At 34.5% G+C, this 129939-nt stretch overlaps 7 protein-coding genes and 1 pseudogene across 22 annotated transcripts in view; 3 read left to right on the top strand and 5 right to left on the bottom strand.

Moving 5' to 3' along the window:
* The window catches only part of LOC110096074 (pre-mRNA cleavage factor Im 25 kDa subunit 2), an 18673-nt gene extending 8418 nt beyond the window's left edge, over positions 1 to 10255 (bottom strand). Inside the window, exons 1-6 of one of the 4 annotated variants that reach the window (XM_028695333.1) lie at positions 10064 to 10252; positions 4426 to 4471; positions 2125 to 2209; positions 1933 to 2006; positions 1032 to 1118; positions 848 to 958 (exon numbers count right to left, since the gene is read on the bottom strand). In XM_028695333.1, the coding sequence (XP_028551166.1) occupies positions 848 to 958; positions 1032 to 1118; positions 1933 to 2006; positions 2125 to 2209; positions 4426 to 4471; positions 10064 to 10179 (519 nt within the window). In that variant the 5' untranslated portion in view covers positions 10180 to 10252. Of the gene's footprint in view, positions 1 to 847; positions 959 to 1031; positions 1119 to 1932; positions 2007 to 2115; positions 2210 to 4425; positions 4472 to 10063 lie in introns of all 4 variants that reach the window. The other 3 variants (XM_028695332.1, XM_028695335.1, XM_028695334.1) reach the window with 3 other exon arrangements.
* Positions 10256 to 28695: 18440 nt separating this feature from the next.
* LOC110096087 lies at positions 28696 to 29245 on the bottom strand. The gene has a single exon (XM_020821857.2). It carries the CDS (start codon positions 29098 to 29100, stop codon positions 28864 to 28866), a length of 237 nt encoding a protein of 78 aa, XP_020677516.1. The 5' UTR covers positions 29101 to 29245; the 3' UTR covers positions 28696 to 28863.
* Positions 29246 to 39510: 10265 nt separating this feature from the next.
* Positions 39511 to 81021, top strand: LOC110096072. 11 transcript variants are annotated; one of them, XR_002303045.2, is made up of 7 exons: positions 39511 to 40020; positions 43494 to 43736; positions 50661 to 50714; positions 51419 to 51522; positions 55999 to 56111; positions 63136 to 63174; positions 80367 to 80469. XR_002303045.2 is itself a non-coding variant. In XM_020821841.2 (5 exons), the coding sequence occupies exons 1-5, from the start codon at positions 50166 to 50168 to the stop codon at positions 80544 to 80546; spliced, it is 453 nt and encodes a 150-aa protein (XP_020677500.1). In that variant the 5' UTR covers positions 49991 to 50165; the 3' UTR covers positions 80547 to 81021. The 11 variants fall into 11 exon arrangements, 1 of the variants encoding a protein (XP_020677500.1); XR_003700908.1 differs by lacking the exon at positions 43494 to 43736 and adding an exon at positions 44967 to 45031 and having other exon boundaries at positions 39516 to 40020; positions 50651 to 50714; XR_003700906.1 differs by adding an exon at positions 44967 to 45031 and having other exon boundaries at positions 39516 to 43736; positions 50651 to 50714.
* Positions 48004 to 48096, top strand: LOC114579741 (annotated as a pseudogene).
* A 6442-nt stretch (positions 81022 to 87463) lies between the features above and the next one.
* LOC110096081 (tetraspanin-19-like) lies at positions 87464 to 98678 on the top strand. Its single transcript, XM_020821850.2, has 6 exons — positions 87464 to 87892; positions 96359 to 96458; positions 96577 to 96657; positions 96729 to 96833; positions 96912 to 97100; positions 98442 to 98678. The coding sequence occupies exons 1-6, from the start codon at positions 87720 to 87722 to the stop codon at positions 98451 to 98453; spliced, it is 660 nt and encodes a 219-aa protein (XP_020677509.1). The 5' UTR covers positions 87464 to 87719; the 3' UTR covers positions 98454 to 98678.
* Positions 98679 to 99367: 689 nt separating this feature from the next.
* On the bottom strand, positions 99368 to 103987 carry LOC110096080 (E3 ubiquitin-protein ligase AIRP2-like). Its single transcript, XM_020821849.2, has 5 exons — positions 103732 to 103987; positions 102667 to 102811; positions 102492 to 102558; positions 102157 to 102391; positions 99368 to 99837 (listed from the first exon to the last, which is right to left on the bottom strand). Exons 1-5 carry the CDS (start codon positions 103809 to 103811, stop codon positions 99627 to 99629), a joined length of 738 nt encoding a protein of 245 aa, XP_020677508.1. The 5' UTR covers positions 103812 to 103987; the 3' UTR covers positions 99368 to 99626.
* Positions 103988 to 109241: 5254 nt separating this feature from the next.
* LOC110096083 lies at positions 109242 to 117607 on the bottom strand. 3 transcript variants are annotated; one of them, XR_002303052.2, is made up of 4 exons: positions 115473 to 117607; positions 113922 to 114012; positions 109917 to 110225; positions 109242 to 109523 (listed from the first exon to the last, which is right to left on the bottom strand). XR_002303052.2 is itself a non-coding variant. In XM_020821852.2 (3 exons), the coding sequence occupies exons 1-3, from the start codon at positions 117519 to 117521 to the stop codon at positions 110035 to 110037; spliced, it is 2331 nt and encodes a 776-aa protein (XP_020677511.1). In that variant the 5' UTR covers positions 117522 to 117607; the 3' UTR covers positions 109657 to 110034. The 3 variants fall into 3 exon arrangements, 1 of the variants encoding a protein (XP_020677511.1); XR_002303053.2 differs by having other exon boundaries at positions 109242 to 109497; XM_020821852.2 differs by lacking the exon at positions 109242 to 109523 and having other exon boundaries at positions 109657 to 110225.
* A 10313-nt stretch (positions 117608 to 127920) lies between these two features.
* The window catches only part of LOC110096082 (clathrin light chain 2), a 24618-nt gene continuing 22599 nt past the window's right edge, over positions 127921 to 129939 (bottom strand). The window contains exons 2-3 of the mRNA XM_020821851.2: positions 128679 to 128832; positions 127921 to 128602 (exon numbers count right to left, since the gene is read on the bottom strand). Coding sequence (XP_020677510.1) covers positions 128144 to 128602; positions 128679 to 128832 — 613 coding nt within the window. The 3' untranslated portion in view covers positions 127921 to 128143. The remainder of the gene's footprint in view (positions 128603 to 128678; positions 128833 to 129939) is intronic.

Raw genomic sequence — 129939 nt, 5'->3', positions numbered from 1 at the left:
AGGAAGATCGGTTTGCTGCAGACGGGAGCAGCGTTAGGAGGTCAGATAGGATAGGTCGACGGGCCTTGCTTGCGGCAGGTTGGAGATGGCTAGCTCATACTGGTGCTATCGGCAGAGATAGGAGTTTCGGCCGGTCTGTGAAAGGCTGCGGTTAGGGCAGGGACTGTGAGTGGCTTGCGGCTATGCAGGAAGGTGGATTGAGTGCCTGGAGTTCGGCAAGGCTGTAAGAGTGAGGGATGGCTTGCGTTCGACTGGTTTGGTCCGAAGGTGCAGAGGGTCAAAGTGCTGGAAGCTTGGGTGGTTCTGGTAGCCAAAACAAGAAGAGGACAGGAAGAAGCTCTCGGGCTTGTGCAGGTTCGCTTGTGTAGAAGAAACAGAACAAAACCCTACCCGCCTCATTTTAACGTCGGGAACTGAGTATGATCGAGCGGAATTCCCACATAAATCATGGAGAAGGGATGCCAGCAGCATCGAATAGTCAGGGTACGGAATTTCTGGGATTTTAATGGGATTTTTTTTACTTTTTTTTTTTTTTTTTCTCGCACAGAGGTCAATAGAGTTGATAAATGGTAACATGATAAGCTTTACTAAAAATTAGACCTCATCCTATAATCGCTATGGTTATTTACAATATCACTTCTAGGTACTTTTGCAAAGAAATTAAAAAGGATAGCACTTCAAAGATAAGTGTTAACGAGTAAAGATGAAGAATAAAATACTAACATGATACGTGAAATTTCCGGCATATTTATGTAAGAATCCTAAATAAGAACGAAGCCTCTTAAAGAAAAATTAAGTTCTAGCAGAAAAACTAGAGTCCCACTAGAAGGAATAGTGGCATTCATACCTGAACATTATCATAAAGCTCAAATAATGGAACAGCAAGTAACTTCAAGTTTTTTGGAACAGCGAAATATTCTCTTTCGGACAGATGAACAATGAAAAGTTTCTTGCACTCCTGGAAAAGAAATCTCAAGAAAAGTTTATGAACAAAAACAAAACAATAACCAAGCAATGAATGTTCTAATCACCTTGGGCTTGGTGATGTGTGGAGGACAATAAGGATACATCACTGTTTCAAAGTTTGGTCTCCACCAGATAGCAACACATTCACCAATCTACAAGAAACGAAGATTTTTATTGAATTAAACACAGGTAAAAAGCTTAAATACTCTGCATTTGCAAGAAAGTATCAAGTGAATAATGCCAAAGTATAAAGTTATGTAATCAAACAATGCAACAGTTTAGCGGGGAAAATAACATTCTGTCATCATGAAAACATACTAAAGCTCTCCAGGGAAAAAAACTAGGCAAAGCTTTAATGTTGCAAAACACAGACAGCTCATACAAAAGAGGGAACAAATAGTATTGATTCCAACTTTTAACTACCGCTGCATCAGAATTGTTCTATTAGGCATCACAGAAAGAGAATGTATAAGAAATAAATCCAAGAAAGGTTGATAAAGATAGAATTTGTTGAACACATACAATGAAAAAGAGCATTCTTTCCACGCAGACCAGGCATCAAAAGACAGCCTCCAGATTCAAACTACGGGTAGAAGCAGCAAAATTTAGGCTTTGTTTGGGACAGCTTTCTTCCTGCTTCTTAAAACAGTTCTTTAATAATAGAAAAATTAAAATTTTTTATTTAAAAACTGTTTTAAGAGGCAATAAAAAAGCCGTCCCAAACGAAACCTTAGATTTTTAGAAAGAATTTCAATTTTACAACTACAGTATGTCAGATTAGACAACCATGCCAACTATGTGCAAACCTTGCACGGTGAGTGACAATTGAAATCCACCTAAAAGAGGTGATCAGCATATTAATCAACAAGCAAAACTTAAATTTTAATGTTGCTTTACACTTTAATCCCTACTTCATCTAATATGCATTCATAAAATCGTTAAAATGCATAGTAATATTAAAAATACCTGCCAATTTGGCTGAAAGGTAGGTGAGTTGACAGCAAGTTTGCTACACAGCTTTCGTTTTAAGCCCTCAATTTCTATAGTAGAAGCACATCACACCAGCGTTAAAAATGCTAAAAATACCAGCAAACAAAAAGAAAGCAGAAATAGATCACTGTAATTAAGGATTACATAACAGAAACTCACCATTCTCACCAGGTTTCAAACGTCCACCAGGAAGTTTGCAGAAAGTATTACCAATTTGCAGAAGCAGTACGTGGGGATGATTGTGCTCCTGAACCTGCAAAACATAAAAGACATAAATCCACCTGTTAGTGCACTAATTAACTTAAGAAACAATGCATCAAATATCACTTGCAGATGGTTTCAACGCTTCATAATGCAAGGTGGTATAGGGACCCAATTTTTTAATGCAACTATAAAGACAATGTATCTAGATCACACAAAGAAAATTGATATTTGAAGATCAAAGACCATTTAGTATGCAAAATTTCAGTCTCATTAGGTAGAAACCAGAAAATAGGAGAATTAGAGCACAAATGATATTTGCAAGGATCAAATAAATCCAAAAAGAAAATAGGAAAATTAGAACCCAAATGATATTGCAAGGATCGAATAAATCCAAAAAGATTGATAGGAAGTACTTGAGTTCGCAAGTAACCCTAAGGTAATACTTGAGTTCGCAAGCAAACCTAATCGAAATTAGTAAGAAAACAGAACGCAAACTGCTGTTTACAGCAGGAAATTAGCACTTCCCAGCAGGTTTCTTGGGAAAAAAACAGTAAGAAACTGAGAGAGAACGAAAGATTCCACTAGAAGAAGCATGAAAAACAGCAAAGATACACGTTTCTTCAATTCGAGAGGAAGAAACAACTCTCCGATTGTCTAGCAAAACCTAGAGCCCAAGAAATCAAACCCTAGATCTCAAATCTCTTTTCAAATTCAAGATGAAAATCTAATTCTAACATTAACCCCTAATTAAAGACAAAGGAGAGTTACAAATTCCCTAAAAAGCCCCTAATTCAAAATTTTTCCTCCAAACAAATGGTACATATGTCGCAATCTCTGACGATGTCCCCATCAGATTGTCTAGCCAAACCTAGAGCCCAAGAACGCAAACCCTAGATCTCAAATCTCTTTTCAAATTCAAGATGAAAATCTAATTCTAACATTAACCCCTAATTAAAGACAAAGGAGAGTTACAAATTCCCTAAAAAGCCCCTAATTCAAAATTTTTCCTCCAAACAAGCATTACTCAAGGTGTGGGGCCCCCAAAGGAGTGGCCGGCCCCCCTCTCTCTCCTTGCTTGGGCCGGCGGTGGTAAATCCAAACCGGTTCACTAGGGACCGGTTCAAGCAAAGCAGCCGGCCCATCCTGATTGAAGTTTAACATATATAACCCAATTCTTTATAAATTTAGCTCCATTCATGGGTTAAGAAGCAACAACAATGAATCAATTTATATTCTATTTATGATTGAATGTGCCAACACAGTCAGGTGTTAACAACACTGCTAGTTCTTTATGAATGTGGCCAGCTAACCGAACTCATTTAGTGCCAAGTACCCTAGAAGATTTAATAATTGGAGGTAGGTAAAAGCTAGGGGACCAAAATGAGATATTACATGTATGCTAAATGTTAAGTTTAGCTCCCTTCTAAATCCTCACTCCTCACTGGAAATGGTTAAATCCTAGCCATTTCATTCAACTTATTTCCATCCCACAATTAAATGCAATTAAGAAAATAACTATAATTGCCAAATGAAATCAAATGAGGGCATAGTTGAGATTTAAATCTTTTAAAATAGCTAAAACAGAATACATAACTATGCACATAGGTAATGTGTTTTGTGCGTGTGAGCATGAGTTTCATCCGTATGAGCATGCATATCAAGTTGATTAAGAAAAAATTCGAGCAAGCCAAAATTTTGAGTTAGCTTAAAACATAAATTATTTTCAACTTTGTCAAAATTCAAAGAATTCCTAATGTCAAGCGAAATCATACCTCAGCCAATGTTAGGGTCAATGTGGGAAAGGAGAGCATAAGTAGGGAAGCTTGAGACTTTTGATCAGCAACTAATCTAGAAGAGATGATGAAATGATGGAAGAATGAGAAGAAAAGGGGATATTTTAATCTATGTTGAAAAAGGTACTAATTAAGATTGTTTCATAAACTAATGTAATTTTTTATCTGTCTGATTTAATCAATGTAAAAATGGAAATAAGTTCAAAGCTCTTTATGAAAAAGAGATCAATATTTTCATAGATGACATCAACGCAAAGAAACAAAGCTCAAGAACCAATTACTAACAAAAGATAAAGGACTTAAATCCAAAATAAATCTTTGGCAAGGGGCAACAACTTTGGATGGCTACCAAAACTTCAAACAGATGCCTTATTCAACAGCTTGCAAAAAATGAAAAACAATGTGAAAACTGAAAATATTACACAGAATGAGAAGTTACAAGAATTCAATTTTATAAGTGCTAGGAATTTACCAGTAAAATTGCCTCAACACTTAACCGCATACCTTCTTTCATATAGCTACATCATAGAAAAAAAACATTAAAATCAAAGGCAACCATTTTTACGAAATTAAACAGTTCAGATGTCAAAGATTATACTTAACTAAACAAAACTGTTGGCACCAAGAACTTATTAACTTCTAACTATAGCTCTTTAGGTAGATTCAAAGATAAAATATAGAAATTTATACATATTATACTCTCTCTCTCTCTCTCTCGCTCTCTCTCTCTCTCTCTCTCTCTCTCTCTCTCTCTCTCTCTTATATATATATATATATATATATATATATATATCTTAAAGAGCTGAATTTTGAAGTAAAAAAATCGCCAATTGATTAGATCTATCTTCACAACTAAAAGAATTTCAGTTAAAATCTATTCTGCCTTGCCACATGACAGTAGACTTTCCCTTCAAGACTATGCATGTAAATTGTTCTGAGAAATACTGAAATAGCATATTGCCACGTTGAGAATAGCCACTACAAGAAGCTTTAATTAAAGCTCTTTCAAGAAGATTTAAAGGCAAAATAAAAAGCTTTATACATATATTTTTCTAAAAAAAAAATCTTAAAGAGATGAATTTTTAAGTAAAAAATCTGCAACTGATTAGATCCAGCTTCACAAATAAACAAAGTAACTTAGTTAGAATCTATTTGCCCTTGAAACATGACACTGACGACAGTACACTTGCTCCCCAAGTTGTCGGTCATGTAAATTGTTCTGAGAAATAACATTGTCCCGTTGTGATTGGCCAATAGAAGAAGCCTCCTTTTCAGCATATTATTTGCCTGCAAAATCTAGCTCCAGAAACAAGTCCAACTGGAACGCATATTTATTGTTTAACACATAAATTTTATTCCTTTAGACAATCAATCCTCGCCACATTAAGCTGAATAATCATATATCAGAAGTTCAGTAGTATCAAAAGGAACAGGAACACACATTCTTGTGGCATTAAAAAAAAAATCTAATGAGTAACAATCCTTAGTTCAAACTTATCCAATAATGAACCACGATCACAAATACAAGATGATACACAAGAGAAAAATATTAATTAATAAAGTTGAAAAACTAACTTATGACTTGAGCAAAGAGATGGTTCGGACATGAAACTTCTAATGTTAAGCAGGAAAAAAAGATTTTAACTTCTCTAATTCAACCATACCACATTCCTACGGCAAAGCCACATGACCCGATTAACTATTAAACAAGTTGATTCCATATTAATATAAAAAGAGATAATGATAAAACCTGAGTAATGTAACCTGGAATTCTTAACATTATCCAAAAGATTTTGTCAAATTTGTCTCTTATTTGGAGGATTTTGAGAGAACATAACCTGGTGATCCTTTGTTCATCAATGGGAAACCTTTTATAAAAATGATCCTGGGATTTCAAGCCGATGACAGTTTTGTTGAAATCTTTGTGTGTTAAATTTTGGATTCTTTTGTTTTGTCCGAATCCTTATGGAAAAGAGTCATGTGTGTTCTCTCACTATCAACAGCTTAACAGCCTATAATGAGCGATAAACATTTGCTCAACGTGTGATAGTTAATCCTTTGTGTCTTCTATCAAACTATATACTTCAGAATATCTGCAAGAGCTTGTCTACAGCTATAAACCATATAGTTGCTCTAATTGTAACACTTTTGTGCATAAAAACTCAAGAATGCTCTAATTCTCATGTTGATCATGAGTTTATTCCTAAGAAAACTGGTTCTCTTAGCGGTCAAAGCAGAAGCAAAAATTAGAGGAAATTTAGACCAAACTCTAAATTGAAAACCCTATTTACTTTCCCCGATGCAATTGTAAAACCCTGCTAGGTCTTCTAAATCAATTGCCCTTCCTAACCTAAATACCTACTTACAAAGCACGTCCTTACAAAACTTTATATAACTTCACCTTAGGCCAAACTTCAATTCCATCCCCCTTTAAACAATTTCTCTATTCATCCTAGGGAAAATATTGGCAGCATTGGATAGGTCAATAATTCTTCCAACCCCCTGACAAATAAAACTCCCAAACAATCCCAAGTTGCCCAACGTTTTTCCAGACCTTAGATTGTTGGAATGTTAGGAGTATTTAGGGGGACTATAGAATCCCTAAATGCAAGAATCTTATTAATCTATTAACCTTGTCTGTCACTTAGAAACTAAGATCTCTTCTGATCTCCTTTCGGAGCCTTCCTTTTTAGAAACTTACATCTAATCCTAGTAAGGAAAGTTGCAACAACTTCTCCGCTATTGTGTGGGGAGGGAGGGGCATTTGGTGAGAAATTTTAGATTAAACGGAATTCCAATCACATTCAATATGACCTTATCATGTTTTTATCCATGGCATTCTAAAATTTTCTAGCAACATTGAGTTTTTTTCTCACTGTGGTATATCACAGCAATGTAGCCTCTAAGATGAAGTACCTTTAGAATTGGATTAAATGGCCTTATCTTTATTTTATTCATGTCATTGTCAAATGTTTTAGGAACATTGAATTTTTTTCTCACTGTGCTGTATCTCAACAATACAACCTTTATTAGGAAGTACCCTTGGGAGTATATTAAGAATATGGTTGCCAATACTAATTCTACTTGGGTCATTCTGGGATATTTCAATTGTATAAGAGTGCTACATGAAAAAATTCGAGGAGATCAATCTCTATTCTCCAAACAATTGTGTTTTTGCATTAAGCATTATTGACTTCCTAATTTGGGCCTTTCTTTCTCTTGGAACAATAATCAAGTTAAGAACCCTATCTAGGGGCGTGCATTGTTTAGTTAAAATCGAACCAAACAGATATTATTTTGTTGTTTAGTTTAATTGTTTAAATATCAAATCGTTAAAATATCAGTCCAGTTATTATTTGTAATTTTGATTTTCTTTGGTTTTTGGATCAATTTTATTTTTGTAAACTCAATCAAAATGAAACCATATTACACGAATTTATTCAAATACTAAATCAACAAAATTTATGAATTATAAATAACAATTGAAAATAAACAAGAGACATAAAATCAATGTGAATATTATTCATTCCACATGACAAGATTATAGATTTTAGTAAAGATTATTTAGAGTTCTTCATAAAACATGCTGCTAAAGTTCATGGCATATAGATTAACTGTTAAAAATTAATTACCTTTGGTTCATACAGAACCAAACCGAACTGGCCAAAATAAAGTTCGATTCTATTCAATTCAGTTTGGTAAAATAATTTGATCAGTTCAATTCTATAAATTTTAGAATCGAAACTATTTGGGCTTCAGTAAAAAACGGTTGGTTAGATTTTTTTCATGTTCTTTCTTTTAAGACTTTGCCTCCCAAATCCGTTTACTCCTCTATATTGGGATTTTCCCAAAGTCTTATCATAGATTCATGTCTATGAACTATTGTTATGGTTTTGTTGGTTTTAAGGATGTCATTTAACATGCTTGGGGTTTGTTTGTTGATCAACAACATCAAGCCCTTATCCCACTATGTTGGGTCGGCTTGTTGATGACGAATTTATTTATGTTCTTTGGAAAAAGCTAAAAGTGGTGAAGAACAAGCTCAAAATTACCATTTGGAATAATTTTAGTAACCTTTCAACAATTGTTAATAACCTTGAAGCTGAAAAAGTTAATTTTTCCAGATCTTAATGTCCAATCCCTTATTTAACTCTCTTTCCACAATAATCATCCAAGATAATCTTATCAAAGCAAATACTAATGAATACATGCATACAATTGGATTTTTCAAAGGGCCAAAACAAACTAGCACTTAAGAGGTAAAGAAGACTTAGGTTTCGTATATCAAAAGATTAAAAGTGTGTGAAATCATAATAATATTAAAGAGCTCCACTCTTCCATCAATATTGTCTCCCCAATGAATAGCATTATTGTCGAAGTTCTTGACTATTTTTCTACTTTGTACAAACAAATTGAAGACCATGCTTTTATTGTGCTCACTTTCATTCAATCTCATGTTGAAAATGTTCTTTTAATATATAATTAAAAGTTTTTAATTAAGCTTTTCTCAAACCAAACTATTCACTAGGATGTGTTTGCTATGGGAAATGATAAATCTCCAAGCCCTAATGGGTTCAATTCTAAGTTCAAAATTCTTTGGAGATTATTGGCCCTCAGTTAATTAAAGTTGTGCTGTATTTTTTTAAATCCTCTAAAATACCCATTTTTTAAAGCACACAACCATTGCCCATACTCATATAAAAAGCTAAATGCTAATAACCTCTTGGTTAATAGACCCACATCCTTATGCAACACATTTAATATAGTTATCTTTATAGATCTATTTGGGATCACATTTTCGATTTACTTTGTTTTTCTTTTGTTTATGTTTGATATAAAATAAAAATATGTTTGATATCTTAAATATAAGTTGTTTTATTTTATTTTTATTTTGAGAGAACTAAGCCCAAATGGACTCAAAAGGGCATAGGACGGGAGCTCAGAAACAAAGCACAGGGATTGCAAGGTGGGGCCATTGGTGAAACATGAGAAAGAGATGATGGGGGCTCAGGGTTGGAGATCTTAAGGCAGTTCAAAACCGAACAAGAACTTAAGGACAGAGACTGAATATGGGAGCTCAGGACAAGAGAAAGAAAAAATTTGCATTGAAAACAAAAAATGAAAACATCTATTGATTGTGCTTTTGGAAGATTTTGGTGGATGTGTTATTTCCATCTAGCATTCCGTAAAACCCCATTTTCCATTCTAAAATGTCGTAAAACATCAAAATGCGGTAGTTCATCTCCAATGGAACTCCATTTTTCTTTTTTCATGCGCTTCTTTGCGAAGGTAACCATCTCTCTTATGTTTCGCATGCTTCCTGCAAAGCTAAGCAGAGTGCGAAGGTAATCATTTTTTTTGCGTAGGTGAACAATTTGATGCCAATATTAGCGTTGCATTGTTCACCTACCGATTTTTTGCGTGAAATTTGATGTTCGAATGCAGCAATTCGCGGACGGCATACAATGGTATTTAGTTTGGTTGGAGATGATCTTAACTTCCGTTGTCTCTTATCATTGGTTATTTCCATATTCTTTCTCTATAACTTGTTTTAGGTTTTTTCCCCTTCTGTTGGACATTCTGGACGTATGAATTTGCTTATCGTTGCCCATTTTTGTGGGGCCCTTTGCGGGCTTCTCAGAAACAACACTGAAAACTTTTTTGCTCTTGAGTTCTCTTTTTCTACTTATTATTCAAAATCTTTGAAATTTGTTTTGCAGTTTCCTCATATCTTTTTGGTCGTTTTGACACAAGGTTTTCTTTTTCAATGCCCGCATCTTTCTTTAAGCCTTTTTATGGGAACAACTTTCACAAACCGTTTTTTTTTTTTGTACCTCCTTTTGGATCCTCAAAGAAAGGTGAAAATGATAAAAGATTAAAAGTGCGAACTTTTCTGCTAAGAAGCTCTGTGGCAAGCATCGATTTTTTTTTTTTTTTTCTTTTTTTTTGTGGCAAGCATCCAAACTGCCGCATCGAATCATAGTTTAGGGTTTCGATTATTCTAGTATTACTTCGCCCAGAAACAAATTAGATAAGATAAAAATAAGGCACGGTGGTATGAAGGAGTTTAAACGGAAACCCTAAGCTAGGGTTTTAGAGAGAGAACTTACTTCACCTTCATACGAGCAAGGCGGTCGGCGACGGAAGTGTCCTTCTCCATCTTCGGCTCCTTCATTCCAAATGTGTAGTTGGTAAGAGGGTAGGTGTTCACCACCGGCGACACCATCTTTCCAACTTATTCTCGTCTTTCTAGCCGTTGGCCCGTGCTCGTGCAATGAGGAGGTTGCATTACGTATTTTACATATTTATATTTAAATTACTATTTTAAAATGTCAGATAATTTCACAAATCTATAATTTATTCAATTAGGACGATGAATTATCTCAAATTTCATTTAAATATTCACCTCGCTCTCCCAGATTTTATCAATAAGAGGTTAGAAGTCTTAAACTCTTAATACTATAGACTATTATATAAAGATAGAGTGCTGTCTTGTACCTCAAATTAAATCATCAATTAAATTAAATGTCTAATTAATTCTTTAAGCTTTCCTTAAATAAGAATTATACAACTCTCCATGGCCTATTGGTTGAGAGCTTAGGCTTCCAACTAAGAGGTCCAGGGGTCGAGTCTATGTGTATGCGTTGTGTGTATGAGTTTGCCTTAAATGGCCTAAATGTCCCAAAAAAAAAAAAATAAGAATTGAAACGTTTCATTTGACACAAATTTTTTATTACATAACTTATTAGTACAAAAATATCTGGTAAAAAAAATTTTGCACTAAAAAAATGAAGTCTAAGACCTCGTTTGAGACGACTTTCTTATCGTTTCTTAAAGCAGTTTTTCGTACAAAATTTTAAATTTTGTACTAAAAAGATGATATAAGAAGTAAAGAAGTAAACTTCTGGTAACAAGCAATTAATAGAATCCTAAATCAGTGGAGGGCTTTAGACAGATATAGGTCTTTTGCATCAACCTTTATGCCTAAATGTTTTTAGAATTCAGTGAACTTTGTTTAATCGAATTCATTTCGTTGCGATGCTTATTTCGGCTATAAGGACTCTAAATTTAGAAAATGGTTTGATCTCTTAAATAGCCTCGTAAAGTTTTTAACTAAACATATAAGTAATTGATTTATATCTATTTGGACTTGGATCATTATTTTCATATTGTCGCCCGATTTGTCTCATTGATATGATCATTTCTTATTGTAAGTTTACTAAAAAAAAAATTTGAATGATCACAAAATCAATTATGAAAGTCCTATGATTTGAATACTTTAACGCTTTAAGATATAAAAATTGCACCAATATATGTGGGAGCCACAATCCTATACAAAACAATAACAAAAACACAGAGACGTGCTACAAAAGCAATTCTCACAAATAATTTGATCAGCCTGAGTCTTTTTTTCTTTTCATTCAGATTTTCTGAATTCAATAAAGGACAATAGTGAGTGGCATGGAGCAGAATGACTTCACAATTAAGAACTCAGGTGTTTTTCTTTCTGTAACTTTCCTTCAGAGGTTAACAACCAAAATAGGAAGATATCCTTGCAAGACTTAGCACATGATACAACAGCATCATCTTCTTTGTTATTTTTCTCTTTCAGCTTATTTTCAATGGAAAGCACATTTGTACTTGAGTGCTGCTCTATGACACTTCTATTACCTTATTTAAAATAATTATTCAGTACATTAATTTGGACCATATAACTTGTCCTTTTGCAATGCAAACTATATTTGAAGTGATGCCACAATGTATTTTTTTGTCATGTTGATTTTAATAGAACACCATCTCACATAGTTTCCTTGATATAATTGCTGACTTTGATCCAGCAGTATTGATGAGTCTTACAGTTAATTGTTAACTTTCCTTATGAGATATGTGGTCCCATTATTTGTTCAGGAACAGATTTTCTGCTCTGAAGGTTTTATATTTTGCTGATTCTCAAAAGTCATTGCTCACCAAGTCCTGTTAACAAGTGAGATTTATCAATTTTTTAATTGTTATATGTAATAGATATAGATTAATGTATTCAATTATGAGGTGGGAATCAAGGTCCGATATGATATGGAGGTTTTGCAAAGAAGGCATTGTGGCATAGGGCTGCAAATGAACAGAACATTCGACGAATTGCTCATGGCACGGCTCGATAAGGGTTCATGTTTGTTTGATAAGGGTAAACAAACGAGTTTGAACACACTTGATAAATACTTGATAACTATATTGTTGGGAACCCCCAACCCGTGCTTGATTCCCCTCGAGCGGCAGCGCCTCTTAAGTGAGGCCCAATCAAATGCGGGCCAAGAGGTTTCTGGGGTGGAGTCCTGCGGATGTAGTAAGAGGCGAGTACGAGAGGCATCTGGACGAAAAACAAAAACGTGAAGAAATGAGGAGGAAGGGCATGTTTGGCCAATTTTAGGTCAATTTTCGGTGTTTATCCGGCAGTTTGGACCGCCGGACAAAAATCACTTAACACCATCAGCCAAACCGCCGGTAATATGCAACGCCCAAACAAAAAACTGATGGTCTATCCGGTGGCTATTTTACCGTCGTCATTTCCGTTGGTTTATTATTAAAAACTGCCGGTTAAAATTGGCGGTCTCACGGTCGGTTTAATCGCCGGTAATTCCAGCGGTTCTTTGACCGCCGGTAATTGGTGATTTTACTTTAGTGAACCCTAATTATATCTATTAAGGTACTAGAAAGAATAGGATTTTAGCATTAAAATTTACTTTGGATTATTTAAAATTATGTAAGTTTAGCATTACCGAGCGGCTGTCTCTCATTAATATGTTTACATTTTTCGTCTTAAAGTAGATTTGATCATTGGTATATTGAGATCAAACATCAGTCTCCCATTTGTTTAGGCTATGATTAAGTGATTCATATAAATTTTTTTATTTATATGGGTCTTTAATTCCTTTAATCATTTGTTTAGCAATGGTCATGAATAGGTAACTCTCACAACAACTTCATGTAGTTGAACAGGATCATAGTGCAAGATATTTGATGATGTTGAGAAACTTTGAAAAGAGAGACCATTTGATTTGCCCTCCCGAATAACACCATTTAGTTGGGCATAATTAGAAATCAATATGGATTACAACTCACTAAGCACATTGAAATTCTCTAAGAAATTAGAAGTTTACCCTTTGGTATTAAAAGGATAAATTAAAGGCCACATATTGAAAAAAAAAAAAAATCTGCCAAGCTATTCTTATATACAATTTGGTAATGGGATGAATTTAAATATTATTAATTTTATTTTGATATAAATTATATGAGGCTATTTTGAGATAATTTTTTCCTATATTGAAATAATTGAATTATGAAGTAGATGGCTTTTTCCCACCCTGTGTCGCTGTTAGATGTCTATTCCATCACCTCAGGCTAAGCATGCTTGTGGTAGGAAGCTTGAATCAGTTCATTATTGTGCAGCTATATATGAGTCCACTGATATAGCAAGTTAATTTGATGGTTCATTAAACAATTTTGGTGATTGCTTTATAGTCTAAAATTTGTCATTTTGATATGAGAAATCAATGTCAATGACATAACAGAAGAGAAGATATGAACTTTATGGCATTACTCTTCAAAATAAAGAAATAATGAATGAATTGTTTTGCTATGGGACTGAAAGATATTCCTTAGAGACATTATTATGTGATGAATTCGGACGGGAGAAGTGTCTGAATTTTGTGAGGGTACACAGTAGATACACATCAAAAAATAAAACTGTTTATTTATCGTGTACTCTCACAGAATCTGAACGGTTCTCCCGTCCGAACTCACCACATAATAATTTCTCTATTCCTTATTTGATAATAGTGACTCAGAAATTGATACTATTTTTAGCTAAATGAAAGCCCTTTTTTTCTGTATAAATGACCATATACTCCCCAAAAATAGAAATTACTTGATAACAGGGTGATGGCGGGGAAGGAAATCTATTCTATTCCCCGAATGGCCCTCTTTCTAAACTCTATTGCCTTTAGGTAAACTATGCTGTGTGGCCCTTCTTTTTGTGGTCATTTTTACGCAATCATGCAAAGATATATAGAATATTGCTGATTAATTTTGTCAAGGAAATTTCATGACCTGACAAATATTAGTATTTTGCTGGCAAGACATCTTGTAAGCTTGCTAATAGCGAGTTTTAATTATAAAGTGTACAGTGTTCAATGATCATTCAATCACAAGGTATGACTAATGGACAATGAAGAACTATTGCATTCACTTCATCACATCAACTTCCACATTCCTGTTCGTGATTGACTATTCCAACTCCTCCAATGATTAATAATCCTCCCTAAAAGAACAAAGAACCCTTAGACCATCTTCAACCGAAAATCTCATTATTCACTCCAAAAGGCCGTGAAACTAAAAAATGTCGTGATTCATCTCCAATCGAACTCCATTTTGCCCACTTTGTGAAGATAATGGTTTTCTTTCTTTCGCGTGTTTCTTCGGCAAGTTCGGTAGAGACAGAAAAATAACGAAGATGAACAGTGCAACGCCAATATTGGCGTCCCACTGTTCACCCGTAACCAAATAACGGAAGTTTGACAGTTCGGCTGAGCTCGCGAGCGACGTCATTCAAGCTTTTGGAGTTCGGCTGGAGATGCCCTTAGGATTAATCTCCGAACCACATAACATTTATGTCTTTTATAACCTTCCAATGATTTCTGACATGTTAGATGTAGTGTGAAGCTTGGCCTTCTTTCATTCCAACCATAACTACAACTGGCACATACCAGGACTGCTCATATTAATACACTTCCTACCTGCCCACATTCTTAGCAAACTCTTCTCTTCCTTTCCTAAGCTTCCTGCTATTTGTATGATAGTTCTCTTAATCTCTGTTCTTTATTAAGCAATATGGTCTCTAAGCTCCTCTCTCTAGCACCCCTTGCATCGTTCATTCTGATACTTATAATTTCTACAGTTTTAACTGGTTTCAGCAACAGCAGGATAATCACTGAGAAGGAAGAAAACAGATGGAGAAGTGGAGATTCTTTTTCTTCTACAGGCTACTACTCCAAGATATCACCATCTCAGATTCTTGATGGTAAAAGCTCCATTTATGGAGTTTCAGGAAGAACTGTGCCTCAGGGACCTAACCCACTGCACAATTGATGAGAGTTTCCGAATCACTTCATATTCCTCGCACAGAGAAAGTGTTCTTGCAGCTTCCTAGTTTTTATAGAGACTGGTAATGTTCACTTCTGTAATTTTACACTTCTGTAATCCTCTGAAAATATTATTAAGAGAAACTTAAGGTTTTTATAAACCCAGTCTCCGTTTCGATTACAGTTTCTTTTCCTTCCAATTCATTACTTTTGATAAACTAAAAATTTCAACAAGCTTTTGTTAGATCTCGACCGAAATCCAGCTGCTTGGATGAATTAGCTTTGGCTGAAACTTAAAACTAACAACACGAATATAAATTATGAGCCACAAAAAAAGAATTAAAGCTGCACATACAGAGCTCCTTCTTATCTAAAGCTTGATTTTTCTATTCAATTTCTGGAACAATTCTTACATTGCCTGAACAGTAAGAAAAGTTTCCTTCACCAATTCGTACCTTCTTCTTTCTCCATAATCACCCTCTACTCGTTATTTCTATATAATTAAAAGATTACTTCCACATCCAATTCACTCAACTCAACCATTGCTACAAGAACACCCTATTATCAATTAATCTATATGTCAATTACTTTAAAGTTGGACATAGCTTTATCATTAGTGAAAAACCATTAATCATTACAGTCTGAAAATGGAAGAAACTGTTATATTAAACAGGATTTTAATAACAGAAGAAAACCGCAACATTAAATATATTTCAACAAATGTTATTTTCTTGGACTTTTTTTTTTAAATAATTAGGATTTAAAAAAAAAAAATTTTGGAGATAGTGAAGTTGAAAGCCTTGATACCAGAGTCGGTTTTCATGATTTGAACCCTTTAGTACGAGCAACGGATAAGTTAAATTTATAATTTATATGACATCAATGGAAGAGTAATCCAACACAAAAGTTAAATTTTGATATATGATGAGTGTTGGCAGAGAAAATTATGGTGACTTGGGTTTTGTTTGGGATAATTTTCTTATTATTTCTTCAAGTAATTTTTAAGTATTTTTTTTTTTTAATTTTATACTAAAAAATTACTTTAAGAAACAGTAAAAAAGTCAACTCAAATCAAGCCTTAAGCAAAATCTTTCTATTTGAAAAATTAGAGTTTAAATGTTTAGCAAAGCATTAGAATCGCAGCATTGATAAAGGTCAAGGCTTTTGTCTGCTTTGCCTTTGAAAGGCATAGCTTACCAAGGACAAGATGATTAGGAGTTGATGATGTAGTTTGTGTAGCAGCCAAGAAGAAAGGGCAAGTCACCTATTTTTAAATGAGTTCAAGCTTAAGCTCAATCTGGCTCGGCTCAAAAGCTCGTTGAGCCACTCGATTAAATTAAATGTATTTAATATTTTTAAATTAATTCTTTATTAAACAGTAAAACTTCAAAAAAAAAAAAAATTCAATTTTAAACTAATAAATTGAGCACAACAATCGAATTTAGCTCGAGCTTATAATTTTTTTAACGAGTTGAGCTCGAGCTCAGTAAGAACTAAACAAGCTTAACTCGATTTGATAGATACTCGATGATAAATGTTTTTAAAGGGATCTAACCTGAGCAAAGCTACTTTGTGTGCACCTTATTTAATGTGTTGGTCCTGGCTCGATCGCCTGGATGATTGTCTATTGTCAGGAAGATCCACTTGACATATTTTTGGCTTAGAAAATCTTCCTGTTTGCTTTGTTATTAGTATCTTAGGAGAGAAATAACTAGCTTCTCAAATCAAAGAGTGCAGTTGAGATATGTCATAAATAGAGGACAATTGTAATGCTAGATGAGTATAATTCCAGCTGAGCTTCTCTTCATGTTCAGGAGGAGGAAATTTCAATCAACCAAACGGTTCATGATGAGATGGAAGAAGCTAGGTGGCAGTACCAATACCGAGGCATAAAGTTGGATATTTCATATTTTGATGAAGAACTTTGATAGAAAAGAGAGGGCTTCAGCCCAGGTGTAAATGTGATGAATCACAAAGTAATTGCAGATGAGATTGATTAACATAAAAAATAAATACCAAAATTTAAGTGGTTTGTCTTAAGTAAGCCTACATTTGCGACCAAAGAGATTAAATGATCTACTTAACTTCAAAAAAAGTATGGGAAATATTGCATTTCATTTATTGCATGTTGAAGTTAGTGACAAAGATATCACTTCATTTGGTTGAGATAAAATGCAACTTGCTACAAAAATGAGGAGCATATGTGAAGAAGTAGATATTGATGGTATAGTTTTTCTCTTCACTATTTATTTCAAAAGGTCATATGAGAACTATTCATTGCTATGACCAGGAACTTCTTCTCTTAGAAGAATTGAAAAATATTAATACTTATTCATTATTAAAAAAAAGATATCTGATGGTCTCAAAACTCTCATTTATACTAACATGTGTCAATTTCTTAAATAATTTCACCAATGCCTAAAAATTATGAAAAAAAAATGAGAAAACTAAAACACAACAATAGAGATGTTATGCTGAAGACGGTTTATGATTTGGACTTATAATGATCCCTGAATAAATTCTTGACTATTGTAGGTAAAATGTATTTTTTCAAATTTTTGAGTTATAACAATCAATCCAAAATTAAAACATTAGCCAAACATGCAAGTAAAAAATAAGCAAATTCATTTTCATTGAAATCATACACAACAACAACATCAAAACTTAATCCCATTATGTGGGGTTAGCAACATGAATCTTTTTTCTCCATTGTTTTTGGTTAATAGTCAAATTCTTATTTATATATGATAAATAAAAGTGATGTCTAATATTTCTAACAAAATCTTTTTAGGTCTACCTCCACCTTTCTTAATATAGGCCAAATCTAATACATTTACTCTCTTAATAGTGTCATCAGAAGGCTGTTGTTTTACATGACCAAACCATCTAAGGCGGCTGTCTCTAATCTTATCTATCATTGAAGCTACTCCAACCTCTTCAAGGATATACTCATTTAGTATCCTGTCTCTAAGAGTAAATCCACTCATTCATCTGAGCATCCTCATTGTAATAATCAATATTTTGACTGAGGTAAATAATTTTTTTCTGGAGTCAATATAACTCCAAATTACAAACCGTTTTCGCTATAACATTGTTATTGTAGTATTTTAATTACACGAATTTTTTCGTAAATTTTGGGCACTGCCAAAAATCCTTAAGAAATTGACACATATCGGTATAAGTGAGTATTTTGGGACAATCGGGCATCCGTTTTGCAAATCAATTTCACCGATATTTCTTAATTAAAATAATTTATTTTATGGATATTTTTCTATAATTTTGGAAGTCCGAAAATAATTTATATAAATTTTATACAAAATAATTAATTAAATTAAATATTATATTAGATTATATTATTAAAATATCTTAACCCACTTATAGCTTTTTATTAAAATCCCTTTCAACTTCGGCTAATGGATAACAAATAAATGGCTTGAGAAAAATTAAAGAAAAAGAGAGGAGAGAGAAAAACTTGAGATTTGAAGGCTGTGGATCGATTTTTGTCCATTAACACTTTTGGGAGATTTGCTCGTCTCGATGTAAAGAACATTTATCCTATTTCTGATTTCAAAGATTTTGTATTTTTTTGATCAAATTTGTGTTTATATTACCGAAAAACATGAATAATTTTATTTTCGTAAAACTTTTACCGTTCAACTTTTTGTATGTTATATAGATTGAGATTATAAACATTTTGAGTATTTATTTAAGATTTTTCACTGGGTGATTTTTAAAAGACAACGATTTTTTCCTACTCAAAAATTTATTTTGACGGCTAAAAATAGTTATTTAGTTCAACTAAAGCTTCAGAATATTATTTTATACAATATTTGGTAATTTGGTTAAATTCAAAAAATGTGAATTTTTTCTTAATATAATTTTTTTTGTCTACCATTAAGACATTTTAGTATTTTCTGAATTAAACTCAATTATAGATTATTTGCTACAATATATAGATTTGAATGTGGATATGTGATTAAGATTATTGTTATAGTATTTTGCTAATACTGTGTGTGTAAAAGACAAGTAAAAACTTGTTGAAGCATTGGTTGGAACTGGTTGACATGTACAAGATGGTGGGCCGACGTGCTTTCGTTTAACATAATGTGGTTTGATGTTATCCTCTATTGATTCATGTGATACATTGATTGAGAGTTATAAGGAAATGATTATTATGCAGATGTGCAAAGAGTGACGACTCTACTTACTAAGCCAACGATTTACTAATACTAATACAATACTAAAAAACGTCGTGATAGTCAAGACTTCTTACTTGTCTAATAAGATTATTGAAATGTATTTTCTAGATGTATTTTTCTTATTATTATAAGGATTTATTGTTACTGCACAGATTTACTATTATTGCATTATTCTATAGCTCCTGCCACTGAATTGTTATTGTTACCGATTTAGATACTGATATTATATTGATACTAAGCATGTGATATATCGAGCACGTGATATAGAATACTTGAATAGCATATATACATTCTTATATGATTTTATTGCATTGACATGATTTCGACAGTCTTTATTGATATTTTGATTTGATACTTTATACGATTTATGTATTAATTGGTATAACGGATACGATGATTATTCTATAGATTTGAAACTCATACTAGTTTACTACTTTACTAGCTTCCGTACAGTAGTATTTTATTGTTTATAGATTCTATTACTAGTACATATGGATTTTACTGTTTTTGCACTGATTCAATTATCATATGAATGTAACAACTATGATATGATGTTGATATGCATATTTCTCCTTTGTTGTGCTTTGAATTCAATTATAGATTTTGGTGATTTGTTTGCCTTTTTTAGATTATTATATGTGGTTAAATGATACTTAAAATTTTGTGCCTTTTTTATATTTTTTCTGCATAACATTTTATTGAAAATATAATACATAAAATAATATATTATTTACACTTATCAAACAGTTGTAGAAAAACTCTTGATCGCTGATGTTCTAGTTTCACCAATTTACAGACTTCACATTTAATTATAAAATTTGTTATGTTCTTTTTCAATCCAGGCCACGAGAATGTACCCTTCAATTCACTATACATTTTTTCACTTCCTGAGTGAATAGTATTAACATGAATAATGTGCCTCATGTAGAATAATTGATCTCAAATCTCTAGGACTAGGAACACATAATATGTTCTAACAAAAGATAATATTATAATAAAATACTCGTTGTTTAGATTTCTTACCAGATTTGATCTAATCAATCATCTTCATATATTGAATAATCATTTGAGCAAGAACACTAGAATCATGATCAACAGGATAAACCACCACCAATTGAAGTCTTTCCATATCCCAAATCAGATATTCATCATGTGTAAGTTAAATGTATGATAATCCAGAAGATTTTCTGCTCAAAGTATATGCCACAACATGTGAGACCTCGTTCCTTTACTGTAGCTGCTGGGAAAAGTGATTTTTCCCAGGATCGGCCGGGACGATGGTGAGATCGTCCAGGCCGATCTGCACTGTAGAAAATATCGTCCTGAGAATAGTTCTGGGAGTAATCCAGGACAATCAATTTTGGTCTGATCGTCCCGGGACGATGTGGCGATCGGCCGGGCCGATCCCACTAATGATATAAGAAAATGAGCTCGTTTAGAGGAGAGAGAAAACATTTTATAAAAACAGATATTTTGAGGAGAGAGAAAGGGTGAAAAAGCAAAGGAAGATTTTCGTCGTTCGTTCCTGTTGGATATTTTGTTTGTCTCGCTGTAAGGATTCCGAACCTTACTTCTGTTTTCAAAGATTTAACTCACTATTTTAGAGAATTAATACGAGCCTCATAGCGGCTCAACCAATCCATACTTAAAATGACATCCAACTCAAAAAGCGGTAATAAAATCAGACTAGATCTCCATTTCCTACCAGATATCTCTAAATCACATAAGCATACTCTATAGTTATCATATCATCTCTAATCGATAAAGTAATAAAGAGAGAAAAACACGATAATATTGAAGGCAAGTGTACTAAATTAAAGTAGCTCTTAGAAATAAATAAGCGTCTAGCTTTAGATTCAAATAGAATACGACAAAGCTGATAAAAAATGTAAGCCATACCTATAACAAAATTTGGGGCATCTCGAGCCTCATGCTAAGTTAAATTATATATACGTGCTTGAATCAGAGCTTTTGTAATAGAACTACAGAACTCTCTATGACTTCTAGACGGTTCACCTACTACTCAGCCTGCCATAGAACCAAAGCCACAACCTCTATTGAATGATCCCTTAAAAATTTGCAAGGTGGAACAGTCCTCGGTTTCCCTATTGGCCTAACGGGCTCTCAAACCTAGGATCAAATCATCAGTCAAATCTTGTCTGTGGACACTCAGCCACCCTGTATTCGGTCTGAATGCATTAGAAACACAATCATATCACTTGATAACACTAGCCAAGATGTCATATGCCACAACTATGGCACATAAGTACTCCACTGATTGAACCTCCAAAACTAGCCACATTTCCACCACCTAGAACTGATACTACCAGTTTGCCTCTCCTGGACTCTTCTGATCCAAACCTGCTCCTCTTCCCATAATATATATTGTTAGAAGTCTCACCTCTAAATCACTTCCTACTAATAGTCCACTGTTTTGAGTTTCTATTAAATCATTCACAATTAGATGGGCTCTCTACACCAGCTCAGAGAAACAAAAATATGAAATGGAACTAATGTTTTCCTTAGATTGTCCTGGAGTTCCCACATAAACCTGTAGCACTTCTCCTAGGGAGTGTTGATTAACTGAAGAGCATATTTAGCTAAAGCATTAAAGTCCGCCTCACACTAAATTATTGTCCTACTCTAAAATAATCTCAGAAAAGCTTCATGCATCTACTAACGTGCAAATGGTGGTATGAACTATGCATGAAATACTTTAGAAAGCTCTTATCAACTGATCATGTAGTTCAACTTCTCTTGAAATTTCTCCTTATACTGGCCCATCCACCAGCGCTCTACCTTTCCATCTAACATAAAATTTTCAACATTAAATTCCTCTTAGGAGGACACTGCATACCATCAAAAGTCTTATCTAATCTCCTCAACTAGTCCTTTACTTCTTTGAGCTCAACAGTGGCTGCAAATCTTGAAGGCTTCAACCTCAGAAATATTTATAGATATTTGTCTACATCATCAAATCGAATAGTAGGACCTCTGCTCTATGCCTCGCCCATCAATTGGGCCATCATACTAGCAAACTATCAAATAGTATCATAACTGGTTGTAGGAAGAGAACTATGGTTAGCACTGTAATCATTTGTCATATCTGGATCTTGCAGATCCATATTCAAATATAACACGCAACTGAACATGCATGCACATAAAAACAATTAAGAATGAATGTCCAAACAGACTAAAAACCACCCCACTTGACTCAAATATCATTTTCTATAGCTCTGTTTTACAACCAATTTTTAAAATTAATGCTCTAATACCAAAAAGGCTTGTCACAACCTAACTCGAAACGATCCACATACTAGATTGGTCATATCGTGTTGGCTTGCAACATACAAACCCCAAGATCTAAGTTTAAAAAAAAAAAAGATTTCTCTTCCATTATAAACTTTAAAATAAACAATATACCACAATACTGTTAATAACATCTAGCATACTAAAAATAAGCTCATCCATAAAACTATGTCATTTTATCAAAAAAAATCTATACACAATGATTACATTATAGTACATGGTTAAAGGCAGGATTATAAAACAGAATAATAACTAACAATGATTGTACAAAATATTAAAAAAAGAGACTCAGAAAAGATACTCAACTGGCTTCTTCCCTTTCCCAAATCTTGAAAATAGAAGGCATAACATCTATAAGCTAACACAACTCAACATGTTACACATTTACCAATATAAATTTTCAAATCATATCATTTATTAAATGTATAATTGAGTTTTAAAAATATTTCATAATAATTATTGCACTGAACAGAACTATACTTACAGTTGTTAAGAACTTGAGCAAAAAACAAAATAAATAAACACTTCATATATCATAGCATAAAATAATAGATATCACTCAGACCGTTATACTTTCCCTTAGAAATATATCGAAATCCAGTCTCTTATGACTCAATATGCTAGCATTATAGAAATATGCCCTTATGACTCTATGTGCTAGCATAACAAAAATCAGACCCTTATGACTCCCATGTATTCAACACTAGAGCTTCCACCACACATCAAGACCTTCTCTAAATAACTCATTTATATCCAATAAGCATATAATTCATTGCATTGCAAAAATTAAGGTGCAAAAAAATTCATTTCAGAATTTCACATATTATTATCATTGTATGCAACATAATGCACTACTATATAGGAATTCACAATTTTTATAATATAACCAAATTATCAGGAGATTATGCACAACACTATTTTAATACTTTAATTGTATTACAACATTATTTTATGGATTCAAGATTATGTTTCCAAATGTTTAGAAAGGCGCACATTTCAAAAACCCTGATGTAAAATCCCACGAAAAATGCCTAAATGTTCATGATTATTGTCTTTACAACATACAAAAAGTTACACAATAAAAATTTTGCTGGTAAAAAGTTATCCTTATTTTATTATTACAAAAATATAAATTTAATCAAAAATTTTGAGAAATTCTCGTATTTTTGAAAACTGAGATAAATAGAATATAGCTTACCTCGATCCATATAAGTTTTAGAATTGGACTGTCATTTGAATGCAACCCGAAGTAGCCCAAAATCAAGGGAAATGAAACGAATGAAATAGTGGATTTTTATATTTTATTATTAAAATTTGGCCCAGCACCGCGGCGCCACATGGCATCAGGCACTACCGTACTTGCCGAACGTTGGAGCACAGAGTCAATTTCAAAAAAAAAAAAAAAACCGGAAGCGTTATCCTTATTTTATTGTTACTAAAATATAAATTTAATAAAAAAATTTGAGAAATTCTCGTATTTTTGAAAACTGAGATAAATAGAATATAGCTTACCTCGATCCATATAACTTTTAGAATTGGACTGTCATTTGAATGCAACCCGAAGTAGCCCAAAATCAAGGGAAATGAAACGAATGAAATAGTGGATTTTTATATTTTATTATTAAAATTTGGCCCAGCACCGCGGCGCCACATGGCATCAGGCACTACCGTACTTGCCGAACGTTGGAGCACAGAGTCAATTTCAAAAAAAAAAAAAAAGCCTGAGAGCATCTATGCCGCTTAGAAAAGACAAAATGTAGCATATATGTATTTATAATCGGGTAATTAATAGGATGATAAACAAATATCACTTTCCAATTCTACAAGTGGATGACCTACTCCACCAATTGTATGGATCGTCCATCCTCTCAAAGATTGATTAACGGACCATCACAAGTTTTACATGAGATGGCGAGATCAGAGGAAAACATAATTTAAAATAAAAGATGACCGTTACAAGTGGATGGTTATGCCTTTAGAACTCTTCAATGCGCTCGACACTTTTATGTGATTTATGAACCAAGACTTCTGACCTTCCATCTAAAATTTCGTTGTAATCAACTTCAATGATACTTTAGTTTACAACCACAACTTGAACGAACATCTACAGCATATCTAATAAATTTTTGAAGTCTTGAGAAAGTTGTTTATCAATCTTAATAAACGTCACTTCCACAAAAATAAGGTAAATTTTCTGTGTTAATGCCATTTCTCATGAAAGTATCAAAATGGATGAACTTAATTGGCCAATCTTGATATGTTTCATTAAAGCAAAGAGTTTTCATGATTTGGTGTCCTTTGATTGATCATTTGTTCTTCCTGACTTTTGCAAAGTTTTTTAGGTGGACTGTGATGCCTCAAATGTGGGCATTGGTGCTTGTTTAAGCCAAGGACATCCTTTCTTTTTTTCCAAAGAAAAACTTAACGAGTTTTGGAGGACATACTCTACTTATTAGAAAAAATTGTCATAGTTCGGGTGCTAAACCATTACAGACTTTGATTTGTTTTTAAAAAGTTTGTACTAAAAAAACTGTTTTAAAAAACAGTAAAAAGCTATCCCAAATGCGAATTCAACTCGTTCCAAAATCCATTGTCATAGAGTTTAGTACAGATGTTGGTAAAAGAGTTGGAGAGATTAAAGTTATTACCAACAAGTTTGTGACGTTATTGAAAAGCGCAGTACAAAGCTCCAGTAATAGGCCAACAAGTTTCAGATGCCAACAACCTTAACAGAATAAAACCTAAGCTTCGTCCCCGCTTCCTAAAATAACTTTTTAGTACAAAAATTTTAATTTTTTATTAAAAAATTGCTTTAAGAAGCAGGAATAAAGCCGTCCCAAACGAAGCCCTAATGTGAGTTCACCCTAAGAAAAGAGAAATTTCCATCAGGGTCATATGCTAAACACAAACTAAGCGCTGATGAACTTTTTTGAATAATCCCACGCATCAACAAAATTCCTACAGAATCAAGTTACCTGGAGATTGCACTGTTTCACTTTTATGTCCCAGATTTGTTGCCATATTATAACCTAGGAGCAACTTATGCTGTTCAAGGATGAGACTTCTCCAACTCAGGGGGATTAGGTGCCTATCTTTTTTCTGTAAGATCTGCTTGAAATTTGTTTGTTATGAAAATTCTTAATATTTGCTCCTTGTATTAGCCTTTCTAAAGTCATTTGATAGTTATTTTTTTGCCTAAACAATTTGTATGTGGAAGAAAAAATGGAGGATAATTATACAATAACAACAAAACTTCATCCCAATATGTGGGGTCGGCTACATGAATCCTTTTTCTCCATTGTGTCATGTTAATGATCAAATTCTCATCTAAATTTAATAAAGAAAAGTCATTTTTAAAATTTTCAAACCAAATCTTTTTAGGTCTAGCTCTACCTTTCTTAATATAAGTCAAATCAAATACATATACTTTCCTAACCGGGTCATTGGAAGGCCGTTGTTTTATGTGACCAAACCATCTAAGGCGACTCTCTCTAATCTTATCCTCAAGTGGAGCTACTCCAACATTTCACGTATATGCTCATTTCGTATCATGTCTTTAATAGTAAAGCTGCTCATCCACCTAAGCATCCTCATCATTGCAACACTTAACTTAGTCTTATGCTTCTCTTTTAATGGCCAACATTCTGCACCATAAAGCATTGCAGGCCTCACTACCATCTTATAAAATTTTCCCTTGAGTTTGAGAGGACTTTTCTATCACATAACAAACCCGATGCACTCTCATGAATGATGTGGGAAAGGCAGTTTCTTTTTTCTCCAACTCATTTTTGTGCATTCAATTATTTTCACAACATACATACTTCAAAATAATTCTGAACTAACTTTGTTTTGCTCTGCCTCCAATCAAAAATCTAAAAAAAAAGGTAATGTCAATTAAATTCTTGCATGCAAATCTGTCTTTGTTCCCAATTGACGTATTTGAACTTTCGCATGATACAAACAGAAACTGAAATACACTCTTTTAACGCCCCACACTATCACCTCAGCAGGCTATCTTGTATCTCCGAAGTCGATTAAATCGTAGCTTTCAGAGTACCTTGCAAATAAATTTGTCAAACTGAGCATATTTAGTCCAACTCACTAATTCTTTTTAATTCTCAAAGATTGCAGTACTTAACATGATACAGTTGCTCTAACAAATATAATTGCATTACTGGATACAAATGATTACTTGAAGCAAATCATTTGTGTTAAGGCATGCTAAACATTTTAGCTCAAACTAAGTTCTATTACTAGTGCATCTATGACAATCTTAATTCACCATTGAAAACAAAAAGCAAACAAGTAGTTCATAAACCTATGATGGCTAACCCTGGCGGCTGGCGCCCTCTATGATCAAGTCATCTGCTTCAACTAATTCATAACATGCATTTATATCAAGAGCTGATTAACCCAACAAGACACTAGTCACCCCACTAATTTAAAGCTGAGTTGGATCAGCAAATAATCTCTAATTTCTTTTCCTGGACAACCTTTTATCATCCCAGTTTTGATTTCCACCCCATTGATATGGTCACTCCATGCATTATTTTCTGCAGACTTTCTTCCATCTTTATGTAATTACCTAGCTTATTTAATTGGCAGTGCCAAAGTTTTGCTTCATCTCGAACCTACCCGAGCCTACGAAAAAATCCTTACTGATCCATTTAATTTAAACCAGAGGGAACTCTTCCCCTTCACTTTAAGTTAGAGTACACAAGAGTTACTACTACATTTATGATTAGTCACAACATTCTTCTCTCAAGGCCTTGTAGTATAAAATTTGCATTACTGTTGTTGCTTTTTTTGCACTACTTTCAATTTTTTTATTTATTCCTATTAAGTTACAAGCATGAAATTTCTTATTGCCTTCTTCGCCACTTTAAAAGAAAGACACAATTCACTCTTTTCTTCAAATTGTCCTAAGACTTGATATCCTTAGTTGACACGCAAGTGTGTGCCTATGAGGTCATAACAATGTTAAATAAACTTATTCTAAGAGATTTCCCCAGTTGAAAGTCCCGGGCTTCAAGATATTTTATTATTGCAAAAGAATCTTAGAACCCTACAGATTATATGATCCATCACAAACACTCTGCATCCCATTTTGACTTTTTTTCTTTTGGGCCTTAATTTCGTGTCTAAGGATCAGCCAAGGAGATCAAGAACTTTTTCTAAGAATTGCACATCCACAAGTTCATCTTTTCAGTGAATTTACCTTTGAATACAAATGTTCTCCAAGCTCATTGTTTGATTTTAGGATGGAACAAAGTTCGAGACTTTTACACTCTAGAGATTAGAACCTCTTCCAAGCTCCAACCAATAAAGGCATGGCCCTTTAATCCGATATCGTGTCTTGTTTATCTAAAATTTGGGTAAATTATCATAGATCCAATCAATCCGAATCAAGCTAGACTCAATTCAAATTTGCTTGCGAGGCCACGCCGGTTGATTTCAATCTGACCAAAATATCAATCCAATTTTTGAATGATCTACAAGTCAAATTTGCATATACCATGAAGTTTCTTAATGATGGGGCAAAAGACACTGCTCATTACTTTTAGGCGCCACAATTCTCACAACTACACATTCATCTTTGTTTCTTTGCATGATAAAAATTCTCAACATAATCAACAAATTTTTACAGGGAACAACCACATTAAACACAAAATAGGTTCAAATAGAAAGAAAAAAACCCAGACAAATGCCTCTTCTCAACTAAATGAGCCTAAATCCATGTATAACTGGTATCCATACATCTAAAATTCTCAAATAACCCAAGCCAGGTTTCTCTTAACTAGATTATTAAACTAGAATCAGGGGGGAAATTGGAGAAGAATAGCCTCAATTAAATTTTAACCCAAAAAATAAGGCAGCATTTGATCTGCAAGACATAAAGCTAAAATTAACCTGAGACAATTTCTTTCCTGAATTAATGAATTCAAACTCAAGCGCCTTCGACAAAAAATTTAATTAAACAAAATTATAACAGGATAGAATACCTATTTTGATCTACTCATAAAGGAACGTGCTTTATTCCAAAATGACTCAAACTTTCCATTTCTCCACCGATGTTAAATGATAAATCCAATCAAGAAATTTAAAAGTAAAAGAATTCATCATAACCTGGAAAAAAAATAACACCAAACGAGAAATTATACAGAGAAATCAATTCTTATAAAAATGTATCGCCGCCAACCGAACACCAGAAAAACAACAACAGTTTACCCTAAACAAAAAGTAGGAGTGAAATGGAATAGAATAGCTTCAAACGGGCGGAAGCTTGTCGGCATAAGCGTTCTCCTCAGGCCCGTCGTGGATCATCGGCTTAGTGAACATTAGGGGCCGATCCTTCGCCTCCTCATCTTCGTCGGAGTCGTTCGTACTCAGGTTTATGCAGGAACACCGCTCCAGAGAAGCGAAGAACGCCGAGGCGACGCTCGTGCCAAGCCAATTCGCCATACGATCGAGCTTCTCGCAGGACACGAAGCTCGTATTCTCCATCTTCGCCAGGTAAAAGTGATGGATCACGATCGCAAAGGAATCAATGGAGGCTTAGAAATTGAGATTCTCGAACCCTATGAGAGAGAGAAAAAGAAAAAGGAAGACAGAGAAACCGTGAATCAGAGAACCGTATCCGTATGAGAGGAAGAAACAGGGATAGGGAGCCGGAGATATCGTGAATCAGAGCTAAAGGATTAAAATATGGCATTTTGTTAGTTTCGCTAATTTTTTTAATTGAATTTAGATTAAAATTTCGATTGTTATTATTTACTAAATATAATAAATTTGAAAAATATAATCTAATTTTATGAAATTATAATACAAATAAAATTTATTAAAATTATGTTGTAATTATATTCAAAATTTTGTAAGAAGTAGAAAATTTTAGTGAAATTTCAATTTAATTGAGAAAATTTTAGTATTGTTAGAAATTTATCAAAATTAAATCATAATCCTTAAGTTTTCATTGAAATTATTAAAATTTCTTGAAACAAAAAATATGAGGGAGATTTACATACCAATTTATTTCATTATATTTACATATCTAACATCTAAAACATTAATATTATATGCTTACCACCCATTGAATAAATTTCTGTGCATGAAATGAAATATTAAAGTTTATAGGATAGTATAAATGGTATAATTGTATAAATGAATTATATAAGTGGTATATTTGATATTAAAGTTATATTACATATCTAACATCTAAAATATTAATATTATATGCTTACCATCCATTGAATAAATTTCGGTGCATGAAATGAAATATTAAAGTTTATTGAATTGTATAAATGATATAAACGAATTCTAAAAGTGATATATTTGATATTAAAGTTATATTTGAGTGGTAGACATATAATATTAATGTTTTGAGTATAGATATGTAAATAGCATTAAATAAAATGATATGTACGTAAACCTCCCAAAATATTAATAACATCTGAATAGTTTTTATCGAAATTTAATTAAAATATTAAAATGAAATAAATTTGACTTTTTATCAAAATGATTCTCAAAGCTACTATAAATTATGATTGATTATATTTGAAAGCAAATCATATAATCAAATTAAATTGAATAATATTTGAACAAATGCCTATAAAGATTGATATCATAGGAAATAAAAATTCTTCAATTCCTAATATAATATATTGTCATTGTCATTTTAAAAAATTTCAATCATGTTTCGAAAAGATATTATTAGAAATACATATAAAATAGTTGGCTTGCTCGTTGAATAAGGTTGGTATAATATTCGATATAATATAGTATATTTATATAACTCGTTAAAAATAACTAGCAATATGTCATTACACTACCATTCATTTAGTTATAGTATTTTAATAATTATATTTCATCAACGCGAGATAAGAGTCATGAATGTGATGGGCACTTAACCAAATAACTATTCAATTATGACATTTAACTCTATGTGGGTTATACCTACGTTGTACCTTATCATTCTTCTTCTTTGAAAGCCTTCTATATTTTTAGATGGCCACCCTTAGGCTTCATTAATGAGGATAACACTACTTTTTTTTTTTTTTAATTTCATCTAGATCCTCACATGTATGCTTTTCCTGCTTGATATATATTTCTGAAATTTACATACATATCACTATATTATTAGTATTTTACATATCTAACACTTCAAATATTAATATTACATTTATACCACTGAAATCCCTACTTTACCTCATTTCTACCACTCCGTCTCCCGCAGCTCTCGCGTCGTATGCTTCCCACCGAAATCACATCTTCGCGCCCTACATCTCACGAGTTGTGGCTTGAACGAATGCTCCAAGTTATGTAGAACTCCCTTCCGGCCACGTCTCCCGAACTCCTTTCTTCCTACACTGGCGTCTGCATCCCGCGAGTTGTCTTCAAGCTAGGTAAATGAAAACAGAACTCGTCTTTGCTTGAATTACATTCAAATTGTTCATATCAAGTTATAATGCTGTAAAAATCACGATACCCTGATACAACTCCACAATATTAGGTCATAATTGCAAAATCGTCTTTGCTTGGATTAACACTCCTCATGCCCTAGGTTAATCTCATGTATACTCTTAACAAAGAACAACAAAAAGACCTCCCAAACAAAATGAAGACACGATACATGGAGCACACAACCAATTTATGTAACAGCACTCACCTTCATTCCTCCTGAGATGTGCATGCTCTAGTTTAGCCTCATGTATACTCTTAACAATGAAATGCAAGAAGACATGCCAAATAAAATAAGAGCAGGTAACAGAGAGAACCCAAGCAATATCACGCAACAACACTCACCTTCCTCCGGAGGCACGAGCACTAACTTCCACCGAGAGGCGACCTCTACCTTCCTACCAGACACGCCATGCAAAAAGGGGACGAACACGAAGTAACAACTACGGGAGACGGAGTAGGAGACGCGCGGAGTGGTAGAAATGAGATAAAGCAGATATTTCAGTGGTGTAAATGTAGTATTAATATTTGATATGTAGATATGTAAAATACTAATAATATATGGTATGTATGTAAATTTTCCTATATATTTTCAATTCATGCAACTAATCATATATCTTGTATATATAATGTTGAATATAAGGTCATACGGATTAAAGTGATTAATGGGATAGATGGTCATACTTTAAGTCTTATTTAGGAGCTTCCCTGATATTGTTAGTGGTCTAGCACCACAGCACTCTACTTTAGAACTTTCATGTTTTTCAAATAAATTCATTTCACATTTTTTGAATTATTACAGTAGCATATTACCTTCAATTTCAGATTAAAATGTCTCATATCAACATCTATCACGTTGCATGTAAGACCAATGAGATTGTTAAAGAAATATTTCTCTATATATTCAAATCATTTGCTCCAATTTCTTAGTGAAATATCCAACCATTATATATGTCTTCCTTCCATTCTCTTCCATATAATATAAGATTATTAATGATTAATTTACATAAAAAAATAATATTTTGATAGTCTGTATTTCATTATTCTTTGAATATAAATTAAATTAATTAACTGAATGATATTCAAATATGTTTGAACATTGATCAAAGATAATCAACTATGAAGATTAAATTGTGGTTAATTGAATATATTCAATATGCAATCAAACTATATAAGACATGAAACAATAAATCTTATTTTGAAGTGAATTTCAATATTTATTCGTACTATTTCGAACTGTATGGAACGGTGACGTCGTGAACAGATCATTGGGTTTAAATATGCAAACGATGAGATCGGATCAATGAATAAGTATTTATCGTTTATTACCATTTGGCATGATAGCGTACGTAAATGTAAAAATACGTTTTTTTTTTTTTTAAATTGAAGAATGACGCATATAAGTTAAAAGAAGAAGAAGGAGAACAGAACATGCAAAGTCATGCATGAATGCTTCTAAAAATCATTTTATTTTTCTAAAGTTGATTTTAATCGCCCAGTTCATAGTGAAGGGCTGAAAAGGAAATGCAGAATAAAAAAAATATAATGCAAAATAAATTTAGTGGATTTGAATTATTTTAGAATTATTTGATTTAGTGTAAACTAAATGCAGAAGATTATTATTATTTTTTTTTTTTGATTTGAAGTAAAATTAATTTAACGTAAAATTTGGAGCCAGTGGCCAACGGCGGTGACACCAGTCATTGGTGGCATGCAGCAATGTGGCAGAGGCAGTTAGGGTAGCAGCGGCAGCAATGAGTGCTGAAGAATTTATAGAAGTTGATCTTCGGGCGATTTTAAAATACAATAAAAAATGAACTAAAATGTGAATTCTAAATTCATGGATGAAATACTTTGCATGGAACCACATTTTTCAAAACTTATGTGTTCGATTTATTTTTCATTAGTAATGAAGCGAACTAGATAGTATCATATTATCTAATTGATATCAAAATAAATGAATTAAAATATGTATTTCATATTAGACGAGCTAACATTTATAGTTTTTTTTATATCATTTAAGAATTTGAGTGCCATTTAAAAAAAAAATAAAACTTAGGTATTTTATATATTAATATATAAGAATTTGATGATATGTATTTAAATCAGCCTACTTATTTTTAATAATAGGTTCTTAGTTCTTACTTTTATTTTCAAATAAGAAAGTTGTAGGGAACATTAAAAATATATTAACTTAAAATCCTTTGATTGATCACTATTTATCGTTAAGCAATTTAGCAATTTGTATTATTTTTAATTTATATTGAATAGCTATTTCTGTATCAAATTAATATATATTTTATTTTTACCCTAATTTTACAGATCATCCACACCTCCATGTTATTTTGTGCATGCCCCACACGTGATTCACCTGATCGCGTGTCCGCTTTTGCGAAGTGCAGCGCCTGATCCCGCAGTTCCAACCCATGGTTGGTTGTCCGGCCTGCTTCGCATGTCTGCCTCCTCACGCCTTGCCCACGCAATTTCCACTTGCGCAACTGACTCAACATCAGACCCACACAACTGCTTCCACTCCTCTGATTTGTTGGACAAGAGCCTTCCTTCACCTCCACTTAGCTTTGATACCACTTATTAGGATCTTGCATGAGGAAGAGGATTCTTGGATGAAAGAGAGAGGCAACAAAGGGCAGCTATTTAAACGAAGAGAATAGGAACTAAATCTTATTGCTTGGCTTAATGTCCTTATTACACACCATAACACCTATTTATAGACACTAATGACAATACAAACCTACGCAAGAACCTAAAGAAAGTACAACCCAAAAAACTAACATAAATTTGGACCAATATCATAACAAGATCTTCCTCAATAGTTGTGATATTTGTGAGAGAAAAAATACTATAAGTTTTTTACATGGAAAACCCAGAAAGGGAAAAACCATAGGGCTTAGCCTACATGAGAAAGTTCCACTAAATTTCAATGAATTACAAAGCTTGATTTGCTCCTTTTCTTGGAGACAGACGAATTACAAAAGATTGGAGAAGCCTGCCAATGGTCGACGAACGAGCGGAGGTCCAACGATGATCAAGAAGAACTCCGACGGTGGTCGATGAATAGGCAGAAGTCCGGTAGTGGTAGAGTAGAAACTCGAGCGAGCAGCGAGCGGAGGTTTGGCGGTGGTCGGGAAGAACTTCGATGGTGGTCGACGAACATGTGGAAGTCCGATGGTGGTCAAGAAGAAACTTTAGCAAACGGAGGTCCGACGGTGGTCGGGAAGAACTCCGACGAGCGGAGGTCCGGAAGAACTCTGACGATGGTCGACTAACATGCGGAAGTTCGGTGGTAGTCGACGAACAAGCAAAGGTCCGACAATGGTCGGCGACGAGTAAACTCTAGCGATCTCTTCATTTCTCCTCCCTTCTTTTTCCCCTTCTTTTTTTCTCTCCTCTCATGAGAAGAATTAGGGCTATTTATAATTTTTTGAGAGTGTCTTGGATTGTAAAATATGGGGAGGATTAAGGTCAAGATGGGAGTGGGTTGGATGGACGGCCGATATTGATCCCTTTAATCATAAAACGTGTATTGAACATTTAAATTTATTAATGATGTCAGAATTTGGATATCTTGAGCTTGTTGGAATTGTCTCATGCAGCCGCTCTATTTGACTATAAGCATGTCACATTTGGAGTTTGTTTCATAATGCAAATTATGCATTGAACCCTCCAAATTGTTTTGGACCCTTGATTTCAGCTCATTTAGGCTCGGATTTGATCGATTTTAGTGTCGTTGGGTTCGTCACGTTCAGTTTGACTATAAGCTTGCTGAAATCGAAGTTTGGATGATCTCATATTTAATTTTTGAAGCTTTCAATTCAATTGTCTCGAGATTCATGCCTGAATAAGATAAATTTTTTGATGATATATCAAGTTGTTAACTGTTTAATTGACCTTCAAACTTTCAAAAGAAAAAAAGAATAATAATACTAAACTTGGTTATTAAAGAGATTATGATTTTTTTTAGTGCTTTGTTTTTTAGATCACAATCATAATTTTTATTTAATCATTGTTTTTTTTTTCAATTTTGTTCAAGGAAGCTACTTTCTTTAGCATCTTTAAAAAATTATTTTCTCTATACAAATGTTACAATGGACATTATAAAGAACTATAGCCTTCAAAATATACCTTATATATGATAAATTTTGTTAGTATGATACTATGAACCTATCAAAATTTTCTTAAAACAATGAGTAAGATGATATATACATTATATAGATTCTATATTTGCACGCAACATTACTTTCTCAAGGGATTGGGCGGCCAAGATGGAGTTTGGCTTGCGCAATGCCAGAATGGCCGATAGGTGTGAATTCGACCATATCGCGTGCGGATGTATTTTTCGCATAATGAATATTTGCCTCACCCCACTGACTCCCTCACTTGATTGTTTGGCCAGGAAGAAATAAAAAAAAGAGAAAGAAGAGAGAGGAGTGAGAAATATTTTTGGATCATATTTATTAGTCATTCTTATTACATATTTTATTATATTCGTTGTAAGTAACTAATCTCTTACTTTTGTTTTCAATAATTTTGATTTATACAAATTTTATCTATTCTAAATATGCCAAAAATGTATTATCCCTTGATTTCATAAGTTATCACTGTGTAAGTTTGAATATATTATAAATTTGATCATTCTAAACTATTGAATATGATTTTATTATATTTTAAATGAAGTGTTGAATGATATCATATACATGATATAACTCCATGTACCCTATTGATCCATACGATTCACTGATTGGGAGTCTTAAGGAGCTGCAGATTGATTGGGAGTTATAAGGAGTTGAGGCGACTGATTTACATGATTCAAGGGGAGTTATAAGGAGAACATTAATTGGGAGTTATAAGGGGCGACTGACTGGGATTCATACGTGCATGAGCAAGATACTCTTAAAATACACTAATTGAATATTTGAATATTGATGCCAACACTGTTATGAACACTGTATTGATATTGTGACTGACACTAATACTATTTTTTGTCATTAATATTATTTAATATTATTGATCATGATATCAATATTATTATTACATTAGTATTATTGATTGTTACTAATATTATAATTGATGATGTAATGTATTGATATGCGGTGAATTATAGAAGGATAAATTGATACGGATAATTAGTATATATATTGATGCATATATTTCTTTATATGATTTATAACATGTTGTTCTCTTTTATATTTTATTAATTTCAGTTATAAGATTTTAATTACTTACTGGGCTATGTGCTCATTAAGTGGTTTTACATATTTTCAAGAAAGGATAAATATCCTATGATACGAGGCTCCGAACAAGACAAAAATGTAATCCTTTTTTTGTTGTTTATTAGTAAGCCCTAATTAAATGATTAAAATGAAAGACGTATATAATTCTTTCAATATAGATCTTGGAGTGTGACACCAACACTCAATATTGTCATATACTGCTCATACAATCTGGCCTCCCTACCACTAAACAACTCTCCCACATCCTTCATCACCATCCAATGGCCACTCGCTCCCAAATAGGTCACTTAAAATCCAAAGTTCTCAGGAACTTACTCCACCATACCTCTTTACCTCATGATCCCACATCCTTCATCGAAGCCAACAAACATCTCCATTGGTGTAAAGGAATATCAGATGAATTACTAGCTCTTCAACTACAAACTATGTGGCAACTCGTACCTCCTCCTACCAACCACACCATATTGGGATGTTGATGGGCATATCATACCAATTTTCATATAAACCATACTATAGCTCGGTATTAAGCCTGACTTGTTGCCCAAGAACACCGTCAAGAATACGAGCTAGATTATTCGATACTTTTAGTCCCGTTGCCAAATTCCCATCAATTTGCATGCTTCTTATAATAACCCTTAATAAACAATGGCACATCCAACAAATAGATGTAGCCAATGCCTTCCTACATGGATCTTTAAACAAAATCGTATATATGGAACAACCTCGTGGCTTTCACGATACTCAATTCCCCAGTTATGTTTGTCTTCTTCAAAAATCAATTTAAGGACTTGCTTATGTTCTCTCATTCAACATTTGCATAATGAGCTTTGAAGCTCAATTAAAAATTCAATGATTATAGTGTTAAATAGCTATTTCATAGGATCAATGTTAGAACTTCACTTAGTATAAGCATCTAACATGATGAACTATGGATGTATATATTTAGATGTATGCCCACAATATAAGATATCCTTTTATGATATGCTAATCTAGCCAAACAAAATGGTTGGATTTAATTTGAATTCAATCATTTGTCAAGTGAAACCTAATTGTCATAGATAAGTTATGATTGGATTAGTTTAATTAAGAGTTGTTTAGTTTATTGATATCTATAATATAATATCATGTTATTAAAATATGTCATACAATTGTGTCATTATTATTTTAAATAATAATTTTATACATATCATTTATATCTTATTTTGATGATATTTAAATGTTGGTCCAATTTGTCAAAATCAATATTGCATACTATCTAATAGTAAAAAAAAAAAGGAACTTAAAAAAAAATCAAAATCATTGTTAATTTTCTAATAGAAATATTTTGAATTGTAAATTAAAAAAAAACGATTAAAGTTATTCTTTTAACAAAAATGATATGTATTTTTTTATTGACATCCATGCATCGGCACCTCCATGATAGTAAAGCCATCATTTTATTTTATTTTATTTTTTCACATGAACATGAAAGATTTATTACTCTTTGGTTTCATTTGACACAATTTTTTTACTGATTTTTAATACAAAATATATTGAATTAAAAAATTTTGCACTAAAAAATTGTTTTAAAAAATAGTAAGAAAGCTGTCTCAAACAAATCCTTAATTATATCAAGCATGATACATTATACATCTTATTTTGATCATATTGCCCACTTTGATGTTCTAAAAGAGAGTTAATTTAAAACCATTTTGCTATAATTTCTTTTAAAAGTTACTTCTCTTATGAGTGCTTTCACATAAACATACCTAACAAATCCCCAATATAGTTATGGTTATGTTCAGAGCTTTCTTTCTCAGTTATTATGTTGGCGATCACAAATCAGTAAAAAAAAAAAGAGAGAGAAGCGTCAAACAATCTTAAGAGTTCTATTTTGCATTTATAAGCATCAATAAAATAATTAAATACATTCACTGCAAAGAACACAGATAAAGCATATTGAAATATATCATAAAATCAGTGAATCCCCTTTAAATCATACCCAAAGAAACGAAAATGGAGCCATGCATTCACAAGACAAATGAGGAATTTAATGAGATGAATGAATTAGTAATGTCGGTGGCGATGAAGAAGGCTTGTTGATCTTCTTGGCAAGCTTTTGAACCTTTTTCCATCCCTTCTTGCAGGTGGAACCGACAACCTTTGCCCCCTGCTGCACAAGACGTTTCAGCTCCTTCCCCCTCTTCTTCAGCTGCAGCTTCTTCTCCAACTCCACGATCTTCTCCCCCATCTCACCTATCTCTCAGACAAAGACAGAGAGAGAGAGAGAAAGTAGCAACAGCTGCGAGAAAAAAAGAAAGGGCTTGTATGGCTACGGCCTCTGATGGCCTGATTTATAGCAAGAAAATGAGAGGAGGGGATTGATTTCTCTGGGTTTTAGTTGTTTTTTTTGCTTTGTTTAGAAAACATCTTCGCTTTCGGTGGATACGCGTAGACAGATATGAAATAATGAAAATCGTATTCTTCATAAGACCTAAATATGAGAAAGAGAGAGGGAGAGATAAGAAAGAAGATCGTTGTGTTGGATTGCAACAAGAATAGGGTGGAATGGTTACAGCCGTGCATGGTTATGACTTCGTCAATGGCTTCTCGTGCAGTTTTGAACTCTAACGGTCGGATTCTATTGCTTGAACTCTGACAATTACAGCAAAAATAACTAGCACTTGCAACAGTTGCCATAATGGGGTTGATTCTTAAGCTGTAATCCATCCGGTTCCGCTAGGTGACAAGTTTTTTGGCGATTCTCTCTCTCTCTCTATCTCTCTCTAATAAATTTTCAAAATTAAATTCCGAGCCATCCGAATTATGATTGTTGACCTCGATTTTCGCTCGAATCCCCTTGAACACCTTCGATCGATTTAATTGAGCCTCGTCGAGTTTAATTTGGGCTTGAATTGACTCGACTCGAGCCGGATTAGACCCGACTACGTTCAATTAGACTCGATCAATTTTATTTTGGTCGCGCCGTCGATTTGATTTAAGTTCGCGATTATCCCAAATCTAATTTCGTACGATTAATTTTATTGTGCCGACTCGAGCCCGAATCGACTCGAATCGAGTCAAATTTGAACTCGAATCTAACCCGATTTTAACCAATTTGATTTGACTCAGCCTAATTCAATTTCGCTAGAATCTATTTAACTTTTTTAAATGATTTGAATCTATTGCCTAGATCAGGAAATCTGATCGAGCGGCTCCAATCAAACGTTTTATCGGCCCGAAGCCGTTGCCTGATACTCGCGATCCTCCACAGTCGGGGCAGAGATATGGAGCAGAAATGAGCTATTTACGCGATGTTCGAAAGCTGGAGCAGGAGAACGCGACTTGGCGGGTTATTCTTTCGGCAACGAGCTCGATTTACTCAGGACGAAGCTTCGAGCTGGGGCATTGACGCCTACTCTCCTCTCTCGAACCCGAGCTCCCTCTCCCTCTCATTCTCTCAGTATTTTTGGAAGTGAAGAGCCCGGACTCGGTTCCGCCTCCTTCCAGATCGCAAAAGAGGAAGCTCCTGATCCCGACTCTTCCCCTTTCTCCCTCTCGTTCGGAAGAAGCTCCTGATCCCGTTCCTCCCCCTCTCATCTTCGCACGCCTCGCCCGATCCAGACGGCAGCCCCCCGCACTCGGCCAGCCCTAGACCGATCCCGACGCCAGCCTTACCGATCCCGACGCCAGCTCTAGCAATCCCGACGTCGTTCTCTCCAAAACCGAACTCCTCACTGTGAGTACCCTTCCTCTTCCTCTTCTTCTTCTTCTTCTCCCTACCTCTTCTCCTCTACCATTTCTTCCCCTTTCTTCTCCTCACCCAACTAATCCCTCTTCATCAATACGAAATGGAAATGATTTGATTTATGCTAGAAATGGTTTGGCAAAGCCATTTCCTATCATCTCTTGTTGCTTAGGTTCATTGTATGCATTTGGATATCAAGTGATGCTTTAAATTCTTTTTTGAAATGTGATCATGGTTACTGCTAACTATGAATGATTTCGTAAGGTGTAGACAATGTGGGTTGATATGTGTTGTTTTGATAGTAAATAATTAATGCAAATCTTGTCATTTAGTTTGAAGCATTTAGGTGTGAGCCATTGTTCTTATGATAGCTTGTTTTACATAGATCTACAAGGTTGCACATCAAATGTTTGATGGAATGCTCCCAAGAGAAAGCCATAGGTGTTTTCTTGCATTGAGGCCTTCTATATTGAGCTTAATCATTTGGAAGGTTCCTCAAAGCGTTTTTTAGAAACTTATCAACAAAAAGAAAATCTAAAAATGAGTTTAGTTATTTAGTGAGATATGTGTAAAACCATATATCTTTCTTCCATAAGCGCTTCTTCTTTAAAGTTTAAACTCAATGCTTGTAGGTGGATATCGTGTATTTTGAAAGCTTGGCAAGTGTATATTCCATCATCCCCTTTAGAATTTGAGAGGGGTTATTTAAAGTGATTGCTTCATGCGCAAAGTGCTTTCATTCGTATATTTGCTTTAGCCCTTACATAAGTGACATTTGCGCTATACCGGTGGAATGTGAGCCTTCATGGGTTTGAAAGAAATAAGTTGCTTTTGTCCACTTTATTTTAGTCGTTTTGCTCAATACATGCATTAGGTTGAATCATGTATACATGAGCATATGTCAATGAAACCATGTGGGTAGTTGGGTTAAGGACAAGTTATATTTGCATAAGTTTGCTTTGGCTAAAGTTTTTTTTTTTTTTACATGGAAGTTTTATGTGGCACATGTCTTTATATTCATAGTTATCTTGCCGTTAATGAACATATTTCCTTTTTTATGATTGGGTTCTATGAAGTCTAGAATAATCAGATTGCAAGTAAGGTTGGTTTTCTTCGGCGCAATGTGTTAGTTTCATAAATTATTCCAAGGTCGAAGTTACATATATTCTTGAGGGGAAATTTGGTGAATTAGCTTCCATACATTTCGAACCTTAATGCTCATGCCTGTGTCTTATTGCTCATCTAATGCTTCTTGTTGAGGTTATGTCTCTTGTTTGGAGATTTGTTTTTTTTGGAAGGTATGCAAATGAACATGTTAATCCATGATTATTTGAAAGGTTTTTTGAGATCGTGCGAAGGATGTCTTAGTTGTTATCGAAGTATGCATATGAGATATTTGTTTTGTTGCACCATTGAGAAATTGCATAAGCCTTGATAAAAACAAAAATCTAATGTTTATAAGTGCCTTGAACCTCCATAGCTTTATTGGTTGTAAAGCTTCATACAAAGTAATAAACATGAGAAATCCTATGATATTTGGGTGGAGCTTTCATTGTTCACTTGTCAAATTTCCTACAGTTTTTGTGAAACTTTTCTTACTGGTTTTGTGAAAGAAAAGAGCAATTTTTTGAGAGTTTTATCACTGTTTTTACATAAGAATTCCTATGGCATTTAGGTGGATCATTCCTTGCTTCTTTATGAAAATCACTACAGTTTTTGTGAAACTTTTCTCACTGTTTTGGTAAGGGACGAGTGCAGATTTTTGGGGGTTTTTTTTTTGCTTCCAAAATTGTGTTGGGAGCGAGGTATGTGCAGATTTTTGCTATTTCGAGGTCCCAAACTATTTTGGTAACATAATACATGCAGTTTTTTATTGTTTTTGAGTTTCTAAATTGATTTGGGAAGGAAATACATGTAGTTTTTACTGTTTTGAGCTTCCGAATTACTTTAAGAGTAAGTTATGTGCAGATTTCTCGTTGTTTTGCTCTCTAAGTTATTTTGAAATGAGTATTGGCATTGATATTGAATGGTGTATAGTCGTTTCCCTTCATTGGCATCTTGATCAACAAGTGTTTAGATAGGCTACGAATGATGTTAATTCTATCACAATGCATCGGTTTCATGAGCATGTGGGTAGTTAAAATTATGTGGTATATTGAATGTTTAGAGAAGGTTGAGAACCTATTACATGAAAGATATTTGCATATGGGAGAAAATTTGGAACATTTGCATCTTTTCTATTTAGTTTTTATTTCATTTGTCAGTATCGCTATGATGACTTGATTGAAGAGCTTTGATAAAGACTCGTTTTGTATCAAAATTATCTTGGAAGTATTTAAGATGCTAAAGGTTATATGTGATGAGTTGAATAAGTTATTGGAAATGACCCTTACTATGAATGTTCCTTTTATGCTAATTATACAAGCTTGTTGGGAATGTTGCATATTTGTGTCGATTTATTATTATGAGATTTATCTAATGCGGGTCGAAGAGATGATGAGCAACAAGTTTTATAATGTCTTATAGTTTCTCCCATGCATGGTTAGAAAAGAATATTTTGATTAGAAAATCTCATATATTTGTGTTGGCATTTATACAACTTCATCCACACTTAAACTTGTTAGCATCATCATAAAGATTTGTTAATGAATCTCCATGTGTTTCAATGATTTATTTGTGAGTTTCACTTGATGTGGGAATGCTTTACAAGCATTGTTGAAAGCTCTACGAAAAGTCTTGCAAATCGTTTTGTGTTATGAAAATTTTGTGGAACGCTTTATGATTGTTTTATAATGAAATGTTTTGCGAAGTTTTCTTTTAAAGGTCTTTTTTTGATTTCAATACCCCACTCCAAATGAAGGAAAAAGCACTTAATTGTTGGTCTTTTTGTAGAATTTTGGGTCACAAATAAAAGAAGAGATTTTGATAAATGATTTGTGTAGAATTTCGTGTAGCTTTTCATTCAAACAAAATAAAAAAATTTCATAAGTTAGATTTGGGTTTAACAACTTATGTAGAATAGATTTGTGTTGGAGAGTTCTCTTAATCTCTCTTTTTGGAATGGAGTAATCTACCTTACGTAGGTTGTCTATCTTTTATTAATGCTTGTCCTTTAAAATATAAGTTTGGAAGAATGTGATGGGTAGAAAGAGGTGTTGTTTTAGATCTAGTTTGTTTCCTTTTTAGAACTTGAGCTTCCCTTGTTTGCTTTGAGTTTGGTAGGGAATATGTTGAGTAGTCGAGTTGGGTTTGTATCAAGTGTTTTATTTGGGCTGTGGGGACAGCAAAGGGCATTGTTAATGTTGCTTTAGGGTACACTTGACTTCAAAGAAGTGTGTTCAAAACAATAATGCCTACATCCCTTTTATATACGATTTTCATTCTTCTTCTTTTTTGTTGCTTCTAGTCGTCTTTCGCTTTGCCCTTTAGCTTTTCTGTCACTTCTTTCATGCTTTATGTTTTAGACACTTGCAAAATGAGGAGAATCTAAATCACAAACGACTTGACCGGTATACAAAAGGTACGTTCTTTTTTAATTGCATTTTCATTTCCTTGTATAATTATTTGCTTATAGAATTGCTCTAATACACCTCTCTTTTGTGTCTTGCGAGGTGAACTTTGAAAATCAATGGATAAGGAGCGTTGGAGCACTTCGAGAGGGAGCTAGGACAACCGGATCCGAGCATTAGTTGCCCCTATTCATTCCGGTAGGGGCGCTACGGGCGGAACCACCGGGTCACAGCCCCCGGTGCTATAAGCTTTCTTAAAAACTTAGAAAACCTTTAGGGGCCTAGATGATTGCACGCCTCTCACCCTTAGGGCATTGTAGAAACTTTATTTATAATTAGGATTGCTTTTACTTTTTTTAGATCTCTAAAACCTTTTGACATACGTATAGAAATCTTAAGGGTTAGAAAACAACACCACTCTTAGCCCTACAATATTAGTGACATCTAAGGACAAAAATTAAGGACCGAGTCTTAGAAAATATAGATTTATGATGCATGCTTCCTATAGGATAAAGACATTAAAAAAAAAACTTAGTGACACGTTTTCCTAGATTTTGGTTTTCTTTAATCTACTAATAATCAACCAACCAATCCTAATCTAATTCTAAAAATCTATTAAAACACTTAATTCTTAATCAAGTTATTATTAACATTTATAATTATTAAACTACAAGTCTAAAATGTAAACCTAAATCAAGTTTGACTAATCTAATAATTAATCCCTAACCAATCTAAAGTCTAAAATATGTAGATTTAATTAGGAGATCAAATCATAATATTAAAATTCATTAGGATAAAAGACTCATAAATATCAAACTTTAGAATAATATCTAAAAAAAATAACCAACAAACTTAATTAATAAAATCTTTAATGCACCATTTTCTTTTCTTTTCATAACAAACTAAATTAATCCAACAAAGTTAATTATCACTGGATAACCCAGGCCTACGAGGCTATTAAGTTAGCCCCAAGGAGGGTGAAATAAACCTCACGGCCTCGGTGTGAAACAAAGGTGATATATAATCAAATACTAAAAATAAAATTCTAAAATCAATCTTAAAATACTAAGATTTGAACTTTAACCAAAATCTCCTTTGCCCTTTCAACAAACAAAAATGCAAGCAACTTTAATTAAATTATCCTATATAAGACCTACCAAAACCACACAGACTACACATACTTAGATTGATTTGCTAGGACACGACTACTAGCTTTAGGATAGGTTGATGTTCTATCTTTCTTTTATGTGCTGTGTTGTGACGCTCCGCATGTGACCCGTGTGCTATTTATTTTTGCTACTCGATTTAGCTTTTCTATGACGCTTTTTCTGTGATGTGTTTTCTAGCTTTCTTTCTGCACTGTTGTTGTGAGCGTTAGAATACCCATAGGTTAGGCACGCTTTTTATACTAATATTGTCTTCTTGCAGGTGGCCGTGCTCACACAGCGCTAAAGGGGGCTAAAATTAATAATAATTATTCATAACTGCTTTAGGTAACTGCTTCAGCTGCTTAGCCCCTAATGATTATAGCATGGCCAAGTGTGATTTATTTTTCAGCATTTTCACTTATATATAAATGCTTGGACGATTTTTGATTTTGATTATAACTGCTCAGGATAATCCCTGCAGGAGAGTTTAGATTTTCCCTTTCTATTGATGTAATGTATTTGATAGTAAATATTGTGAAAATCGTTAAAATAAGACATTTTAGATGTAAAGGGGTCCAAAGGGAAAAGAAAACCCTTACAGGGGGTTTTCTTTTTCATTTGAGCATCCTTTTGGAGCATTCATTACGAGAAGCTAGAAGGGAGAACGAAGATGATCCATAGACGAATCAAGGAAGTGAAGAAGAATACTGAAGATGTAAAATGTCTTATTTAAGATTTGCGTCGTTCCCGGGTTGTTGTCAGTGGAGCCCGGCCACCACTACTTTTTTTGTACTCTGTGATATAATATTGTATGACACTTGCCATGGATACTCTTTTTCGTGAATTTTTTATTGTTTTGTTGATTGTTTGTTTACTTTGATTGCGTAGTAGAACCAACATGCTTTTCAAAGGTTTTTTTGTTGCATGTGCTTGTGCCTAACTCGCTAGGCTCTTTTAGGATAAAAATTCTTCTACTCGTAATTAATAATAAAAATTTAAGATTAACTCACATAGAAATATAACGATTCTAGGTAATAGTCTTATCGTCCGGGGTCGCATACATGCATTCTCTCTTCCTTTAGACAATTTTCTCACATGCGGGTAGAGTCCGGATAATCTGGCCTATGAGGATGAAGTGCCGGACCTGGGGAAGTTTAGTTATTATAAAAAACTATTTTATAAGCTTTTTTAAAATTTCATACATTCCTGATTTGAAGACTTTGACTAGCATAAATTGCATTAGCAACTAATTAAAATTAAAATTTAATTGCATTAAGCCATTAGTTTTAGTAACTCAGATTTAATTTTTCAAAATTAAAATTGATATCTTTTAAAACTTCAATTAATTATCTTTGGGAAATTCAATATTCCCAAAAATAATTAAATATTTTCCAAAATTATATATACTTAAATGATATATTTTTTTAATCAAAACATTTAGGTGCATAATACCATTCATAAGTGTGGGATCATTTAGAAACTTCTTTAGTTGTTGATCCCAAATTTCAATGTCTAAACTACCCACCCATCTCTCATATGGACCGTATATCATAAATTTTATACGATTAGGTGGTTTTAACTGGCTTCCTTTTTCAGGCAAGGAATAAGTCCAGGAATGCATTAATTAGGTCGTAGATGCTAGTGTTGTGTGTACGACACTATATCTTTTATAGATTTAGGGTCTAAAGGCGAGTGGTACGAGTGTATCACTATACGCCTTATTGGTGGGTAAGCTCGCCATTCTTTCGGAAGCTATAAATCCTACCCATCTGTGTCACAAAGATGACGCCACCTCCTTCTTTCTCTCACGATTGCTTGAGATGCTGTGTATCTTCTTTTTCTTCAGTTTCCACTTCTTCGAGCCGACCAGATGATAACTGAATCACGTGTGATTGATTAAAGCCAAATTGGGCCTATCTTCCCCTTTGATTAGGAAAGCCTGGAAACTCCCTTGCACTAAACCTACATTTTGAGAGGATAATCTAACATCCATAATCGAGAGTTTTCTTAGACCGATGTCTAAGATGTAATTAACTACAGGGCTTGCGCCCGTAGGAAATCGATTCCCACAATCAAATAAACCCCATTCGAGCTGATGTATCGAATGGGGGAAATCTCGTGAACTTTTAGGTTATATATATTATTATCCATCGAGGTTGGTAGGTTAAAGCCGCTATCATTCATGGCTAATCGTATGTATAACTACATCTACTCTTCCATCGGCCTGCTTGTGTCGGATGTAAAGGTTTACGACCATTTTGTCATACGGGATAATGTGATCGTACTCTTTGCATTTGAACCACATGAGCAGAATCCTTTCGGAGACCCACGATGATTTCCGCAAATTTATAGTCAAACTGAATGTCTCGAAAAGACGAACCCAACGACATGAAAATCAACTTAATCAGAGCCCAAATGAGTCGAAATTAAAGACCTGAAGCACTTTTAAAAGGTTTAAATCATAAAGTGGACAACTAAATGATTTTCAAATGTGACATGTTAATAATTGAATCAAGCGACTTGATGAGATGAATCTAACATGCTCAAGATCTTCAAATTCCAATATCATTAAAACACTTAAATACTCGATAAACGGTCCATGATAAAGGGAATCTACATTAGCCGTCCATCCAAATCACTCACATAACATGCCCTTGATTTTCTTTCTATTTATTAGTCATATAACTCTTAAAAAATTATAAATATAATGAATGAAAATTAATAAGAGATGAGAGCAAGAGAATTTTGAGATCTCACTTGCCACCAAGCTCCTCCTCAACTACCGCCCGACCACCAATCATCGCTGGACTTTCGCCGGACTTATGCACGACCATTAATAGTCGTTGGACTTATGCTCGACCATCGATTTTGTCGAACTTCGGCCCTTTCGACTACAATCTTTCTAACTAATGTCGCCCGCCAACTATGATCCATCCGACCACCGTCACCTAACTACGGTCCAATCCGACCTCCGTTGCCTACCGACTACGATCCCCTCTACCATTACCTGTAGACTATGGTCCAATTTGACAATCGTTGCTCACCGATTATAGTCTTTCCGACCTCCGTCCATCAACTATGGTCCTTTCGACCATAGTAGCCCTACTACGGTTTTTCTTGCCTCCGTCGTCTAACTAAGATCATTCTGACCACCATTGCTAGACTACGGTTCTTCCAACCAATGTCGCTCGCCGACTATGGTCATGCCAACCAAACGAACATGTCAACATTGATTCTTTCAACTCCCATAATGTAATGCACTTTACATAAATGTATATTGGCTACATCAAGCCAAGACCTTCCCTGACATAGACAAAATCTCAGGAGACATCCGATAAAATTGGAACAATACATAGAAGATTAGCATGACCCCTGCGCAAGGATGACACGCGTAAATAGATGTGCCTTTTGGTGTAATGGTTGAAATTTTATTAAGAAACTCCATAGTTAAGCATGGTCATCCTGTAATAATTCTTAGATGGGTGACGTACTTGGATGTTACATCAATAAGATAAAACTGTGAGACTCTTAGGCCAAATCAAACAATATTTTGATTGTTAAGAGTTTGGGCTGTCACACCATATCGGGACAAAGCAAGGAGGAAGGAAGAAAGGGAAAGAATAGATGAGACAAAGAGAAATCTGATATTTCTCTTGCCACCCAGCTACTCCTTGACCATCGTCTGTCGTCAAAATTTTGCCCGGGCACCGATTGTTGTCGAACTTCCTCCTGGAAACCATCCGACATTGGATTTATTCTCAGTCATAGACTGTCTTTGGACTTATGTCCGACCACCAATTATCGTTGGATTTCCTTTTGACCACCTTCACTCGAATATAATCTTTTTGACATTAAGTTCTTCGCCTGCCGACTATAGTCTCTTCGACCATCATCACTCAATTATGGTCCTTCCGACCAACTTCACCCTACTAAGGTCTTTCTAACCTTCGTCACCCAAATATGATCTTTCTGACCATCATCGCTTGCAGATTACGATCCTTCTGATCTCCATCGCCAACAATGGTATTCCTGACCACCGTTGCCCGCCGACTACGGTCCTTCCAACAACCTTCACTAGACTATGATCTTTTTAACATTTGTCGCCTATCGATTATGGTCTCTTCAACTTTTGTTGCCCAACCATGGTCCTTCCGATCTCCTTCACCTACAATCATTTCAACCTCCACCACCCACTGACTACGATCTCTTCGACCTCCGTTTCCCGTTGACTACGATTTCTTTGACTACCATCTCTAGACTACTGTCTCCCTGACCATTTTGACTCGACCATAATCTTTTCAATCTCCGTTGCCCGACAACTATAGTCTTTCTGACCTCCGTTGCCATACTACGATCATTCCGACAATTATCGTTCGACTGCAGTCTTTTCGACCTCTGGAGCCGGCCAACTATGGTTCTTCTGACTACTGTTTCCTGACTATAATATTTCCAATCTCTTTTACCCGAATATGTCATTTCGACCTCCGTCACCTGTTTACAGTCCTTCTGACCTACATCATTCATCGACAATGATTCTGCCAACCAAACAAACATGTTAACAATGATCCTTCCAACTCCCACAATATAATATAGTATATATAATGTATATTGACTACATCAAGCCATGACCTTCCCCTTAAGGAAGGGCCTCATTTGTAATCAACTGCAAACACTAGTGCATTCATTCAAATTGAGCCAGGGCCTGTAATTTTTTTTCCCTTTTTAGGATTTTCCACGTAAAAAAAATGACGTCCCTTATGAATGCCACACCCATACTCTTTTATCTATATATATGTTGGATCTTTGTATAAAGCTAAGACACTATAAGACACTAAATTTTATATTTTTCTATCGCCGTTAATATTCCAAGACGGAACAAGTATGTTTGTAGCAATATTAAATTTACTCTAGGTATGATTGCTCATTTTCAAGCGTATGACTTCTATTTTCTAGTGCTCTAATATATTAAAGGTTCCCATTATTCAAATGATAAATATTATATGTTAAAATATTGAATAATATGTTGTCGTTTCATTTCAATAGTACACTCCACATCATATCAAACAACACAAAAAATATTTAAAATATATTGTTTCTTTTATTTTACACTGCACTTCATATTAAAAAAAAAAAATCTTCTGCATTTAATTTTTAGACAAATAAATAACTTCAAAATATTTTAAATATATTATTTTTTAGGCAATCAAATAACCCCTTAATTAAAATAAAAAGGTAAAAAAAAAAAAAATCTCCGCTTCTAAACTTTCACCCTTCAATAAGCAGGCTCGTTATTAAATAACTTCTAAATTTTTATTTTTTGTTTGACTTCCGCAAATCTAGGCTCGATGCCTTCTTCGTTATCTCTCCGTTTCGTTTTCGCATCTCTAATTTCTCGTATGCTTCGGCTCTCCACGGGGCTAGGAAGGAGGTGGAAAAGAGTACTTCGATTCGACGAAAACCTAGGACCTAAATAGGAGCAATGTTTCCCAAGGACTGGACTCAACCTTGTGGGAACTGCTGCACTAAGAAATACGCCGGCGTTTTTCTGATTCCGTGTCCGTTACTCTCCCCGGCCTCATTCCTTTTCCTTTGATTTGAGTTTAGCTCCTTATAAACCCCGCAAAAAAAATCTTTAATTTAAATTGTTTCGAATCTATTAAGCTTCTTGTAGATTCATTAGATTTTCGTGTTATTTTTTGAATGACACTGGAGTTCAAATTTGTTTGAAGATGCAAGATTGAAAATTTTAAAGAGAGAGGAAGGAAAGCGCAACTATAGATTCAGTTTGATGCGTTTCTTTCTTCCACTGAACTTTTCATCCAATTGTTTTTCTGCACCTCTGCTGACAATTTTATGAATCAAACTGAAAATTTGAACTTGCCTTTGATTCTAACATGAGATTTCTATTTTCTCTTATCTTAATCACGCTTTGTGCTTTTAAATGCTTAAATTAATCTTCAGTAGGCCATTGTAGGGAGAATCTTCTGTAAGAAGGGATGCAGTGCAGATGGGGATACTTGGGCTGAATGTAAGGATCTTTCTTCGGTGTTGTAATACTTTTTTCTCCCAACTAGATGCTATCTGCGTCTTTATGATCCCTGTAAATAACTGAATTTCAGTGAGTTACTGTTTCTTAAAATTTCATTACTGTTTATGTCAGTTATTACGTCTTTCTTTTTTTAAAAAATAGCAAATAAAATATCAAAACAGATATGGGACTTCTAATCCTGTATGACGTCTTTGCACAATAGGGTTCATCATCTATGTCAGGGCATCCTGTGGTCCAAGTGGGTTTTTTAATTAATTGAAGCACCACCAAGTTTTGATAAGAGGAGATGGTGCTTTTGTTTTTGTGTATATTCTCCAGTACATGGATTTACATTTTATGTATGCTAGATGTCATCTCCATGACTTAAGTTGACCGCGGTAAGGTCTCTTTTAGCCTTTCCACTAGAAGTGCTGTCTTTTGATAGTCATAGGATAGGGATCAAAGACCTATGTGCAGTTTAAGCTCTCCCATTTCGCTCTCTCGCCATTGTGTGGACTAGACCTTAGGTTGTGGATGGTTCTTGCCAGCATAGGTGATAAGGAATTGGAAATTGGGAATTTTCTCACATGAAATTCTACTAAGAACGCATGTTTACTATTCAGTTTTCACATAATTAAGCAAAGTCTCACCTAAAAATTTGTTTGCCGCCTTGACCATTCATATTCTCCTATATTTGGTTGTAGGTGTTGAAGCATGCAATGAGTTATGCTACAAGGATCCAGTTCTAAAGGATCGTCAATGGACTTCTTTTATTGATAGATCTCCTGGGGATGACAATTATTCTTTGGTTTGTTTAACCATATCTTTTATGGGGGTTTAACCATTAATTTACTCATGATTAACTTGCTATCATTCAAGTCACCAGAGTTTTTGAAAATTGTTCTTGAGTGAAAAATTTTTTATGCTGATGCTTTAGAACATCTGCACTGTCAAATTCATTATTATTAGCTTTGTCCCAACTACTTATAGTTGGTAAAACATCTAAATGAAGTAACCACAACTTTGACTTTTTCAGTTATATAACTATAGCATTCCAATGTCAATATATGTTTCTATTTTGGACAATTATTCTCCAAAATGTGCATTTTGGAGAATATCAACTCAATGTGGAGTAAATAAAGTTTCTCAAACATCGGCTTGCCTGATTTGAAAGTTTATGATAATATGCCCTATTGATAAGCTCTATCTTGTGAACTAGGTCTTTGGTTACTATATTGCGTACTTCTTTGAAACATCAAATATAATAACTATGTTATTAAAGCTCACATTAATTTTAGCTAGTTTTATTATGTAGAATGTTTAAAACCTCTTTGCAAGGTGAACTCCACATTTGTATAAGGTATCAAACTATGGATGAGGGAGGAAAATTATTTGCCTTTTGGACCATGCAAAAATAACTTTGGCCATCAATTTCTTAGATTTATCCTATTCTTTCAATTGATCATTATAATCATATGAAATGAATTGAGTGTCTTCTTAAATCTGTCATATTACCATATTGGCCAAATTAAAAGGTTTAAATATGTTTAATGCAAATTGCAAAATAGAGATATTAGACTTGAAGACAGTGAGGGGAATGCTTTGTGATCAGCGTGTACTTTGGTGACCGTGGCATAATTGAGAACGTTATGTGAAATATTATGACACCAACTATGCTAATGGATATGTGTATCGCTTCAAAAAGAATGTAAATAAGAACAAGTTAAAGTATTTTAGATGGATTTAGTATACACTTAAGAATGTTAATAGTGCAATATGATGATTATAGTCTTGGGAGACAATTACTAACAAGAACTAAGTCGTTATATAGGAAGTTGGAATGGTTTAAACATCAGATAATGAGGGAAGATGAAGCATTGGTATGTACTTAGCTAATCGGAAGGTCGAGGAAACTGAAAAAGGCGTAGGTAAATGCCAAGTAAGAATGGATTTAGCTAAATTGCAAGAGTGAATGATGAAAAAGGATTTATAAATCTATCACCACGGAGCTGAGATATGTTTGAGATGATTTTATCCTAGGTTTGCATTTGACATTTGACAATATTCAGATAATTAATGGATTCTAGAGAAAAGTGAAAAAAACAAACACCTAAAGTTTTCCCATTCATCTCTATCGACTTTTTCCAGCTATTTGATACACTATGAATAAACTAGTAAGGATGCTCTTCCTCAAATGCTGCTTTTTGCACTTTATTGCTATTTTATCGTGAAAATATTGAATATAATGTTCATTTTATTATACGTTAATTTATTGAGCTGTTTGCTTACCTCACATCAAGGACTAGGAGATTTCTCATTTCTAAATTTAATTTTTTGTCAAGAATATGTGATGCAATAAAAAATTTGGGAGAGGGCCCCAAATTTTGCCCAAATTTTTGATCACAAAAACAAACTCTTTCTATGATGATAGAAAGACATAAAATACTCAAAATTTGACAAAATATAACTAACAAAACAAAACACAACTTTAATATTATAAAAGAACTTACAAACAAGGACTCTTACAAACTTTGACGCTTACAAACGTTTGACAAATTTATGACTTCAAAACAAACACCTAAAAAAGCTTTCATCCATTAGAAGAAGGATACATGTGAGGTGGTACTTGCGGAGAGACGAAAGAGGTTAGAAGCCGAGAAGAAGGGTGGAAAGAACTCGCAAGTCTCCCCAAGAGATAGAAGATGAAGAAGTGGACAAAGCTCGCAAGCTTTTCCAAGAAGAAACCCGCAGGTTTACATCTCCAAAAATCATTCATATATCATCTCTTAAACAACCACAAAACATCTACTATTTATAGACATGAGAGGGGAATACAAACAACCACTAAAACTTAATTAAAAGCTAATTAAAATAGGAAGATAGAAAGGCCAAAAGTTACTCCAAAATAGCAGCTCAAAAGTCACCAAATAGCAGCCCAAAAACCACCAAACAGCAGCCAAAAGGTCCTTCAAACAGCAGCCCAAAAAGTCACCAAACAACAGCCCAAAAGTCCTTCAAACAGCAGCCCAAAAACCTTCAAGCAGCAGCCCAAAAACCTTCAAGCAGCAGCCCAACATTGCACAGGAAACAGGGCATCAATTCCACAGGAAAAGCCCCCCAGCTACTTCGGGAAAACAACCCAGACAGGGAACCAAGGAGTCAGCCGCAGGAAACTAAGAGCCAATCGTGGGAACCAAGGAGCCAAGGCACGGGAACCCAAGAGCCAACTACAGGAAACCAAGAGCCAATCGTGGGAACCAAGGAGCCAAGGCACAAGAACCCATCAGTCATCCACAGGAACCAAAGGGGGGAATAAACATCAATTTATGAGCTAAAAAGGCTCTCTACTAGACATTAATGAGCTGAATCTAGTAGAGGACCAGAAAACTCACCAAAATAAAATCTAACTTGTTTTGACCCCCTCCCCCCTGTCTACATCAATATGCATTATTTAGTTTGAATAATTTTGAACATTAAATGTTTGCTTCATTTTTTTCCCTCCCTTTAGGAGGGATAAAGATATATGTATAAGTTAGCCAAACAAAGATATAGGAGACGGATTTTGTTCAAGTGAAGTGTATTAAGGATGAAGATCAAAAAGTACTTTTCTTAGAAGATGATATTCAACAAAGGTGGATGAGGTATTTTGCTAAACTTTTTAATAAAAAATGTGAAAATACGATTGACTTTAGTGACTTTATCACCCTAAATGAAAATAAATATTTTTGTTTTTATCAACGTATAAGTAAAATCGAAGTTAGAGAGACTTTAAAGAAAATGAAGTGTGGAAAAGCTGTTGGACCTGATGATATTCCTATAGAGATGTGGAAATGCTTAGGAGATGAAGGAATTTCTTGGCTTACAAAAATTTTTAATACTATTTTGACGACTAAAAATATGACAGATCAGTGGAGAATGAGTGTGTTAATTCCTATTTTTAAGAATAAAGGTGATGCACATAATTTTTTTTCAAGGGGGGCAATTGCCCCCCCTAGGCGGTACTTGGTTCCGCCACTGCTAGAGAGGGAGTTGAAGGTAAACTCGAATTATGGAGGTTAACTTTAGAGTCTAAAGGTTTTCGCTTGAGTAGATCTAAAACTGAATATATGGAGTGTAATTTTGGTAGCAGTAGACCTAGTGATGGGATTGTGACTTTGGGGGATTAAGTCATTAATAAGAGTACACGTTTTAGATATCTTGGATCTATTGTTCAGAGTGATGGTGAAATTGATGGGGATATTATCAGTAGAATTCAAGGTGGATGATTGAAGTGGAGGAATGCATCGGGCTTATTGTGCGATAGAAAAGTCCCCCTTAAACTTAAGGGAAAATTCTATAAGATGGATGGTGAGACCTGCAATGCTTTATGGTGTCGAATGTTGTCCATTAAAAGAGAAGCATAATACTAAGTTAAGTGTTGCAGAGATGAGGATGCTTAGGTGGATGAATGGCTTGACCCTTAGAGATAGGATACGAAATGAGCATATACGTGAAAAGGTTGGAGTAGCTCCAGTGGAAGATAATATTAGAGAGAGTCGCCTTAGATGGTTTGGTCACATTAAACGGAGGCCTTCCGATGACCCGGTTAGGAAAGTTGAGGTGTTAGATTTGACTTATGTTAAGAAAGGTAGAGGTAGACCTAAAAAGACTTGGTTAGAAAATATTAGAAATGATCTTTCTTTATTAGATTTAAATGAGAATTTGACTTTTAACCGGACATACTGACGAAAAAAGGATTCATGTAGCCGACCTCACGTAGTGGGACAAAGGCTTGAAGGTGTTGTTGTTGTTGTTGTATGAGAATTTCCTCACTAACTGGTTGCATCATTAGACTCATATGATTTAGGCTTCAATTTGAATATCTTTCAAACTGAATGATTATTTTGTTGTCCACATCATATTATAGACTAGTTAGGGGCACAGTCGTCTTACCTAATGCTCGGTTTGGTCTAATTTCCTTAAGAAAATTCAAATAGTGATTGAAAAGCTCAATGATGAATATGAAATTCTGCAATTTTATCTCTCGTGATGGCAATTTTACTCATTAAGAGGTTCAAATTTTACGAACTTGTCACCGGTTTGCGTGTGTGATGCAAACTTTTATTATATGATATTTTTCCTTCTTCATTTTTGGTGTAATGTTGTCAATTAGAGATGAATAATTATTTAAGCCATTCAACTTATAATGTTCTCCCTAACAAGTAGCTATCTCATGTAATATGTATTATCTATCAATTGTTCAATTTGGTTATCCGACATTTTTTCTCTTTATCATTCTGGACAGTTGTACCTATTACGCATCTGCCTATATGGCTGTACTAGGAGATCTCTATGAAGGTTGTCATGATAAAGTTCTGCCTTTGCTTACATATGGGCACAATCAGTAAAATGGGTCTTGTATGTGGCCAAACTTTCATACTGAATAATCAATAGTTTTTTTATTGAATATGTTGTTTTTGGCCTGAAGAAACAGTTGCACAGTTTCTTGCAAAAAACATAAGGAACACATGCTCTTAATTTGAAGGAACACATGCTCCTAATTTGACATCTTCTTCTGCTGCCAATTTTTATGTGATATATCTTACACGTTTTGTGCTTGTTCTATTTTGGTTTCTTGCAACAAATTACTATATACATTTGAATTGTATACATAAGGCCTATTTATTGTGCTAGTGGTTGTGCAAAACCATCAAAACCATCAATTTTGGCTCCAAATTTCCAAAGTTGATGAGAAAAGGTTGAAGTTTGATGTTTAGAAAAACTGCACATCATGCAATTTATGTTCACATTCTTGAAGTGAATCCAAATTTAAATTTAATGAGTGCTAGAGTACTCAGAAATGAGGATCCATGCTTGACTTTGGTGAGAAATATGCCATGATGTATTTTGAGCTCACTCTTAACTAATGACCTTGATATTTATCTTATTATAGTGAAAAGTATGCAAGTTTAGCTAGAATGTTGTCTGTAAGTCTTGTACTACAATGTCTAATCGTTTGAGAAGTAGCAATGGTTGACTTGTTCTAAAATTAAGATAAATTTTTTTTATGTCATGTATGTGAACTTTGATTGGTAAGATGAGAAAATAATAGGAATTATGATTAAATGAAGAAGAATGATTTGTCTGTTAGAAATTAAATGTAAAGGAAAAAAAAGTAAATATCTTGGGCAATGTTTAAGATAATTTTATCTCCAAGATAAATGATATAAAGAAGATAGTGATGATAGTCGAGGGAGAGTTGAAATATGAAGTTATGGTATCGGGGTAGTAATAGGATGACTAATATTAAGTATAGTTATAAGTGAGGGCATTATTAATAATTTAATATACTCGGTCTTAATATTCTACAAGTTGGATTAGAATGTAGTGTGAAAATTCAATTTTGAGATAGGGTTAGTAATAGGATGACTAATATTAAGTTAGTTATAACTTATAAGTGAGGGCAATATTAATATAGTTATTCTTAATATTCTACAAGTTGGATTAGAACATAGTATGAAAATTCAATTTTGAGACCAGATGGTTGAAATATACAATGCATATCTAAAGCAAGGAGGATAATTAATACAAGGGACTTAAATGAAGATACAAGATTTAGTAGGATGAGCTATGAGAGCATTCATAGTTGGTAAATGGCACGAGATAAAATGTGATGGTAAAGCTATACTTAAAATTTGGTGTAGTGTACTATCCTATAAGAGGTAAAGTATACTTTACGAAATGAGGAAATCACTTAATTTTTTTCAAAGTTGGTGCCACCAAATCACGAATAAACTTTATTTTTTACTCAAAAAGCAAGTTAAAAGTTGTATGATAATTGCAAGAGGTAGTTTGGCTGCACAACGTCAAGTAGCAGTTTTGGATTTATATTGTACAGATATAGAGAAGATTGTTAAAATAAATAATGCCTATAATTACATGGTGGTATTTGAAAGGTGGGAAGTTTCTAATCTTTAAAGATAGCCCATTAAAAAAAATAAATTGGATTTCTTTTGTTGAGCTAAATTTGATTTGGGATAAAATAGTAGATCCATCAAGAAGATTTCAATGGAAGTTCAAGGAGAGATGATAAATATATTGTACATAAAAAGTTTTTGGGTGGAGTGAGGAAGCAAACAAGATTATTATTGAAAATAAATGTGCTTTTATAATGGCAAAAATAAAAGTTATATAGGTTTATAGTGATTAGAAGAAGGCAAGCTTGCAAAAAGGGCAAAGGGCAGTAAGCAAAGCAAATATTAAATCTTTTGATGTTTTTTATGATAAGCAAGGCACTAAAGAAGAAGACAAAAATGTATACAATAGCTTAGTCAAGAGAGAGCACAGAGCAGTGATCTAGAGCCTAAGTTAGATGTAGCAAAAGTAAAGATAATATGATAATAGATAAAGATGTAAATGCTATTTTTAGAAATTATTAAATGTAATTTTCATGAAAGAAATATGTGTTTAAGATGATAAACACATGATAAGATATTCTATAGAATGATTTAAAAAAGTGAACTATAGAAAAAGATCTAGAATATTAAATCTTTTCTAAATATGATACTTATTGCTGCTCGAGTTCTAGGTGACATTACAATGGTTGGTTTACACTAAAGAGAATTGATTTTGTGCTTATTCAGAAAAATGGTGTGTCAAAGATATATTGATGTTATTAAAGATATGTTTGATGTAGTATTGACTAATATTAAGCCAATTGTGGAGTAATCAAAGAGTTTCCCACTACAATAAAATTATATCAACATATAATTTGCATCCTTTTGTATTGTTTTAAAGATGCTTACAAATTCTATTCAAAATGAGGTATTTTAGTGTCAGCTCTCGTGGATAATATTATTCTAATTAGGAAGACAATTATTGAAATAAGTGCAAGTTTGAAAAATGTAAAAACTATTTAGAAGATAAATGGCTTATGACTAAAATAAGTTATATAAAGCTACAATTTGACATTCTTTTTAATGGATCTATATTTTTTATGATGACATAGTCACTAATGATCAAGTTATGTGCAATATAAATGTGAATGTTAAAAACATTGTATAACAAAATAGAGATATATGACTAAAAATGATTGTATTATAAAGATGTTGGAAGTAGTACATATTGAAAATATGGTAATGAAAAGTAAATTTAGGTGGTTTGAACCTTTACAATAGATAGTAGAAAATGCACTGCCAATGAGGAGAAGTAAAATTAATTTTGAAGGGTTAGGAATGAAATGGGTAAGTGCTAAGGTAACTTGGGTAGAAATTGGGTACAAAGATGTACGCTAGATAAGCTTAATACCTGAAGTAATAGAAAATAATGACAGTAAAGATACAACTTATTTTTAAAATAATAATGATTATATGAGAATGCATCATTTTTTTATATTATACTTCACTAGTAGAGGGAAGATTTGGAGAAATGATTTGGTTTGTCTTATTTGTGACTTGGAGGTCATGTGCTTGAATCATGAAATTAACCTTTTTGTAATGCAGGGTAAGCCTATGCACATCAATTCACTTGATGAAGGTCTTGTTGATGCATCACCTTGTTGCTCTTCTTCTTTTTTAAGTTTTCCTTTTGAATTGCTAGATTCTTGCTTGAGCTATCCGTTTAAAAGGGATGGATTTATTTAGGTTTGGAGCGAGAGGATAACAGTAATTATAAGTATTAGGAAAACCCACTATCTAGATCTAGCATTGAGAAGAGATTTCTATGCAATGAGTTTTTGTTGGGAATTCAGAAAATATAAGAAGGAATTTTGGGATTTATGATTCTCAAAAGTAGAGAGAAAACATCATACGTGAGAGGGGATAGAAGACAAATAAGAGAGAATAAAGGATAAGTGGACCCTTGAAGTCATAAGCTTTGAAAGTGATGCATAGGCCATTTCTTGTAACTTGTAAGTTTGATTTCCATAGAGTTGGTGATGGAAGAACTAGTTAATGACTATCTCTTAAAACGTTGACATGTGCAGTATAAATATACGCTTGAGATTCATTAATCTCCATGCATCATACAACATTTTAAGATTAGTGCCATGGTTTAGGGTCCCATTGTTGCATGTTGATGTTAACAAAGAACATGAATTCAGCTTGCATGCTTGGTGAGGAAACATAAAATAATTTTGGAACTTATGGAATAACCTATATATTTGAGGAAGAATTTTGTAGGAATACATGAATATGTGGATCAATCTTTTATTTCATTTAAAGGTACTTGTCAATGATAATAGGGATAGAAGGCATCTCAGGCTGTTACTCAGTGATAAGGTCAACCACAATCTTAAACTTAGGATCATTATTAATCTCAAGCCTCAAGTTTATGTTCGATCGATTGCTGATAAGTGATTAAAATCATCAAGCTCATTTATAGAAACGTGATGATCAGGATGCCATTCCTCAAAGATCCAATCAATACAAGAATCAAGTAGATCTTTAACAAACATTTGACCTAGGTGGAATTGACATGTGTGCTTGAAGTTCTGGAATTGACATAATATTTTTTTAAATTTTAGTTTGAGAAATTAGTTTCTGATATAATCCATCATCATAATGAGATAGTTTTGAATTGGAGATGAATAGAACAATCATATATACGGTTATCATATGATCTGTATTGATTTTGATATTCATATTTCTTTATAGAAGAGATTTTTTTAATGAGCATTTGCATCAAAATTAGTATATCTTTAAGATTATTTATAATATCTATTAGATTAGTTATGATCAAAATATGCAGCTTGTCTTTATCTATTAGTTAAGAGCTTTGGCTATCAACTAAGAGGTCTTGAGTTCAAAGCTTGCGTATGTGATGTGTGTATCAGTTTACCTTAATTGGCTCTAAAATCCCCCCCCCCCCCCCCAAAAAAAAAAAACCCCCTCCAAAAAAAAAAAAGTTTATGAGCAAAATGATTGAGATAGTTATCGTTATAAATTGCTTACTGTAATCTTGAGATTCACAATATTCGTTATAATATGATTTATTTTAATTTAACTCATTGTGGTTGTCATATTGATAAGGATAAAAGAGCTATGACCATGTGTAATTGTACGAGAAACTTAAGTCATTTGTGTGATAATTGTTTGATCCATTACTTTCTTCATTTATTATCTTTTTGTAATAATTTTTCCATTCATCATAGGACATGGCTTTCTTGATGTCACTTTATGTAGAATATGATTTTTGATATTAATCCATAAAATGGCTATAATAATCAACACATAATTTTTCTTAGTATTTGTAAAATCATTTTGACTATCAATGGCATATTCTTTTGTTTTTGAAATATTAATAAGTTAATTATAAAATCATTTTGAAGCTAATATATTGGTACCTCGAATTAGAGAGATGATTGCTAAGGTGAAAGGGGTAGTGTCGGGTAGGTTGAGGGTGGAGTTTGGTTTAGGTATTAGGGCTAGGGTTAGAGCTAGATTGGCGGTAATGTTTTAAATTTTTTAACTTTATGTTACAATTTTTAAAATTTGATATAAGAGGTGTAGGGCATGTAAGGTTATTGAAAGGGGAGATATACCTTGGGTTTAATGCAAGTACTTTTGAAAAAAATCTCTTTGATACTAATCGATATAAGAGGTTTCACTCTTAATACCTATGATGCACCGACCCTTCTCCTCAAAGAAGCATGTAGTGTTCGATACTTATCCGACACGACACGCGTCCGAACACCTCCGACACATATTGAACACGCTGAAACGTGTTTGATTAAAAAATATTAAATACAAATTTGACACGCGTGTCCGACATGCGTGTCTTAAATATATTTTGATTTTTTTTAAATATAATTTTTTGTATTTAAAAATTTTATTTATTTCAAATATAAAAATTAAATTTCTTATTTTCTATCCACAACACCAAATTGATTGCCCCACTCAATACCCCATTCATCAAATACTCTCATTTTCATTTCATATGGCGGGTTCGACTTTGGTCACACAAGAATGCCCGATGTTATCTCAACATTGACATCTGACGTCGTTAATATATCGACATTTCAAAATCATCTCAACATCAAAGTCTGACATTGTTTTGACATTGATGCTCGACTCTGGCAATTTCTACACCTATAACTTGACAACTCATCTTTGTTCGACGTTGTCTTAACATCGACCACCAACGCCCTCTCAACATCGACAACAAACGTCCGATACTTACTGCAAAACATTGATGCTCGACTCTCGACATCAATATTGTTTCCTCTCTCAATGTCTGATACATGACATCGATAGTCGACTCTTTATGTCTTAATATTAATAATTTTAAGCACAAATTCTAGTTAAATGACTTGTTATTTCTAAGTTATTTTTAATATTATACTTATTTAATTTTTATACACTATTTTTAAAATATAAAAATTATAATACCGTGTTCAACCGATGGTCGTGTCCTATATTTTCAATAATTGACATTTCTCATGTCCGGGTCTATGCATCATAGCTTAATACCAAATTGATAAAGAACTTGGTGGATCTTCATCTTGCTCCACCCCTCTGTTTTTCTTGAATTTGCCTTTGAATTGCTAGATTCTTCCTTGAGTCATCCATTTAAACTATAGATTTCTTTAGGCTTTTAGAGTGAGAATTTTAAAGTAACTAAGAGGAATTTTGGCTACTAGAAGAACCCAATAGTTAGTATGTGGCTTGGAAGAGATTTTGTGAGATGGGTTTCTTGGGAATTGGGAAATGTAACTAGGAATCTTATGATTTGTGATTCTTAAAAGGAAAGAGAATATAAGGGAGATAGGAGAGAGAAGAGAGAATAAAGGAGAATAGCGTGAGTCTTGACTGAAATTTCAATTCATAATTGGATAATTAAATTACAAGTATTAAAATTCTTTTTTATGTATATAGTTACATGATAAAATTAAAAATTAAAAAATCAATTAAGATAAGTCTTAAAATTTTATCATCTAATTTAAAAAGAGGATGACCCTAAAAGTAATTACATTAAATGAAATAAAACTAGTAGAAATAGTCCAAAAAATACTATAATAAAACAAAAAATGCAAAAAACATTTCTTAAATATTCATGATGCATTTTTTTTTTAAATATTCATGATGCATGTCTTGTACTACATCACCTCCGTAGGCCCTGTATTGGCGTGTGCTTCAAGCACTTCATATGCCTTAGTTTTTTTATAATGCTTCACTAGTATCAATTTCTGAACCTTCGCTAGCGCAAGGTTCCTACTGCAGTGTGCAATTTTGTCTATTTCCAATAAATACCACGCCACACTCAATTTTCCACCATTTTTTTTTCAATTTTCCACCATCTTTATATTTAATTGACTTGAAAAGGTTATTTTTCAATTTAGTAATTTATAGCTGTTAAATTTGTTAGAACCTAACTAACTGATGTTCCAGCTTATTAATTTTCCTTGGATTTTCAGTCTTTTATTAGAATTCTTTTTATCATGCAGGAATGTTTCCATGCCTGTGTTGCAGGCTGTGGTTTTAAGGTCAGTACTTTTTGGAGCATATCAAATGTTGTTTATCAAGCTATGTTCATTTTAATTGCTGAAATTTCTGTTATGTTATTTCAATTCTATGAAGTTGTATAACTTTCTGCTAATTAATCAAGCTATAAAAAAGAAGAAGTTTGTGTCTTCGAGATTGTCATTTAAGTGTTCTTGTTGTTCTGTATAATGATTCATTATAGTTTAAACAATTCCACCACCTTATTTAATTTGTATAAAAATGTGACTAGTGATTGGCTATATGATTTACGCTATTTAGTTGCATGTAGCTTATTATTGAAACTTTATATGGACAATTTCTCTGATAATTATGTCTTGTTGATGAATACTATAGCTCCAATATGAAATTGATGATGGACACTTGATTGTATTCTCATTCTTTATTTTTCTTCCTTGTTTTCTTAAGTGAACTTTTGAATTGCTGATCTTTTGCTTGAATTCATTTTTAGTGGAGAGAATGATGAATTAGGCTTGTAGAGAGAGAAATTAGGAGAAATTTGACTACTAGTTGGGAATTAAGGTCAGCTTTTTGGACCTATGACTTGCTTGTTTTGGCGTTTGAGAGAAATCATGAGAGGAATTTACCGGAGATGGAGTGGAGATAGGGGAGAGAAGGAATAGGAATGACTTTGAATTTTTATGGTAGGATATTGAAAATTATGTGCATTGAAATACTTATTTATAGAAATTTGGTTACATGATTAAATTACATTACTTTTAAAATTTAGATCTGGATCAATTTAATGAAATATCAAACAAGATAAATCTTAAAATAATTATAAAGAAAAGGATATTTTCTTAATTGATGTCATGAAAATCAAATGAATAAAAATGAAATAAAAAATGCTACAAATAGTCTAAAAATACTAAAAATCTAGAAAATAGTAGAATAATCTAAAATATTCTTGATGCATGTCATGCACTGCATCTCTCATACTCATACTCAACCACAATTGTATCATAGAAAAAAGTCCTCGTATAAATGTTTTTAATTGCCAAAGAATATAAAAGTATCTTGCTAGGAAACAATTGTAGTAAACAAGAGTTCCCCTGCTGAATTCGAATTTCAACCCTTCCCAAAAACAGATTTGAGAAGGATTTAGACGAAATAATTAGAAATAAGCCTTTTAAATTGATAATACTAGAAGAAAAAAAACAAGATACAGTTGGATCTTTTATTGGAGAGGAAGATCTGGCTCTTGCAATTCTCTAGACTCCGCTGGAGCCCAAACGAGAACAAAGACCTCCAATTTCAGCCAAAAATCAGAGATGCCAAAAACAAACCCTAGAAGAAAATCCCTCTTAAACAACATTAATTCCCCCTAATTCCCAAACAACCCTCTCTATTTGAAATTTACCTCCTAATTCCCACCCTTAATTGGGCTTGTGGACCCCACCCTCAAGGGGGCGGCAATGTTGGGCGGAACCACCCTTATTTCGCCTCCTGTAGATCATGACCAGTTCTGGTTGAACCGGCTAGACTGGTCTAGTGACCAGTCCAACATTACTCCCGTCCCAAAGAGTCACCTTCTTCTCAAGGTGGAAGGAAGGAAACTGATGCTTTACACTCTCATATGCTCATATGTGGCATTTTAGTCAGGTAGGTTCTTCCACTTAATCAACACTTGGAGTTTCCCTCTCCCTGGCGTACCCCCCTAAGCTCCAGTGATTCCAAAATCACCTCTAGATCCTCTGTTAGTGTCCCCGGTAAGTTTGAACTAGCTACATTATTACCAACATCTCTCCTTAACTGTGATACATAAAAAACAAGGTGTATGGAAGTGGTTGAGGGTAACTTCAAGCGATAAGACACTGCTTCAATCCTCTCCAATATTTCATAAAAGGCCAAACTACCTTGGGACTAGCTTCTCATTCCATTTGTTGACTACTGTCCTCTATCTGTAGGGCTGTAACTTTAAGAACACCCGATCTCCAATGGCAGACTGCATGTCCTTCCTGTGTCCGTCCACCTATTTCTTCATAATTTGTTGGGCCCTCAGCAGGTGTCGTTTTAACTCATCCAATACCTTATCCCTTTCTTCCGAGTACTGCTCTACTGAAGAGACTAGTGTGCGACTCTACCCAAAATGCACCAAATGTGGAGGGTCCCTTCCGTGCAACACTTGGAAAGGAGTCATCTATGAAGCCAGTGGTACAAAGTGTTGTACTAGTATTCTACCCATGCCAACAACTTGGCCCATAACCTCAGTGTTTCTACAGCAAAACATCATAAGTATGTCTCCAAGCTCCAGTTCACCACTTTGGTCTGCCTGGCTGTCTATCTGAGGATGATAGGCAATACTTCTCTTAAGCACTATCCTCTGTAACCTGAACAGCTCCCTCAAAAAATGACTGAGGAACACCTTATCTCTGTCAGATACTATTGATTATGGTATCCCATATAGTCTGACCACCTCTCAGATGAATGCAATCACCACTGTCACAGTCGTGTAAGGATGTCGTAAGAGGATGAAGTGAGCGTACTTGCTCAATCTGTCAAGTACTACTAGAATCATTGTAAACCCTTCAGATTGGGTTAACCTATCAATTAAGTCCACGGTGACCTCCTCCCACATCCCGAGCCATAGGGTTAGGAGTTGAAGTAATCCCCCAGGAACCATGGCCATGTACTTGTTCTACTGGCACACCTCACATCTAGCCACATTTTTTCTACATACTTGTGCATTCCTTTCCGATATAGCTCCACTGTCAGTCTCTTATAAGTCTTCTGAACCTCAAAGTGACCCCCAACCACGCTCCCATGGAACTTCTGCAGTAGCTGTGAGATATGAATTAAGGTCCGAGGCATCACAAACCTCCCTGAGACTGGAGTCTCTCCCCCTCTTGAGAATAGCAAGGGTGATTGTTCTCATCCCTCAGAAGTTAAGCTCTAATTCTACCCAACTCCTCATCCTGCATGCTCTCCTCTTTGATTGCCCCCCATCCAACATCAGTGGTATTGGCATAGCTAACTCATGAAGCTCCCTCATGCATCTAGACAAGCATCTGCCGCTATGTTCTCCAATTCGGACCTATAATGAATCTCAAAATTATAGCTTAAAAGCTTTGACGACCACCTCCTATACTCGGTCACCATCCTCTGCTTAAACAAGAAATTCAAGCTCCTCTGGTTCGTCCTGACGATGAAATGCCTATCCAACAAGTATGGTCGCTACTTATGAATGGCTAACATAATGCCCATCAACTCCCCCTCATAGATGGACTTCAAACTAGTTCTGGTTGTTAACACTTGGCTAAAGTAAGCTATGGGTATGTGATTTTGCATTAGCATGGCCCCCAATCCATATCTTGATGCATTTATCTCATCCAGAAAAATCAGACTGAAATCTGATAGGGCTGAAATTGGTACCGTGATCATGGATTTTTTCAATCTCTCAAAGGCCTGGGTAGCTGCCTCTCCCCACAAGAAGCTATCATTCATCAGTTGCTCTGTTAACAACCAAGCTATGGTGTTTTGTCCCTGACAAATCTTATGTAGTATCCAGTTAAGCCCTAGAAGCCCCTCTGCTCTCTCAAATTCTTGGGTAGAGGCCACTTCTGCATTGCCTCAATCTTGGTTTCATCCACCGCCACCCCTTCCTGAGATACCATATGCCCCAAGTATTCTACACTGGCTTGCTCAAAACAAGACTTCTTCAGATTGTCCCTCAACTGATGTTCTTGTAATGCTTCTAGGACCACTTTCAAGTACTCCAAATGCTCCTCCATTGGATTGTTGTACACCAATATGTCACAAAGAAAACAAGGATGAACTTTTAGAGATATGGTTTTAATACCATGTTCATAAGGGACTGGAAGGTAGCAGGGGCGTAAGTGAGGCCAAATGACATCACTAAGAACTCATAGTATTCCTCATACGTCCTGAACATAGTTCTCAAGACATCCTCCTCTCTCATCAATATATGATGGTACCCCACCTCTAATCCATCTTTGAGAACACTATTGCTCCACATAGCTCATCTATCAATAAAATGAAAAACTTATATGACAGTCTCCTAATTCAGGGTCCAATAGTCTACAACTCCCATTCTTCTTTTTGACCAGTAAGATTGGGTATGAGAAGAAGCTCACACTCGGTCGGATGATCCCAGCCTCAAACATTTCTTGGATCAACTTTTTAATCTCATTCTTCTGAATCTAAGGGTGGCGATATGGCCTGACAATGATTGGTGGCACTCCTCTCAAGATAATGGCATGCTCCCGCTACCTCGGTAGTAGCAATCCTTGAAGTGGTTGAAAAATCTCACTAAACTGCTATATAAGCGGCTGCATTGATAGAAAAATGTATTCCTCTTCCTCCAATCTTCCCCCCTCTAAGCTCTACAGCTCCACAAGAAATCCATCTCTCACCTCATGTAAGGTCCTCACCATGATTTTGAGCGACATCATTGCTCTGGATAACCCTGCATCACCTTCGATCACCATTCTCCTTCACTCCACTACCAATTGCATTATCAAAGCTCCCCAATTCATCTTGGTATCTCCCAAGGTTTGTAGCCACTTCATTCTCAAGATAATATCAGTGTTTCTCAATTATAAGGGAAGGAAATCATCCCTCACCTGGATCCCTTGTATGGTCAGAATCACTCATCTACATACTCCTCTACCAGTCTCCACCTTCCCAGTGCCTATCGTCACCTTATAACTCCCTGTGTCCACCAACTTCACCCCCAATTGGTCAGCGACCTGGTTGAAGTGAAATTGTGAGTAACCCTATTGTCTATCAACATCACCACCTTCCTATCTACCATATCTTATTTCACTTTCATGGTCTGATTTGAAGTGAATCTCTCCACTGAATTTAAGGAGGCCTCTGTCATGTCAAGATGCAGCTCCTCATCTACCACCGCCTCGTTCCCAGCTCCCTCAGCTTGCTCGTCATTAAAGACAGTGAGAACCTGAAGAGTTCGGTCATTACACGTGCACCCCGGGGTGTACCCCTCATCACATCTAAAATATAGTTTCTTCGCCATCTTCTCATGCAGCTCCTTTTGAGTGAGCTTTTTGAAATTTCCCCCTAGTCCCCCTCCTGCAGGCTTCTTCTTTGGGGACTCACGAAGGCTTCTCGTTGTTGGCTCCTTGGGCACTAAGAAAGTGGTGGTCATCCTATACGAGCCTCCTAAACTGCTATCTCTGGCCCTCCTCTACTAACTGTGCTAGCTTCATATCCTCTCCCAAGTCAGACCACTCTAACTGCTACCCGGATCTCTAGTTTGAGATCCTTTATGAAGTTCCCCTCTAGCATAGTTTCAGAAAGTCGATCAAGTCGGCTAGCTAGGTACTCAAACCTGTGACGGTACTCTACCATCGAACTCTCTTGCGTCAGAGCAAAGAACTGCTCATAGAAGTCCCCTCCCTTGCTGGTTCGAAAACATTCCAACAAGCAATTTTTGAACTCCCTCCGACTCCGAATTGGTCACTTCATTTCTCTCCACCGATACCTGGCCAATGCCTTCCCCTTCAAACACAAATCGGCTGCCGTCAATCTCTCTTTTGTCAATCCATTGATGGCGAAATATTCCACCTTGTAGATCCACTCATGTGTATCCTCACCCTCAAAGGTGGACATCTTCAACTTTCTTACCCTCGGATCCCCTCCATTTTCCTTGAATCCACCATATCCACCCATTTCCCTAGGGGGCTGAGCCCCCCAATTGTCCTGATCCTCCCTTATGCGCTTGTACACAAATCTTTCTTAAAAAATCCACCCATTCCTTTCTCAAATTCAGCCCCCCCCCCTCTTGCATATTCATCCCGCATCCTTTCATACCTACTACTCATCTCCTCTTTAGAAATAGACTCTAAGGGAGGCATCTCATCTTCCCCCTCCAAAATCTCCACCTCTTGGTTTTTCCCTCTCCTTAGTGGATTAGGGTTTCCACCACTTCCTTGGCCCTCGATGGCTCTCTTTGCCTCCGGTGTCGTCATTTTGGGTTGGGCCGCAAGCATCTTCCTCAACATTTCTTCCACAATGGCAAACTTCTCATCTATCTTTTCATGGACAGCTGAGAAATGGTTTTCAAATTCATAAATCTTATCCACAAAATCTGATTTTAATCGTCCCATCTCTTCTTCCAATACTTCCACTTTCCTCCTGGCCATAGGTACCACGGATTGATGCTCTAATACTAATTTGATAGAAATGCTTGTAGGAAACAAGAATTCTCCCAGCTGAATTTGAATTTCAGCCCTTCATAAAAACAGATTTTAGAAGAATTTGGAAGAAATAACTAAAAATAAACCTTTTTAATTGATAATACTAGAAGAAAAATACAAGATACAGTTGGATCTTCTATTGGTGAGGAAGATCTGGCTCTTCCAACTATCTAGACACTGCTAGAGCCCAAACAGGAACAAAGAACTCTAATTTCAGCCAAAAACTAGAGATGCCCTAAATAGCCCTTCTATTTGAAAATTTCCTCCTAATTCGCCCCCTTAATTGGGCTTGTGAACCCCATCCTCAAGGGGGCCTAAATGCTGGGGCGGAACCCCCTTTGTTCTGCCTCCGGTAGATCACGACCGATGCTGATTGGACTGGCTAGATCGGTCTAACAGATTTGTACTGATTCAAATCTTAACTGCACTAAGGGAAAAACAATTTTTCTTACTGACATATGACAGACCAGAAAATGTAATGATTTGCATCCAAATTGGAGTGGCTTGCATTGATGTATTAAGATATTTTCAATAACAGAAACTTTGCTTTGCTGGCACCTGAAGCAATCAAAGGTGGTTACGCTAATGAGTTTGGGCCTTTAAACATATCTCTCGTAGTTAGCTCATCAAAATACAACATTGATTGGAAAAGCAAAGTGATGGATTAAAAAAACTATATCAACGTGTTCATAAAATGATAATAAAACGAACAATCAATATAAAAACAAGTCAATAAATCTTGTAACTTAGCTTCCTTTAAAAAGGAAAATCATGTTTGGATTCACTTATGTAAAGAACGTTTTTCTCCTGGACCTTTTGCAAATTAACTAAACTAGCTTTTGTTAATTTTGGCTAACTCTCCAGGTTGAGAACTCATTGCTCCGCTGAGCCATATATCATCGCTTGCCAATAGACAACTCAGTGTGATTTACCCAATTTATAGGATTCTCCATCCTCACTTTCGATATACGATGGAGATTGACGCTCTTGCGCGCAAGTATCTAATCTCTGTTGGTGACATCATCGAGGCATCGTTTTCGATGCTCAAGTACTTCATGGAGCTCAATTCTGTCTCCTATGATCAACTATGGCGGTTTGATAGGGAGGGACTCCATGCAGATCTAATCAAAAGGTTATACGATAATAACTTCATCTTTACTTTTTGAGAGAAAATTTGTGTCATCACTCCGTTGAACCTTCATAGACAATCAGAGGATTGACTTACATACAAGTGAAACAAATTATAATCATATCAAAAAGAGTTACATTTCTCAAACATAAATTATATATACATTACAAGCAAAATATTTTAAAGAAACAAAAAGTGGAATAAGAAAATGTCAAGGAGTTTTATCAGGACAATTATTAAAATTTAGATTTTTAAGCAAAGAATTTGTACAATGCTACCTTAATTTGATTATAAACTTAATTAAAGAAAAATTCCTGTGAAATGATAATCATTTATGGATTTTGAAACAAAAAATTGCTACATTAAAAAACACCTACACAAAAACTAATACCAACTCATCAAAGTTGAGTAGGTGGACCAATATTTTTTTTTACAAGCAATAAAAATACATTAAAGAATTTGTACAATACTACCTTAATTTGATTATAAACTTAATTAAAGAAAAATTATTGTGAAGTTATAATCATTTATGGATTTTGAATCAAATAAATGCTATACTAAAAAAAATCTACACAAAAACTAATACCACCTCATCAAAGTTGAGTAGATAGACCAATAAAATTTTTTTACAAGCAAAAATGAATAATACTACTAATTGGGAGTGTGAAACACTATTCTAAAATTCAACGTATTAAAAAACTTTAAATTTTGACATACTTCAAGAAAAAGAAACCATAAAAAATGACAATTAGCATCCACATATATCGATATGTTACATATCCTTATTTGATGCATGCAAGATTACCACAAAAGAGCTCAAAAAGCTAATAAAGAAGGAAAATTTAAAAAATATTAAGAAATAATAACCTAATAAGTAACCCTCACATATAAAAAGGTGATTGACCCTTCTAAAGGGGGGTCATCTAACACCAAATACAATATCAAAATCTCATAGTAAATGACCTAATAAATAACCCTCACATATAAAAAGGAGATTGACCCTTCTAAAGGGGGGTCATCTAACCCCAAATACAATATCAAAATCTCATAATAAATGAAGAATAGTCTTCACATTCATGGTAAATTTTATTCATACCAAAAAGTTATTTTACATAATTCATAAAACACTAATTATAGAAGCAAGCCAAATAGCAATCTACTCACATATTATCAAAAAAAATTAATTAAGTTTACCATATTTTTGATATAGCTAATGCATATGCACCTCGCCAAATCCATTAATAGGTTCCTTTGACATTTGCAGCCTCAGAAGCTTGTTTTCTAGCCCGCAGTTCATCGAAAGCTTTTCTTATTTCCAGCAACTTATCAAAGATGAAATTTTCGATATCTCCTCTTCTGAAATGAACGTTGAAGAATGCAAGAGTTTGAAAAGGCTTGTTCTATTTAATCTTGAGTATATATACACTTATATTAAATTGCTACACTATGAATGGAGGAGAACCATTTACAGCTGCATCTTCTCATTTACATATCTATATTCTCTTCATATTCTATTTTGCTTTAACGTTTGTGATGCAGGCAATACTTGTTTAATAGTAGCACAAATTTTTTTATAATAAATATTATTTTAAAAAGTAAGAATAAAGTCATCCCAATTTAAAATATCTGCTAAGCTAGTGAATAATAAATGGAAGAAAAAACTTTAGTTTTTGTATGAATTAACACAACTCCTTGTTTAGAGAGGAATAAAAAAATGATATGCTGAATTTTTTTTTAAAAAAATGCTATAGATATTTATATGAAATAATAAAAAATTTTTCTTAAGATTCCAAGAGATTGGTCTTCTTCCTCTCTTCAAATCCCTTATCATACTTTGTGAGTATTTTGGTTATTAAAGTTTTATTTGAGATAGTTTAATTTTTTACCACTATTTTTTTTTTGTTTTTTTGAAAAAATATTATTTTAGGAAATAATAATAAAATTTTAACAAATAAAGCCTAAAACAAAGCGATCTTGAAAAAACATGAATTTAGATATCTTAAAATCGTATGATTTGCATCGAGATTAGCGTAATAAAAGATAAATGATATAAAACAAATAAAAATGGGCTTCAAATTCTTCAATTTAAGTTAAGATTAATTTGAGAAAACTATTTTTTAGAAGCTGCTCTTATAGAAAGTAACTTTCATGCACAAAAAAAATTTGTTGAAAACAATAAAGAATAAATAATTGCCAAGCAAAAATTATAAGTACGATTTGAAAACAAAACAATAAAAAACCTATTCCAAATGAACTGTAATCGATATTTAAAATTAATGAAAACTAGAGCATATAACTCCACTGCTTTCAATATTTTTTGTCTACAAGGAGCCATAAACATGTATAATATTATTGCAATTAGTATAGGATACCACATAAAATAATGATAACAGAAGTGATTAAGGGCAACGTAGAGCATCATGCAGCTAATTTAACCATAAAAATCAAACAAGATAGTAAACATCGCATATAGAAAATTAGAGAAGCCAAAATAAATATAAGCCTTGCATGATAAAAACTACTAAAGATTCTTTATGAGGAAGGCAAGAAACATTAAGAACATTCAAAACTTCATTGTGCAGAATTAATACCCATTTGCAATGACAATATCAACAGTGGCATCTAAAGGAAGATCAAAGCGAGAATACGCCCCAAGTTCTATGATTTTCAAAAGATCTTCACAACAAAAAAAGAGAGAAATTTTAGTTTTTTAAACCAATCCCAAAATTCTGTCATCTATTAGAGAAACATGTAGTAGCCATGGCCAAAATGTATTTCTGAATCAATAGTCTTCAGAAAACATTTTGGAATGAACTAACCAACAATTTCACACTCTGAAGTACAATATTGATTTGAGGGTTACATCTTATGCTGCTTTGAAGTTCTGTGACAAGGCCTCATAGTAACGCTTTTGCTGCAACATGCAAATACAAAAGGAGGACAAATAAGTTCAGAATTTGTGTAATGAGGTTCAATAGAGCTAGCCAAATAAAATCAACATAAACAAAAATCAGAGGAACATAAGAGACCCACAAACAATGAAAACGAAGATTTGTGATCATTTTAATCCCATAGCATAATATTGTTTCAATTTAATCCATCGACTACACAAAATCAATCCAAAATGATCCCTTTGAGATTAAATTCGGATAAATTTGGTAAAGTTGATGGACTAAATTGGGATCAATTTTATATCACAATTCAAACATGAGAGTCTATTTTGGATCAATTTTGCATAGTCTATGTACTAAATTGGGAAAACATGATAATATGAGATTAAATTAGCTCTACACGAATGGTCTGGGGACTCTTCAAAGATTTTTTTGATTAAAAAGGTAATGTATTAGTTATTTCTCTTTTTAATATCTCCTCTGAGACTGATGGGATAATCGTTTCAAGAGCCTTCTCAAAGTGCGATGTCTTGATCACCAACGGATCATCATATGAAATCCCTTGAAACGGTGCAAAAGCTTATAACCATTCTAAGAGATAGAGAAAGTGAACATCCCTAGGGTTAGATCTTCCCTTCCCTTAGAATCAAATTCCAAATTCAATCTTCTAGGGTTAGATCTTCCCTTCCCTTAAAATTAAAATTCAAATTCAAACCTCTAGGGTTAGGTCTTCCCTTCCCTTAGAATCAACACCCAGACTCAATCCTCTATAGTTAGAAGTTCCTTCTTCTTATAGGATCACCCAAACTTTCTTCTCCTTAGGGCTAGATGTTCTCTTTCCCTTAGGATTAGACTCCTTAATGATGGAGTATGCCCCTGTGGCACCATCCTGACTTTAATTTCAAATTCAAAATTCAAACATTTTTTCCCTTGAGGTGTAGGTTTTCCCTTCCCTTAGGACCAAATCTACTAGTGGTAGAGGATGCTTCCCCAGCACTACCCTAATATCAATTCAAATCCTGATTCCCAGGGATAGATTTTCTACCTTCCCTTAGGATCAAAATTCCAGACTTGATTTTTAAATTCGGTCAACACCAATATGTGAAGTATAACTTCATTTTACTACACATATTGGGGGTCCATTTGTTGACCTCGTTTTTTTATGAGGTTAGTAAGGACCCTTCCAGACTCCAAATCAATCCAGACCTTAGGATCTACTCTAAACCCTAAGATAGCTCCAGACCAAACTAAACTCTAGGATTCTCCTAGAGTCAGACCCTAGGATTCGCTTGAAAGCTTTTGCACCATTTCAAGGGATTTCATATGATGATTCGTTGGTGATCAAGACATCGCACTTTGAGAAGACTCTTGAAACTATTATCCCATCAGTCTCAGAGGAGATATTAAAAAGAGAAATAACTAATACATTACCTTTTTTAATCAAAAAATCTTTGAAGAGTCCCCAGACCATTTGTGTAGAACTAATTTAGTCTCATATTATCATGTTGTCTCAATTTAGTACATAGACTATGCAAAATTGATTCAAAATAGGCTCTCATGTTTGAATTGTGATATAAAATTGATCCCAATTTAGTCCATCAACTTTACAAAATTTATCCGAATTTAATCTCAAAGGGATCATTTTGGATTGATTTTGTGTAGTCGATGGATTAAATTTAAACAATATTATGCTATGGGATTAAAATGATCATATACCTTCTTTTTTCATTGTTTGTGGGCCTCTTATGTTCCTCTGATTTTTGTTTATGTTGATTTTATTTGGCTAGCTATGCTGAATCTCATTACACAAATTCTGAACTTGTTTTCCCTCCTTTTGTATTTGCATGTTGCAGCAAAAGGGTTACTATGAGGCCTTGTTACAGAACTTCAGAGCAGCATAATATGTAACCCTCTAATCAATATTGTACTTCAGAGTGTGAAATTGTGGGTTAGTTCATTCCAAAATGTTTTCTGAAGACTATTGATTCAGAAATACATTTTGACCATGGCTACTGCATGTTTCTCTAATGGATGATAGAATTTTGGAATTGATTTGAAAAACTAAAATTTCTCTTTTTTTGTTGTGATATTTTGAAAATCATAGAGCTTGGGGCATATTCTCGCTTTTATCTTTCTTTAGATGCCACTGTTGATACTGTCATTGCAAATGTGTATTAGTTATGCATAATAAAGCTTTGAATGTTCTTAATGTTTCTTGCCTTCCTCATAAAGAAGCTTTAGTAGTTTTTATCATGCAAGGCTTATATTTATTTTGGCTTATCTAATTTTCTATATGCGATGTTTACTGCCTTGTTTGATCTTTATGGTTAAATTAGCTGCATGATGTTCTACGTTGCCCTTAATCACTTTTGTTATCATTATTTTATGTGATATCCTATACTAATTGCAATAATATTATACCTGTTTATGGCTCCTTGTAGACAAAAAATATTGAAAGCAGTAGAGTTATATGCTCTAGTTTTCATTAATTTTAAATATCGATTACAGTTCATTTGGGATAGGTTTTTTATTGTTTTGTTTTCAAATCGTACTTATAATTTTTGTTTGACAATTGTTTATTTTTTACTATTTTTAACAATTTTTCTTTTGTGCATGAAAGTTACTTTCTACAACAGCAGCTTCTAAAAAATTGCTTTCTCAACATTAATCTTAACTTAAATTGAAGAATTTGAAGCCCATTTTTATTTGTTTTATATAATTTATCTTTTATTACGCTAATCTCGATGCAAATCGTACGATTTTAAGATATCTAAATTAAGTTTTTTCAAAATCGCTTTGTTTTAGGCTTTGTTTGTTAAAATTTTATTATTATTTCCTAAAGTAATATTTTCTCAAAAAAAAAAAAAAAAGTGGTAAAAAATTAAACTATCCCAAATAAAACTTTAATAACCAAAATACTCACAAAGTAGGGTAAGGGATTTGAAGATAGGAAGGAGAGACCAATCTCTTGGAATCTTAAGAAAAATTTCTTTATTGTTTCATATAAATATCTATAGTATATTTTTTTAAAAAAAAATTCATGATATCATTTTTTTATTCCTCTCTAAACAAGGAGTTGTGTTAATTCATACAAAAACTAAAATTTTTTCTTCCATCTATTATTCATTAGCTTAGCAGATCTTTTAAATTGGGATGACTTTATTATTACTTTTTAAAATGGTATTTATTATAAAAAAATTTTAAACTAAAAAAATTTGTGTTACTATTAAACAAGTATTGCCTGTATCACAAACGTTAAAGCAAAACAGAATATGAAGAGAACATAGATATGTAAATGAGAAGATGCAGCTGTAAATGGTTCTCCTCCATTCATAGTATAACAATTTAATATAAGTGTATATATACATAAGATTAAATAGAACAAGCCTTTTCAAACTCTTGCATTTCTTCAACGTTCATTTCAGAAGAGGAGAGATCGAAAATTCCATCTTGGATAAGTTGCTGGAAATAAGAAAAGTTTTCGATGAACTGCAGGCTAGAAAACAAGCTTCTGAGGCTGCAAATGTCAAATGAACCTATTAATGGATTTGGCGAGGTGCATATGCATTAGCTATCTCAAAAACATGGTAAACTTAATTAAAATTTTTTTGATAATATGTGTGTAGATTGCTATTTGGCTTGCTTCTATAAATAGTGTTTTATGAATTATGTAAAATAACTTTTTTGTATGAATAAAATTTACCATGAATGTGAAGACTCTTCTTCATTTATTATGAGATTTTGATATTGTATTTGGTGTTAGATAACCCCCTTTTAGAAGGGTCAATCACCTTTTTATATGTGAGGGTTATTTATTAGGTTATTATTTCTTAATATTTTTAAAATTTTCCTTCTTTATTAGCTTTTTGAGCTCTTTGTGGTAATCCTGCATGCATCAAATAAGGATGTGTAACATGTCGATATATGTAGATGCTGATTGTCATTTTTGATGGTTTCTTTTTCTTGAAGTATGTCAAAATTTAGAGTAGGGGTAATCCTAGCTAAAGGAGAGAAACCCTAACTAAGGAAGGACCCTAACTAAGAGTGGGACGGACCTAATCTAAGGAGTACCAATCCCGGAGTACACACAAGAAAAGATAATATATAATCCAAAGATGGAGAGAGAAACTGGTCCCACCGTGGTCGCCAGAAACCTGTGGGCCTCCGAAGGAGCACCGCTCGCGGGGGTTCGAATGCAGAGGGTACGGCCGCATTGGGGTCTGACTTGGTCAATTTGACCAAGTCAACCCTTCAGGCCCGGGTCTAGGCAAAATCGAGGTCAACACCCATGAAGTACTTGAGCGTCGAAAACGATGCATCGATGATGCCACCAACAGAGATTAGATACTTGCGCGCAAGAGCGTCAATCTCCATCGTATATCGAAAGTGAGGATGGAGAATCCTATAAATTGGGTGAATCACACTGAGTGTTCTATTGGCAGGCGATGATATATGGCTCAGCGGAGCAATGAGTTCTCAACCTGGAGAGTTAGCCAAAATTAACAAAAGCTGGTTTAGTTAATTTGCAAAAGGTCCTGGAGAAAAACGTTCTTTACATAAGTGAATCCAAACATGATTTTCCTTTTTAAAGGAAGCTGAGTTACAGCTTGTTTTTATATTGATTGTTCGTTTTTATTATCATTTTATGAACACGTTGTATTAAGATATTTTCAATAACAGAAACTTTGATTTCTGCTTCTAATCAAAATGGCCCATTTGTGCTTTGCTGGCACCTGAAGCAATCAAAGGTGGTTACGCTAATGAGTTTGGAAGAATTTGTCTAGAGTGGTTGGCTTTGTGCAATATAAAATGGGATTGAAACATCTTTTCAAGCTATATTTAAGCAGGAAAGAATTGGACAAATGGGGAGAGAAAACACATGCAATTATCTTTTCATATTCCCCTCATTCAAAGAAGGGAGATTTTCTTAGCATTCTAGATTTCTGTCAATTTGCTTGCACTTCTTTTTTACTGTTAAATATAGAAAATACCGGTTAGGTGAGCACATTGCTTTGAGAACGGTACACATCAGATCAAGATCATTTATAGTTTAAGCTTATTTCCAGATCTATGTAGGACCTTGAAATCTCACTGTATTTTTTCCTTGAAGTATACATTTTTCCTTTAATTGTCACTTGGAGATGATTTGGAAAACCATCTTTGGATGCATTATGAAGTATTATGACGTAGTATTTTCACTATATCTCCATGTACGTCAAAATAAAACAATAGATCTGAGGCAGTTGATGAGATATGTTGGCCATATTAAGAGAAGGAAATTGCCGTCCTCTTCTTTTCTTAAACAATGCACATATTTAAACGAAATGCTTTCATAATTATAAACTTGTTAAGATATACGATTTTTTGCTATTTTGGTTGCCAAAACTGTTACACATTTTGTTTCTGTTATGATGTTACACATACGATTTTTTGCCAAGCTCTTCATCGTTCCTTACCGCAAGAAGAACGTGCCTTGGTATAATACGGTTCTTCTTATTGTCCCTTGCCGCGTTTCCAGCCAACTCCAAAACCTAGAAACAGATCACAAATCGAACCTTACAAGCCCAAGATCTGAATATTAATACAGATGAATGGAAAGAAATTTACCTCGGCAGCGAGGTATTCGAGCACGACAGCTAGGTACGGGATCACCAGTACCAACGCGCTGAGAGTAACGGCCTTTCTTCAGGAAGCGGCCGATACGGCCTACGGGGAACTGGAGGCCGGCTTTGACCGACCCTGAAACGGGCTTCTTCTTCGGTGTACTAAAAAAACACTGTTGTTCTCACCATAGCTTTGGACTCTGCTTCTCGGCTCCCTTGTCGGACTTCGTTCATTCGCGCGAGAGCGACAGGCCGCAAGGATCGCTCCTTCGTTCCTTTCCTTCATTGCTATTCGATTTCGGCTCCCTCTTGGCTGTTCGACTTCGCTCTTCGGAGGAGGGCTCGTGCTGTTCTCGAGCGAAGAATTTCAAATCCGCTCAAATTGAGCGGCTTTAAAAGTCGTGGGATCCGCCTCCTCTAATACACGCCTAATGCTTCGGAGGATTTCCTTTTGTTCCATTCAAAATTAACCAAACAACCAAATTTAATAAATACATGTATTTATTTTACTTTACCCTCCTAATTCAGGAAACCAAACAGCCCCTAAGTTTCAGCTGCAGGATTGTTTTCAAAATCTAGGCTTTTGGTTGATTGAAAAATGATTTTTTCTAAGTAAAATTTTGAATGTGAAACTCATTCCTTGTTAAATTTTATTGTATTCCAAAATCGGTCAATTCAAACAAATTTTGAATATATCGCATCACCTTTCCCACATACGCTTGCCGACCATCGACCTCATCCACTACTTGTCACCAACCACAATTGTTACTATCACTGTTGTTGGCTTAGTGCATTTTAAATGCAGGGTTTAAAAATTTAGGCTTTTGGTTGATTGAAAAATAAATTCAAAGTAAAATTTTGAGGAATGTGAAACTCTTTAGTCTTCCCTTAGTTTAATTTTATTGTATCCCAAAATCGGCAAATTCTGTAGATTTTTAAATATATCACATCTTCTTTCTTGTTTGCACTCGCCGACCATCAAAATCATCTACCACTAATCACCAACCACCTTTGCCACTATCACTACTATCGCTAGCCACGACTATCACCATGATTGCTGGCAATCATCTGCTAACAATGGTCGCGACAATTGCTGCTAGCTGCCTATTCACAGTGGGCCACAATCACCTCCTACTCCCCACTTATTGCCACCTACGACTATAGTTGAATTTTTTGATATTAGTGTCATAAAATTAATTGCTATGTATTGCTTTCATGTCAAAATTTATTCAATAGCTTTAAGGCCCATCTTAATTAATTTTGCATTACACTATCCTCTGCTTTTTATATTTCTTTGAAAACGTTTGAGTGAAATTTAGGCTCAAGCTTACAGTGAATTTAACTAGAAAATTCTACTTTCTTGATATGATTCAGTTTGGCATCTCACCTGAGAAAGTTGATCAAGTTCAACCAAATAGGCCAATATCATTGCCACCGCCATCGCGATCGCCACCGCCACCGTCACCATCACCGCCATCACCTATGCCCCATAAATCAACTTCAACATTATATGCAGAACCAACCTGCGACGATTTGCCAGGCACGTCTGCATAGTTTCCCCAGAATATGAGAATAACAGATTTGATCGTCTTAATCATGTGAGCTTTTTCCAAACAAATGCCGGCGTTGAATTCGCTTTGCAGCTTATAGCTTTTCTACACCCTCAAAATGGCACTTTTTTCAGCCAGAGATTATGGGACCATATTGCAGAGAATCCTTCACATGATTTGTAATGGTGAGGCTTAGTAATTTAGAATGTGGATTTTGTAAGAGATCACTTCAGAATTTTCTAACTTTGAATGATGTATGTTAATTTAGGCTTCATTTGGGATGGTTTTCATACTGCTTTCTGAAATAGTTTTTTAGTACAAATTTTTTGTACTAGAAAGCTATTTTAGAAAGCAATAAAATGACAGTCCCGAATGAAGCCTTAGTTATTTATCCGGCATGAATTCTAACGTTCCGTCTGCTTATATTGAAGCTTTAGACATATGAGATAGTTGAGTTGAGATCGGCATCTCTTCTATTATTCTAAAAAGCTTTATATCTGCTTTTGTTTTTTGGTTTTTTTTCGCTCCTGTCATGCAATTCATGGTTGCAGTTCCAGTTGATTTGTGGAGTTGCAGTTCCCCGTTAATTTTATAAAATATTAGTTCTCGAAGTTTTTTTTTTTTTTTTTTTTTTTTTTTTGAGATTTTGGTTTCTACCCACGTAGTGGGATAAAGGCTTGATGTTGTTGTTGTTGTTGTTGTGGTGTATTAATGTAAGTGGGATTGGAAAATTTTGACAATAATTTTCGAAGATATTTATAACTAAATCAGCTGGCAAGGTGACACCCGCTGCTAATGCTTCGTTTGTGACAACTTTCATTCTATATTTTTTTTAGCGCACAATTCAAATTTTTGTTTGACAAAAATTTTTTTTTTTTTTTTTTGAGCTGTAAAGAAATTTTTGTAGTACAAAGTTTCTATGTACAATAGCTTTAAAAAATGATTTTCTTTATCATAAATTTACAAAAATAATAAAAAAATTGTTTCAAATGAAGTCTAAATCTATCAACCTGCAAACAAGCAAAATCCAAATATGGGTTAAAGGAAAATTTTGTGAGATATTTTTATATAAATGGTATCATGTTGAATTTGAAAATTATTAAATAAATTTTAAAATTATAATAGATTAGAATAACCGAAATAATTTTTTTAAAAGGGCCAATCGAATGGTTCTTAAGATTTATTCTACATGAATTAATTAAGTGTTTATAATAATATTTCTCAAATTTGAATTTATTAAATGAATTATACATAGGGGTGTAGCTAATGCCTTGTTGAGGATCATTTTTTTATTTTTAGGTAATAGTAATGATAAATATAGTTTTTGAACTATTTTTTATTTTTAAATTTAATAAAAATAGATTATCTTAATTTTTCAAAATGTTTTTATTTCTAAAACTTGATTAAATACTAACCTCTAAGCTCTGCATTTTTATTAGGTCCGGACAGCTGACATAGCTGTACATCCGGATGCTAATAAAATTTTGCCATGTGTTCTTACTCTTTACCACGTGGCCCGACGACCCGACCCGGACCGGAACCTAATATTGCTATGTATTATCTGATTTGTACAGACTAGGGTATTGCTAGGTTTTGCTCGGTAACGATAAATACCATTTTGTTAAGACCAATACCTAGCAATATCGAGCAATACTCCGGTTTTGCTAGGTATTGCTAGGTATTGCTCGGCATTGGTCTTGACAGAGCGGCATTTCTCGTTATTTCCAAGCAATACCTAGCAATACCGAGCAATACCTAGCAATACACGAACATAGCAATATCGGGTTTCCGTTTCGGTTCAGGTCGTCGAGCCGCGCGGTAAAGTGTAAGAGAGCTGGTGTCCGGACCTAATAAAAATTCCTAAGGTCTAGCCTTTGCCTCCCTACCTTCCAGTCATTAGCCTCTAGCCTCTGAATGAAACTCAATGCCTCTTGTTGGTCACCATAAGTTTTTTATTGCCATCTTTTGACATGTCACCTTATAGGATTGAGATTTTAGCTTGAATAATACTCGAAAATTAAGTAGACTTCTTTGCTTGAATTGACTTAAATGAGCTGCGAACCAACTTATTTTATTGATCCGATCTTTGTGTCAATTTTGAATTTTGTTTGGATTAGATTGAGTTGGTATTATTGATACATACAAAAAATATCGCATTAATCCAGCACGAATTGTGGGGGATATCTCGATTGAAAATTTTTAAAATTAAATTTAGGGTCATCCAATCTCACCAAACTTATAGTCAAATGGAACATCTTGGAAAGACAAACCCAATGACACCAAAATTGGTCCAATCTGAGTCCAAATGGGATCAAATTAATAAGTTGAAGCATATTTGAATGTTTTAGAATATTAATTGGGTGATCAAATGATATCCAATATAGCATGCTTATTGTTGAATTGAGCAACTTGATGAGATAAATCCAATGAGCCCAAAATCACTTAATTCTAATATCATTAAAGAACTTAAATACTTGAGAAATGCTCTATGATCAACGGGGATCAATATGAGCTATTCGATGGTGCACTTCGAATTTGTCCCGAATCTTCCCCATATTCACAGAGCATGCAACTCTTAAAATCTATAAATAGACCTCTACACTATCCATGAAAATGGACTTTGTATGGAGGAGGGGCTTGGACCTTGGGCTAAATATTCAAAAGAGCTTTAAGGCATGAATCCTGGAGCACCATCCCCAACAAACCCTCGCTACCTTGTAGCCGTCCCCAAACTGTTATCGACCGATTGTTATCATGCCTCCGCCCAACTTCTATAGGTGAATCTCCACCCGACCATTATTGTCGAACCTCCGTCAGGTCGTGCACTGATGGGTCTCAGCCTTCCCTCTATCGCTTGACTATGGTCCCTCCTACCTCAATCACCCAACTATGGTCCCTTTAAACATAGTAATTTATTGACTATGGTCCATAGGACATAGTCGCCCCCAAACTACAATCCTCATACCATCATCACCCGACTATAGTCCCTCTAACTACAGTCGTACATCGACTACGGTCCTTAGGATGCAGTCACCCGCAATCTGTAGTCCTTGGACCACCTTCACCCAACTATGGTCCCTCCGACCACATTTGCCACCAATTATGATCCTCAGACCACCTTCACCCGACTACGATCCCTTTAACACCCGACTACGATCCCTTTAACCATAGTTGCCCGTCGACTACTGTCCTTAGACCATAGTTACCCACCGACTATGGTCCTCGGACCACCTTCACCCAAATACAATTCTTTTGACCTCAATCGTCCATTAATTATGTTCCTTTTGACCTCTATCACCCACAAACAACGATCATCATACCACTATCAACGACTACTGTTTCTTAAACCACCGACACCCGACTATGGTCTTTCCAAATACAATAGTCCGACTATCATCCTTTCGACCTCCATTGTCCACTGACTACGGTCCCTCAGACCTCCATCGCCCAAACATGATCCCTCTGACCTTCATTGTTGCCAATTACGATTCTCAGACAACCATCACCCAATTATGGTCCCTCTGACCTCCATCTCACGACTACGGTATCTTCGACCACCATCGACCAGATATGGCCCCTTTGATTACTATCACTTGACTATCTTCTCTTTAATCTCCATCACCTGACTACGATCCCTCCGGCCACTGTCATCCAATTACAATCCTACCGACGAAATGAACAGAATTACATTCTATGCAGAACAACTCTCATATCATTGGATTTTTTCAATTCCAAACATGTAATGTGCTTTATATGATGTGTATATGCTATAGTGAGCCAATGCATTTCTAAATAGAAAAGTATCATTTGTAACCAATGACAAGCACTTGTTAAATTATTTCAAATGATCAGGCCTCATGATTTTTAATCTTTTTAAAGATTTTTCACTTAAAAATCATGTTGTCTCTTATGATTTTGGACCCCTCTCACACATCTCTGTGTGTGTTAAATCTTCGTTCAAAGCTAAAAAAATAAGCTCTTTATCTATCTATCGCTAGCACACACACATACTATATATATATATGCGGCGATAGAGTTTTAATTCTATGTCTTAGCGTTGCACGGATATCCAGCTCACACATAGAGAGCACAAGATTTTTTATGTAGAAAACCTCGGAAAGGGGAAAAACTATGGGGCCTACCCATTTGAAAAGATTTCACTAGAATTTGATTTGAGTACAATTGGCTGATTAGTCCTTGAGGGCGGTCAAATTACAAATGTCAATCATATATTTGAAGTCTCATGTCAAATCTAACGTCACTTGGAAGTTAGGGCGTCAATTAGTAGTCCGGTAGTGACTTGGCGGAACTGATAGAGTTTAGGGCCTCAAGTGGTGGTCCAACGAAGGTGAGGGCCTCAAGTGATGGACCGGCGAGGGTGAGGGCCTCAAGTGGTGGTCCAGCGAGGGTAAGGGCCTCAAGTGGTGGTCCGGCGAGGGTAAGGGCCTCAAGTGGTGGTCTGGCATAGGTGAGGGCCTAAAGTGGTGATCCGGCGAGGGTGAGGACCTCAAGTGGTGGTCCGGTGAAGGTGAGGTCCTCAAGTGGTGGTCTGGTGGAGCAACGACAATAGGTGGTGGTCCGGCGAAGGTGAGGGCCTCAAGTGGTGGTCCGACGAAGGTGAGGGCCTTAAGTGGTGGTCCAACGGAGCAACGACGTCAGGTGGTGGTCCGATGGAAACTCAGGCGGTGGTCGAGGAGGAGCAAGGAGGCAAGAGTGATCTCAAATCTCTCTCTTTGAATCCTTTGGCTTGGGGTCCCCTTTCAAAGAAAGGAGGGATCTATTTATATATTTATGGAATGACATGACCCGTAAATAGATGAGAGATCAAGAGTAAATTAGGAGTGGTTGGATGGACGACTGATATTGAATCCCTTGATCAAGGATTGTTTGATGGACATTTGAATGTCTTAGTGATGTCGGAATTTGGTGATCTTGGGCTCGTTGGATTCATCTCGTCGAGCCACTCGATTCGACTATAAGCATGTTATGTTTGAAAACCGTTTGGTTATCTAAATTGTGGTTCAAACCTTCCAACAAAGCTTCTAACCCTTGATTTGGACCCATTTGGGCTCGGATTGGGTTGGATTTAGTGTCGTTGGGTTCATATTCTCGAGACGTTCAATTTGAATGTAAGTTTGCTAAAATCAGAGTTTGGATGGTCCCAATTTTAATTTTGAAAGTTTTCAACTTGATTTTGCATTGAGATTTGTGCCCGATCAACATAATTTTTTGATTGTGTGTGTGTGTGTGTTTGAATGTACATACAAACATATTAAATATTTGTTTAAATTAAAATGAAAAGAAATAATTTTAAGATAATTCAATTCAAATTTGAGCTGGCTCAAAACCTAATTAATTTGATCAATAAGATGATTTCAAGCCAGCTTATATATGATAATTGTGAATATGAAATGCATCAGCTCAAAATCAGATCATTAGCACTCCTAGCCACCATTGAGTATGAGCCAACTATTTCAATCTCTCAATAGTACGTTCTTCCTATTACTCCCAGGTTTCTCTCTCTCTCTCTCTCTCATGAAATTAAGAAAAGTCGCACATTTACATTTTGCGAATCCAGAAATATATTTTAACTAGGGCACATTGAACTTTTACTATTGGAAGCATCAAATAGTTGGATTTTATTACTTCTTGTGTTTACATAAATCCGAGCTTGATAGACTAAAGCCAACCTATTCTCAACTCAACTAATTAGCCAACTCTTAAAATATTAATTTAAGTATAAAGTTCTTAAAAAATTTAAATTTGTCCTGACCCAATAATTTGCCCAATTTATGAAGAAATTATTATGTGTTGTCACACGACTGTCCGGAGATAAATTAGGATGCTCTACGTCACCCGGTACATAGTGTACAATAAAGGTGCACAAAAAAAATGACGTGGCATATCTTGATTCACCTCTGAGTGACATCCGATAATCGTACAGAATAATTTCTTTAATTTATGAGCTGAAATTCAAGTAAATGGATAAAATGCCAACTCTTAACTTGCATTTGGTATGCAGTTGAGAAATTATTATGTGCGGAGATCGAACAAGAAGAACTATTTGGATTTGTTGCACTTTAGCTGTTCTTTTGCTGCGCTTTTACAAATACTCAGCAAAAGATCAACAAATATGTATTTATAATTGCACTTTTGCTGTCATTTTATAAAATTACAACAAAAGACCACCCTCTTGCTATATTTTTGTAAATACACAACAAAAAGATAACAAAAGTATAATTATGAATAAGTATTGACTATCTTTTTTATGAGTATTTGTCAAAGTATAATAAAAGAGCAATTAAAGGAAAAAAAACTAAACGGTTCTTGCAATCCGGCCTCCGAACAGAATAATTTATGCAGTTGATGATTTCGGCAGCTTGCTTCTCTTTTTTTTTTTTTTGTGATGATGAAATACTGTTTTTAGGCCAATGAAAATCCCGATCGACCTAACATGCAACTCACATCAATTTATGCGAACCAACTTAACACTTTCACTACTTATTCTCTTTGAATGTCGTACTTAGGCAACCAAACAGGGGCAAATTATTGGGTCAGTTGACCGGAGGCGAAAAATAAGTTCGGACATCCAATAAAAATTTGTCGCGTCACCTGCGCTTTTGACTGCGCTTTTTGACTTGAGCTTTAGTTGCGCTTTACTTGCGCTTTACCTGCGCTTTACTTGCGTTTTACTTACGCTTTACTTGCGTTTTTTTGACTTGTGCTTTAGTTGCGCTTTAGTTGCGTTTTGTCTGCGCTTTACCTGCGTTTTACTTGCGCTTTACCTACGCTTAACTTAAAATAATATTTTATTAATATCCGGATCTATCTCCACCTCCAATCACCTGACCCAATAATTTGCCCCAAACAGGGCCCAAACTTTCCATTCTCTCACGTCTTTCTCACCCACACTCTCTCTCCAGACAACTCTCTCGACAGAGAAAGGAAACCATCCTTGGGTTTACCGAATACCGTCTTCGAAAGCGATGGACGAACGAGATCTTCCGTAGTCGTTTTCTCTGCGTATATTCTTCTACCTTGTTGTCAACACGAGCAAAAGCGACGCCGCAGATAAGCCATTTCAAGAGTTCTGATTCACCTTTGTTTCTCCCATTCGTTCAAAGACCAGCTATTGTGGACTGGGTTTTTCTTTGAGAATTTTGGGAGAAGGTGGACGATGGCCGCTTGTTTGAGAGTATGCCTTCAATCGACGCTAAAGATCTTGAATTCGGTTATGGGGTTGTTAGGGATGGCCATGATTATGTACTCTCTATGGATGATTCGAGCTTGTCTCCGGCAAATAGGAGAGTTATCACGGGGATTCTCTGAGTCCAGCTCTAGCCCTTCATGGTTTGCTCCTTTATTCCTTTTTTTATAATTGATAGGGTTTTCTCTGTCTTTAATACCCCTAAGTTCTGAAGGTTTCTCTTTATGAATTAGTTATGGAGTTTCAGTAAGTAGTTTTGTTACCCTTCCTATTAAGGGATACTGATTAGCACAGCCGCCAGGCTAAAATACATGGTCTCTCTAACTCTCTTCTCTCGGGGTTTAGCTGTAAATGCCAAATGGTAAGTAAGGTTGAGTTAATACATGCAAATAAATAGTTAATTTAGCTGTGCATGTCTGTTTGAGATCTATGATTTCACTTGTGATTTATGAAGGAAATAAACAATGAATTAAAATAACTTCTTTGCTTCACTTAACATAAAATAAATCTGAATCCATGGGGTTGTTTAGTGTTAAGTAGGATTTTAGTAATTCTCAAAAACACAAATTTATTTTGATGCAAGTAAGAGAGTTCATTAAATTCTTAAATCCTTCACCTTCAGGTCTTTTAAATCCTGCCATTAAGAGGATTTGCTAGATCCAATAGTTAGCCCATATTTAGCCAAATCCTGGATTTTGGGAAGCCTCAAAAAATCGTTTGGCTAAATTTGGCCTAAATCTAAATTGAATCCTCTATAAATCTTGATGTATAATAGCGCTAAATTTTGAATTTTCTATGAATGAGCATCATAGTGGCAACATTAGTATTCTTTCTTGTAGACCCGTCTCTTTGAATGTAGTTGCTTGTTTAGGAAAACATTTATGCTTCATCCTTCTTTAGAGGTCATTAGGTATTTTTAGACACCAATTATCAAATGACCTCTTGGATTATTAAGTCGATGAGGTAGTGTTTGCTTCTTCTTCTTTTTTTTTTTTTTTTTTTTTTTAATTTAGACATGCTATTACTCATTGTGAAATTTATTTCAATTCTATGCTTCTTCTCAAAGTGTATGTTGTGATTCTATGTTTTCTTTTGTAGAATTTATGACACTTTTTTTTATTTAAAGATTGCTTCATACAAATATAACACTACTTTTGAACTAAATAAATAGTTTTAGACTTTTAGTTGGAATTTTATAGTACGGTAAAAAGCACCATGAATTGTGATGAGATAAATGGTAGTTTATTTTATATTCTTACAAAAGACCAATTTGTGCTTATCCTCTATAAAACATCCTAATTTTGCTTATCCTCTTTTATTTTGGATTTTTTAATAGTAAAAGTGCCACCTCCTCTTGATTGGCCCCCTTGCCAACCTTCCGCTAACTCCATCTCTAAAGAGAGAAAAAAATATATTTATTGTTCCATTAACAATATATCAGTTTATCCTTACTTGGCAATCTAAACAAAATATTTAGAACTAGCATAATAACAATTCGATGGAGCACAAGGATGTTACAATAAAGGAAGTTGATGAAGATCGGAAGAAATTAGTTTTTTTAAATGGAAAACCTGTTTCATATGTATTGCATAAAAAATATTCAAGGTATAAATGCATAACCTTGCATGAATTAGATAAAGAAGCTTATTATCTTAGTTTATTTTGTAATTTTATGGAGAAAATAAGTTGGTCCAAATAAATTTTTTGCATGTTTTTATCACCTTCTAGTTTCATGCATGATGATATGGATGCCATGTTATTAACTCTTTTTTATTTTGCAACTAAAATTGGAGGTTATACATACATGAAAGTTACATTTGAGCTCTTCTTAGTGTAGCTTTCCAAATTAATCTGTTAGGCTGGCCCCAAGGAGGGTTGACTGAACCTGTCTATCTAGGATCGGTTTAGGTGTACAGAAGGCGGGTTAGGGGTGGGGCCTAACCAAGGAAAGAGAGAGAGAGAAGAGGGGGGCGACTGGTGTGATGAAGTCCACACACTAATTAGAAATGGGTTGGAGGGAAAATTTGAAATTAAGGGTTATTTAGGGATTTAGTAATTGTCCTTTTGCTTTAATTACTTTCTTCTTGCTAGGGTTAGGATTATCTTCAATTGGAAGGCTGAATTTGAGATATAGGGTTTGCTATCGGGTTCTAGGCGTTGGCTAGAGATTTGGAAAGTTGAATCTTCATCTCGAATCAAAGATTCTTGTATTGGTTGTTGTTATCTTCTTCTATTACTAAATTTGAAGTGATTATTCATCTTATTTCTCTTCCAATCTCCAAAAATATGCTCTATTCTGTTGTTTATCTCTAAAATTCATCAATTTTTTGCATTATTGGTGGTTGTTTCCTAACAAATTGGTATAGAGCACGTCGATCTAAGGGATATCAATGGCCAGAAGGAAGGTTGAAGTTTTGGAGGGAGAACTTGGGCAACTCAAATTAGATTTTGAGGAAAAGATTTCCGATTTTCAAAATCAAATCGCATCCATCAACGAAAGGATGGAGGAAAAGTTCGTCGTGGTGGAAGACATGTTGAAGAAATGGCTGGAAGCTAAACCCAATCTGGCGTCATCAGAAGCAAAGAAAACTACCGACGACCCTAACATGTTTAGGGGAAAAAAATTCAGAAGTGGAGATCTTGGAGGGTGAAGACGGAATGCCTCATTTAGAACCACTTTCTAGAGAGGAGATGAGCATTGTCTACGAAAGAAGGGGTGCTGATTTTGTAAGGAGAGGGGAAGATTTCAATTGTCGGTGTGATTTCTAAAAAAGAAGAGGGGATTTTGATAAAGGGTTTGGGTATGATCGCCAGAGGGAAGATCGTGACAATTGGGGAGTAAGAGGACTCTTCGAGGAATGAGAGGCTATGGAGGATTCAGAGGAAACGGGGGTGACCCGAAAGTGAGGAAGCTGAAGATGCCCATCTTTGAGGGTGACAACGCACATGGCTGAATCTACAAGGTGGAGTGATACTTTGCAGTCATCGGGCTGACAAATGAGGAGAAATTGACAGCTGCAGGACTGTGCTTAGAAAGGAAGGCACTGGCATGGTACTAATGGCGGGACATGAGGCGATCCATTCGGAGTTGGAGGGAGTTCAAGGATTGTTTACTTGAACGTTTATGAACCTGTAGGGGAGAGGACTTTTATGAGGAATTCTTTGCCTTGACGCAGGAGGGGGCTGTGGCAGAGTTACATGATAGGTTTGAATACCTTGCTAGATCGACTCTCGGAGACAGTACTATAAGGAAATTTTATGAAGGGGCTTAAATCGGAGATCTGAGTGGCAGTTAGGGTGATAAGACCATAAGACTTGGGGGAAGCCATGGAGCTAGCACAGTTGGTGGAGGACCAGAAGTATCTAGAGAAGGGGCTTGGGGGGAGCAACTCAGCGGGGTTATATAGGATGACCACCATCTCCTTAGCTTCCAAAGGGACTTCCACAGGGAATTTGAGAGAAGTACCAAAGGAGAAAACTGGAGGAGGGGGAAATTTCAAAAAGCTTATTGAGGAGGAGTTACAGGAGAAGAGGACAAGGGGGTTGTGCTTCAGATGTGATGAGAAGTGCACACCAGGGCATAGATGCAATGACCAAACTCTTCAAGTTCTCACCATCTGTGATAACGAGGAAGTTGAGGAGGGAGGTGAGAGTAGGCTAGTGGTGGAGGAAGAGAAGTTGCATCTGGACACAATGGAAGTCTCTTTGAACTCAGTGGTGGGATTTACCCCAAATCGCACCATGAAAGTGAAGGGAGAGATAGCTGGTAGGGAGGTGGTGGTGCTGATCAATAGTGAGGCTATCCATAATTTTATCTCTAATTAGATCATATATCTATTGGGGGTTAAATTAGTAGACATTGGAGGATATGAAGTGATGATAGATACTGGGAAGGTAGAGATGGGTAGAGGACTGTGTAGGGGAGTATTACTAATGATTCAAAGGATTTATGTGAGGGAGAATTTTCTCCTATTGGAGTTGGGGAGTACTGATGTCATCTTGGGGATGAAATGACTGTAGACCTTGGGGGAGACCAAGGCCAATTGGGGAGCACTAATGATGGAACTGGTGGTGGGAGGAAGGAGGATGGCGATCCAGGGAGATGCAGGATTGTCTAGGGCTAAAGTATCTCTCAAATTCATGATAAGGACTATACAAGAGGTGGGCGGAGCATATTTGATGGAATTGCAATGTTTGGAGAGGGTTAGTGTGGGGGAAGAGGGAGATATCCCTCTTATAGTACAACCACTCATATAGCAGTTGGATGAGCTATTCCATCCACATCAAGGCTTACCACCACCTAGAGAGCAGGAGCATGCAATCATTTTGAAGGAGGGGGTGTCACCGATTAATGTACGGTCATACCGTTACCCCCAAATTCAGAAGGATGAGATTGAGAAGTTGATTAGGGAGATGTTGGAAGCAGGGATCATTAGACTAAGTGTGAGTCCTTTCTCCAGTCCAGTCTTACTGGTCAAAAGAAGAATGGAACTGGAGGTTTGTGTAGATTATAGGGAGTTGAATAAGGAGACTGAGCCGGATAAGTTCCCCATCCCGGTGATTGATGAACAACTGGATGAGCTGTATTGAGTAGTGGTGTTTTCCAAGATGGACTTGAAGTCGTGCTACCATCAAATCAGGATGAAGGAGGACGATATTCAAAAGATGGCTTTCAAGACGCACGAAGGGCACTACGAGTTTTTGGTGATGTCATTTGGGCTAATAAATACTCCTGCTACCTTCAATTCATTGATGACATACTTATGTATAGCAGGACCGAAGAGGAGCATCTTGAGCATTTAAGTGTGGTCGAGGGAGAGAGGCTGTTGTACCAAGGGAGATTTGTGATGCCAAGAACCTCCATCCATATTCCCCATCTACTGCAGGATTTCTATGGGAGTGCGATTGGAGGCCATTCTGGAGTGCATAAGACATAGAAGACTGGTAGTTGAATTATACTGGAAGGGTATGCATAAGGATGTGGAGGAGATGGTGGCGGGGTGTGAGGTGTGTCAGAGAAACAAGTACATAACGATAGCTTCAGGGGGATTACTACAACCCTTAGCACTTCCAAACAGGGTATGGGAAGAAGTGTTGATGGATTTCATAAATGACCTACCCCGATCTGAAGTATTCATAGTCATTATGGTGGTGGTTGATAGGCTGAGTAAATATGCACATTTTATTCCTTTACGACACCCCTACACCGCCATCACAGTGGCTGCATCATTCATTAGGGAGGTGGTTAGATTGCACGAGGTTCCATAATTGATAGTTTCTGACCGAGATAAGATATTCCTCAGACAGTTTTGGATGGTGCTGTTCAGGTTGCATGGTACAGTTCTTAAGAGAAACATCGCCTACCACCCTCAGACGGACGGATAAACAGAGGTAGTCAAAACGAGCTTGGAGACTTACTTGAGGTGTTTTGCTTTTGAAACACTACGGATGTGGGCCAAGTGGTTAGCATGGGCCGAATATTGGTACAATACATCGTACCACTCAGCTTCTCATATGACTCCTTTTAAGGTTTTGTATGGAAGGGACTCCCCACACTTTGTGCATTTTGGGCAAGGAAGCACACCAGTTTCGTCAGTACAGTACTTGGAGGAAAGGGATGGGGTGCTAGAGAAACTAAATAGGCACCTGTTGAGGGCACAACAGATAAAGAAGAAGCAGAAAAATACATATAGGAGAGACATCCATTTTGAAGTAGGCGGGAGGGTGTTCTTGAAACTGCGACCATATAAACAAAAGACAGTCCCACAGGAGGAATGAGAAATTGGCCCCAAGGTATTTCAGGCCCTACGAGATAGTGGAAAGGATTGGAGTTGTGACATACCGTTTGAAGTTACCCATGACCGCCACCATAAACCCAATATTCCATGTGTCCCAGTTGAGGAAAGCTCTAAGGGAGCATAAAGTCAGTACAGGGCGACAACGACACTGACGAAGGAGTTAGAAGTGATCCTAGAACCGCTGGAGCTAAAGGGGGTGAGATCAGATAAAAAGGGAATAAAGAAGCGCTGATTAAATGGAGGGGCCTTGCCTTCCAAACTTCATCGCCACTTGGGAACCGTATGAGAGGGTGAAGCATCCGTTTTCTTCATTTCACCTTGAGGACAAGGTGAGTCTTTGGGAGGGGGTTAATATTAGGCTTGCCCAAGGAGGGCTGGCTAAATTGGTCCATCTAGGACCGGTTCAGGTGTACAAAAGGCGGGCCAGGGGTGGGGCGGAAACAGGGGGAGAGAGAGAGAGAGAGAGAGAGAGAGAGAGAGAAGGTGTTTAGGGATTTAGTAATTGTCCTTTTGATTTAATTACTTTCTTCTTGCTTGGGTTAGGGTTATCTTGAATTGGGAGGCTGAATTTGAGATCTAGGGTTTGCTATTGGGCTCTAGGCGTTGGCTAGAGATTTGTAGAGTTGAATCTTCCTCTCGAATCGAAGATTCTTGTATCGGTTGTTGTTGTCTTCTTCAATTACTGAATTTGAAGTGATTATTCATCTTATTTCTCTTCCAATCTCCAAAACTGCTATGTTTTGCTGTTTTTTTTTTCTGAAATTTAGCAATTGTTTGCATTATTGGTGGCTGTTTCCTAACATAATCAAGAGGAGATAGAAATTTTATCCAATAAGTCTAAGAGTTGAATATCTATCATTGATTATGATGTGATGTGATGAAGAGGCAAATGTTTGTAACTCATATATGTCTATAATTTTATTTAATTATGACTTTTTATGTAATCCCTTTATATTTTAATAGCTTTTCATTTTCTTCTTGATGTAAAGTCTATATATAGCCATAGAAATATAGGATGTAATACATTACATTTTAAAATATATCTGAGATTACTCTCCTTTTTAGCTTGGTGTCAAGTTTGATGTTTCTTCCTTTGGTGAAATTGAGATTAATGCTCATCCTTTAGTAAGGATGTGGTGTTTATCCTGTTACCTTCATGTTAGCTTTCTTGTATTGCTTGTTTTCTTCTTCCACAATTCTTTAAAGCTAACGCATCATATCATAAGTTGGTATCAGAGATAGGTTTAGACAATGGAATACACAATATTACCAAGATGCCGTCAAGTAAAGGCTTAGATAGGTTTTGTGATAACTTGCTTAAGGTTTAAAATTTTATATAGAGATAACTAATTTGATTGGATGCAAATATCCTATCATCTTAATAGAAAAAATAACATGATAATAATTTTAATATCACAGTATAATAGATATGAGAATGGAAAGCAGCCTTGTTTTTTGCATTAATGTATTGTACCCAAACTCTACATTTTAAATTTACTATTTATTGTAGCATTTTGGCATAAACGTGAAAAGGTTGGAGTAGCGCCAGATAAGATTAGAGTCTTCTTAAATGGTTTGGTGACTTTGGTCACATAAAATGGAAGCCTTCTGATGACCCGGTTAGGAAAGTAGGGTATTAGATTTGACTTATTTTAAGAAAGGTAGAGGTAGTCTAAAAAGACTTGTTAGAAAATATTAGAAATGATCTTTTTTTATTAGATTTAAACGAGAATTTGACTTTTAACATGACACAATGGAGAAAAAAGATTCATGTAGCTGACCCCACGTAGTGGGACAAAGGCTTGATATTATTGTTATTGTTGTTGTAGCATTTTGGCTTGCAGGTTACCACTTGCACGAGAGCTCTTGTTGAATAGAAAAATTGCTTACAGGAGAGATACCATCAGAAGAACACTTTAGAAACAATTGCAGATTTGGGTAGGGTTTTTATTGCAAACCCTTAGATGCATTAATCAAGGATTGCAAGTGCTAATTTTGTTTCCACGAGGGAGATTTTTGAGGTAACTAGTTTGTTACATAGGGGAGGGTATCTGCACATAGATTTAGAGAGGTTTATGTCAATAGGGAAGAATCAATTTAGTTTTATGTTAGGAAGATTGACTCTCCCTTTATTTTTATAGATTCATTAATTAGGGAGTTAAATACGATTGTTTACCCCTTTGTGGTTATGCGTTTTGTGCCAATGGTGTCTTTCAACATGTTTCTAAATCTCCATTTCTTTGGAAATTTCTTCAAACTCTTGTAGTGCCTCCAAATTGAATTCAAAATGGTGTAGCCACAATGGACGGTTGGACGAATTTGGCATTGTTTGAATGGAGAGATTATTATGGGACATCAAACTTAGTTCACGGTCCATAGACCAACCAGGATACGCCACGTCAGCGGTACCTAGCTTGGTACCGAGCAGTACCAAGTTGGGCACCGAGTAGGAGGTGACGTGGTGCATTTTGATTGGTCTCCGAATGGGATTCGGCATCCGCACAGAATAATTTTACATTTCAATGACAATTTTTAATTAGTTATTGTGGTTGAAATATTTTACTTTATTTACACTGTAAATGTCCGGTCTCTAGTCGGATCAAAACTTGATGTTGTTGTTGTTGTACATTGTAAAATTTAGCGCCAATCTCCCGCACGTTGTACTGTTGTTCATTTTCCCTTCATGTATTGAAGGGAGTATTAGTATGTCTCCAAATTTGCTGATGCAATCATATATTACAAGTAACGTATGATATTAACAGTTCAAATGTTCTGTTGTGTTCCCGGAAGTAATTAATTGCTATTATGCAGGTTCATTTTTGCCTTTCTTGGATTAGGAATCTTCTTGTGTGTGCTAACATGCTCAGGACATATAGCAGCTGAAACCATTAACAACCATTGCCTTTCTTGTGTATCCTCGACATAGAATTTATACCTGCTGTATTTGTTAACCTTACTGGATCATTTCCAAAACATGATTTGCTTATTGACATAATTAAACTTCTTTGTTAACCTTATTGGATACGTAGTATGCAGCGACCCTCATCTTCCTGCTTATTCTAGAGGCTGCTATCACTGCAGATATATTTCTCAACAGGAACTGGGAAGAGGTATGCATCTTCTTTATCAATTTCGCTCTTTGTATTATGAATATTTGATTGTTTTATTTTGCACTTGTTAGGCCTTTCCGCATGATCCAACGGGAAGGTTCAATCAGTTTAAAGAATTTGTTCGATCGAATTCAGGATTATGCAAATGCATTGGCCTATTGGTTGTGGCTGTCCAGGTATGTTAAGTTGAATTTCCCTTTTAAAGCACTTACAGCTTTGATGTACTAACATTGAATGTTCATCTTCATTCGAAGGCATTGTCCATCTTGCTGTCAATGGTTCTTAGGGCTATAGGACCAGACCAGGGAGAGTATGATGAAAGTGACGATGATTCCTTGCCAGCAAGACTGCCTCTATTGAAGAACCAGGCTCATGTCACTCATGCAGCTGACCGTAAATTTCTGGGGAACAATGATTCTCGAAGTGTCCAGATTGATGATACGGTTAGCATAATTTTTTTAGAGAAAAAATTGGGTGAGGATGCTATGATCAATTTTTGGCCAAAAGAGATCTCAGATTCATTGAATTTACTTTTGAGATGAATGCTATATAAATTTTGCCAATGCTCATCTCAAAGTAAATTTAACAATAATATCAAGCCTTTATCCCACTATATGGGGTCGGCTATATGAATCTTTTTTTTCTACATTGTGACATGCTAAGAGTCAAATTTCCATTTAAATTTAATAAAAAAAAGTCATTTCTAATATTTTTTTAGCCAAACCTTTTTAGGTGTATCTCTACTTTTCTTAACATATGTCAAATCCAATACATCTACTCTCCTAATCGGGTCATAGGAAGGCCAACATTTTATATGTCCAAACCATCTAAGGTGACCCTCTCTAATTTTATCTGTCATTTGAGCTACTCCAACATTTTTACGTACGTACTCGTTTTGCATTTTGAAGCCACTCATCCACTTGAGCATCCTCATCTCTACAACATTTAACTTTATGCTTCTCCTTTAATGGTCAACATTTTGCACTATAAAGCATTGCATGCCTCACCATCACTTCGAACAATAGACTCAAAATATCTAAAATGTGTACTTTTATTAATAATTAGATCGCCCAAAATCACAATCACCCACTAGATCTATTACTACTAAAATCATACTCAATGTATTCGATTTTAAATCTACTCAAACTAAAATCTTTAATCTCTAAAGTTGACATCCATAATTCAAGTTTTCATTCAACTCTCTTTAGTCTTATCAACAAGAAGAAAATCATTAGAAAAAAAAAAAGCATACACCAAGGAACATCCTCTTATAAATTTCTAGTAAGAATATTCATGATTAAAGCAAAAAAATATTGACTTAAAGTTGATCCTTGATGTAATCCAACTGAAATAGGAAAATATTAGGTCAAACTACCTTGTGTTTGAGCACAAGTAACAACTTACACATACATATTTTTAATGGCTTGAATATAAACAATATTAACCCCTTTCTTTTTTTAGAACTCTCCAGAGCTCTTTTTTAAGATTTTATCATATATTTTCTCTAAATCAATATATATCATATGTAAATCCTCTTTATTTTCTCTATACTTGTTCATCAAACCTCTCAATAAATGTATAGCTTCCATACTAGACATATCCTGCATGAATCCAAATTGATTTTGAGAAACAGTAGTATCAATGAATTAAAATTTTATTCCCATCAAAATTTAATTAGAACATCATGGCCATTTTTTTTTCTTTGTTTTTTTCATGATGGCAGTTTCTTTTCTTGTATTGTATTAATTTCTCTTTCATTTCTGATTTGTACATCTTATCAACAGGTTAGCAGGTAATAAATATTCAATCAAGTTTCAGGATGCAGCCAGCTACTATTTTAATCAGTTTGGCTCTCCTGCTTCTGAACTGACAACACATCTAAATTTTAAATAGATGAGGAAATATTAATCTTATCTCAACACAAGGGTTGGTATTGTTTGACTTGAATGCATCAAGGCTAATCTACAAATGTAAGGATCTACTGATTTTACAGCTAATGAAATGAATTAACCTTGTGATCAGTGAACACAAAACTCAACCTATGATCTATTTTTAAACTAACATTCTTGTTATTTAGTTACCCCTACTTATATGCAAGTTCTGAATTAGCTATTTGTGCTGGCCTATCTAAATTGCATAGTTGCATGTAGAAACCTATTGGAAAGGGCAAAAAATCACATCATATATCAAATGTATTTGATGGAATAACAAACGAGTATGTTAATAAACACAAATAAAATAGTATGTGTTAGAATTCTTAGATTGTGTATCGAGTTATTGAGTGTATTAGTTCAATTACAACTTAATTTAAAAGTGCTATCATCTTCACTTACCATTCTTTTTAGCTTTGTGAAATGCCTTCGTTCTAAGAGATTATTCTGTGCGGACATCAGACAGAAAGAACCGTCTAATTTTATCTTTGAATGATAAAAAGCGTAGTTCACTACCGATGTTAATAAGTAAAACTTTCTTCATCTAAATCAATGGATGGAACTGTAAGCTCTCATGCTATCGAACAATAGAAACATGTGCAGCTTCGACGAAAAACAATAAAAATTTAGTAAAACCTTTCAACTAGAAAATTGATGTGCAATCTCTCAGCACATCCAACTAGTTTCTCTTAACATATTAGAATTTAAAAACATTTCACCACAATTAAATGCCTCAAATCTGCTAAAGTACCTCACCATTATCTGAAATATCCTACATGTATATGAAATAACTTATTTCAAGGTTAAAATGCATAATTCAAAGAACAACTGTACAGAGAATTTACAAAAACTCAATCCACAATTTTTGAAATATAAGCTGAGACAGATTTCATATTTGGAAAGCTTCTCAGCTTTTGAGGGACAGATAACGGGAACAATCATTTAATTCAATCAGCTGGCAAACAAAAGTTGGCACTAGCTGGAAGAAGAACCCAGAGCAGAAGAGAGAATGGATTCAATGGAGTAATTAACAGTAGATTATTTTACATGAGAATCATACGAGTCGAAGACAGATTCTGGGATGATGAGAGGAAGCTTGTCTATATACATAAACAACCGTAGCAGATTTTCTCTGGTTACAGTTGCCATGTCTACTATATCTCTGCTGTCAGTCAAGATCCACAGGTCACCACAGCTAACTCCCTTGAGGCTATCACGGCAAAAAGGGCAGGACTGTGACCTTGAATGCCTGCAACAGGCGATTGTTCAATCAAATAGATTTAAATTGTTTTAAGAGAAAGAAAAAAATTCTAATCTTTTTACCTGCGACTGTTAAGAGACTATAGGTAAAACATTCTATTTATCGTGTAAAACAATCTTATTGACAATAATGAATAATTTTACAATTAAAAAGCCACATACAGCTAGCTAACCATAAAGATTAATGGTGTCATGGAGCTTGATACAGAGATGATATGTAGCCACACAAAATCATAATTTTCTATTACCTGCCTTTAATAACTATATAATTAAAATCTTATATCATTAAATAGATCTGATAGTTTACTTCGTATGATAGTCATAAAGCATATTACTATGAATTTACTATTACCTAACTAAATTAGTTATATAATTAAATCACTCTATACATATGCCAGACATCAGTCATGTTACTATGATTTTGTTATTATCCATCTTTATTAGTTATATTAGCAAATCGATCTATACATCTCCTGATAGTCTAATTCGTGTGATAGTCAAGAAGTATAATTCAATTAATTTTCTTTAACTTGCCTTTATTAGTTATATAACTAAGCATGTTAAGATTTTATCATAAAAATAAAATAAAAAATAAAAATAAAAATGTTAAGATTGTAATGCAAGCTGGTTTCCCATGATTAATAGTGTAGGAGTGATTCACTGGTCGCTTGGATATCATGAAGGGTTGTATACCTTGGTTTCAGTTTAAAGGTGGATGCGTTTGATTAGGAGATGGGGAGGTGGTTTCTATTGAGATGGAAGAATGGTTGACAGACTATGGTATGATATATATATATATATATATATATATATATATATATATATATAAAGAATTTCTTGAAAATATTGTTCATTATAAACAAGAAGGATCTTGAATTTTTATTTGAAAAATCATAGGGTTCAAAAAATATATGGATTAATTTTCTCACAAAAAAACGGATAGAAATTATGTTCTTACGATGGTTACAAAATTCAAGATGGTCTATTAGCTGTGCGCTCACATAGAGTGGCACATGTTTTATCAGAAGATGAAGTTCAAGGGGACAAAGTTCAAGGGTAAGAAACCAAGTTTCCATAAGATATAATCTGATGAAGAATGAAAGGTCGAATAAGATCTTTCAATATCAATGACCAAATATAAATAAATGAAGCTTAGAGAACTCAAGATTGATGATGACAAATCTGCAACAGTCAGCTGGAATAACATAAAAATCAAGGGGCAAAATGGATCTTGCAAGATTTTTGGGCCCTCTGTGCTTAAGCTTTGCACCTTCATAAATAATTTGAGCAAGCAATGCTTGGAATGATATTTGAAATTAAGATTGATAAGGAAAGAATGCTTGAAATACCTTAAAAGCACTATAGAGTATCATACACAACATGAAGGATGATGGAAATGAAATCCATAAGTCTGTTGATATTCAAAGTTTGTTGGAAATATTAATGATTCTTATGATGCTCTATATGAAAATTCATAGGATGGATGTGTTGCATCTTTGCTACACCTAGGGCTTAGTTTGATTAAGTTAAAAAAAAAAAGAGTTTAAGACAAATGATGAAGATGATTTGTAATTGAAACCACCCAGATTTCATAATAAAATGATACACATATTTGAACTTTTTAATCTAAAGTTCTGCAAATAACTACAATTTTTTCAAATCAATTTCAAAAATAAGGAAAACTTGGTAAGCTTCTTTGCATAAATGTATTGTCTAAGTTTGCTGATGTTAATAAGTTCGTTAAGGGAACTAGTGATTGTGAGGATGCTCTAATAGAAAATTCATTGAATTTCATGTGTTGTATTATAGCTAAATCTATTATTGAGTCAGATTAGAAGATAACTACAAATTTCACATCAATTTTAAAGGTAAAAAAATTGCAAGCTTATCATTGATAATAGGAGTTGTAAAAATGTCAAGTCTAAGCTTATCATAATCCGCATGAATCTAAAGACATGAACCACAGCCACAACCAAAAGTTATAAATATATTTTTAGACACCTCATCTTTTTAGAATTACCCATTTAACCCTTAATAAATTTTGGCTCAACTATAGAATTCCAATTTGCACATGTTAATAACTTGTACACATGTACATTATACAAGTTTCTGTAAAAAAAAATTTATATAAGCTAGAGTTAACACGACATGCAGGTAGCTGACATGAAGGAAAAATATAAGGACTCAAAGAGTTTAAGACAAATGATGAAGATGATTTGTAATTGAAACCACCCAGATTTCATAATAAAATGATACACATATTTGAACTTTTTAATCTAAAGTTCTGCAAATAACAAGAGGAACATACCACTCATGATAACACTTCAAGCACATACAATGGTTGCAGTTGGGCAAAACAATCCTGCTGTTTAACTCCATGCAGATCCCACATTCCTCCTCTCTCTCAGCATCTACCTCAGAGAAATGCATCCTGTCATCATCATCTCTTCTCTTGTACCTTTCCAGACATATTGCTTTTTGTTTTTTATCCTCCATATCCGTTATTCCCTTATGTAATTGCATCAAAGATGGGAAAATAACAGCTGCCATAAAAGAAAATAAGGTGAATTGATATACTATAAATGCAGAGAGTTGAATCATAAAGCCATGAAATTCAGTGTAACTAGAAGCATAGTGAATTACCATAGAACTCCTTAATGCTTGCCTTCTTTTCATGGGTTAACATTGTTGTTGTTCCATCAATATAAACCTGCAGAAGGCAAAGGTTACTAGTGAACAAAAAAAGAAAAAGAAAATCCAGCATTTAAAAAAAGCAATCAATGTCGAAAATATAAGCACATCTTTATTAGAACCAAACCTTGTATACCAAAATCCTCAGAAGTCCCAGAGCCCCTGCAAGACTACAGTCCATCCATTGCACTAAAAATAGAAATAAAGGGGCCGCAGAGCTATAGGACATACGCATTTGAAGACGGGCACCATCTTTTGGAAATTCTGACGCCCTATATATCCAGTAAAGGATTAGAATCAGCACTCAAAAATAAATAACATATTTGGAATTATTTTCCTCCATGTTTGATGTGAAAAGTAATAGAAGACCAAAGAATGTCAGAACAATCAGCACAGTGGAAACCCAAAAAAATAAAAAAAAAATACACAATGTGAACTGTAGAAATTTATACTTCTATTATTGAAACGTTATTCAATGCTTTCAACACCCTTTTACCATCCTATGTTTTTCTTCAACGGAAAAACAACCCAAAATAAATTGAAGGCAACCATCATAGCGAGAAAAGTAAAAGAATCTAAACTACACCAATGCGGCATAAATAAAATTGTAATCAGCATCGGCATTTCCATGATATCCGAATTGTCAGGCCTCTAGGATCAAAATATTGAGGGAAAATTTTGAAACATAAAAATAATAGGATAAAAAATCCATAAATCTTGTTAGAAAGTAGCTTAGATCGGTCTCTGTACATTTCAGAAAGGCTGACTATAAACAAAGTAAAATTGAATAATCATCTATAAATTAAATTTATAGATTCTAAACGCCGCCAGAAAACTCATCCCCTCTAACAAAATCCACGCAATCAATTTCTTAGACAAATAAAATATTGAGAAGTTCGAGCTGAGTATCTGGAACCATTAAAAGTTTATAGGAGCGGAAGGGAAACGATCTGTCTCACTGATTTCTTCAAAAAAACCACAAAAAAGGAAACTTTCTATTCAGGAACAGGAATTCGCGCTGCAATCAGCCAACAGAACAATTAATACATTCTCTAAAATACAATAAGAGAAACAAATGTCTCCATGCCCAAATTACCCTTTCCCTGACCAACGCCAGTCGCCAATCTTCAAATAAATATAGAACAAAGGGGGAGAAGAACGGAAGAGCGATCGAGTTCAGGAAACAACTTACAGCGTGTTGGCATGCTGGATGTCAGCTTCGAGACCTTTGAGCGAATCCTTGAACGATTTCCGCATGTAAACCATGAACATCTCCACCACAAATCATCCAGCAGAAAAGAGAGATAAAACCCAAATCCCCTTCCCTTCCCAAACCCTAAACCCCCGGCTCTCAAAAACCCTAGCTTCACCCTTTACCCTCCGCTCTCTCGGTCCATCTCAGTACACTTTTTGGCCTTTTGAAGGAGCGAGCGAAAGAATCGGTTCGTCCACTGCCACGCCGAGGTGACAAGTCGTGCACGTCAAAATTCAGATAACTAGCTGACTACATTCACTATCATTTTTGACACAAAACCCGACCCTATCCAGCCGGAAGAATAGCTCAACGGTGCCGTTGGGTGAAGTTGATAGCTACAGTTGCTGTATCTCCATGCCAGCGCCTACCTTATCCATTTAGGTACAAGGATTAAAATCAGAAGGGCCCACGGCTCGGATATTTTTTGGGCGAGATGACGAAAATGCACTCGAGTTCTGCCGGCTGAGATATGGATAATAGGCGTATTATAGCCATTTTTTTAATTTATTATTTGGCATTATCTATTTTAACATCGTCTCAGCTTTATCGAACGCTAATCCGTCGGAAACAAATGAACGGTTGGCTTAGAGGCAATTGTGCCATGCCAATTTGTCCGCTTTGAAATAAAATATAAGACAATTCGACTTTATAAAAAATTTAATGGTTTTGTTGATTTCATACTGAAAAATTTTAAGAGATAAATAGATTTTTATGTATTAATTTTGTATGAAGATTTTACACATATAAAAATCAATGAATTGAACATATATATTAAAATTTTTAAGTGGAATATTTGAAAATGAAAATAATCATGAAATGTATCCCATATTATAACACCCCGAGTTCAGAAAGCGCAGAAAGCGGTACACCCTGATGACACTAGATACGATGAATAGATAAAAAAACATATATGATATTCACAAAGAGAACATGCATATACAAATGATACAATATTATATGTATATATATACACACACACACATCAAAGTAAACAGATGGAGTGATAAAAAATTAGTCCATTAATAAAAGTTCAAATAGTCAATATATTCAAAATAGCAATAGTTCTGATACAAGTCCAAAGAAATATAAATATAACAAAAAAAAGGAAAAAGACTATTCAACCCTCATAACAAAATCATAAACATAATAAACTACTACAAAATAATAAATATTAAAAATAGTCTATTGTTGGTAACCTTGCTCCTGAGGTGGCGGTCCACCAAACACGTCTGTCGGACCTATTGAAAAAGGCTATCGGCAGCAAGCAACTAGGGTGAAAAGGAGTGTGGCATGCAGTATGAGCAACCAATAGGTGAAAATAACCTAAAGTCACCAAACCAAAGAAGTAACGACACATGTCATGCTCCATATAACAACAATATAATATACTAGTATCATTAATGTATGTATTAAACTAAGATCAATGCAAGTTATTTTAATGTCCATAAATACAATCACTCTAGCCATCATCATTTCTCAAAATAACCTATCAGTCATTTATTACTTCCAATATATATCCACTTATTTTTTCTTATATTTAACATATATTTTTATTATCGGTTCATCGTATACCCATCATCGAAAAGACAAACACCAATTCAAAGAAATATAGTGATTTTCTATAGAGTCGTCACTTTAAAGGCCCATCGATCCCAACTAGCCAAAAACCAATAAGGTTATACTAATATACACACAATCACACAATACAAGTGTTGTTACAAATAATAGGCATCTTTAATATATATATATATATTGTTGCGGGCTAGAAATTACGCGGCGATAGAGATTTGATTCTACGTCTTAGCGTTGTACGTATAACTAGCACACACAGAGAACACAAGATTTTTTACGTGGAAAACCCTTAAAAGGGAAAAAACCACGAGGCCTAGCCCAGTTGAAAATGATTCCACTAGATTTTGAATTGGTTACAAAGGACTGGATCACCTCCAGGGGGGAACAGATTACAATTAATTACTTAAGTAAGACGTCGAGTCCTCGGTAGGACGTAGGGACCGAATGTCGGGCCCTGAGTAGGACGTCGGGTCTTCAGCAGAACGTAGGGGCTGAATGTTGGGCCTTGAACAAGACGTCGGGTCTTTGGCAGGAAGTAGGGACTGGGTGTCGGGCCTTAAACGAGACGTCGGGTCTTTGGAAGGACGTAGGGACTGAACGTCGGGCCTTAAGGTGGTGGTCCGGCGAAGTCCCTGCGGTGGTCCGGCGGTGGTCCGACAAGATTCCTGCGGTGGTCCGGCGAGATTCCTGCGGTGGTCCGGCGAGGTTCTGCGGTGGTCCGGCGAATTAAATATGACAATTATAATTTATATAATCAACATGATTTATAACGATAGTATCATATACTATAATGAACAAAACTAATGTGCTTTACCAACATAACATTATTGTATTCAGATAAGATCATACATGAAAATACAAAATTGATACACATGAAGTTATGCATCAATATATCAAGAATATTTCATTTATGAAGTTTGCATATTCGATATGAGCAATGATAAATATTTACTACTTGTTTGATCATGCTACAGAAGTTAATATAGATATGGCAATCTATATAGTTATAAAGGAACATAATATAATGGGCGCAGATTTCACCCTAATAAAGAATGGTACGCTTATACCAAAATAAACAACAATTACTTATAGTGGTTGCCACAAACTCCAACCTTGAAAGTGGCCCGCTCGATTCCACCAAACGACAATCCTACAACTAGCAAAACAAAAATATCATTAAGCACGTTTAATGAGGCATAAAGAGGAATATCCTAATCAACCATAATAACGCTAAGAACACCAAAATTAATCATGAAATGATACAATATAAAAAATATATGCAAAAAACCTAGGGCTTGGTCAAATCGAACACCAAACCTAAAATGAGAACTCCTCTGAAATAAATTAAAATCCATAATGATGATGAATAAAGTCAACATCAAATCAAATCTAGTCAAAATACTACAAAAGATGATATATACTACTATATCTTGAGAATAAAGAGAAAGAAATAAGGAGAAGAAAAAATAGAATATTTTGGACTCAAGAACTTACTCTAGGCTGTTGTTGCAAGCAATGAGCGAAGAGGGAGGAAAAGAGAAGATTTTGGCAGCTGCTACAAGGGAGAACGAGGAGTGGAAAGTTTCCCTAAGTTCTATTTCTCCTTAAATGGAGAGAGTAGCAACTAAGAGCGGGAAAAATCACAAGAGGTGGAAGAATCACATGATTTGCGTGATTGAAGAGCGAAAGAACTGTGGCTAGTCTGGTGGAGAAGGGGTGGAGTCGGGCAGCTAGCTTGCGTTTGCAAGAGAAATTCCAAACTGGTTCAGTTCGGTTCGAGTTATGACACATATGAAATGAATCAATAAGTAAATAGAGATTGCAAAGCTAAATTATCACCTCAACTGAAAAAGATGGGCTTACAACTATTAAAACATTAACTTTACCTCCTTTGGTAGTTGGGATTGTTTGATAAAATTTATGAAAGCATTTGGATGATGTCAGATGAGTGTTGGCATTTGAGTGATGACAGTCAGACTAAAGGAGTTAAATGATAAAAATTAGATGATAGTGCTTTGGCAACAACACTTAAATAATGATAATCAAATGAGGTCGAAAGAATTGTGAGGGCGGTGAGGTGATGATGGGATGGCGTCATGGTTGAGCAATGGTAGTTGGATGACGGTAATAGTTGGCAGTAAACATTAGCATTGAATCATGTAGAACTCTAAAATTCATCAAATCTCCAAAGTCCCTCCAATCTTAAGTTAATGTCCTCTCATGTGGAGAATGGGGATCTTGTTATAGTTCTTTAGATTGAGATTTTAATAAATCTGGTCAAAATTTTATAATATTATATTGAACGTCATGTATTAATTCATTTGATCACGGATCATTTCTTTAGCATTGTAGTGACTTAAAGAACTCAGAATTAAATGATACTGACCTCATTGGATTCTTCCTATCCACGCTTGATCAAATTATAATCATATCAAAATTGGATATCATTTGGTCCTCAGTTAACATCATGAAGTTTTCAACTACACTATAATTTCTTGATTTAAGTTTTATTTATAATTAGACTAAATCACTTTTTAGCGTCATTGAATTCATCTTATCAAGACATTCAATTAGACTATATATTTGTTAAATATAGAATTTGGACAATCAACAATTTAATATTGAAAATTTTTAATTCTAATACTATCTTGAAATTTATGCCAAATTAAGTGAATCTTCACATGTACATGACGTATAGTTTTTGACATCTAATAATTGTAATAAGAGTTTATCATTACGAATGCATAAATACGCATGTATAAATGAATGATGCAACACATGCATTTGTAAATTGCTTAAATCAATAAATTATAAATACACCAAAATTGGACTAGATAATGAATTTAAAATATACCAAAATTTTATATGAATTTATTTTACTTTATTCTGAAAAACTCACATTTGAAATACTTTACATGTGTTTTACTTCAAACAAAATAACCCCAAACATTTAATAACAAAGCCACATTTGTTATGTCATATGAAGACATTTTGCATGCCATGCTACTATTTTTAGCTTAATATATTGAAGAGATTTTACACAAGTGTCCTAAAATTTTTATACATTTTCATATGTAATATTCAAATTTTTATATTTATTTATATAATATTTTATATCTTAATTCTATTAAAAACATAAATAAAAGATATATTTACTTAAAAAATTAATATTAATAATATTTATATTTAATTAAAAAATTTTAAGTATTACATAAATAAATATAAGTATTTAGATATTAAATATTTAATTCTTTAAAAAATTTGTGTTATGTATGCAAATTCCCTATTAAAAAAATGGTCGACCCCATCATTGAACCTCCATCGACCTTGTAAATTTCCTTGCACCTTTTTAAGATTTCAGTGAGTATACTACGTAATTCAGATAAAAGTGATTATAAGATCTAAGAGATTTTCCTTAACAAAATTATCTTAATTTATTTTATGCTAGAGGATTAATTCTCTCATAAGTAAAAACTCTCATAATTAATTATATCCATCCCATAAAAAAAAACAATCATCATTAAGAATGTCACTCACAAGATTATCAAGCGATGACCCAAGGGGAGTATTAATGACTAGTCCAACTAAGATCCTATAGTTCTATCATGGTGGGTTAAACTTTAATCAAATTTGCCTTAGCCCGATCAAATGTCATTCAACTTATTTTGAGCCAAACTCGAGTCAATTAAATATCGAATAGTTCACGTCCCTACTCGTTATCATCATCATTTAAAAAAAAAAAATTTAATTGATGATACTAAGGCTCATTTGGGACAAGCTTTTGACTACTGCTTTTTTGCTGCTTTCAAGAGATTTTTATACTGACAAGCTGTTTTAGAAAGCAGTAAAAAAATTATGCCAAACGAAACCTAACATGGATTCAGAAACTCCGATTGTGGTGTGACTCAAAATCCCATCCAAATTGGAGAACAATTACCTGATAGCTAAAAGAGCAGTAGTTCCTATTTTTCGTCACATCAGAAAGAGTTGGAGGCAAACCTTAGAATTTTTACTGTCCAGCCATTATTAGACAAAGCTTTGAACATCACAGACATTGAGTTGAACAAATCCATACGTTTTTATCTTTGAAAAGAGGAAATGATCCCAGTCTTCAAACTTGACGACAACCGCCTAAAAACACCAATTCTGCAGTCATCCTGCAGAAATTTACTTGCATCAGAAAATCTCAAACAAGTTGCAGCACAACCAAGTTCTACTATCATGCTGAAATTTTCTCATAAATTTGCAAAATCGGATGCCTAGTCCTTGATCGAGGAGGAACAAAATCTATCTGAAATATTTGAAAAGCAAACTTCCCGAATATAAATGCAATATATATGAAAAGTTGCCAGTGCAGTTTTCAGCTATTCTTTACAATGTGAGTATGACCGCTTGTGATGCAAATGTCATTTAAACTCACAAAAAATTATATCATTTATTTGCGAGCTTTCTAGTTTTCCAAGGAGCCAAAAATAGATGTATATTACCATGCTAATTTTTTTAAAAAAAAAACTGTGGCTGAGAAGCATTCATCTAAGGGAATTAGCTACCTTGTTGATGAATAATAAGCTGATTGGTTGTTCCCTCATGGTTTCATCAAATAAGAAGAAATAAGCATTCCATGGTGATCAAATCCTTCATGGTTTCATCAAACAATCTGCTTGATGCTCACAATTGGTTGTAGTTGAGCTCCGATATGCATGAAATCAGAGCGTGTCTAACCACTTGATTATCTGAATCAATGGAGAGAACTTCCTCAAAGAGAGACTTTGCCTGATGCAGAAGCTTTGACTTCTCTCTGCTGTTATTTCGACGGAGATGTGATCGCTGTTGCAGTACCATGCCCCACCTATACAGAGCTGCATTTCCATTCATAATTTCAGAAGACATTTATATGCATATGGTTCACAGAGAAAAAAAGTTCTTTAATGTCCATTTGTATATCTGTGGCAAATAAATAATTTAATAGGAGAGACCGAGAGGGGAGCCCAAATGGTGAAGAACTCATAACCACTAGTGGACTTCGGAAGAAGTTTAGGCGTAAGGTAAATCAGGACCTCTAAGAAGAGTATTTTGCAAATATGTCAGAAATATTCTAAAGCAGTCTGAATCAAATTAAAATTGTTTGTCACTAAACAAATTGTATATGATCATCACAAATTTCAAATCTCAAACCAACCAAATATTTGGTCTACAAATTTTAATTTTGATTATGAGATCATCTGAACTCTTATCTTCAGCAAACATTCGGCGAGACTAACCCAACCATATCAAGAATACTTAGATTCAAGCTCAAATAAGCTTGCCTGAAAACATAAATCAAAACTACTTGGGCCATTTGGAGATCAAATACCATTCAAAATTTGCATGTTTATAGTTAAAATAAGTCCAACAAATCTACAAGTTTGTTTTGGGTAGCTTTTTTATTGCTTTGCCTTTCAAAATGGTGTCGCATTTCAATTTGACAGCTGTTTTATTGTTATTTTTTATAGATTTTTTAGGTGAAAATTTGATTTATACAACTAGGTCTACTATAATGTAGTAGTTGCAAAAAAGCTAGTCTATTATTTTTTTCAAGAAAAATGAATTAATAATGGCAGCAACAACTTTCAAAAGGTTGCTTTCCTTTCAACAACTTTGTAACCGCCTTTGAAAAAAGTTGGAGGTGCCTAAACCATCCCTAAGAGAGTCAGTTTTGAGTTAATTAAAACAAAAAAAAAATAAAAACCATCAAATGATCAACGAGGATTCAATTCAAAATACCATTAAAGTATCATATTTTTAGTAGAAATGATAATGATATCCCTCCAGAAATCTATACATAGACCATGTTCTACATACAATGAGAATTTTGAGTGGAGAGGATTCCCTAACATGGTGAATTTCGGAGTTATGCTCGCCACAACCTGACACCATTCATTTACCCGCATTGTCACATGCCTTCATCAACATCAAACACCGCCCATTGATGCCAGCTATCGCCACCACCCTACATTGAACATTAACTAATGTCAACGACCATCTTCACCATTGCCAAACACTAGTTGTCAACTAATATCGTTGTTCATCGTCGAGGCTCGCCGTCACATCCAAAATGTATCATCTATCAACCAACATCAATGCTCACCCTCACCACCACTTAATACTATTCATCGATCAAAATTGATGCTTGTCATTGCCACCACCCAATATTGTCCATCAACTAATATCAATGTCGGTTATCGCCAAGCATTGTACGTCAACGTTCATTATTGCCATCACTGAATATCAAATATCTAATAACACCGACATTCGTAGTCATCATCACTTGACAATATATGTTAAACAATACAAATGCCCCCCATCGCAACCCCCCGATGCTTACCAGCTACCATTGTTTGATGTCCACCTACCAATGACGTTTGATTCAAACCTTCATGACTACCTATACACCCCTCCTCTCATATAAATAGAGACAAGATGACAGTCAAACATCGCCCCACCTATAATGCCCCTCGTCAACTATCGCTCGAAACCTATCGCAAAATAATGTCCAACACCATTATTTACCATCAACCAATCTCTCCTTTTAAAAGGAAAGCAATTAGTATGATTGCCTGACCTTTGATGTTCATCATCAACTATTGTTCAATGCATGTCAACCACCTGTGCTCAACGCCCACATTCAAGGGTCATTTTGGTCTCCCCTCTTGCATGAAAGTGACAAAGCCGATCACCCCAAGTCTCCCGAACACCAATGTTCCTTGTCAATCTTTACATAACACTTGTGGATGATCATATATAATATGGCCATCCACATGTTGGTTGAATCATCCACAAGGAAGGAGTGGGAACCTAGACACATTTATGCATGTGATTTTTGTTTGTATTTCACTTAGACTCTGATGGACCGGACCGCCCGGTCCATCCCGCACCCGCACCGGCCCACAAGGGGCCAGTTCTCGCCTACTGCAGGCGGAGAAAACGCCCGCCTGGGCGTTCGGCCGAAGGAGAGGGAGGAGTCGGGTGGGCCCAAGGGGACCACCAAATGTAAGAGGGAGTTTGTTTTGTTTGCCCTAGGGGTAATTAGGGTATTTTGGGGGGATCATGTGAGGGTTAAAGGGGAGTTAAGGTTTGTTTTGGAGGCATCTTGTTTTGGTGGCTGTATTAGGTTTTCTAATCTAGGGCTTGGGAGAAAGCTTCTCTTCTCGAATTGAGAGCATTGTATCCGTGGAAACTTGTAAGTCTTTTGATATTTAAGTAATCGAAGTGTTTGTGAGTGTTTTCATCCAAGAAATCTTCTATTTTTCCACTGTTTTTGGGCTGTTTTCCTGGATTCCGAATTTTGCAACTCAAGTTCCATCAAAGTGGTATCAGAGCACTAGATCCACAAGGAAGGGATGGGTACACGAAGGATTGAATCTATTGAAGAGAAAGTCGGAGAGTGGGAAGTAGAGTTCACCGCCCTCAAAGAGAAATTTGCATCCGTTGACGAAAAGCTTGATGGAGTAGAAGAGTTGAAGACTCAAATGTTAGGGTTACAAGAGATGATCAAACAAATGGTGGCGGGCCAACACAACATGGGGGGTCGGCTAACCCTAACCCTAACCCTAATCCTAATGCGCAGCCGGTTGATGGTGAAGGTGGAAGTAGGGTTCGTGAAGGACCTAATGCAAAAGGGAAGGAGGCCATTGACATTATCGACCATGGAGGGGATGCATGGTCCGCCGGCCCAAAGGGGGGCATGTATGGCCCAAACCGTGGAGGGGAGGGCTACTCCACCGCCTCATTTATGGGAGATGCTAGGGCAAGCTATACTCAGAATCATCCAGATCAATTTTACCAAGGAAGGGAGGGAGGAAGCATGCCCTACAATCAGTGGGGTGGAGGATCATATCGAGGCAGAGGGGACGAGATGAAAGCCAAAGATACATTATGGTAGTTACCTTTATTTTCATTAGTCAAAATTTTCAGCTTCATTGATTATAGACCACCAGTATTAATTCTATTTCATTAATAAAATTTCATTTTATATTTCGTATAATTATGGATTTATGTTTCTTTTAATTTATATATGAAAATTTTTTAAGACAAAATTGCTTCACTTGACCTTAATTCATGGGATTTGTCTCATCAACTAAGGTCAAGTCCTTCACATGTTCCGTCTTGTTGGTGTGTGCCGCCTTCCAAATCCAATGTGTGATAACAAAAAATATTGAACTTAGTCTCGAGTATGATGCATTATAGGAGAAAAAGTTAATTTAGATTATAGTAATTTCATAACATCAAAATCTTCATATTTATTGAAATAACACACAGGTTATTTTATTTATAGTAATATCATCCAAAAATTGAAGAGTTGCAATAATACTATTAACTTTCATTATCAATGATTTCTTGAACACTTAATTATTTATATGTATCATGCGCAAATGCAAATTTGTGTTCAGTAGTTTATTTCAGAACCTTGGGTGTTGGTTTTATAAATAAAAAAGATTTCAATGCTATACTCTTAAATCTCACAAAAAGATTGAGCAGAGAAATTAAAGGGAATTTTAAATGGATTAAGATTATACCATCTGGCGCAAAAGCATTACTTCCTGACATCATAGCATTGAATTTATCAATTGCAGCCAAATATACCTTGTCGGCATCCATGGCTGCTTCCTGCAAAAAATCAGAAAAGCAAGCTTATATTAGAATTGGTAAAGATACGTGCAGTAAAATAATGTAAAATAACAGATACATCATGGCATGGGCGGAACCATGTTAGCTTGGGCAGTGGTTCATAACATGTATGAATGAGTTTCGGTTCGAATATTATTTTAAAAGAGTTTTGCACCTTTTTGAACTTGTCGAAACAACAAACTATATTCTAGCTGTTATAATAGTAGTTTATATGGTAGAGTGTATGTCGTTGCTCGGCCTCCACATGCACCTGGGGGTTTTAAATGCTCATAAGATACAGGGTATGATTTCTTTTCAGAAAAATGGTGGTGTCGGTGAGATTTCTCTTGTTTAGCCATCCCATGGCACTTTGATTCCATGGTGGGTAGGATCTCAATCACTGTGTGGAGAATCTTTGAGTCATTTGAACATTTCGATGATAAGATTAGAATCCAGAATGCATGTATTACTTGTAATTATTTTTTAATTCATCAATTATAATAAAATACAAGTTTTTCTTTTAAATTTTGTCTTTATATTATTTTTTATATTAAATTATTCATTTATTAATTTTTCCCACCCTGAAAAACAAAGTTGGTTCCGCCCTTGATTCATGAGATAGCTTCTGTCATATAAAACAGTTATTTGATTCTTTTACCTTTCAATTTTCTTCCAACTAAAGTGAATTTGTAGTTTATGTATTGAACACTATCGGTAAATTTAATTGAAGCCTAAACTAAAATGGATATTGTAGCAGTTAAAGACATTGGCATTTGACAAGATTATATCTTTATCATTATTAGCTATCTTTCCCAAAGAGAAAAAATAATCAAATAAGAAAAGTAGAAAACCTTATTGCACCGTAGATGCAGGACTTTTGAATGGTTTAGCATATTGCCTACTACTAAGTCTAATCATAAGCAACTGGATAATTGTCATCATAGCCTAGAATCTTGGATCTCTTTCTTTACAAATTCTCCTAAATGTCCTACCTATTACCATCCACCTCAAATTCAGCAAGCTTGCTCAAAATCATTATTAAAAATTATATAGAATCAAGCTTTGAAAACAATGAAATATTGATTTATCCAAAAAATAAGAGATTCACCACTAAGGAGTTGCATTATTCTATATTCTATACAAATTATGACCACCATCGCTGAAATAATTTAAGCATTCAAATTTTAGTTTACTTCCAACGTCTGTGATGCAATGCCCTGACTGAGCAAGTGAAAGGTTTACACATTCAAAAGATATTTAACATAATAATGGATTAAAAGATTACTACAAGAGTTACATATAAATCTAAAACAGTTAAGACACTTCAGCTTAAATATAATTAGAATTGAAAATAAGCAGCATAATTCAGAATGAATATATCCTACATAATGATAATCAACAATTTTAGCAACGTTGCTGATTGGAGATTTTGAGAATAAATTTAAAGGATTGATGCTTACTGGCCCAACATCTGCAATCAACTGAGCACGAAAGCAAAGAGCAATTCCCCAATTGTAAAGAGCTCTAACATCATTTCCATCAATTGATAAAGCTCTTCTATATTTTCTTCCTGCCTTAACAAGCAGACCTTCACATTCTTCACATACAGAAACAAGAACAGATGCAATTTCCTCTCTATTTGTGACAATACTGTCATTTTTTTTAAACAAAGAATCACTTCTCAATAGAAGAGTTCTTAACTCCCGAGTAACTTTCAATTTTAGTTCCCCGTGAAGGAGGTAAGTATTCCCCAACTGTCCCACAGCAACTAAGCTCATCGGCCTCATATCTATAGCAGCAGAAAGTAAGTCCGCAGCTTTATACAATGTAGCATCTGCTTGTTCTTCACCAGCTTGAGTCATCATGAACTCTCTGGCACGTGTCAAAAGGTAAGAGGCCTCCTTTATGCCATCTGCAAACTTTTCATCCATTGATATATTTGAAGTTTCTGGCATCTTACATTCTCCCCTTGCATTTGTTGGTCTCTGATTACCAAGACTGGGATGATTTCTCAATGTAGAAGTGCTTTCTTCAAAATCAAATCCATTGATTTGCTTTTCTTGCAGCTCACTGCTTTCACTTCTACAAGAAGGCTCATGCACCCTATTTCGAATTTCTAAAGTATGTTCATGAAGAGATGACTTGGATTCCCTTGTCAAGTATTCCATATTCTTTGTTCTTTTCTGAAAGATATTTCCTTCTGCTGAATCATTCAAGTTATTATTGAATGCTCCTCTTTCATAATTTTGCTCGAAGACAACTTTTTTAAAGCTACCACGGTTAGTCATAAAGCGCCAACTGCTGCTACTACCGTTTTCATTATTGCCTTCTTCATCAAATGAAAGCATATCACTACCTGCACTGCCATTTTTAAAATTATTCTCAACACTATTCAGTATAGAAACATCGTTAGTGATGGTGGGTCCATTTTTCCATAGATTATTATTAGATCTGTCCTTCCCTGGTGTTGTTCTTTCTATTCCTCCCCGCTTATCATTAGAAGGCATTCCATATTCTTCAACATTAGAGCTTTGTTTATTGACGCTACGCAATTGTCTTCTACTCGACTCCCCAAATTCATTTCCTGCAACCATTTCCCTCTCTGAAACTATAAAAGGACCCTTTGCATCCACTGGATTCAACTGCTGACCAAGCTTCTCGTTAATGCTATCCTTTGGTTTTTTTGACTTTGAACCAATCACAGACTCGTGGAGCATACCAGCAAAAAACTGGAAAAAATCAATCCCACTCGCCCTCAATTCCACTGTTTTTCTGCTTGATTTCTGATTCAACTTCTTAGCCCCGACATCAAAATCAATATGGCCCTCAAAAAGGTCATTACTGAAAGAATCAGTCAAAGTTTTTTGCGCTTCCCCAATAGCCGTTCTAACATACTCAACAATCTGAAGGTAATTAGTCTCAACACGGCCCATTCCAAGCTCGTCCACATTAATACCACCTTCAAGGCCATTCCTTAAATATGACATCTTACCATCCAAATCACTAAACAAAGCTTCCAGCTGCTTTAATTTCTCTTCAAAAACACCTAAACCATATCCATTTCTTCCCATTTTCTTATCCACAAAACCAGCTTGAGCCGCTCCAATGGCAAACCCCCCAAGAAAAACTAAGATTGAGACGGGAAGAAGAGAAATAGTTAAAAACCTAACCCTAGAAACTGTCAAAGCTGCGAAAAAACCCAGAAGGAAGGGCAAGGCGTGCTTCTTATCATCAAATCCTAAGGCAGTTATGAAACGGCGAAATGGCTCGAGCAGACCAGAATCTCCTGCCTCCTCCATAAGCTCCAGTTCCTCCCAGCCGCCGTAAATGGAGAAATCTGGATCGGGTGATGCGAAAGTAGAGCAGAAAAGATTGACGTGCTTCCGGCTCCAGGTACATCTCTGACGAGCCGAGTGAATAAAGGTAGGGTATTTGATGGACGTCAATCTAGAAGAGAGAGAGATTACAGATTGGCGCACAAGGAAACCATCGAAGATGAGGGTTCCCATCTCCCGCAAGAGAGCGGGAGAAATTCCCAGATGGAACTATTGAAGAGGATGGTTGAGTCCTATCTTAAGAGAAAATGACGCGAAGAGGAGGAAAAGCCAAGAAGGTCGTTTATGGAGTCGTAAAGACTAGGGCTGGAACAAACCAAACCTTCAACCATCTACTCGTTGTTTGATTTGATTGAAATTTATTTGTGATTGTTTAATTAATTAAACAAATAAATTTGAACAGTATTTTAAATAATCAATTTTTAAATAAACAAATTTGAACACTAATGTATTCTGCTCATTTATGCTTGTGAAAAATATCATTTAAAGCTCGTGAACAAGCTCGACATTAAGCTCTATTCGTGTTTGATTCATAACTTTTGAATAAACTCTATAAAAAATTAATTAATATTTGATTATAAAATTGATAAATCTACATAATATAAATGTTTTATATTTATTATAACATAATGATATAATTATTGTTAAATAATAAAATTTAATCTAATTGAATATTATAATATATGCTAATTAAAAAATTCACTAAATATATTCATGAACATAATAGATGTAATTGTTTGTTAGAAGTCTCGATAAAACTCGTTTGTTAAGTTAATGAACATTTAGAAGTAGAGCTTGTTTATAGCTCATTAAGGCTTATTTGTTTAAAGCTCAAAAAGCACTAAATGAATCAAACATGAACATTCATTAATTTAAATGAATCAAACATGAACACAAACAATAAAGTTCGAATCAAACATGAACCAAACTTGAACAAGACGATAATAAATGAACTCAAACATTAAGACTCATATACTCGACTTAGCTCGATTCGTTTGCAGCCCTAGTCAAGGCTAGGGGTGTAAATGAAGTCTAGTGGAGTCGCAGAAAGTCATATCAAGTTTAACTTAAAAGGGTGAACTCAAACTCAAGTTCGTCGAGTTATAAACAAGCTCAAGCCACTCGCGATCCTTGGCAGTTCAGTCGTCTTTCGTGCTCACGAGCACGGTCTGGCGGTCTTCCACGACCACAAACTCACAAGCCTCGGGGGTCCAATCGTCATCCGCGCCCACGAACTCCACGGTCATCTCGTTCGTCTGCCTCAAATTGCGAAACAACGAGCGAGAGCGGGACCTGTGAAACAACGGGCATGATTTGCGAAACAATGGCGGGAATTGTGAAAAAGAGCTACTAGCAAACCCTAATAAATAAAATATAAATTATTTAAATATATAAATAGTGATTCGAGCCAGCTCATGAGCCAAACCTCATCAAGATCAAGCTCATTGCTCGATAAGCTCGGCTCACAAGCTCATTAACAAGTCGAGCTCGAGCTGCCTCGGCTCACTTACACCCCTAATCAAGGTGCTTCTCTACAACGAGGATTAGGAGAAATTATTAACGTAGCTTTATGTCCATGCTTCAATGAAAATCGTGACATATGGATTTGACACATGGATTTCGTATTTTAGTTTGCTTTTGCTAGCCTGACCAACCCAGCATAGAGGTGGTAGTTTTGACTTTTTAAAGAAGGCCTTCACCATCCCGTTCAATTTTAGAGCTTAGGATTGACGCTTTTTTTAAGGAAAAAACCCCACGAGTCATCCCTAATATCTAGGATTTTAAAAAATGAGGAACAACCACTAACGATAAAGAGTGGTTTGGAGGGAGACATTGCATTCTTCGAGCAGATGATATGCACACATGACATAGAGACTGAAAGGCAATATGCAAACATTCAGCAAGACTTGAAGTTGAAAAATTTGTAGCTTCAAGCAATGCCATGTTTAGGGTATGAAGCAAAAGTTAGGTTGATTGGAGATGCTATATGTTTCAACTTATCGATAAATTTCAAATTCCTTCATAGTTTTTAGGGTTTCCTATAACAACACGTTGTATACATGTTTGTAGACAATCAATACACAATCAATATATACTTTGTATGTGTTGTGTATTAACTACATATTTAATATTATACAAGTTGTGTATTGATTATGTATTGATGTGTGACAGCTTGTACACATACAAGCGGTATATTGATTGTGTACAAGCTGTGTACTAACTGTGTATTGATTATGTATAAGCTGTGCATTGATTATATATTGATTGTGTACAAGTTGTGTACTAACTATTTTTTGACTGTGTACAAGTTGTGTATTGACAGTGTGCAGTTAGTACACACCTTGTACAACATGTGTACTAACTATGTATTGATATTATATAAGCTATGTATTGATTATATATCAATTGTGTACAAGTTGTGTATTGACTCTAAATTTATTCTATACAAGCTATGTATTTGATTGTGTATTAATGTGTGATAGTTTATACACATCTTGTATAAGCTGTGTATTGATTGTGTGTTAGCTGTGTATAATCTTTGTATTGACTATGTACAAGCTGTACACACCTTGTACAAACTGTGTACTGATTGTATATTAATTATATACAAATTGTGTACTAATTATTTATTGACTTTGTATAAGTTGTGTATTAATAATTATATATTGATTGTGTACAAGCTATACACACCTTGTATAAGTTGTGTACTAATTGTATATTAATATTATACAAGTTGTGTATTGATTGTGCATTGTTTGTGTACAAACTGTGTATTAACTATATATTTTTATGTATAAACTATTTATTAACTATGTATTCATTATGTAGCAGCTGTGTATTATTTTGTGCATAAGTTGTCTATTTGATTGTGTACAAGTTGAGTATTAACTACGTATAGATGTGTGATAGCTTATATTGTGAAAACTTTTTTTTTTTTTTTAATTTGACATAGAATAGTCAATAATTATTTCAGAAATCATTATAAGTCCAAATCATAAACCGTCTTTGTCGAAACATTTATAGTGAAGTACTTTAATTATCCTATTTTTTCATAATTTTTGGAACTGGTGAAATTTCTTAAGAAATATACAACTGTCAGTACAATTGGGATTTTTGAGACCAACATGTTACCATTTTATAAATATATTTTACCAAAGTATTTTAAACATGCTGAGCTTATTTATGATTTTTTTTCAGTAATTTTTCGATTCCCATATTTAAAAACATAAGAACTTAAATGAAGTTTATATTAAAATTAAAATTAAAAAATTAGAATAATAATATTTTATTATAAAATTATTTTCAGAAATGGAAAAAAAATTAAAGACATTTTGCTTTTTGATTTCGTTAATAGAGAGTTTGGGGAGGAAATTACAGGAAAAATATATAAGAGAGAAATTTAAAACCACATTTTGGGCGACTTCAAGCCATTTTCATCTGTCAACCTAGTTGAAAAATTTATTTGTCTCGAGATAAGTCACATTATGCCCATCTCAATTTTAAAAAATATGCAATTTTTAGTAAAATTTTATTTTTGTTAGCGAAAAACCCTGATAATTTTGCATTGATAAAACTTTTACTACGTAACTTTTTATATATTATAGAGATTACGATCATGCACATTTAGAATATTTTCTAAAAAATTTATAATAGGAGTTTTGAAATTTGTTGGATTTATTTAATAAAAAATTATATGGATATTGAAAAATAGTGGTGTAGTACAATAAAAATCTTAAAATATTATTTTACACAATTTCTAATAATTTGATAATTTTCTAAAAATATGCATTTTTGCCTAGATTATTTTTGTCTAATGCTATATAACACTAGTCAATTCTGACACATGCTCAAATGCTCTTTAACTGCTATAATGTGATGATATATGTGCATATATAATTAAATTATATCTATTGGGAGTTATAAGGGGTTATAATCCTATGAGATTCTATGTGTATTAGACAATTGCTAAGAGATATAAGGGGTTAAAATCTTTTGAGATTATATCTAAGATAAGGATATTTGATGTCTTTTTGTGCCATAAGCACTAAAAGGGAGTGATAATGGACCAAAATCCTTTAAGGTTTTGTTTGAATATGTGAAATGTGATATGAACTACTTTATGATATGAATTTCAATTTATTTATTTGTTTAGTATTGTTATTTAAATTATGCAATAATTATTAAGCATTTATTACATCTTTCAGTATAGTGATATATTTAAATTGTATTGCTTTTAAATATTTATCAAAATATTTAAAATTTTAGATTGGTTTATTTGATCTATTGAGCTGTTGTAGCTCACTTTGATTTTGCTTCTGAATTTTAAGATCTGGGAAGGAGAAGGAGATTATGGATTAGCATTTCAGGATTAGATTTAAGGTTCTAGGTATTTCTCTAATTTTTTTGTACCAATTTATTATTCAGTTTTATAGCTCAGCATATAGTCATGTATTATAGCGTAGATATATATTTTGATGAAATAAAAGAAACATGGTGGATGAATTTTTTTTTTATATTTCAATATTTTAGTAGCTATGTAGTCTATAGTTTATTTTAATAAATATTGATAGAAAATTTAAAATAATTCTAAAACTAGATAATAGGATTTGCATGTCATAGCTCAACACAATAGGACCAGTCATGGTCAGGTTTGGTTGTGACAAATTATACAAATTTTGTATTGACTTTATATTTAATATATATCATGTATGTATTAACTGTGTATTAATAACGTACAAGTTATATACTAACTGTGTACAAGCTATATATTGATGTGTAATAGTTAAGACATAGTCAATACACAACTAATACATAGTTGATATATAATCAATACACAGTCGATACACTGCTAATACAGAGTTGATACCTAGTTGATATGTAGTAGATACACAGATGATACACAATTGATACACATTCGATACACAATCAATATGCAATTAATACACAATTAATGTACAGTTAATACATAGTTAATAGATAGTTAATACATAATAAACAACATATCAAAATAATTGAAATTTATTTGTCAGTGTACTTTTCAAAATATTGATCCATGAATAATTATTTTTTCTTGGATAGCATTTCCTTACCCTTGAAATCCATCATTTTACTTGCAGGTCTAGCGACTATAGGAAATGCATCCACCAGAATTATTGCTTCAACTGCAGGTTCCTCTAATGTAGGTGGGAGCCCTATTTTTTTCTTCTTGGTGTCAATAGTTGTGAATGGCATCTTGATGAAATGTTTGCTTTGATCTTTCCTCTTCTTTACTCTTCCTATTATAGCTGATGCAAAGGTAGCAACAAATCATCATCCTCATTGAGAGGAACCAGATCAACTAGGGCTTCCACCTTTTTGTCAATAGAAAGAAAAATTATCTCAGCTGAGGCTTCCTCCTCGATGTCTACAGGAGGAGAAAGTTCATCAGTAAGGGCTTCCTCCTTCATGTCGACAAGAGAAGAAAGTGCATTAGCTGGGGCTTCCTCCTTCATGTCGATAGGAGGAGGAAGTATATCAGCTTGGTGGGGGGGGAGATCGTTCCCGCCTTTTCGGTTCCCCATGCCGCCTAAGCTTCTCAGCCTTTTGAAATTTGAACCATTCTTTTGTGTATTAATCTTGATGCTATGCAAATGTGCATTAAAAATTATTAAAAAAAGAAATAAATGAACAGCTAAGCTATATCATATATGCACAAACCTTTTGAAAATGCACATGCCCATTTTTGAATCAAACGGGTTGCGGGTCGGGCGGGTCAACCAAGCAATCTGAGCAGGTCGAGTTTTGGGATAAAAAATCTGACCCGTTTCTAAAAATGGTTCGGGTCCTGGTTGACCCGTTTAGATTTGAATCAACTCGAGTTTTGACCCGAACCTGACTCATCGACCCATTTTGACACCCCCTAGTATGAAATATATGCAACCAAATTTAGAAAATGAAATACAAAGTTAGTACACAGTCGATACACTTGATATATACTAAATACACAGTCAATACACATTATACAATCTCATGTGTTTAAAATTTTACATTAAGATTTACATTTGTCGGTTTGTAGTACCATAAGCATCTAATATAAATGCTAAACCGACTGCCCTTTTCACTTTTTTAATAGTGCAATGAATGGGCTTCTATTTGTTAAACAAGATAGATTACGACATTTCTATTTGTTAAACAAGGTGGGTTAAGACAATAGCAAAAAAGTGACAACCAAATGCCATAAACCCTCAAAACCATAAACGTAAACCCTAAAACCTATTTTGAGTGAAACGCCAAAAAAAGCATCTCTTTGAAGATGAACTGAACTAGAATGACAGGCTAACCTTGATGGAACTTAACGAGGTAACATAGAGTCTGAATGTCAATGAATAATGAACCGTGAACCGACTCCAATGCTGAAGATGAAAAGTGAATCGACTCTGCAACTTTTGATATGTCGTGAATTCAAAATTTTCACCAATGGATCAGGCAAGTCGGTGGTCTTGCAAGAGAAAAATATAATAATAAGGAATATATATTAAATATCACCACTAGGCCAGGTCGATCGGGTTGGCAAGAGCACAATAAAATACTAAATTCACGTGTCTCAATTTCATTATAGTCCAGATGCATAGCTTCGTCCAGCCTCCACACCTAATAATTTCTCTAGGATTAGAGTCTTCGAGCCACCTTTTAAATTGGGTGATTATACATTTTACATCAAAATCTTATCATTTATACATAAAAAAATTTAAAAACTAAAATAAAATAAAATACATCCCCTAACTCATGGCCCTTGGTGATAAATGATTGATAAGGAATATCTCAAAATAAGTAGCTTGTATATGAGGGGAACATTTTGTTAGAATTGGTGGGAACTTAATTTTCTATAGGTTTAATATCTTTAAGGTGTCATTGACATCCTTGTCTAACATCTGAATGAACTCATCGCAGATAATTCTAAAAGTTAATGGTATGCAATGAAAAGTAATCTTTGAAAAATACATCTACAAACATCACATAAAAAAATATAATTCAAAAACCTTAATTAAAATACAAAATTGATAAGTTAATAGACAATTAATATCAAGTCAATACATAATTAATAAAAAATGAATAAAAATAATTTATAGACATTTAAAATACGTTAAAAATAATTTAAAAAATAAAATGCAAAGTTATGCACAGTCGATACAAAGTCAACAAACACTTAATACATAATTAATGTTTAGTTAATACATAATTAATACATAATTAATAAATATTCAATATCAAGTCAATACATAGTTAATACAAAATGAACAAAAATAATTCATAGATAGTTCAAATCTGTGAAAAATAATTTAGAAAATGGAGTGTAAAGTTGATACATAATTAATATATAATCAGTAAACAATTAATACATATTGAATATACAATGAATATTAAGCTAATACATAGTTAATAACAAATGAACAAAAATAACTCATAAATATTTGAAATATATGAAAAATAATTTAGAAAATGGAATGTGAAATTGATACACAGTCAATATAGTAGATACATAGTCGATACACAATCAATACATAGTGAATACCAAGTCGATATATAATTAATGAAAAATGAATACAAAAACTCATAAAAAATTTAAAATTTGTAAAAAATAACTTAAAATGAAAGGCAAAGTCAATACTTAGTCGATGCAGAGTCGATACACAGTTAATACATTGTCAATACACAATTAATATATAGTTAATGCATAGTCAACATGAAGTGCATAATTAATACTAAGTCAATATACATTTAATACAAAATGAATAAAAATAGCTCATAGATATTTGAAATCTGTGAAAAATAATTTAAAAAATAAAATGTGAAGTCAATAAATAGTCTATACACTATTAATACGCATTCCATATATAATTAATAAATAGTTAGTACATAGTAAATATGTAGTGAATACCAAGTCAATACATAATTAATATAAAATAAATAAAAATAACTCATAGGCATTTGAAATTTGTATAACCTAATTTAGAAAAAGGAATACAAAGCTAATATGGAGTCAATACACAGTTAATACATAGTCAATACACAATCAATATATAGTTAATACACAGTGAATACAAAGTCAATACACTATTAATATAAGTTCCAAAAAGAAATAAAATGAATAAAATAATTCATATAAATTTAAAATTTGTGCAATGTAATTTAAAAAATAGAATACAAAGTTGATACAGTCAATACACAATCAATACGTAGTGAATACCAAGTCAATTCACAATTAATATAAGTTATAAAAAGAAACAAAATGAACAAAAATAACTCATAGACATTTAAAATATGTGCAACCTAATTTAGAAAAAAAGAATACACAGTCGATACATAATCAATATACAGTCGATACACAATCAATACTCAGTTAATGCACACTGAAATTATCTTTAAAGTATATTAAAAAAATGGTTCCTTTCAAGTTCAATTATTAATGCACATTCGATATACTATCAATACACAGTCAATACATAGTTAATACACAGTCAATACATAATTAATACACAGTTAATAATACTTAATATGCAGTTAATACACAATTAATGTAAAGTCAATACAAAGTTAATACAAGTTTAAAAAAAATCAAAAAAATGAACAAAAATAACTCATATACAATGCATGAAATCTTTACAGCCTAATTTAAAAAATGAAATACAAAGTCAATACGCATTTGATACACTTGATACATACTCAATACACAGTCAATATGCATTGTAAAACTCATATGTTTAAAATTTTACATGAAGGATTATATTTGCCAGTTTGCAGTACCACGAGCATCCAATCGTGTACGCCAAATTGACTGCCCTTTTCGCTTTTTTTAAATAGTGAGATGAATTGGTTTCTATTTGTTAAACAAGGTGAGTTATAGCATTTTTGTTTGTTAAACAAGGTGGGTTGCTACAATATAAAAAAATTGACAAGCAAATACCCTAAACCTTAAAAACTATAAACATAAACCTTAAAACCTATTTTGAGAGAAAAGCAAAAAAAAAAATCACTTAAAAAAAAGTATCACTTTGAAGATGAACTGAACTAGAATGATGGACTAACCTTGATGAAACTTAACGAGTTAACAAAGCGCATGAATGTCAATGAACATTGAACCATGAACCAACTCCAATGTCGAAGATGAAAAGTGAACCGACTCTGTAACTTTTGATTTGTCGTGAATTCATAATTTTCACCTCTAGATCGGGCCAGGTCAGTGGGCTCGCAAGAGAAAAATATAATAATAAGGAATCTATATTAAATATCACCACTGGGCTGAGTCAGAAGGGTTGGCAAGAGCAAAATAAAATATGAAATCCATATATCCAATTCACATGTCCAATCCATGTTGGAGTCAAGATGCAAAGCTTCATCCAAACTCCACACCTAATAATTTCTCCAGGATTAGAGTCTTCGAGCCACCTTTTAAATTGGGTGATTATACATTTGACATCAAAATCTTATTATTTATACATATAACAAATAAAATATTGAAATAAAATAAAATACATCCCCTAACTATTCTTTGACAATGCTACATGACAAAGCTACCACAGGGCCTTGGACATCGTAGCTCCCATATGCAGCTCTTATCCTGATATGGTAGTTGAGAGATTTGGTTATCAATCAAGAGTTCTTGAGTTTAAAACTTAAGTATGTGATGTGTGTGAATATATTTTTAATTAACTCAAAAGTCTCATAAACTCTCATTGATCATCGACTTTTTTAAAGTTAGAATGTATAAAAACAAATTAAAAAATACTAAGAAAGCAGTCACAGACTAAACTCTTTCTTAATGTTTCGGCTTTCTAATAAAAGAATTTTTGAATAATTTTTTTTTACTAAAAAATTATTTAAAAAACAGCAAAAAAAATATTCCAAAGACGAAGATGGTTGGATATATTGCCTCTAGTTTCATTAAATTTACCGCGTTATTTGCATTTGGTAAAAGAAAATTAGATGACATATATTGGGCCGATATTTTCTTCTTTTTAATAGTGCTCTAACTTTTGTAGCCGGTGAGGTGGTTAAACAATAAAATTAATGACATTTGAAATTAAAAAAAAAAAAAGCTACTTCTAAAACGAATTTTGAATGATTACGATTAATTATATTAATTTATACTCTCAATAACATGGATTTAATCAAATGACATTTTATTATAAAACACAAATAATACCATTGGATGTTGGTTATCACAGTAATATGAGAGATGTCCCCAAGCGTATTTTACGGTAAAGATTATGAAAAGCATAGCTTGCATTCAAAGGCCTAATTATTGCTCAAAAGTGCAAAGTAAACTGCAGTGACTTACCAATACATCAAAATGAAACATATAGACTGCAACCATTAAATCATAAAGGCTTCATTTAGGACGGTTTTTTTCGTGCTTCTTAAAGAGACTTTTTAATCTAAAAATTAATTTTTTTTAACAAGAAAACTGCTTTAAGAAGCAATAAAAAAGTCATCCCAAACAAAGCCAAAATCTCCAAATACTAAGGAACAAAGCTCATAGCTGCTTTTCGAATAGAAACCAGACCCATTACATGAATGGCCGACTATAATATCATCATCAAATATTACCATGAACTTATCAGAAGATATCAAACCATATAAAAATGATCACAACCACACATTTTAGACAGGATACCATAGAGCCATCCTCAAGAACCGATTCTGACAATAAACAAGGAGAAGATAGCCAAGCAAATCCGAAAATTACATCATAATAATGGGGCTTACTACTTTTTTCAGTAGCGATAACATACATTAGAATAAAGTGTAAGACTAAGTTAACCAGCTAGTGCTGCAGATGTTTCTCTAGCTACTGCTCCTGTAGCTTCTACAGGCACATCATCCTTTGCTCGTGACGATCCATTTGTTACTGATGCTGTTACGGCCACATTTGTCCCTTCAGGAGGGCTACTGCTACCTGATTTCTTTTCAGCAACTGCATTACCTGCGGAGCCCTCTTTGGCAGGTTGAGTAGCAGCAGGAGCAGGTGGTGGCGGTTTCATGTGCGGCGGCGGATTATGCTTCAGCTTTATGATAAGCTGACGCATCCTTGATAGGTCAGTAGGCTTTCCAGGCTTCGGGCCTTGAATGACAAGAATGGATGGTTTCTTCTCAGCGTCCTTCTTCCCTCTTTTCTTCTCGATGTTGGGTACTTCATTTGGTATGAGTTCAGCAATTGCTTTCCAGTATTGCTTATCTGCATTGTTATGAAACTTCTCTTGACTGGCCAGGAAAATCTGGCAGGAAGGATAATAGCGTCAGTACAGCAAACCTTTATTGGATAAATTGGGTATGTGGCAGGGATTTTCAGACCTTTTCCTTGTCTCTGTTGTTGGATTTGTTAGTCTCCTTGTTCAGTTTCCGCTTCTCATAGAACTCTATCTTGAATTCTTCAGCTTCAGCAATAATTTGATTACGGAGTTCCTTTTCTTTCTTCTCTTTTTCCTCGAGATGAATAGCATTTTTGCTGCAGGTGTCATTGCATTAATCATGATTAGCATAGAAACCTTCAAAATATTTGAATCGAAACATTACAAAGACCTGCTAACAATTATTGGGGAAACTAGAGGTATTTTCCATCGACAAGATGATTAGTTGGCTATAGTGGAGCACCTACAGTAAAATCAGGAATTCTACTCCGTTCTGTCAGTGGACTGGTCATTTAAATTTTCAATTAGACTCCATTCTATGTTATATGTAAAAACCAAAAGCCTTCCTAACCCCTACTAAATTTGATAGTTCTGTGACCATGGATGTATCATTCCACTTCAATGCTTGATTCACCATAAGGTATGCAGAGCCATAAACAATACCATTTAAAGCAAAATAGAAACTAGTTTAAGATCAACTACAACCATTCTGTCCAAACTTGATTCAAGCTACACCTACCTATAGGTTGATTAAATCAAATTGGACAAAATTATTAATTTCAATCCAAGATCAATCTACAACAACATCAAGCCTTTGCCCCACTGTGGGGTCGGCTACATGAATCCTTTTTCGCCATTGTGCCCTCTTAAAAGTCAAATTCTCATTTAAATCTAATAAAAAAAGATCATTTCTAATATTTTCTAACCAAGTCTTTTTAGATCTACCTCTACCTTTCTTAACATAAGTCAAATCTAATACTTCAACTTTCCTAATCGGGTCATCAGAAGGCCTCCGTTTAATGTGACCAAACCATCTAAGGCGACTCTCTCTAATCTTATCTTCCACTGGAGCTTCTCCAACCTTTTCACGTATATGCTCATTTCGTATCCTATCTCTAAGGGTAAAGCCACTCATCCACCTAAGCATCCTCATCTCTGCAACACTTAACTTAGTATTATGCTTCTCTTTTAATAGCCAACATTCGGCACCATAAAGCATTGCAGGCCTCACCACCATCTTATAGAATTTTCCCTTAAGTTTGAGGAAGACTTTTCTATCGCACAACAAAGCCCGATGCATTCCTCCACTTCAACAAACCAACTTGAATTCTGCTGATAATATCACCATCACTCTGAACAATAGATCCAAGATATCTACAATGCGTACTCTTATTAATAACTTGATCGCCCAAAGTCACAATCCC

This window comes from Dendrobium catenatum, unplaced genomic scaffold (assembly GCF_001605985.2).
Source record: "Dendrobium catenatum unplaced genomic scaffold, ASM160598v2 fragScaff_scaffold_621, whole genome shotgun sequence".
NCBI classification, from domain to species: domain Eukaryota; kingdom Viridiplantae; phylum Streptophyta; class Magnoliopsida; order Asparagales; family Orchidaceae; genus Dendrobium; species Dendrobium catenatum.
The sequence above is the reverse complement of the archived record's forward strand: the minus strand, read 5'-3'. Positions and strand labels throughout refer to the sequence as shown.

Bases quoted from the DNA above. Each gene is read 5' to 3' on its own strand.
- LOC110096087 (XM_020821857.2), bottom strand. From the start codon at position 29,100: ATGGAGAATACGAGCTTCGTGTCCTGCGAGAAGCTCGATCGTATGGCG.
- LOC110096080 (XM_020821849.2), bottom strand. From the start codon at position 103,811: ATGTTCATGGTTTACATGCGGAAATCGTTCAAGGATTCGCTCAAAGGT. The intron at 102,812-103,731 runs GTAAGTTGTTTC...CTGGATATATAG, and splicing joins ATCCAGCATGCCAACACGCT to GGCGTCAGAATTTCCAAAAG. The intron at 102,392-102,491 runs GTAATTCACTAT...CTTTTATGGCAG, and splicing joins AAGCATTAAGGAGTTCTATG to CTGTTATTTTCCCATCTTTG.
- LOC110096072 (XM_020821841.2), top strand. From the start codon at position 50,166: ATGTTTCCCAAGGACTGGACTCAACCTTGTGGGAACTGCTGCACTAAG. The intron at 50,715-51,418 runs GTAAGGATCTTT...ATTTGGTTGTAG, and splicing joins TGGGGATACTTGGGCTGAAT to GTGTTGAAGCATGCAATGAG. The intron at 51,523-63,135 runs GTTTGTTTAACC...TTTATCATGCAG, and splicing joins GGGATGACAATTATTCTTTG to GAATGTTTCCATGCCTGTGT.
- LOC110096081 (XM_020821850.2), top strand. From the start codon at position 87,720: ATGGCCGCTTGTTTGAGAGTATGCCTTCAATCGACGCTAAAGATCTTG. The intron at 96,658-96,728 runs GTATGCATCTTC...TGCACTTGTTAG, and splicing joins TCAACAGGAACTGGGAAGAG to GCCTTTCCGCATGATCCAAC. The intron at 96,834-96,911 runs GTATGTTAAGTT...CTTCATTCGAAG, and splicing joins TATTGGTTGTGGCTGTCCAG to GCATTGTCCATCTTGCTGTC.
- LOC110096083 (XM_020821852.2), bottom strand. From the start codon at position 117,521: ATGGGAACCCTCATCTTCGATGGTTTCCTTGTGCGCCAATCTGTAATC. The intron at 114,013-115,472 runs GTAAGCATCAAT...GATTTTTTGCAG, and splicing joins TGATTGCAGATGTTGGGCCA to GAAGCAGCCATGGATGCCGA. The intron at 110,226-113,921 runs GTATAATCTTAA...ATGGAAATGCAG, and splicing joins TAATGCTTTTGCGCCAGATG to CTCTGTATAGGTGGGGCATG.